This window comes from Pristiophorus japonicus, chromosome 9 (assembly GCF_044704955.1).
Source record: "Pristiophorus japonicus isolate sPriJap1 chromosome 9, sPriJap1.hap1, whole genome shotgun sequence".
Taxonomy (NCBI): domain Eukaryota; kingdom Metazoa; phylum Chordata; class Chondrichthyes; family Pristiophoridae; genus Pristiophorus; species Pristiophorus japonicus.
The window spans coordinates 43,290,079-43,434,257 of NC_091985.1; the positions used below are offsets into that span (position 1 = coordinate 43,290,079).

The 144,179-nt window shown below is 45.4% G+C and overlaps 2 protein-coding genes and 1 non-coding gene across 3 annotated transcripts; 2 read left to right on the top strand and 1 right to left on the bottom strand.

Annotated features, from left to right (window-relative positions):
- The first annotated feature begins 33,939 nt into the window (after positions 1–33,939).
- LOC139273881 (NLR family CARD domain-containing protein 4-like) lies at positions 33,940–82,460 on the top strand. Its single transcript, XM_070890957.1, is given in 16 exon segments — positions 33,940–34,055; positions 34,997–35,127; positions 41,842–41,952; positions 47,893–47,967; positions 61,622–61,703; positions 64,129–64,388; positions 68,801–68,967; positions 68,969–70,814; positions 71,377–71,475; positions 74,724–74,777; positions 74,780–74,884; positions 75,898–75,981; positions 76,424–76,533; positions 76,536–76,593; positions 82,118–82,207; positions 82,210–82,460. Coding segments are annotated over 16 exon segments (3,639 nt in total).
- A 16,961-nt stretch (positions 82,461–99,421) lies between these two features.
- On the top strand, positions 99,422–100,628 carry LOC139273883 (ankyrin repeat domain-containing protein 9). The gene has a single exon (XM_070890958.1). The coding sequence runs from the start codon at positions 99,750–99,752 to the stop codon at positions 100,626–100,628; it is 879 nt and encodes a 292-aa protein (XP_070747059.1). The 5' UTR covers positions 99,422–99,749.
- Positions 100,629–125,722: 25,094 nt separating this feature from the next.
- On the bottom strand, positions 125,723–125,795 carry trnaf-gaa (transfer RNA phenylalanine (anticodon GAA)). The gene has a single exon. It is a non-coding gene; the product is annotated as a tRNA-Phe (tRNA).
- Between the last annotated feature and the right edge of the window lie 18,384 nt (positions 125,796–144,179).

Sequence of the window (144,179 nt, forward strand, 5' to 3'; positions counted from 1 at the left end):
CACCAGCCACCACACAGGCTTGACAGAGCTAGGCCTTTATCCAGTGGCAAGGGTTAACCAGGACAACTGGAGACCTGCTCTGCTGCACGGACCCAGCATGCACACATATCGCAGTGTGGGCAGGTCCGTGCTGTCCCTGGGGCCTGGGCTCTGCTGTGCTCCGTACCCTCACCTGTCGCACCTCCGCCGTGATCTCTCACCGCTCCTCCGCCATAAACATTCACCGCATCTCGCCACAAGCACTCGCCGCTCATCCGCCCCGGCCTTCCCACTCCTCTGTACCTGGGCCCTGCCGATGTTCCTGCCCACGCTCCAAAACAGCGACCAGGGTTTTGATGATGTCACCCAGTTGCCCTTCTCAAAATCGTCGCACACTTGGAGCAGCTCGAGCTGGAGGTTGAAGCGGTATGACGCTCCAGCTCTTTTATAGCCCGACCTGCGGACCTCATTTTGGATACCTCATTATAGAAAGGTTATTAAAGCTATAGGGGGCGGACTTGAGAACACCAAGTATGTACTACCATTTGCTTTTACCTTGTGATGAAACCCTTCAAGGGCCTTTGAATCCTGAGTTAGATATGCATGGTATGCAGGATCCACCGAGATGATAGCAAGGACACAAAATTATAGTTACGGTGGAAGACTTGAGGTACTGGCACCATCTCCACTGGAACACAAAAGACTAGGAGCAGATTTAACAAGGATTTTGAAAAAATGATAATAGAAACATAGAAACATAGAAAATAGGTGTGGGAGTAGGCCATTCGGCCCTTCTAGCCTGCACCGCCATTCAATGAGTTCATGGCTGAACATGCAACTTCAGTACCCCATTCCTGCTTTCTCACCATACCCCTTGATCCCCCTAGTAGTAAGGACTTCATCTAACTCCTTTTTGAATATATTTAGTGAATTGGCCTCAACAACTTTCTGTGGTAGAGAATTCCACAGGTTCACCACTCTCTGGGTGAAGAAATTCCTCCTCATCTCGGTCCTAAATGGCTTATCCCTTATCCTTAGACTGTGTCCCCTGGTTATTGGCTTTTAATCGAGCAAATAGGGAAAGACCAGGCATCATCAATTTAAAATTGTCACTGTAAGAGTAAGGAGAGAGGATAGGATACATTTCTTTACTCCAGTCTTTTTGGAGCACAGAATTCTTTTGCCACAGGGAGTAGTTGAGGCAGAGACTGCTTTATCTTTTAAAGGGAAAATTTGATACATTTTTGAAGCAGCAAAAGATACAGGGCTACTGGAAGAGCACGAGCAATGGGATTTGTTTTTGATTTCTCTAGCAAAGACATAATAAGAGGAGTGGTAGCAACTCCAAATTTTTTGGACTTCAAATCTCAAACTGTTAATTTGCTTAAAAAGGCATACGGAATACTTTCCTTTATTAGCCGAGGCATAGAATACAAGAGCAGGAAAGTTATGCTAGAACTGTATACAACATTAGTTAGGCTACAGCTTGAGTACTGTGTACAGTTCTGGTCACCACATTACAGGAAGGATGTGATTGCACTAGACAGGATACAGAGGAGATTTACAAGGATGTTTCCAGGACTGGAAAACTATAGCTATGAGGAAAGTTTGGATAGACTGGGATTGTTTTCCATGGAACAGAGGAGGCTGAGGGGAGATTTAACTGGGGTGTATAAAACTATGAGGGGCCTAGATAAAGTGGATAGGAAGGACCTATTTCCCTTAGCAGAGGTGTCAATAACCAGGGGGCATAGATTTAAAGTAGTTGGTAGAAGGATTAGAGGGGAGGGAGGAAACATTTCTTCCCCCAGAGGGTGGTGGGGGTCTGGAACTCACTGCTTGAAAGGGTGGGAGAGGCAGAAACCCTCATCACAATTAAAAAGTACTTGGATGTGCAGTTAAAGAGCCATAATCTACAGGGCTACGGACCTAGTGCTGGAAGGGGGATTAGCCTAGGTAACTCTTTTTTGACCAGCATGGACACGATGGGCCGAATGGCCTCCTTCTGTGTCGTAATTTTTCTATGATTTCTGTGATTTGTATGATAATGGGCTGAATGGGCTCCTGCTGTGCTGTAATCTATGTTTATATAGTTCTGTGCAACTACAAGCCCATCATTTGATGCTGTGGAGGCCTCCTTGCTTTCCAGTTCTGCACAGGCTATTTGAGTTGAGCGGCTGGGTGGCATGGACGATACGTTGCCCAAACATAGCCAGTAACGTAAAAGGAGGTGTGGCAACTCCAAATTTTGTAGACTTCAAATCTCAAACTATTAATTTTGTTTTAAGAGGATTGATAATGAATATAATGCAGACGCCACCTTTCATGGTATAAACTGACATAGGCTGTGGAGGCCCCATCAGATTCCATGGCTCGGTATTCAGCAGGGTGAAAAGAAAGAAAGACCTACATTTATATAGTGCCTTTCACGACCACTGGATGTCTCAAAGCGCTTTATAGAGAATGAAGTACTTTTGGAGTGTAGTCACTGTTGTAATGAGGAAGGTCGACTAGGCAGTGGCCGTCTTAAACTTTTAGTTTGCAATTGAATAAAATAGTTAGAAACATTTAAACATTGAGTTCACCTGAGTCGTCTGCTCTTGGACTGCACTCTTCTCACTATCTATGCAGTTGATTTGTTTTCGAGAGAGAGAGAGACCGAATTTCATATTCCACATGAAGAACTCTGTCTCATCATATATACTTTCCTTCGTCGAGAAGTAGCCTGAACAAACGAACTAAATGTAAATGATGGAATAAAGTGTTTGGGCTGGATTTTCAGCTTTGATTATTTCGGGGTGGTAATGGGGGGGGTGCGGGGGGGTGGGTAAAGTTTGCACCCGGGAACAGTTTGCGCATCAGTCAGCAAAATTGGGCAGCTGAGCCCTAAGTCTAGGGCGTCACCATGGGAAAATCCCGAGCTAAAGAGCCTGGACGGGAGTGCTCCGAGACACACCTGGAGACGAAAACAAAACCTATAAAAACCCCTACAAAAACATTCCCAATACATAGCGTATGCCACCACAACATAAATCGCAAAAAAAATTAAAAGAAAAACCACTTGTGCTTACCTTAGGACGGCATTACTTACCTCTCTGAAGTCGGTATAGTTTGGGACCGCCCGTTTTCCCAGGCGTTCACTGCGGGGCGTACGGGTCGGGCGGGAGTCAAAAAGCGCACCGGTTTCACAACCAGGTGCATTGCACACCGTCGCAGCTCTTCCGGGCCGTGCTGCTCCGTGCCGCCGTAAAACCATCCCCGAAAACCCCCGCGGGGCGCTGGAGGCTGACCGCCCGCCCAGGAGACCTCACCGCCGCCAGTGCCATGGCTCCGGCGCAAAAAACACAGCACAAAGGACTGAAAATCCACCCTTTTGCCTTTTGGAAATGTACAAAAACAACCAAAAGTGAATAATTTTCAGGGGCAATTTATTGTTCTTGGGTGATTAGTTTCCTGATATCATGGAGAAATGAAGTAAGTACAATCACAGAGTAGATGGAGGGATTCAAAAGCTGACGGCTGCAATTCAGTCTCCAGGATTGGGGGTTGGGAAGAAAGTATTCTTTATTTTATTTATTCAATGTACCATCTCCTCCACAGATTGATCCTTTATTCCGCATAAACCCATTTGAGGGCATTTCGATTACACCTGGAGGAGGTACTCGTGATTCCCTCCATGACTTTTTTGCAGGAGAAAGGAAAAGCATCATTTCAAACGTTAAAAAAGTAAGTAATTCTGAGTAATCAGCAACAATGAAGTTGACGTTACTCTAAAAAGATAAGTTGATTTCTCAATGCTTATCTTTACAAATGCTTATGCATATTATTAAAATACCACACCTAATTGTACACTTTAAACCAGTCATCACTCCAAACCAGTTGAGTCTGCTTGTTATTTTTATGTGGATTGTGATTGTCTGTGCTTTAAAATGAAAAAGGATGTATTATAACAGCCAGTTTCAGAGCGACACTGGACATTCCCCTGCCTTGCTGACTATGATGTATGAGAAATCCCCAACAAAAGGAGACTCAGAAAAAGTAAAATGTTTAAAAACAAACACATTTAATGTTGATGCAAAGCTGTTTAGACTTCATTCCAATTCAAAATGTACAGTATAATTTGTGTGCAAAGTTGCCTAAATTGAATTTAGCCAAGCAAGATGAAACTGCCTCTACAAAGAAAAAAGTGAGTTGCATTTATATAGCGCTTTCATGACCTCAGGATGTCCTGAAGCTCTTTCCAGCCATTGACGTACTTTTGAAGTGTGGTCACTGTTGTAATGCACAGCAAGCTCCCACAGACAGCAATGAGATTATGACCAGATAATCTGTGGTATTGATGTTGATTGAGGGATAAATATTGGCGAGGACACTGGGAAGAACTCCCCTGCTCTTCTTTGAATAGTACCAGGGGATCTTTTACATGAAACTTGAGAGGGCGGTCAGGGCCTGGGTTTAACGTCACAACCAAAAGACCCCAGATAGATCAACATTCCCTCAGAACTGCACTGGAGTCCCTGCCTGGATTTTATGCACAAGTCTCTGAAGTGTCGCTTGAATTCACAATCTTCTGACTAAGATGCGAGAGTGCTACCACTGAGCCATTGCTGACACTTGAGGAAGTAGTCTCAGTACACATCTGTTACAGTATAATCTAACAATTGCAAAAATGGACTGCAGCGGTTCAAGAAGATGTCTCATCATCTTCTCGAGGGCAATTAGGGTTGGGCAATAACTGCCAGCCTTGCCAGCGATGCCCACATCCAATGAATTAAGAAAAATCCTCTCCATCACAATGACCACCCAATTTCACCTCTAACATTATCAGATTTAAGTTAGTAATATCACTTGTACAGGCATAAGAAACTTGTGAGTTATGGAATGTAATATTGATTCAGTAGATGACTCCATTTTGTGTTTTGGAGCAGAATAGTTCCTTTATCACACATCTGGATATATTAAAGCTAGTTTCAAAGTGCTTGACTACAACTGGATGGCAGCTGTGGGAAAAAATGTTCCAGCAGCAGACATTCCTCATCCTGATGAGCATGCACAAAGGATACAAAACAACATGTTTTGAAATGTTTCTTAAAAATGCACTAAGGGAGTGATTTCAAGGCTTCAATCTAAACTCAGATTTTTGCATTACAGGATTCTAAGGGTGCTACTCTCAACGCTATTAAAACTTGCCGTACTTTCAATGCTAGTCCTACCCCACCTGCTTACGTTATGCTTTGAAAATAGAAGTTGCTGAAGGCACTCTTCGTTCATGACAAGTGGCTCTTGGAGGTTTTAAGAGACCAAAGTGAAAATGTTCTATGTAGGATAAAAGGACAACATAGTTAAATTAGTTGGAAACTTTTGGCTCAATTGAAGTAAAATAACTGCGTAACGCATTGTTCCTGTTATGTCTGCTGTTTAAAAACACACTTTCTTAGGGTGGATCTGAGATATAATTCTGGTAAGGAAAAGAGGTGATAATTCAGCAGGTAGTCATATTAATGCCTGCCTACTGCTTCATGTTCATATCAGCTTCATGCAATTAGAGGATAATAGCACTGGTTCATCTTTAAAGGTAGAGCCTTAACAAGGCCAACAGGAATAAAATCAATTCTTGCAGGACTAATCCAATTAATTTTAGCCAGCAGAATTTGTTGAATTATAACACCATAATTACTGGAATCTTTTAGTCACATTCAGACCTAGCTTTAACAGCAGACAGTCCAATGAAAAGTATTTTTATTATCATGCACATTATCATATTGAAAGCAAGTGACTATTATACTGGTGCATGAGAAGGGTATCAGATGTCAATGCAGAATGGTGGCAAGCAGACTTTTGAAAACTGTCGTGTTACAAATCTAATGTGTATTATCCTAAATGCACACTCACTGACCAGATAAATATAGATCATTTACATGGAAAATACAGTCGCACCTTTACAACTGGCTCCAGGAATGATACCCTCACAAGAATATTGTAACATGATCTGGACTGTCCAAGAGAAAAAGACACCAAATTGGACTCAACATTTTAGAAGAAGTCACATTTCCACCTAGGATGGTGAGCAGCCTCCGTGCTGAATGGTTCACTTATGAACTTAATTTGAAAGACTGACTTAGAGAAGAAAAAGAAGCAACTGAGAAGAATAAACAGTTTTTTTTTATTGTGACAACTCAACAGCATTACCATGCTGGGATTACCATTGAATAGAAACTTAACTGGATCAGCTACATGAATACAGTGGCAACAAGAGTGGGTCAGAGGCTGGGTATTCTGCGGCGAGTGTCTCACCTCCTGACTCCCCAAAGCCTTTCCACTATCTACAAGGCACAAGTCAGGAGTGTGATCGAATACTCTCCACTTGCCTGGATGAGAGCAGCTCCAACAACACTCAAGAAGCTCAACACCATCCAGGACAAATCAGCCTGCTTGATTGGCAGCCCATCCACCACCTTAAACATTCACTCTCTCCACCATCGGCGCACCGTGGCTGCAGTGTGTATCATCTACAAGATGCACTGCAGCAACTCGCCACGGCTTCTTTGACGGCACTGCCCAAACCTGCGACCTCTACCACCTAGAAGGACAGGGCAGCAGGCGCATGGGAACACCATCACCTGCAAGGTCCCCTCCAAGTTATACACCATCCTGACTTGGAAATATATCGCGTTCTTTCAAAATCCTGGAACTCCTTCCCTAACAGCGCTGACGGAGTACCTTCACCACACGGACTGCAATGAGTCAAGAAGGTGGCTCACCACCACCTTCTCAAGGGCAATTAGGGATGGGCAATAAATGCTGGCCTTGCCAGCGACGCTCACACCCCGGAACAAATATTGAATAAAACAGGTAAATAAATAAATAAAAGCCATGGTTTTCCAACACAAATGTTATGACCTACATTGAGTTCCCATCGGACTCATTCTGCTCTAGGCTAGGCTTATTCCCAGAATGCTGTCTAAAAAGGAAAGACTACCACAAGGACATAAGAACATAAGAATTAGGTGCTGGAGTAGGCTATATAGCCCCTTGAACATGCTTCGTCATTCAATGAGATCATGGATGATCTTCGACCTCAACTCCACTTTCTTGCCTGATCCCCATATCCCTTGATGCCCCTAGAGTCCAAAAATCTATCGCAATCGATTCTCAGTATTAACAGAAAGACAATACATTATCTTATGATGATGAAAACATACACTCTCACCATAAATGTGGATTAAGCAACTGTGGAACATAGCCCAATTGGAACGCGTAGTCTCCATCTAAAGCTGGGAAAGTACTAAGCATTCCTTTCCTGGAGGACCAAGAAAGTCCTGATTAACTTCATGACATTCCCCAAGTAAAGGGGCAATATGAGGCAAGACAAAATTGGGAGTACGCCGCCCCTTTTCCCAGAGTCACAACAGCCCCCAGAAAAAGGGTACCTTTATGTGACCATCGATCCCGTGGTAATCTGTAGTGTTCAAATATACACACACAACAAGCCCAAAATTGCGGTCGGAGGCTTCCTGCTGGCGGATGCCTCCAACCGAAAGTATTTTTACGAAAGTACCTGGTGGTCCCGGAGGAACAAACACTTGCGCTCCGAGGCCTAGATACGCAGCCCAGCACAGAGGCCCATGCAACCCAGGAGTGTATGCGCATTCTGGGATCACGTGGGCCTGGACCACCAATCACAATGTCGTATTCTCATTCATAGTAATGGGAGCTTGTATCAATGAGAATACCCCTATCAATGAGACTACCCTCTAATAAACACAAACATAAATTTTAAAAACACTTCTCTGTTTTTAAATTAATAGAAATTGCATTCAATTAAATGTTTTAGAGAAAAATGTTTTTTTTTTTATTAATTTTTTTTTCAATAGTGTTAAAATTAAACTTACCTTCATAGGTTAGGTTTTAGTAAAAAAATAAGTAATAACATTTATTTTTTTCTATATATTAAAACTCTTATGCTGGTAAAAGCAGGCTTTCACTAGGCATAAGAGTTTGAAGGACATTCGCAATCTCCGCCCGCAACGGGCCTTCTCCCGGGGATGCATGCGATCTGTCAAAAGACATTTTGACGGGTTCAGGTGCATGCTCTTCGCGTGCCTAAACCCGGAACTTTAGAGGCCTTTTGGACGCGTGTGCACATCGTACGCACCCAGAGAGGCCGCGATATCGGGGCCAATATGTGACAACGATAGTAATATGTCAGTAGTGTATCATTTTATTATTTTTTTTAAAGGTCAGAGAAGGTTTTAATCTTAACTGCTACTTGTTAAATGTTTAACTGTTTTCCTATTTAGATTGTTTACTTGTAAAGATTTGCTACTGCTCATTTAAATTGCTTATAAATAATGTTTTTTTAAATTCTGTGAAATAGATGCCGTTACTTTGTATTTCACTGTAGATAAATGACGTCATTATCATCATCATAGGCAATTCCTCGGAATCGAGGAAGACTTGCTTCCACTCCTGAAGTGAATTCTTTGGTGGCTGAACAGTCCAATACGAGAGCCACAGACTCTGTCACAGGCGGGACAGATAGTCGTTGAGGGAAGGGGTGGGTGGGACTGGTTTGCCGCATGCTCTTTCCGCTGCCTGCGCTTGATTTCTGCATGCTCTCGATGTTGAGATGTAAATGACATGTAAGTGTTAACTGAAATGTAATATCCAATGTATTTTTGAAGAAAAACCATGTTCAGAAAGACAAGCAAGCAGAGAATAAGGAGGACCTGAACGGATGCCCCAAAGGCTGGTATGCTGAGGGAATCATTTCAACTAAAGATTGAACACATTTTAAGGAGATATTTTATAACTCACTACGAAAATATATCCCAATGAGAAGGAAAGACTGTACGAGAAGGGATAACCATCCGTGGCTATCTAAGGAAATAAGGGATGGTATCAAATGTGCATAGAATGTGGCCAAGACTAGTGGGAGGCCAGAGGATTGGGAAACTTGTAAAAGCCAGCAAAGACTAAAAAAATCATAGCGAGGGAAGATAGATTATGAAAGTAAACTAACACAAAATATAAAAACAGATAGTAAGAGTTTCTACGAGTACATAAAAAGGAAAAGAGTGGCTAAAGTAAATGTTGGTCCCCTGGAGGATGAGACTGGGGATCTAATAATGGGGAATAGGGAAATGGCAGAGACGTTGAACAAATATTTTGTATCGGTCTTCACGGTTGAAGACACTAAAAACATCCCAATAGTGGATAATCAAAGGGGCTGTAGGGAGGGAGGAACTTAATAGTATCACTATCACTAATGAAGCAGTACTTGGTAAAATAATGGGACTAAAGGCGAACAAGTCCCCTGGATCTGATGGCTTGCATCTCGGGTCTTAAAAGAACTGGCTGCAGAAATAGTGGATGCATTGGTTGTAATCTACCAAAATTCCCTGGATTCTGGGGCGGTCCCAAATTTTTCCTAAATTGCTTACCATTTACCCTTAGACTGTGACCCCTGGTTCTGGACTTCCCCAACATCGGGAACATGTTGGGGAAGTCCAACTTATACTCATTGGAATTTAGAAGAATGAGAGGGGATCTCATAGAAACACACAAATTTATGACAGGACTGGACAGGTTAAATGCAGGAAGAATGTTCTCAATGTTGGGGAAGTCCAGAACCAGGGGTCACAGTCTAAGGATAAGATGTAAGCCATATAGGACTGAGATGAGGAGAAACTTTTTCACCCAGAGAGTGGTGAACCTGTGGAATTCTCTACCACAGAAAGTTGTTGAGTCCAGTTCGTTGGATATATTCAAGAGGGAGTTAGATGTGGCCCTTACGGCTAAAGGGATCAGTAGGTATGGAGATAAGGCGGAAGTGGGGTACTGAAGTTGCATGATCAGCCATGATCATATTGAATGGTGGTGCATGCTCGAACGGCCAAATGGCCTGCCCCTGCACCTATTTTCTATGTTTCTATGTTTCTATGTTTCTATTCTTCTCAATTCCTGTGAATATAAGCCTAGTCGATCCAGTCTTTCTTCATATGTTAGTCCTGCCATACCGGGAATCAGTCTGATGAACCTTCGTTGCACTCCCTCAATAGCAGGAATGTCCTTCCTCAGATTAGGAGACCAAAACTGCACACAATATTCAAGGTGTGGCCTCACCAAGGCCCTGTACACCTGCAGTAAGACCTCCCTGCTCCTATACTCAAATCCTCTCGCTATGAAGGCCAACATGCCATTTGCCTTCTTCACCGCCTGCTGTACCTGCATGCCAACTTTCAATGACTGATTTACCATGACACCCAGGTCTCGTTGCACCTCCTAATCTGTCACCATTCAGATAATATTCTGCCTTGCTGTTTTTGCCACCAAAGTGGATAACCTCACATTTATCTAGATTATACTGCATCTGCCAAGTATTTGCTCACTCACCTAACCTGTCCAAGTCACTCTGCAGCCTCTTAGCCTCCTCCTCACTGCTCATGTTGCCACCCAGCTTACATTTCTTCTCTCAGAGGGTTGTAAATCTATGGAATTCTCTGCCCCAGAGAGCTGTGGAGGGTGGGTCATTGAATATATTTAAGGCGGAGATTGACACATTTTTGAGCGATAAGGGAGTAGGGTTATGGGGAGTGGGCAGGGAAGTGGATCCGAGTCCATGATCAATTCAGCCATACCTTATTGAATGGCGGAGCAGGCTCGAGGGGCCAAATGGCCTGCTTCTATTTCTTGTGTTCTTATGCTATTTCCAACTTCCTCCCATTCCATCCACCATAAAAAGACAGAAGCACCTCTGTGGAGGCAAAAGGGGACAATAAGCCATTCACTGAATAAACTTGCTGACCAAACAATGGGAACCTTTTATTACCTGGCTAACTATCAATTTCCATACATCCTTCAGCTATCAATAGTGAATTGCTTAATTCAAAGGAAGCATTTTGATGTTAAAAAAAATTGATCAAAGAGAATAAATAATAAAGACTGGGAAAGAACATGACTGCCTTCATTTCCACCTTTACTGCCATCTGCACATATCACTTATATTTGTATTCATTATTCTTTGCTATACATTTTTTACATGTAACAATAATAATTGGAGTGCAGATTTGAGTAACCTAGGCGGCAAGTGATGCCATTTGAGGTGATGTTTAACTGGCCAAGATAAAAATGAGCAGTTCATAACAGAAAAGGTGTAGTTGCTAATATCTTAAATCTGAAACTTGACTGAAATAAAGCTGTGAGAATCTCCAATTTGTTTCAGTCTTTTGGAAAAAGCAATGGAAACTTACAAATTCTCACAGGGTAAGACTCACACCCTTCTACTTGAACTACCAACCCTACAGATACATGCTCGGAAATTCTGCAAGCCTCTCAGACTGTATCAATGTACTTGGTAACTCCCCTTAACTGTTGTCAGGAAAAAAATACAAAGCTGAAGGCTTGGCTTTATAGAGACAAGCTGAGGCCTTAAAATAAAAACATAAACATAGGATTAAAAGACAATTCAATCAGTAAATGTAATCACGCTGTTGTGTAATCTATATTTTTTGATGTTTTTAGTTTATTTAAAACATTTATTTGGCATTAAAGGCTCAATTTTAACTTGACTGTCCAGCGGGATCAGAGTGGTTAAAATGGCACTGATTTTGGTGTTGAGAAAGGTGCCCACCACAGGCAGATGGGGGAGCTTCATTAATCTGTAAAAGTCTGGGTCCTATGCCTCAATTAGCATGCAAAAACAATTTTAACCTCGGATTCCGTAAGTCAGGCTCAGTGCCGGATCCACCAGTGCCACCTGGTGGCAATGAGTAAAATGGCCTGACGAGATCCAGGTAAAGTTGAAATTTTAACCATTTTTTCGTTTTCTCTGGGCTCCACATAGAAACCTTTGGTCTTCCCGACCCCGGCTTCTCTTCCGCTCCCTCTCCACCCCCCCCCCCCCCTCAGCGAACATTTCCCCTGTCCACTTACCTTTGTGTCGGAGACTAGTCTGTAGGTCCACGGCGCCAGACGCCTCCTGCCAGTAAGCTCGCTCTCCTCAACCTTCTGTGGTTGTGGGTGGAGGAGGGGGTGAATTTGGCCTCGGGTAGGGGTGGGAGGGGAAGAGATAGATCGGGCCTCGGCCTGGGAGGGTCAATTATTGGCAGGATGCGAGGAGGGGCCTGTGTTCTTTTAATTTAGGGTCAGGAGGGGCACGCTTGCTCCTCCTGGCTCCACATTCAAATAATTATGGGCCTTCTTGCTGGTTAGTGCCATGCTGTGACGTGTGAGTTCAGCACGTGGCGAGTAAAGTTCTAGGGCGTTCAAAGAGCAGGAACGAGTTCTACAAGTCACACAAGACCCTAATTTAAATAAATTATTCTTGTGAATGTTCGCTGATGATTGCACAGTGTTCAGTTCCATTTGCAACTCCCCAAATAATGGAGCAGTCTATGCCTGCATGCAGCAAGACCTGATAAGTGGCAAGTAACATTCACGTCACACAAGTGCCAGGCAATAACCATCTCCAACAAGTGAGAGTCTAACCACTGCCCCTTGACATTCAATGGCATACCATCACCAAATCCCTCACCATCAACATCCTGGGGGTCACCATTGACCAGAAACTTAACTGGACCAGCCACATAAATACTGTGGCAACAAGACAGGCCAGAGGCTGGGTATTCTGTGGCGAGTGTCTCACCTCCTGATTCTCCAAAGACTTTCCACCATCTACAAGGCACAAGTCAGGAGTGTAATTTAATACTCTCCACTACCTGAATGAGTGCAGCTCCAACAATACTCAAAAAGCTTGACACCATCTAGGACAAAGCAGCCCGCTTGATTGGTACTCCATCCACCGCCTTAAACATTCATTCCCTCCACCACTGGCGCACCGTGGCTGCAGTGTATACTATCTATAAGATGCACTGCAGCAACTCACCAAGGCTTCTTCGACAGCACCTCCCAAACCCACGACCTCTACCACCTAGAAGGACAAGGGCAGCAGGTGCATGGGAACGCCACCCCTCCACGTTCCCCTTCAAGTCACACACCAGCACTAGAGGGTTTGATACAGGTAATCATGGTCCTTGCCAGGAGCAGATCCTGAATCTAACTGTTATGTATGTAACTATGTAATACTTGCCACCAGAGGACACGACTGTTGGAGTCCTAATGGTCACCTGCACACATGTGCAGGTCCAGTATAAAAGATTGGCTGCCATGTTGTTTAGGCACTCTGGAGTTGTAATAAAGAAGACTAAGGTCACATTAAGTTTAGCTCACAGTACTCAGCTTCGTGGAGTTCTTCTATACACAATTGGCGACGAGTAACAGAATACAAACCTTCACGCAACCATGGCTGCCGTTGGAATATTAGAGAGATTCATCGAGGGTGATGATTGGGAAGCCTTCGTCGAGCGTCTTGACCAGTACTTCGTGGCCAATGAGTTGGAAGGAGATACTAACGCGGCCAAGTACAGGGCGGTTCTCCTCACCGTCTGTGGGCCTAAAATATACGGCCTCATCAAGAATCTGCTCGCACTGACAAAACCAACGGAGAAGGAATTTATAGAGTTGTGCACGCTGGTTCGGGACCACCTCAAGCCGAAGGAGAGTGTCCTCATAACCAGATATCAATTTTACACGCACCATCGCTCTGGGGGCCAGGACATGGCAGATTTTGTCGCCGACATGAGACTCCTTGCGGGACCTTGCGGTTTTGGAGCTGCTTTGGGGGAAATGCTGTGGGACTTTTTCGTGTTGGGCATCAGCCACGAGGTCATTCTTCGAAAGCTGCTGGCTGCCGAAACCCTAGACCTGAGCAGGGCCATCGCGATCGCCCAGGCATGCATGGCCACGGACGGTAACACCAAACAGATATCTTCTCAACATCGAAGCTCACCGGCAAGTACTGTGCAGAAAATAACATCACTAGCAGACCGAACTGCATATGGCAGGGCCTATACATCTGGTTGCAAGACCTGTGATGACTCAGAGTCCGCCTTGGGGGGTGAATGTGAATCCATTAGCACCGTGTTGGCGCTGCGGGGGTAATCATCGGGCCCATCAATGTCGATTCAAGCACTATGTGTACAAAGGCTGCGCAACGATGGGGCACCTCCAGCAAATGTGCAAACGTGCTGCGACACACCACGTGGCAGAGGATGATCGATCCGGCACAGATCACGCAGCACAGGTAACTCAACCCGAGGAAGAAGTGTATGGGGTACATATCTTTACAACCAAGAGCCCTCCCATAATGCTGAAAATCAAATTAAATGGAGTTCCAATATCCATGGAGTTGGACACGGGTGCGAGTCAGTCAATAATGAGACAGAAGGCTTTCGAGAAACTGTGGGGCAATAAAGCACAAAGGCCCAAACTGAGCCCGATTAATGCAAAGCTGCCTACCTATACCAAAGAGCTCATACCAGTCATTGGAAGTGCGGCAGTGAAGGTATCGTATGATGGAGCCGTGCATGACCTATCATTGTGGATTGTTCCAGGCAATGGCCCAACGCTGTTCAGCAGAAGCTGGCTAGAAAAGATTAGATGGAATTGGAACGACATCAAAGCACTATCTTCAGTGGATGACGCCTCGTGTGCTCAAGTGCTGAGCAAGTTTCCCTCGCTATTCGAACCAGGCATCGGCAACTTCACAGGCGCCAAGGTACAGATCCATCTAGGCTCCCGAAGCACGCCCCGTCCATCACAAGGCTCGGGCGCTTCTGCACATGATGAGGGAGAAAGTCGAGATCGAAGTGGACAGACTCCAACGCGAAGGAATCACAACACCAATCGAGTTCAACGAGTGGGCCAGTCCAATTGTTCCGGTGTTGAAAAGGGATGGCACGGTCAGAATCTGCGGAGACTACAAGGTAACGATTAACTGAGTCTCACTACAGGACCAGTACCCACTGCCCAAGGCGGATGACCTGTTCGCAACATTAGCGGGGGGAAGTCATTCACCAAGTTGGACCATGACACTGGAGCTGGCTGAATCTTCAAAAAGACTGACATGCATCAACACACACAAAGGGCTGTTTATATACCACAGGTGCCCTTTCAGGATTCGCTCGGCTGCAGCCATTTTCCAGAGAACCATGGAGAGTTTGCTGAAATCTGTTCCGCGCATCGTTGTGTTTCAAACGACATCCTGATCACTGGTTGTGACACCATCGAACATCTACACAACCTGGAAGAGGTTCTATGTCACCTAGACAGAGTGGGACTCAGGCTGAAATGCTCCAAGTGTGTTTTCCTGGCGCGAGAAGTCGAATTTTTGGGGAGAAAGATTGCAGCAGACGGCATCAGGCTCACGGAGATCATCAAGAATGCACACAGACCACAGAATGTGACGGAGCTGTATTCGTTTCTGGGATTCCTCAACTATTTTGATAACTTTCTACCTGGGTTGAGCACGTTCTTAGAGCCTTTGCACATGTTGCTATGTAAGGGTGACAACTGGGTTTGGGGAAAATCTCAAAACACAGCCTTTGAGAAGGCCTGGAACCTGCTATGTTCAAATAAGTTACTTGTACACTATGACCCATGTAAATCTTTAGTGCTAGCTTGTGACGCCTCATCGTATGGGGTCGGCTGTGTGTTACAGCAAGCCAATGTATCGGGCAACCTCCAACCGGTTGCATACGCATCCAGAAGATTTCTAACGCTGAGAGAGCCTATAGTATGGTCGAGAAAGAGGCGTTAGCATGTGTATATGGGGTTAAGAAAATGCACCAATACCTAGTTGGACTTCGGTTTGAGCTTGAAACTGACCACAAGCCGCTCATTTTTCTGTTTTCTGAGAGCAAAGGTATAAAGACCAATGTTTCATCCCGCATCCAAAGATGGGCACTAACATTATCCCCTTATGACTATGTTATCCGCCACACACCAGGAACTGAAAACTGTACCGATGCTCTCAGCTGGCTACCATTATCCACCACTGGGGTTGAAATGGCGCAGCCCGCAGACTTGCTACTGGTCATTGATGCTTTTGAGAGCGAGGGGTCACCCGTCACAGCTTGCCAGGATCCTGTGCTATCATTAGTAAAGAGTTGCGTGCTAAATGGGAACTGGTTGGCCTTCCCGGGGAAATGCAAGATGAGATTAAGCCATTTCGCCAACGCAAAGATGAAATGTCCATCCAGTCGGATTGTCTCTTATGGGGTAATCGCTTGGTTTTAAGAATTAGGAACATGAGTAAGCCATCGAGCCCCTCAAGCCTGCTCCGCCACTCAACAAGATCATGGCTGATCTGGCCGTGGACTCAGCTGCACTTACCCGCCCACTCCCCATAACCCTTAATTCCCTTATTGGTTAAAAATCTATCTATCTGTGATTTGAATACATTTAATGAGCTAGCCTCAACTGCTTACCTGGGCAGAGAATTCCACAAATTCATAACCCTCTGGGAGAAGAAATTCCTTCTCAACTCGGTTTTAAATTGGCTCCCCCGTATTTTGAGACTGTGCCTCCTAGTTCTAGTCTCCCCGACCAGTGGAAACAACCTCTCTGCCTCTATCTTGTCTATCCCTTTCATTATTTTAAATGTTTCTATAAGATCACCCCTCACCCTTCTGAACTCCAACAAGTAAAGACCCAGTCTACTCAATCTACCATATAAGGTAACCCCCTCATCTCCTGAATCAGCCTAGTGAATCGTCTGTGTACCCCCTCCAAAGCTAGTATATCCTTCCTTAAGTAAGGTGACCAAAACTGCACGCAGTACTCCAGGTGCGGCCTCACCAATACCCTGTACAGTTGCAGCAGGACCTCCCTGCTTTTGTACTCCATCCCTCTCGCAATGAAGGCCAACATTCCATTCGCCTTCCTGATTACCTGCTGCACCTGCAAACTAACTTTTTGGGATTCATGCACAAGGACCCCCAGGTCCCTCTGCATCGCAGCATGTTGTAATTTCTCCCCATTCAAATAATATTCCCTTTTACTGTTTTTTTTTCCAAGGTGGATGACCTCACATTTTCCGACATTGTATTCCATCTGCCAAACCTTAGCTCATTCGCTTAACCTATCTAAATCTCTTTGCAGCCTCTCTGTGTCCTCTACACAACCCGCTTTCCCACTAATCTTTGTGTCATCTGCAAATTTTGTTACACTACACTCTGTCCCCTCTTCCAGGTCATCTATGTATATTGTAAACAGTTGTGGTCCCAGCACCGATCCCTGTGGCACACCACTAACCACCGATTTCTAACCCGAAAAGGACCCATTTATCCCGACTCTCTGCTTTCTGTTAGCCAGCCAATTCTCGATCCATGCTAATACATTTCCTCTGACTCCACGTACCTTTATCTTCTGCAGTAACCTTTTGTGTGGCACCTTATCGAATGCCTTTTGGAAATCTAAATACACTACATTCATCGGTACACCTCTATCCACCATGCTCGTTTATATCCTCAAAGAATTCCAGTAAATTAGTTAAACATGATTTCCCCTTCATGAATCCATGTTGCGTCTGCTTGATTGCACTATTCCTATCTCGATGTCTCACTATTTCTTCCTTAATGATAGCGTCAAGCATTTTCCCCACTACAGATGTTAAACTAACCGGCCTATAGTTACCTGCCTTTTGCCTGCCCCCTTTTTAAAACAGAGGCATTACATTAGCTGCTTTCCAATCCGATGGTACCTCCCCAGAGTCCAGAGAAGTTTGGTAGATTATAACGAATGCATCTGCTATAACTTCCGCCATCTCTTTTAATACCTAGGGATGCATTTCATTAGGACCAGGGGACTTGTCTATCTTGAGATCCATTAGCCTGTCCAGCACTACCCCCCTAGTGATAATGATTGTCTCAAGGTCCTCCCTTCCCACATTCCCATGACCAGCAATTTTTGGCATGGTTTTTGTGTCTTCCACTGTGAAGACTGAAGCAAAATAATTGTTTAAGGTCTCAGCCATTTCCACATTTCCACATTAAATCCCCCTTCTCATCTTCTAAGGGACCAACATTTACTTGAGTCACTCTTTTCCATTTTATATATCGGTAAATGCCCAAAAAAGGCAGGGAAATGTTTATATGCGACCTTCACAGTACCCACCCAGGCATTGTCATGATGAAGGCAATTGCCAGGTCGCATGTTTGGTTGCCTGGCATCGACTCAAACTTGGAGTCATGCGTGCATCAGTGCAACACTTGCTCGCAACTGAGCAATGCACCAAGGGAGGCTTCACTGAGTCTGTGGTCATAGCCCTCCACACCATGGTCCAGGATCCACATAGATTTTGCCGGCCCCTTTCTCGGAAAGATGTTTTTAGTAGTAGTGGATGCTTACTCCAAATGGATTGAATGCGTAATCATATCATCCAGCATGTCCACAGCCACCAGTGAAAGCCTCCGGGCCATGTTCGCCACCCATGGCTTGCCCGACGTCCTTGTCAGCGACACTGGACCGTGTTTCACCAGCTCGGAATTCAATGAGTTTATGACCTGCAATGGCATCAAGCATGTCAGGTCTGCTCCGTTTCAGCCTGCGTCTAATGGTCAAGTGGAGCGGGCAGTCCAAACAATCAAGCAGAGCATGAAACGCGTGACGGACGACTCCCTGCAGACCCGCTTGTCTCGCATTCTGCTCATTTACCGGACGCGACCCCACTCCCTCACCGGGGTCCCCCCGGCAGAATTGTTAATGAAGAGAGCCCTCAAAACCAGGCTCTCCCTAGTCCATCCGGATCTTAATGATCACGTGGAAACCCAACGACACTGGCAGAACATGTACCATGATCACGCGGCTGTTTCACATGACATTGATGTTAATGACACTGTGTTTGTCCTGAATTACGGTCATGGTCCCAAGTGGGTTGCTGGCATTGTTTTGGCAAAGGAAGGGAATAGGGTGTTTATAATCAAACTGTTAAATGGCCAAGCATGCAGTAAGCATTTAGATCAGACCAGATTGCAATTTACTGATAACCAGGAACGACTTGAAGAGGACATCACCATCGACGATCCACCAACACACGCCCAACCAGCAATTGACCTCACTGTCAATCATGTGGATGAACCCACCGTTCCTGACAGTCCGGTCAGACCAGCCGTAGTGCAGTGCAGCAATGGTCTGGCCAACTCACACACGACAGGGTTTGAACTTAGACGATTAACCAGGGAGCGAAAGGCTCTGGATCTCATCAACTTGTAAATAATTTGTACCAAAGATGCGTGATGTTATGTATGTTACTATGTAATACTTGCCACTAGAAGGCGCGACTGTTGGAGTCCTAATGGTCACCTGCACACATATGCAGGGCCAGTATAAAAGGTTGGCAAACATGTTGTTTAGGCACTCTGGAGTTGTAATAAAGAAGCCTAAGGTCACACTAAGTTTATCTCACAGTACTCAGCCTCTTGGAGTTCTTCTATACACAATGCTAACCGATGCTCTATCTAAGGCCAAAGGGATGGTCTGCTTGGTACTCTGGGAATGGCCTGGGTAGATGAGGGAGAGCAGGGGAAAGATAAGGAGGACTGTGAGGCAGAGGAGGACGCTTGACTACCGCCCGAAGTGCTGGGACCAGGACCCATGTGCCCTGTCCAACAGCGGAAATACGGTGCGCCCGTAGGCGGTCAAGAGCAAGGACCACTGCAGAGTGACTTCGTGGTCCCGTATACCACCTCCCAGCTGCAGGCAATGGTCTCTAATCTGACCAAACTGATCAGCAAAGGCAACCCATCTGTCCATTTTATGGATGTGGAGCAGGTGGGGCGGCGGGGGGCAGGGGGGATCAATGATTGTAACAAAGCCGAGGCAGCCAAATTACTTTTGTTTTCCCTGGATAGTAGGTTGTACCAGTCACTCTCAGCGGGTAGCAAGAGGGGGCAGGGTACGTTAGAGGGGATAAAGGATGACATCCTAGAGTCTATGGCCCTCAATGATGGAAGTCCCTTCTCCCGAGTGGAAAGGACACTGCAGTTAGCTGGGGAGGCACCGCAGGTTTTCGCGGACAGGCTTTGGCCCGTCCACCGGAGTGCCTGCGCGGGGGTGCCTGACTGGGAGCAGCTGCAGGGGGAGCCTCGGGCTCACTGGCTGAGGACCCTGGTGGTGAACAGCCTGCCCAGGATCAAGGCCAAAGCAGAGGGGTGGTTCGATTCCAGGGATCCCCAGACCACAGAAGAAGGGGTGATCCGGCAGTTAACTCTCTCTTTTAAGAATGGTAGGGGTGAGGATGACAAACCAAAGGGCAGAGTGCACGAGTTAAAGCCTAGTGCAGACAACGGAGAAAAGAGTGGCACCAGGAAGGGGGTAGCTCAGAGAAGAAGCAGGGTTGTTATGAGTGCGGGAGTAAAGGGCACTGGAGGAAAGACTGCCCAGTCCCTGACAAAGGGAGCGGGAAAGGGGATTCTCCAGCACCAGCCGCAGCTGCGGTGAGAAGCAGCACTGATCCATTCATGGTATTAGTGGCTGCTCTCCGCGCAGCCTTTCTGGCAGGGCAGGGTAAGGTGGACGTGGCAACAGGCAGCGTACTCCCATCCGCCCCGAACAATCCCGACCCATGACTTGGGGCTTCTCAGCCCGTTTACCTGTGCCCACTAAGTTATGATGCTTGGAAAAGACCGTGCGTGAAGATGGGGGTGGAGAAGGTGCAAGGGACCTACCTGCTGGACACTGGAGCTTCAAGAACTATTGTCTATGTGGATAACCCAGCCACATCACCTCTATCGAACGGGGTCCCATATAACTTAGTAGGGTTCACCGGGAACGAACGAACGGAGTCATTCTCCATCCCGCTAGCCATCGATCTGGGGACACTCCATACGGAGTGGAAATGTGTCCTGATGCGGTGGGACCGGGAGGGAATAGGCATTTTGGGGGCAGACTTCATACTGGCCCACAAGATACTGGTGGATTTCCGGAATCACTGTCTATGGAGGCAGTATGCACGGAAAAGGAGGAGGTGGTAGTTATACCAGGGAAGCAAGGCAAGGGAACCGCGTGTACAATGAAGCCCAAGGGTAATTATGACCTTGAACTTTTGGTCACTTCTACCCCGGCGAAGTACAGAGCGGATGTGCAAGCCAACCTCGCGGCATTTGCTACACACAAGCACGACTGCGGGAGGGTAGCAGGGGTGGAGGTCAGAGTAGAAGGAGACCCCATGGCCCGACCACAGAAACAGTACAACTTCCCCAGAGAGGCAGAGGCGGATTTAGAGATGGCATTGGTATCACTGGTTGAGCAGGGTGTGTTGAGACCCATAGCGATCCATGTGAACTCTCCAATTTGGCCAGTTAGGAAACCGGACAATTCGTGGAGCGCCACTGTGGACTATTGGGTTCTTAACAAGAACCTCCCAGCCTGTGCACCCACCATCGCAGCCGTAGCCGACCTGATCGGGAGTATCCCAGCATCCGCAAAAACATTCACAGTGCTGGACATTTCAAACTGATTCTGGTCTATCCCTCTCAAAAGGGATAGATCAGATATAAGTTCATATTCACTTTCAAGGGTCAGCAGTACACATGAACCTGCCTTCCCCAAGGGTTTCATAACAGTCCTATTTTCCACCAATGTTTGGCCAACTTTTTAAAAGGGTTCAGCAGACCGCAGCAGCTTGTGCATTACGTGGACGACCTGCTTTTGTTCTCCGACAAGGAGGAGGAGCATGGCCCACTGCTGCTGAGTCTGTTTAAGGAAGCTGGGTTCAAGGTTAATCCCAGGAAAGCACAGATCGGCCAGCAGGAAGTAAAATTCCTCGGGCTGACCGTGCGTGCTGGGGAGAGGGCCATCGATGAGGCGAGGAGGAAGGCGGTACAGGAGCTACCTGCTCCCGACCATGGTAATGGGGGTAAGATCCTTCCTGGGACTCTCAGGGTACTGCAGGGATTTCATAGAGGACTATGCCGCTACGGCAGTCCCTCTACTCCAGCTCCTCCACAAGGGAGTAGGCTGGGAGTGGGATGAGGACTGCAGGGCAGCTTTTAGTCATTTGAAGGAAGATCTGCAGACTGCACCAGCTTTAGGAGCAATTGATGGGAGAGTGGAGTTCCTTTTGGAGGTAGCTGCCACAGGGGACAGTGTAAGCGCAGTGCTGCTCCAGGAGTGGCATGGCAAGCTGAGGCCTGTGGTATACTCATCAAGAATCCTCACAGATGTGGAGAGGGGTTACTCCAATTGTGAGAGGCACCTGCTTGCCACACATTGGGCCGTGACGAGATCACAAATCTTCACGGGGGTGTCCCCGATAACTCTCCCAACCCATCATACGCCCACTCCAATGCTTCCTGATGGGAGGATAAAGGACGGCATGGTGAGCAGTGCTCGCATTGCTCACTGGACTTTATTGCTCTCGCAGATGAATTTGAGCATGAAAGGCCTCTGTGACCCAAGCTCGCCGCAAATTTGATCTATCCAGGGTGGCTCACAAATGTTCTGTTGAAGTATGGGACGTAGACATAGGGGTTCGGGCTGGGATCCATCCCACGGGCTGCGAGATCTATGTAGATGGGTCCAGTTCAGTGGTGGCAGGGGAGCGACTCACTGGATGCTGGATTTTCGACCCAAAGGCAGACATTGCCAAGGCCATTAAACTCCCGAGCACCTTGAGCGCGCAGCACGCTGAACTATCGGCGGTGGTGTATGTGCTTACCCACCCCGAAGAGTTCCCTACACCCTACACAATTTGCTCGGACAGCATGTTCACTTGCAATTCATGTACAGAATATTTAGCCATTTGGTCTCGTCGTGGGTTCACATCTGCAGACGGGAAACCCCTAACAACCAAGCCATTGTTGTGACAGATCATAACATCGATAGGAACCTAGGTGGATTTATATATCTATAAAGTCAAGGCCCATTCTAAGACAGAACCCCATGCGGAGGACTATCAGCAGGCTGACGCAATGGCCAAGGAAGGTGCTCGAATGGGCACGTTTTGGGATCCATATGGGTCGAGTCCAGTAGTAGCAATCAGAAACAGAGGCGGGACACAAGGGAGTGCAGGGGTAGCATTGGTCCCGGACCTAAAGATGGTCCAGACACAGGATCCTGTCCTAAAGACTGTTCTGGAGACGCTGGCTAAGGGAGATAAGGTAGAGGTTCCATACGGAGTGGCAGGTATTACAGTAAAGGGAGGGATGGTTTTCAGAGGGGAACAGTGGGTAGTCCCGCAGCAGCACCGGAGAGAATTCCTTCAGTTGACTCACGAGGGTCCAGGAGCGGGGCACCCCAGGCCGGAGACCACCTGGCAATGGGTGGAACAGGCAGGGTGATGGCCGCAACTGAGGGAGGACGTCCGCGACTTCTGCACGGATTGCTTGGTGTATGCTGCAAACAACCCTGACCCCCAGAAAAGGAAGGTATCCATGGGACGCACTAGGAGAGTGGAGGGACCATGGCAGTCCATACAGGTTGAATATATTGGGCCATTGCCCACCGCGCAGGGGGTACAAGTACTGCCTGGTCCAGGTAGATGTGTTCTCTAAATGGGTAGAGAACAGCCACAGCTTTGGGGACCGCAAGGATTCTATTGAGAGAAGTGTTCTCTAGGTGGGGGCTACCACAGTATGTGGAGTTCGATCAGGGGAGTCACTTCACAGGGGCAGTCATGCAGGCAACTCCGAAGATGCTCGGTGTAGAGGGTAAATGGCACGTCGCCCACAACCCGCAGTCATCAGGGATTGTGGAGCATCAGGGAATAGGACCATCAAGGAAAGGTTATGAAAGGAAACGGGAGACTCACCTAGAAAATGGGTGGAGGTCTTGCCGTTAGTTCTGATGGGGGTCCGAGCCAGCCCATCTAGAAGCACAGGGTATTCCCCGCATGAGCTCGTGACTGGCAGGATCATGAGAACGCCCAGCCATGTACTGGCACTGGTTCTCACGGAAGGTCAGTTGAGAGAGGTGAACTGGGAAAGGTTTGTTAAGAATCTGTTTGAGCATCTCAAACAAATCCATTGGCAGGTTGCCAGTAACATGGGGAAGCAACATCGTAGAAATCGTTTATTGCTTGAGCCTCAGAGGCACCACGAGTGGAAGGTCGGAGATCAAATAATGGTCAGAAACTTCACCAGGGTAGGGACTTCTGAACTGCTTTACATGGGACCGTACAGTATCGTGAATAAGGCAAGTCCGATGGTATATGCGGTCAAAATGCCCCAACGCACTAAGTGGTTCCATATCAATCAGTGCAAGCTTTTCAACCCTGGGGAAAGAGCTGACAAGAGGAGGAAACAGCAGGGAGTGGTGAGCTGCATTACAGGTATGGGTCTCCAGCCCATAATCTGGGACTGTGAGGAGCCCAGAGAGGGACCAGCCGTTCCGCCTGTGGGGGCAGGAGTGAGGAGGAGTGCCAGGATCCCACGGCCAAGGGCGCCGTGGACGCCTCCTTACACACCGGTGAATGAAGGAAGCCGGAGTCATAAGAGGCCCAGGGTCGAGGAGACCTAGTGTGGCCACCCGGAGACGGGTGGCGCTGTACATAACTTCTTTCTCTCCTATCTGTTGCCTTAGCTTGTCTGTATATTCCGGTTACCAAAGGTAATCGTGTGTAGCTGCGTCTAGAAAGATGAGGCATCACCCCAAGGACAAAGTTGTCTTCTATGTGTTTTCAGGGAATGCCTAAGAACAAGATGAAGTCAGCCATAATAGTCCTAATGGTCATGATTGAAGCCAGCACGATTCGCAGGGGCGACACCTAGGAATCGGTTATCTTCGGCTGCACCGACGGAGACCGACCGACCGTGACCACTGCAGGTGGTTCGAAGGATGGGGCATGCGTCTATCTCCACAAGGGAAGATGGCCTGGATGGCTGGGGTCAAATTCCACCCAGTATTCCAGCCATGACAAATTCACCTATGGTGAATCATCCATCCCATGTCCGAGAATAGGGGTCACCATCTCCCAGGTTAGGATAACGGAGGGTAAACAGGTATGCCTTAACTGAAGGGGACACATTCCACTGGGAAGGTGGTGGTGGCTCAGGAAACTGAGTGTGGATACAGGGGACCGGACAGCTGGCTGGGAAAGACTAAGTAACGACACGTACCGGACGATCACGGGTTCTCAGGGAGGAGTGAATGTGTGTTGGCATAAGTGGTGGGATTCCGAGGAAGGGATTTATGTGTGTATGTGGGGATCGGAAAAGATCTGCCCAATTGGTGTGCCGATCGCGTTTAGCAGACGGTGGCAGGATGCCGGGGGTGGGATTGGTTGGGATCCTGTGCGGACTCCCGTGTGATCCCCAAATCGCCCGAACACCATCAACGCCACAGAGCTCATCTCATACACCAGGAAGCCCCCACCCAGAATCTCAATGGTACAGACGGCTGTCCCACCACCACCAGGGGTCCAGGGAATGGGTTGGTGTTAATCCCCACTGACAAAGTTTTGTTTCAGAACGTGCACTACTCCATGGCATCTGTGATCCTGAACCTGACTGAAGTCCATCTGCCTGTGTGGTGCCTGAAAAAGACGGAGAAGCTTTAGGAAGCTCTGTTAAAAGTGATGTTTCAGGAATTTTATGAACTGGACTATGGAAATATAGATAAAGAACAGCTTTATGATCTAAATATTGGGAATAGTGTGGGGTCCGGGAGGCAGAGAAGAGGGACCTGGAATGATGTAGCCACGGTGTTGAGTACAGGAACGGGTATTGTACAACTCCAGATGCAGATCACTGGGTTAAAGAACCAACTGCGTAAGATTCTAGGGGAAGAGAATACAGTGGTGGGTTCAGAGCTTCATGGGACTCCCAGGCAATGACCGTTCATTTAAAGGAGGCCATTGCGGAGCTGGAGAGGCATGCTAAAACTGTTAATGATTTGATACAGGAGGACAGGAACGCCTCGGAGCAGGCTGCACGGAATGAGGTGTGTGTGTTGTGTGGAGCATGGTTGCTGGGTGAGAGCCGCAGCAACCCGGAGGACCTGAGGCAAGGTCGCGTCCCTTCATGGATAAGCAACAAGCATCTCGCTGCGCTGCACCTGTATAGCAATTCGCTCAGCCCGTGCCAGCTTCATTTAGCCTCTGAAGCCTACCCTGTAGATTGCGGGCGGTCTAATCATACAGTGATGGGAATTGTAGTAAGGATGCCGGTAATGGGCGGGTCATCTTGGCCAGCACCGGTATACAGGGTTGAGAATATCAGGGTCATTCGTGGAGTAGTGCATGTTCGTTTTAAAGCGGTCCTGCCGTATGTCATAAAGTGGGAGCATGCTATGACAGGCACTGACCTCTCTGGATGCCAGAGCCGGGGTGCACATGTAATACTGTGTCCCCAGCACTTGACTGCTTTTGCCCTATCAGAATGTGGGTTTGCTTTTGCAGGCACGGAACCTATCAATTGCACCATGGAAGTGATGGCACCAGATCACGTACCCCCACAGGTAGCATATGTGGGGAGTGGGACATACTGTGTCACCACAAGTGCGCTCCACTACCTGTACAGCCAGGACATGTGGTGTCCGGTGAGTGACAGCAGTTTTTGTTTCAAACCCAAGGCTGAGGTTCAAGTGGCACAAGAATGAATTACTCCCATCCCCGAACCCTCGACCATTCACCTCACCGTGAACAACACCTTCACGCATCTCCAGGACTGTGTGGAACATTTCGGGTACCCCATTCCTTTTCTGTCGGAACACCTCACTGAGTTAATAAAGGCCGTTGGGCTCTCCCAGAAACATTTTTACACTTTAAAGCAAAAGACAGTAGAAGTGGGGGAGGAGATCAAGGGGATTGTCTCGCCACGATGGTGGGACATCGGTCTGAGTGTCGAGATTCCCCCCTGGATCCGTGTCTGTTCCCATGCATTAGTTATCATACAATTGTTGCTTGTAAGCTACATGTTTTACACCAGCTGCAGGCGACAGAGCCAGATGCTCCAAACGCAGTGGCAAGGGATGTTAGATTGACCCGAAGAGGTGTAATTGTTGATGATGGTTTCTTCCTGCTAAAACTTGTAAAGTACCAAAGTTCTGTAAGCAAGTGTATTATATTCTGGTTATAGTTTCAAACTCTGTATTGCGTGATGTGCGCTGTTGTGATTTTTGTAATGTGTTGCCAGCTGTCAATGCTGTACTGTGTGATGTGTGCGGTGATTATTTTTTTTTGATAACATCTCGTGGATCTTATGTGTGAAGAAGCCGTTTTCTTATGTTTTGACTCTGCAGAAGGGAACTGTGACACGCAGTAAGAGGTATAGTTCTGGGGTTTGAAAACGTAAAATCAGTGGAATATCTTCACTTGTGGGAGACTTTGGCCTTTGCTCTCTCATCGAGTGATGTCGGGGGACTGAAGAGATTGCAAAGTCTCTGTTTAAAGAATGCACTCAGTCGAGAATATTTTGTGGACTTTATGGGTTTTTTTCTCTGAGGGTACTTTCCCTGTGATGAAGTCACTCTGTGCAGATATGTGGAAAGGCTGGTTTGTTAAAACTTCAGAGACTGCATGACAGTTGGCTGTGACAAAGAACTTCAGTCATCCAGAATGTACGGGTTTGTCCTAGCAAAAGGAAAGGGGCTCAAATATCTGAGGCATGCATAAACTATTGGAAAACCACTCTAATATGCAAAGGCACTTCTCACCTCTGGTAAGACCAAGAGGGGCCAGTTCTTCCCTACTCAAAAGCCGAGAAATATCCAAGACCCAGGGCCATCAGTCCAATACACATGGCTGTGATGGCCTATCACCAACTAAGCATCAGAGTACTTAGAAGCAAAAGGATTTCAAAGATTGGCGGGAGAGATAAGGGCAGCAGGACTCCTTTAAAGATAGACTCTTTTCCACCATTCTCTAGCGTTCTGGAGCGTTCTCCAGCGTTCGAGCATTCCCCCTCTCTCTCTCGCTCCACCAAGACCGGCGTGACAAGAAGAAGGACCAGCTAAGCGATCGAGACCAACTGATGAGCATGGTCGCGAGTGTCCCAAGACGGTAACCAGAACGCCAGGTAAGCTGTGTGGGGTGTAAAGGGCTCAGAGTTTTCTTGGAAGTGAAGCTTTTTCAGGCTATTCTGGGGAGGGAGCTTCATGCGACGGGGTAATTCGCTGGTGGGGGGGAATTAGACTCTACCATAGCAACAAGGAAATTACTGCAAGTCACCAGTCCTCAGTGTTGTACTGTATGTTGTTTTAACCTGGATCTTATTCTCATAGAGACAGTGATTTCATTTAGTAGTGCATGTTTTAGCCAGTGTATGTTAGACCAAATAAATAAGTGTGATTTTTCACCGAAGCATTCCTGTCCGTGGCTTATTCCATTTACACTCTGAATAATAATCCCCGGGTATAGAATTCTTGTAAGGCGGCGGCCAACTCGAACCGTCCATCTAGCCATTGGGCTAGGATCAAAACCGCTTACACCCTCATCTCTGTAAACAACTTAGTGAACTTTCTCTGAACAGCCTCCAATGCATGTATATCCTTCCTTAAATACGGAGACCAAACCTTCACGCAGTACTCTAGGTGTGGCTTCACCAATGCCCTGTATAGTTGTAGCAGGACTTCTCTGCTTTTATACTCTATCCCCCTTGCAATAAAGGCCAACATTCCATTTGCCTTCCTGATTACTTGCTGTACCTGCATACTCAGTTTTTGTGTTTCATACACAAGGACCCCCCAGGTCCGTCTGCAATGCAGCACTTGGCAATTTTTCTCCATTTAAATTATAATTTGCTTTTCTATTTTTTCTGCCAAAGCGGTAACCTCATATTTTCCCACATTATTCTTCATCTGCCAATTTTTTGCCCATTAACTTAGCCTGCCTATATCTCTTTGCAGATTTTTTGTGTCATCCTCACAATTTGCTTTCCCACCCATCAAAGATGGGTGGGAGAGCAAATTGTGAGGATGACACAAAAACTCAGCAAACTTGTCAACATTACGCTCGGTCCCTTCATCCAAGTCATTAATATAGATTATAAATAGTTGAGGACCCAGCATCGATCCCTGCGGCACCCATTAGTCACTGTTTGCCAACTGGAAAATGACCCATTTATCCCAACTCTCTGTTTTCTGTTAGTTAGCCAATCCTCTATCCATGCTAATATACTACCCCAAACCCCGTGAACTTTTATCTTGTGCAGTAACCTTTTATGTGGCACCTTAGCAAATGCCTTCTGGAAATGCAAATACACCACATCCACTGGGTCCCCTTTATCCACCCTGCTCGTTAAATCCTCAAAGAACTCCAGAAAATTTCCTTTTCATAAAACCATGCTGACTCTGCTTAATTGAATTATGCTTTTCCAAATGTCCCGCTACTGCTTCCTTAATAATGAACTCCAGCATTTTCCTAACAACAGATGTTATGCTAACTGGTCTATAGTTTCCTGTTTTTTGTCTGTCTCCTTTTTTAAATAGGAGCGTTACATTTGCAGTTTTCCAATCCGCTGGGACCTCCCCAGCATCCAGGGAATTTTGGTAGATTACAACCAATACATCCACTATCTCTGCAGCCACGTCTTTTAAGACCCTAGGATGTAAGTCATCAGGTCCAGGGGACTTGTCCGCCTTTTGTCCCATTATTTTACCGAGTACTACTTCTTTAGTGATAGTGATTGTATTAAGTTCCTCCCTCCCTATAGCCCCTTTGATTATCCACTATTGGGATGTTTCTAGTGTCTTCAACCGTACAGACCGATACAAAATATTTGTTCAACGTTTCTGCCATTTCCCTGTTCTCCATTATTAATTCCCCAGTCTCATCCACCATGAGGACCAACATTTGCTTTAGCCACTCTTTTCCTTTTTATGTACCTGTAGAAACTCTTACTATCTGTTTTTATATTTCGTGCTAGTTTACTTTCATAATCTGTCTTCCCTCTCTTTCTCATTTTTTTAGTTGTTCTTTGCTGGCTTTTAAAAGTTTCCCAAACCTCTGGCCACATTGTATGCCCTTGTTTTCAATTTGATACAGTCCCTTATTTCCTTAGTTAGTGTTTTATACAGTTCAAGCGTAACCTCCCTACTCTTGTGTTCTATGCCTCAGCTAATAAAGGCAAGTATTCTGTACACCATCTTAACCACCTTATCTACTTGGTCTGCTACCTTCAGGGATCTGTAGACGTGCACTCCAAGGTCCCTTTGTTCATCCACACTTCTCAGTGTCCTACCATTTAATGTATATTCCCTTGCCTTGTTAGCCCTCCCCAAATGCATTACCTCACACTTCTCTGGATTAAATTGTCACTGTTCTGCCCACCTGACCAGTTCATTGATCTCTTCATGCAATCTACTGTTTTCTTCTTCATTATCAACCACACAGCCAATGTTTGTATCATCTGCAAACTTCTTAATCATACCCCCTACATTCATCCAAATCATTGATATATACCAGAAAAGCAAGGGACTCAGTACCGAGCTCTGCAGAACCCCACTAGAAACAGCCTTCCAGTCACAAAAACACCTATCAACCATTACCCGTTGCTTCCTGCCTCTGAGCCAATTTTGGATCCAACTTGCCATTTTGCCCTGGATCGCATGGGTTTTTATTTTCATGACCAGTCTGCTACGTGGGACTTTATCAAAAGCCTTTCTAAAATCCATATACACTACATCAAACACACTACCCTCATTGACCCTCCTTGTTACCTCCTCAAAAAATGCAATTAAATAGTCAGACATTAACTTCCCTTAATAAATCCATGCTGACTGTCCTTGATAAATCTGTGTCTTACTAAATGAAAATTTATCCTGTCGCTCAGGATTTTTTCCAATAATTTTCCCACCACTAAGGTTAGGCTGACTGGCCTGTAATTACTCGGTCTATCCCTTTCTCTCTTTTTAAACAAAGGTACAACTTTAGCAGTTCTCCAATCCTCCGGCACCACACCTGTAGCCAGAGAGGATTGAAAAATGATGGTTAGAGCCGCTGCTATTTCCTCTTTTGCTTCTCTTATCAGCCTGAGTTACAATTCATCCAGGACTGGGGATTTATCCACTTTCAAAGCTGCTAAGCCCCTTAATACTTCCTTTCTTAGTATGTTTATTTAATCTAATATTTCATACCTCCTCCCTGATAGCAGTATCTACATCACCCCTCTCGTTTGTGAAAACAGACACAGAGGATTCATTTAGAACCATACCCACATCTTCTGCCTCCACACACACATTACCTTTATGGTCTCTAATCGGCCCTACTCTTTCTTTAGTTATCGTCCTGCTCTTAATGTATTTATAAAATATATTTGGGTTTTCCTTGATTCTACTTGCCAACATTTTTTCATGCTCTCTCTTTGCTTTCCGATTTTCTTTTTAATTGCACTCCTGGACTTTCTATACTTCTCCGGAGATTCTGCAGTATTTAGCCCTCGGTATCTGTCATATACCTCCCTTTTTTTCTTTATCCTAACTGTAATGAATGTACATAAGGTCTGCCCACCACCAGGGGGCGTTACAGTCGGAGGTCCTAGGATAATTGGTACACTCGTGCTGGGCCCGGTATATAACCTGACCTTCACCTTTGTATCTTCACTTCTAGAAGCCATTAAAGACTGACCACATTACACCAAGTCACTGGCTCATATTACGGAGTTCATTGTATCATTTCATACACGCAAAAGTATGGTGAGCACAGCATGATGGAGTACTGTTGGAATTTTCGAAAGATTCAATGAGGGAAAGGATTGGGGAGATTTCACGGATCATCTTGACGCCAGTACTTCGTGGCAAATGACATAAACAAAGACGAGGATGCAGAGAAGCGCAGGCCAGTTCTTCTCACCATCTGTGGCCCTACGATCTATGCACTCATCAAGAATCTGCTCTCACCCACTCTTCCTACACAAAAGGATTACAAAGAACTGTGTGCTCTAGTTCGGGAACACCTTAAACCCACGGAAGGAATCCTCATATCCAGATATCGCTTCTATACGCATGTTCATCCAGAAGGCCAGAACATAGCGGCATTTGTTGCTGACCTGAGACGTCTTGCAGGGCCTTGCAAATTTGAGCCTGCTTTGGAAGACACGCTGCGTGACTTTTTCGTGGTCAGGGTCAACCACGAGACGATTTTAAGTAAGCTCCTGGCTGCGGAGACGCCGGACCTCAGCAAGGTCGTCACCATCGCCCAGGCTTGCATATCCACGCAGAAAAGCATGAAGCAGGTATCGTGACAAAACAGGAACTCCACGGTAAGTACTGTGTACAAAATTGTATCACCAGCCGGCAGAGCTGCACCTGGCAGGACCTATTCAACTGCGTCTGCAAGACCGGGAGCCACTCAAAGTTCGCCATCGAGGGCCTACTTGACTGCATATGCGAGAACGGGAGCCGCTCAAAGCCCGCCATCGGGCACAAATTTGAGCTCAACATGTTGGCGTTGCGGAGGCAATCACCGACCCCATCAGTGCCGTTTTAGGCAGTATGTATGCAGAGGGTGTGCGAAGACAGGGCATCTTCAGCGGACGAGTCCGCAGCAGAGCAAGCAAGCTGCAACACACCGTGTGGATGATGATCAATCCAGCGTGGATCTGGCGATGCAGCCCAAGACATTTGAGAGCTCTGAGGATGAAGTGTATAGCGTACGTGCGTTCCTAACAAAGAGCCAACCGATAATGCTGGAGGTAAAATTAAACGGCGTGCCGGTATTGATGGAATTAGACACGGGTGCGAGTCAATCGATAATGAGCCAGAGGACTTTCGAAAAGCTGTGAGATACCAAGGCAGAGAGACCCGAGCTAAGTCCGATAAATGCAAAGTTGCGTACCAACACCAAAGAGCTCATACCAGTGATCTCTAGTGCAGCAGTAAGTGTCGTACGAGGGAGTGGTTCATGATCTACCATTATGGATTATCCCAGGCAATGGCCCATCGTTATTTGGCAGGAGTTGGCTCAAGAAAATAAAATGGAAATAGTACGATATCAAAGCTTTATCATCAGCGGATGATGGTTTGTGTGCTCAAGTGCTGAGCAAATTTCCCTCACCCTTTGAACCGGGAATTGGCAGCTTCAAGGGAGCCAAGGTGCAGATTCACCTAGGCCCAGACGCAAGGCCCATCCATCACAAAGCCAGGGTGGTCCCGCACATGATGAGAGAAAAGGTCGCGCTCGAATTGGACAGGCTACAACGCGAGGGGGTCATCTCACTGGTCGAATTTAATGAATGGGCCAGCCCCATTGTTCCGGTGTTAAAGAACGACGGCACCGTCGGGATTTGTGGAGACTACAAGGTCATGATCAACCGAGTTTCGAAACAAGATCAGTACCCACTACCGAAAGCTGATGACCTGTTTGCAACGCTAGCCGGGGGAAAATCGTTCACCAAATTGGATCTAACATCGGCCTATATGACACAGGAACTGGTTGAATCATCAAAGAAACTTACGTGCATCAACACGTACAAAGGGCTGTTTATTTACAACAGGTGCCCTTTTGGCATTCGTTCGGCAGCAGCCATATTTCAGAGAAACATGGAGAGCCTATTGAAATCCATCCCCAGGACCGTGGTATTTCAAGATAACATCCTAGTCACAGGTTGTGACACTACCGAGCACCAGCACAATCTGGAAGAGATTCTGTGTCATCTGGACAAAGTGGGACTCAGGCTGAAATGTTCGAAGTGCGTTTTCATGGCACCAGAGGTCGAATTCCTTGGACGAAAGAGTGCTGCAGACAGAATTAAGCCTACAGACGCGAAAACAGAGGCCATCAAAAATGCGCCCAGGCCCCAGAATGTGACGGAGCTGCATTCGTTCCTGGGTCTTCTCAACTATTTCGGTAACTTCTTATCCAAACTGAGCACAGTATTAGAGCCTTTGCTTAAGCTGCTCAGAAAAGGAGACGACTGGGAGTGGGGTGAACTTCAAGACAGAGCCTTTGAGAAGGCTAGAAATCTGTTGTGTTCCCACAAGCTACTGATACTGTATGACCCATGCAAGTGTTTAGTTTTGACCTGTGATGCGTCGTTCTATGGGGTCGTCTGCGTACTCCAGCAAGCCAATGAGTCAGGCAAACTACAACCAGTTGCATACGCATCTTGAAACCTGTCCAAGGCGGAAAGAGCCTACGGTATGGTAGAGAAAGAGGCTTTAGCATGTGTTTATGGGGTAAAAAAAATGCACCAGTACCTGTTTGGGTTTCGCTTCGAGCTGGAAACCGAACACAAGCCGCTTATATCGCTGTTCTCGGAACACAAAGGTATCACTACCAACATGTCGTTCCGCATCCAGAGGTGAGCGCTCACATTATCTGCCTATGATTATGTCATTCACCATAGACCAGGCACCGACAACTGCGCTGATGCATTGAACCGGTTACCGTTGCCCACACCGGAGGTGGAAACGCCAATGCCAGCATGGTCATGGATGCCTTTGAGAGTGAAGGGTCGCCTGTCACTGCTCAACAAGTTAAGACCTGGACCAGTCAGGATCCGACCCTATCAGTTGTAAAACATTCTGTTCTTAACGGGGACTGGTCGACCATCCCCAAGGAAATGGGTGATGAAAACAAACCATGCAGCCATCGCAAAGATGGGCTGTCCATCCAGTCTGACTGTTTACTGTGAGGTAATCGTGTTGTAATGCCCAAGAAAGGTAGGGTGAGATTTGTACAGGAATTACATAGTACGCATCCGGTATTGTCATGATGAAGACCATTGCCACGTCCCATGTTTGGTGGCCTGGCATTGACTTGGACTTCGAGTCATATGTGCATCAGTGCAGCACTTGCATACAGTTAAGCAATGCCCCAAAGGAAGCTCCGCTCAGTCTGTGGTCATGGCCATCCAAACTGTGGCCTAGAATCCACATCGACTTTGCGGACCCCTTCCTCAGTAAAAATGTTTTTTGTGGTGGTGAATGCATACTCCAAATAGATAGAATGTGTGATCATGTCATCCAGCACTTCCACTGCCACCATTGAGAACCTGAGAGCCATGTATGCCACACATGGTCTGCCAGACATCGTTGTCAGCGACAATGGACCGTGTTTCATGGGCCTGGAGTTTCAAGAGTTCATGAAACGCAACGGCATAAAACACATGAGGTCAGCCCTGTTCAAACCCGTGTCCAATGGTCAAGCGGAACGGGCAGTTCAAACCATCAAGCAGAGCCTGAAACGCGTAACTCACGGTTCCTTGCAGACACGCCTGTCACGCACACTGTTCATTTACAGGACAAGGCCACACACGTTCACTGGGGTCCCGTCTGCGGAACTATTGATGAAGAGAGTCCTCAAAGCCAGGCTCTCTCTAGTCCACCTGACCCAAACGATCATGTTGAAACCCTACGTCAACGCCAGCAGTGGTATCGTGACCGCGCCGTAGTGTCACGCGATATATCTATAAATGACCCAGTGTATGTACTTAACCATGGTCAAGGGCCCAAGTGGCTCCCGGGCAATGTTATGGATAAGGAGGGTAACTGGGTGTATATGGTTAAGCTCAAGAATGGGCAGATGTGCAGGAAACACATTGATCAAATCAAGCTAGGACACACTGACAAACCGGAACAGTTAGAAGAAGACACCGCGAGCTTAGACGACCAGTCATTAGAAGAACCCACTGTGGTCAACGCACAGCCCCAAGTCGTGAGAGACTCAGAAAGCACTGGGATTGTACTGAGACGGTCAACCAGGGAGCGAAGGGCTCCGGACCGTCTTAACTTGTAATATGGACTTGTGTCAAGAACTGGGGGGGGGGGGAATGATGTAATGTATGTACATAAAGTCTGCCCACCAACAGGGGGCACTACCGTCGGTGGTCCTTGGGTCACAGGTACACTCGTGCTGGGCCCGGTATATAACCTGAACTTTACCTTTGTATCTTCACTTCTGGAAGCCATTAAAGACTGGCCAGGTGTAACCTGGTCACTGGCTCACAGTACGGAGTTCATTGCATCATTTCAGACACTACACTAACCTGTATGTCCCTTGACATCCAGGGGGCTCTAGATTTGTTGGTCCCACCCTGTTTCTTGCTCTGCTCATACCTGCTCTAAACCCTCAGGATCTCCTCCTTGAAAGCCTCCCACTGCTCTGACACTGATTTACCTTCAAGTAGTTTTTTCCAGTCCACATTGGCTAAATCGTATCACAGCTCAGCAAAATTGGCTTTTCCTCAATTGAGAACTTTTACTCCTGATTTATTTTTGTCCTTTTCCATAACTACCCTAATCTAACTGTATTATGATCACTGGCACCAAAATGCTCCCCCACTGATAACCCTTCCACCTGCCCAGCTCCATTCCTTAAAACTAAGTCCAGAACCGCCATCTCCCTTGTTGGGCTTGTTGCATACCGACTAAAAAAGTTCTCCTGAATGCCTTTTAGGAATTCCGCACCCTCTGTATCTTTCACACTAATTTTATCCCAGTTAATATTCGGATAGTTTTCTACTTATGTCTCCCTCACCAACTCCTCCTTCCCTTTTCTGTCGACCCATCACTTATGTTTCTCTTTATCATCTTCACTTCCTTTTCCTTCACTTCTTTTCTCCCTTTTCACATTTATTTTTTCTCTTGCTCTTTTCTTATTCTTTTGTTTTTACATTTCTCTTCTATTCGTCTTTACGTTGTCCTTTTCTTTGATTTCTTGCAGAATTTGCAATAATATTAGGAAAAAGAGGGTAGTCAGGAGTAATGTTGGCCGCTTAAAAACTGAAAGCGGTAATAAGAACATAACATAAGAAATAGGAGCAGGAGTAGGCCATTCGGCCCCTCGAGCCAGCTCCGCTATTCAATAAGATCATGGCTGATCTGATCATGGACTCAGCTCCACTTCCCTGCCCGCTCCCCATAACCCTTTACTCCCTTATCACTCAAAACTCTGTCTATCTCCGCCTTAAATATATTCAATGACTCAGCCTCCACAGCTCTCTGGGGTAGAGAATTCTACAGATTTACAACCCTTTGAGAGAAGAAATTCCTCCTCATCTCAGTTTTAAATAAAATTAATGTAAGTAAAGTAACAGTAATGAAGAAAATAATGGCAGTAAAGAGTGACAAATCCCCGGAACCTGATGGTTTTCATCCCAGGGTTTAAAGGAAGTGGGTGAGAACATTGCAGATGCCCTAACTATAATCTTCCAAAGTTCTCTCGATTCAGGATTCAATTCTTTAGATTGGAACATTGCGCATGTCACTCCGCTATTTAAGAATGGCGAGACAGGGAAACCAGGGAATTATAGACCAGTTAGCCTAACATCTGTTGTCGGGAAATTACTAGAGTCTATAATTAAGGATAGGATGACTGAACATTTTCAGTTGATCAGAGAGAGCCAGCATGGATTTGTGAAAGGCAGGTCATGTCTCACAAACCTGATTGAATTGTTTGAGGAGGTGACTAAAGTAATGGATAGAGGACTGTCTATGGATTTTGGGGGTGAAATTCAGGCCCTCCAGAAAGCTGGTGCACCTACCTTTTTTTTGAAGTTTTTACCGCGGGTGCGATGAGGCGGGCTTCCAATCGATTTTCTCCACTTTGAAGGTTTTTTCGGATTGGATCGGAAGCCGACCAGAATGGGGGCGGAAGTGCGGTGGTAAGTGCTGGTGAGGGGCGGAAGTGGGGACGGGACTGAGTCTATGCTGCTGTCACTCAGCGGCGGAGCGGTGGTGACGTCACTGTGCGTCACTACGCTCTCTCCCCTCATTTAAAGGGGAGAGAAGCAACCAATTTGTAGGTTTGGCCACTGGGCCACCAGGGAGGGTTTTGGCAGGGCCAGTGGCCTGGCATCCAAAAGGGGGTGCTAGGCTGCCTGTTGGCGGCCTGACCGAACCCGGGCCAATAATTGTCCGGCCGATCGGGAAGTTGGCCAGCCAAAAAAACATGGCAGTTGCGGCAATGCGCCCTCCCCTTGAACGGCCACTGCGCTGCCATGGCTCACACACACAAAACAAGGTGCCCCAACAGAAAAAGCTGTCGGAAACACCGCGCAGCGGATCGTTAATTTTTGGAGGTAAATTTCGGGCGGATTGCGATGTAGGTGCGGGAGATCGACGGTGCACGCTCACTTAGGGCGATCGGCAGCAGCGGGTTGGAAATGGGGACAGGCCGATAAATCCCCGAGATGAATTTGGGTCGGGCAGCCAATGGATTGCAACGCGGCGACCATTCAATTTCGCCGTATGGCCGCCGCAAACCAGTGGTAATGGGCCTTAACCGGACCCTGAATTTCGGCCCCGTTATTTATATGGACTTCCAGAAGGCGTTTGATAAAGTCTCACATAAGAGACTGCTAACTAAGATAGAAGGCAAAGGAATTGATGGTAACTTATTGATCTGGTTAGGAAATTGACGAGCGGCAGGAGATAGGCAGGAGGAACTCAAATAGGCAGGATGTGACTAGTGGTGTCCCACAGGCCTCAACTATTAACAGTATTTATTAATGACTTAGATGATGGCATAGAAAGTCATATATCCAAATTTGCCAGCACGCAGGTACAGCAGGCGGTAGAGAAGGCAAATGGTATGTTGGCCTTCATAGCTAGGGAATTTGAATATGGAAGCAGGGAGGTCTTACTGCAGTTGTACAGGGCCTTAGTGAGGCCTCACCTGGAATATTGTGTTCAGTTTTTGTCTCCTAGTCTGAGGAAGGATGTTCTTGCTATTGAGGGAGTGCAGCGAAGGTTCACCAGACTGATTCCAGGGATGGCTGGGCTGTCACAAGAGGAGAGACTGGATCAACTGGGCCTTTATTCACTGGAGTTTAGAAGGATGAGAGGGGATCTCATAGAAACATATAAGATTCTGACGGGACTGGACAGCTTAGATGCAGGAAGAATGTTCCCGATGATGAGGAAGTCCAGAACCAGGGGACATAGTCTTAGGATAAGTATCGGCCATTTAGGACTGAGATGAGGAGAAACTTCTTCACTCAGAGAGTTGTTAACCTGTGGAATTCCCTGCCGCAGAGAGTTGTTGATGCCAGTTCACTGGATATATTCAAGAGGGAGTTAGATATGGCCCTTATGGCTAAAGGGATCAAGGGGTATGGAAAGAAAGCAGGATAGGGGTACTGAGGTGATTGACCAGCCATGATCTTATTGAATGATGGTGCAGGCTCGAAGGGCCGAATGGCCTACTCCTGCACCTATTTTTCTATGTTTCTATTTTCTTCTTCTATGCTGATGACACAAATTTAGGCGGCATTGCAGGCGGTGTAGATGAAAGTATAAAATTACAATTACAATCGACAGATTAAGTGAATGCGCAAAATGGATTACAATGTAGGCAAATGTGAAGTCATCTTGAAAGGAGAGAACAGGGCATTTTCTAAATGGTGAAAACCTAAAAACAGTGGAGGTCCAAAGAGACTTGGGGGTCCAGGCACATAGATCATGAAAATGTCATGAACAGGTAACAAAAATAATCCAAAAGGTTAATGGAATGCTGGCCTTTATGTCTAGAGCACTAGAATACAAGGTGGTAGAAGTTATCCTCCAGCTATACAAAGCCCTGGTTAGACCACACCTGGAGTACTGTCAGCAGTTTATGAAGGATTTAGGGGCCTTGGAGGGAGTGCAGTGTAGGTTTACCAGAATGACACCCAGACTTCAAGGGTTAAGTTACGAGGAGAGGTACATACATTAGGGTTGTATTCCTGGAATTTAGAAGGTTAAGGGGTGATTTGATTGAAGTTTTCAAGATATTAAGGGGAACAGATAGGGTCGATAGAGACACACTACTTCTGTTGGTTGGGTGTCTAGGACTAGGGAGCATAGTCTAAAAATTAGAACCAGATCTTTCAGGAGCACAAACAGCAATGATCCTAGACCAATTGCTAATTTTAAATCGGAGATTGCTAGATTTTTGTGAACTAAAGGTATTAAGGGATATGGGCCGAAGCCGGGTACATGGAGTTAGGTCGCAGGTCAGCTATGATCTAATTGATTGGCGGAACAGGCTCGAGGGGCTCAGTGGCCTACTCCTGTCCTATATTCTTATGATCCTGATACACCCCAACACTGATCCTGATATATCCCAACACTGATCCTGATATATCCCAACACTGATCCTAATACACTCCAGCACTGATCCTGATATAGCCCAAGACTGATCCTGATATATCCCAACCCTGATCATAATATATTCCAACATTGATCCTGATATAGAAACATAGAAACATAGAAAATAGGTGCAGGAGTAGGCCATTCGGCCCTTCGGGCCTGCACCACCATTCAATAAGATCATGGCTGATCATTCCCTCAGTACCCCTTTCCTGCTTTCTCTCCATACCCCTTGATCCCTTTTGCCATATCTAACTCCCTCTTGAATATATCCAATGAACTGGCATCAACAACTCTCTGCGGCAGGGAATCCCACAGGTTCACAACTCTCTGAGTGAAGAAGTTTCTCCTCATCTCAGGCTTAAATTGCCTACCCCTTATCCTAAGACTATGTCCCCTGGTTCTGGACTTCCCCAACATCGGGAACAATCTACCTGCATCTAACCTGTCCCGTCCCGTCAGAATCTTGTACGTTTCTATGAGATCCCCTCTCATCCTTCCAAATTCCAATGTATAAAGGCCCAGTTGATCCAGTCTCTCCTCATATGTCAGTCCCACCATCCCAGAAATCAGTCTGGTGAATCTTCGCTGCACTCCCTCAATAGCAAGAACGTCCTTCCTCAGATTTGGAGACCAAAATTGAACACAATATTCTAGATAAGGCCTCACTAAGGCCCTGTACAACTGCAGTAAGACCTCCCTGCTCCTATACTCAAATCCCCTAGCTATGAAGGTCAACATACCATTTGCCTTCTTTACCGCCTGCTGTACCTGTATGCCAACTTTCAATGACTGATGAACCATGACACCCAGGTCTCGTTGCACTTCCCCTTTTCCTAATCTGCCACCATTCAGATAATATTCTGTCTTCGCGTTTTTGCCCCCAAAGTGGATAACCTCACATTTATCCACATTATACTGCATCTGCCATGTATTTGCCCACTCACCTAACCTGTCTAAGTCATCCTGCAGCCTCTTAGCGTCCTCCTCACAGCTCACACCACCACCCAGCTTAGTGTCATCTGCAAACTTGGAGATATTACACTCAATTCCTTCATCTAAATCATTAATGTATATTGTAAAGAGCTGGGGTCCCAGCACTGAGCCCTGCGGCACCCCACTAGTCACTGCCTGCCATTCTGAAAAGAACCCGTTTATCCCGACTCTCTGCTTCCTGTCTGCCAACTAGTTCTCTATCCACATCAGTATATTACCCCCAATACCATGTGCTTTGATTTTGCACACCAATCTCTTGTGTGGGACCTTGTCAAAAGCCTTTTGAAAGTCCAAATACACCACATCCATTGGTCCACTCTATTAGTTACATCCTCAAAAAATTCCAGAAGATTTGTCAAGCATGATATCAACTTCATAAATCCATGCTGACTTGGACCGATCCTGTCACTGCTTTCCAAATGCGCTGCTATTTCATCCTTAATAATTGATTCCAACATTTTCCCCATCACTGATGTCAGGCTAACCGGTTTATAATTACCCATTTTCTCTCTAACACTGATCCTGATAAACTCCAACACTGATCCTGATACAATGCAACACAGATCCTGATATATCCCAAAACTGATCCTGATACACTCCAACATTGATCCTGGTACAGCCCATTACGGGATACTTTTGAGAAGCACTGGCGCAATCCGGGAATCTCTGAGGATTGCAGTTTGCAGACTTTCCTGTTTGACGGTATTTTTATTACCTCAACACTGCTTGTGGTCACGTGATTTCAGAGTAAAGTTGCGTCTTTCCGATGTGATTGCAGTGCCGCCGGACATAGCGGGGCGAAGGTTGGAGAAAGTCCGGTGTGGTACAGTGCGGTACCAGCGCCAGGGACCACCGCCCCGCTGAAACAGCGCTGACAGCAGATCAGGTAAGAGCAGCGTTTGATCCACTTCCTAACTCCCCCTGGCCCCAGGGCCCCGGCAATTGCTGGAGAGCGTATTGTGCCTTTGTTGGGTCTGAAACTGATCAACAAGTCTGAGCAAAACTCCTTGTGACTGACAGCCCGGTACAGCCGGCACTCGGTATCCGGGGGCCGCTTCATGTTCAATTCACAGCAAGGAACAAACAGAGGCACCGGCATCGGCCTGACAGAAGGAACAGTAGTCACACTATGTAGGTAAAGGGGCTTTAAGGCAGTTTCTCAACTGGTGCGGAGCTTGGGCGCTTGCTGAGCCTGAGAAAGGGCAGAAAGTGGCTCGGTTCTCGGACAGTCCCTGCGGATTGGAAAGTAGCAAATGCAGCAAACCACTCAAGGCAGGAGGGAGAGAGAAAACAGGGAACTACAGATCAGTTAGCCTGACATCAGCAGCCAGGAAAATGCTGCAATGTATTATTAAGGACATGGAGACAGGAAAATCACAATGGCGCAGATTTTGTTGCGAGGGGTGAGGGACCAATATTCACCTCGGGTATAGTTGCCCACAGAGTTACAGCGAACCTCTCAGCAGGGACCTCCAGTCATCTGGCATCTGTTTGCCTGCGGCGCCCTCTCCAGGGGCTCGGGGGCGTCTCTGAGCTTCTACATCATTGTACAGGAACAACAGCTTGTTTTTGTATAGCGCCTTTAACGTAGTAACATTTCCCAAGGTGCTTCACAGAAATATTATAAGACAACATCTGGCGTTGGTGAGGCCTATAAATGCTCAGCGGCAGCGAGAGGCGGCGGTAGTCCGAGAGGCGGGAGTTCCTGGCGTTGGTGAGGCCTATAAAGGCTCAGCGGCAGCGAGAGGCGGCGGCAGTCCGAGAGGCGGGAGTTCCTGGCGTTGGTGAGTCTATAAAGGCTCAGCGGCAGTCCGAGAGGCGGGAGTTCCTGGCGTTGGTGAGGCCTATAAATGCTCAGCGGTAGCGAGAGGCGGGAGTTCCTGGCGTTGGTGAGGCCTATAAAGGCTCAGCGGCAGCGAGAGGCGGGAGTTCCTGGCGTTGGTGAGGCCTATAAAGGCTCAGCGGCAGCGAGAGGCGTACCGGTGCAGCTGCAGCGGGGAGAGAAGGCAAAAAAGAAGCAGAAAGAAATCAAAAGGTGACGTCACAGCCAAGAGGGTAGGTGATTGGTGAGTAGTTTTTCTTTTTTCTCTTCTATAACAGTGAGTAAACTTTAACATTGTTGTTGCCAATTTAAGTGTATCTAAGGGTTAAGTCATGGCAGGAGAGCTCGGTCGGGTGTTATGCTCCTCCTGTACCATGTGGGAACTCAGGGACGACTCCAGTGTCCCTGACGACTGCGTGTGCGGGAAGTGTATCCTCCTCCAGCTCCTGACGGACCACGTTGCGGAGTTGGAGCTGAGGGTGGATTCACTCTGGAGCATCCACGATGCTGAGATTGATGTGAGTAGCACGTGTAGCGAGTTGGTCGTACCGCAGGGAAAGGGTCCACAGCCAGATAGGGAATGGAAGACCAACAGGAAGAGCAGTGCAAGGAAGGTAGTGCAGGGGTCCCCTGCGGTCATCCCCTGCAAAACAGATACACTGCTTTGGGTACTGTTGAGGGGGATGACTCATCAGGGGAGGGCAGCAGCAGCCAAGTTCATGGCACCGTGGCTGGCTCTGTCGCACAGGAGGGCAGGAAAAAGAGTGGGAGAGCAATAGTGATAGGGGATTCAATTGTAAGGGGAATAGATAGGCGTTTCTGCGGCCGCAACCGAGACTCCAGGATGGAATGTTGCCTCCCTGGTGCAAGGATCAAGGATGTCTCGGAGCGGGTGCAGGACATTCTAAAAAGGGAGGGAGATCAGCCAGTTGTCGTGGTGCACATTGGTACCAACGACATAGGTAAAAAAAGGGATGAGGTCCTACGAAACGAATTTAAGGAGCTAGGAGCTAAATTGAAAAGTAGGACCTCAAAAGTAGTAATCTCGGGATTGCTACCAGTGCCACATGCTAGTCAGAGTAGGAATCGCAGGATAGCGCAGATGAATAAGTGGCTTGAGCAGTGGTGCAGCAGGGAGGGATTCAAATTCCTGAGGCATTGGAACCGGTTCTGGGGAGGTGGGACCAGTACAAACCGGACGGTCTGCACCTGGGCAGGACCGGAACCAATGTCCTAGGGGGAGTGTTTGCTAGTGCTATTGGGGAGGAGTTAAACTAATATGGCAGGGGGATGGGAACCAATGCAGGGAGACAGAGGGAAACAAAAAGGAGGCAAAAGCAAAAGACAGAAAGGAGATAAGGAAAAGTGGAGGGCAGAGAAACCCAAGGCAAAGAACAAAAAGGGCCATTGTACAGCAAAATTCTAAAAGGACAAAGGGTGTTAAAAAAGCAAGCCTGAAAGCTTTGTGTCTTAATGCAAGGAGTATCCGCAATAAGGTGGATGAATTAACTGTGCAAATAGATTTTAACAAATATGATGTGATTGGGATTACGGAGACATGGCTCCAGGATGATCAGGGCTGGGAACTCAACATCTAGGGGTATTCAACATTCAGGAAAGATAGAATAAAAGGAAAAGGAGATGGGGTAGCATTGCTGGTTAAGGAGGAGATTAAGGCAATAGTTAGGAAGGACATTAGCTTGGATGATGTGGAATCTATATGGGTCGAGCTGCAGAACATCAAAGGGCAAAAAACGTTAGTGGGAGTTGTGTACAGACCTCCAAACAGTAGTAGTGATGTTGAGGAGGGCATCAAACAGGAAATTAGGGGTGCATGCAATAAAGGTGCAGCAGTTATAATGGGTGACGGGTTAACCAAACTGGAAGCAATACGGTGGAGGAATATTTCCTGGAGTGCATAAGGGATGGTTTTTTAGACCAATATGTCGAGGAACCAATTCGGGGGGAGGCCATCTTAGACTGGGTGTTGTGTAATGAGAGAGGATTAATTAGCAATCTCGTTGTGCGAGGCCCCTTGGGGAAGAGTGACCATAATATGGTGGAATTCTGCATTAGGATGGAGAATGAAACAGTTAATTCAGAGACCATGGTCCAGAACTTAAAGAAGGGTAACTTTGAACGTATGAGGCGTGAATTGGCTAGGATAGATTGGCGAATGATACTTAAGGGGTTAACTGTGGATGGGCAATGGCAGACATTTCGAGACCACATCGATGAACTACAACAATTGTACATTTCTGTCTGGCGTAAAAATAAAAAAGGGAAGGTGGCTCAACCGTGGCTATCAAGGGAAATCAGGGATGGTATTAAAGCCAAGGAAGTGGCATACAAATTGGCCAGAAATAGCAGTGAACCCGGGGACTGGGAGAAATTTAGAACTCAGCAGAGGAGGACAAAGGGTTTGATTAGGGCAGGGAAAATGGAGTACGAGAAGAAGCTTGCAGGGAACATTAAGACGGATTGCAAAAGTTTCTATAGGTATGTAAAGAGAAAAAGGTTAGTAAAGACAAACGTAGGTCCCCTGCAGTCAGAATCAGGGGAAGTCATAACGGGGAACAAAGAAATGGCAGACCAATTGAACAAGTACTTTGGTTCGGTATTCACTAAGGAGGATACAAACAACCTTCCGGATATAAAAGGGGTCGGAGGGTCTAGTAAGGAAGAGGAACTGAGGGAAATCCTTATTAGTCGGGAATTGTGTTGGGGAAATTGATGGAATTGAAGGCCGATAAATCCCCAGGGCCTGATAGACTGCATCCCAGAGTACTTAAGGAGGTGGCCTTGGAAATAGTGGATGCATTGACAGTCATTTTCCAACATTCCATTGACTCTGGATCAGTTCCTATCGAGTGGAGGGTAGCCAATGTAACCCCACTTTTTAAAAAAGGAGGGAGAGAGAAGACGGAATTATAGACCGGTCAGCCTGACATCGGTAGTGGGTAAAATGATGGAATCAATTATTAAGGATGTCATAGCAGTGCATTTGGAAAGAGGTGACATGATAGGTCCAAGTCAGCATGGATTTGTGAAAGGGAAATCATGCTTGACAAATCTTCTGGAATTTTTTGAGGATGTTTCCAGTAGAGTGGATAAGGGAGAACCAGTTGATGTGGTATATTTGGACTTTCAGAAGGTGTTCGACAAGGTCCCACACAAGAGATTGATGTGCAAAGTTAGAGCACATGGGATTGGGGGTAGTGTACTGACATGGATTGAGAACTGGTTGTCAGACAGGAAGCAAAGAGTAGGAGTAAATGGGTACTTTTCAGAATGGCAGGCAGTGACTAGTGGGGTACCGTAAGGTTCTGTGCTGGGGCCCCAGCTGTTTACACTGTACATTAATGATTTGGACGAGGGGATTAAATGTAGTATCTCCAAATTTGCGGATGACACTAAGTTGGGTGGCAGTGTGAGCTGTGAGGAGGATGCTATGAGGCTGCAGAGCGACTTGGATAGGTTAGGTGAGTGGGCAAATGCATGGCAGATGAAGTATAGTGTGGATAAATGTGAGGTTATCCACTTTGGTGGTAAAAACAGAGAGACAGACTATTATCTGAATGGTGACAGATTAGGAAAAGGGGAGGTGCAAAGAGACCTGGGTGTCATGGTACATCAGTCATTGAAGGTTGGCATGCAGGTACAGCAGGCGGTTAAGAAAGCAAATGGCATGTTGGCCTTCATAGCGAGGGGATTTGAGTACAGGGGCAGGGAGGTGTTGCTACAGTTGTACAGGGCCTTGGTGAGGCCACACCTGGAGTATTGTGTACAGTTTTGGTCTCCTAACCTGAGGAAGGACATTCTTGCTATTGAGGGAGTGCAGCGAAGGTTCACCAGACTGATTCCCGGGATGGCGGGACTGACCTATCAAGAAAGACTGGATCAACTGGGCTTGTATTCACTGGAGTTCAGAAGAATGAGAGGGGACCTCATAGAAACGTTTAAAATTCTGACGGGGTTAGACAGGTTAGATGCAGGAAGAATGTTCCCAATGTTGGGGAAGTCCAGAACCAGGGGTCACAGTCTAAGGATAAGGAGCAAGCCATTTAGGACCGAGATGAGGAGGAACTTCTTCACCCAGAGAGTGGTGAACCTGTGGAATTCTCTACCACAGAAAGTTGTTGAGGCCAATTCACTAAATATATTCAAAAAGGAGTTAGATGAAGTCCTTACTTCTAGGGGGATCAAGGGGTATGGCGAGAAAGCAGGAATGGGGTACTGAAGTTGCATGTTCAGCCATGAACTCATTGAATGGCGGTGCAGGCTAGAAGGGCCGAATTGCCTACTCCAGCACCTATTTTCTATGTTTCTATGTTTCTACAACATGTTTTTGACACCGAGCCACATGAGGAGAAATTAGGGCAGGTGATCAAAAGCTTGGTCAAAGAGGTAGGTTTTAAGGAGCGTCTTAAAGGTGGCGAGAGACGTAGAGAGACGCAGAGGTTTGGGGAGGGAATTCTAGACCTTAGGGCCTAGGCAACAGAAGGCACGGCCACCAATGGTTGAGCGATTATAATCAGGAATGCTCAAGAGGGCATCTCGGGGGTGGGGTGGGGGAGTGGCAGTTGTGGGGCTGGAGTGGATTTCAGAAATAGGGAGCGGCGAGGCCATGGAGGGATTTGAAAACAAGGATATGAATTTTGAAATTTGAGGTGTTGCTTAAACGAGAGCCAGTGTAGATCAGTGAGCACAGGGGTGATGGGTGAACAGGACTTGGTGTGAGTTAGGACACGGGCAGCAGAGTTTTGGATCATCTCGAATTTACGTAGGATAGATTGTGGAAGGCTAGCCAGGAGTGCATTGGAATAGTCAAGTCTCAAGGTAACAAAGGCATGGATGAGGGTTTCAGCAATGGATGAACTAAGGCAGGGGCAGGGCGATGTTATGGAGCTGGAACTGGGCGGTCTTAGTTATAATACGGATATATGGTCGGTAGCTCATTTTAGGATCAAATGTGATGCCAATGTTGCGTACGATGTCATTCAGCCTTAGACAGATGCTAGAGAGAGGGATGGAGTTGGTGGCTAAGGAATGGAGTTTGTGGGGGGGACCGAAAACAATGGCTTCAGTCACCCCACTATTTAATTGGGGAATATTTCTGCTCATCCAGAATTGGATGTCGGACAAGCAGTCTGACAATTTAGAGACCGTGTAGGGGTCGAGAGAAGTGGTGGTGTTGGTAGAGCTGTGTGTTGTCGACCTACATGTGGAAATCAATGCTGTGTTTTCAGATGATGTCACCAAGGGGCAACACATAGCTGAGAAATTGGAGGAAATCAAAGATAGATCCTTGGGAGACACCAGAGGTAACGATGCGGGAGCAGGAAGAGAAGCTGTTGCAGGTGATTCTCTGGCTACGATTAGATAGATAAGAATGGAACCAGGCGAGTGCAGTCCCACCCAACTGGACGATGATGGAGCGGCGTTGGAGGAGGATGGAGTGGTCAACAGTGTCAAAGGCTGCAGATAAGTTAAGGACAAGGAAGGATACTGTACCTTCATCGCAGTCAAATGGGATGTCACAAGTGAACAAACATTCTGGAGTGAGATGCGGAGAGGGTCACTGATGGCTGACCCACTGCCAGCGTTCACAGGGTCAGCACTAAGAGGGGTGAGTTGGAGGGGGAAGAGATTGGCACAAATTGCCCCCAGTTGGATGGGAAGATCGATGAGAGAGTAGGATGGGACAGTTGGGGTTGCTGCTCGTAAGGAGGCAGCGACGAGTGCCTCGATGGGCCCTGCGTAGAATGCCAAGAGAGGCTCAGAGGGAAGCTGTGCGTTTATCTAACAGGGAGTCAAGCCTGGGACGGCAGCAGGAGAGTAGGAAGGTCAAAGAGTAATGAAGGATTGGGGTAGGGATTTGTGGGGGAAGAGTATCCAAGAAAGGAGAGATGAAAGGAGACATGATGACAGGAGAGAGCAGTCAGGGAGCGATAAAGTGGAAAGGAAAAAGTGGAAATAGAAGTGAACGGCTCGGGTCCAGAGCGGCAGCCAAAATGCGGACGCGACTGGATACAAGGAAAAGCTCAGGTTACATAGGCCTGGTTATGTAGTAATTAATGGGATACACATTTCCTGGTAGTAGCAGGGAACAGGTTGGAGACAATAGTACAAAGACTAGAGTTAAAGTCAGGGGTCCCAAGGAGGCGCAAAGCCGACATAGGCCGCATGGAGCCAGCACGGAGCATCAACCAAACGCTGTCCAAATTCAGAGACAGGTGTAGCAGGGGACTGATGTCCAGAAGCGATTTGAAGGGTAGAGAGTTTGGGAGTGGAGGTTGTTGATGTAGGAAGAGAATCGGTAGAAAGATGATGGTGAAATTCACGCAAGTTGGAGGTCACCCTAGACCAAAAGCGGAGAAGAATGTGTAAAAGCACTAGCCAGCGACCAACGAAGCTGAAAATCTAGAAGAACGAATCAACGGATAGCAATGAAACAATTGCTGCTAGCCAGCAACCAACAGACACAGCTTAAAAGTTATTAAAAACATCTTTTAGCAGCAGAATTAGAGACACAGCAGGTAAATCTTATAGTGTAATCCAGTGCAGTCCAGTGCAGAAGCATGGTGGAGTAATCCAGTGTAGTTCAAAGCAGAAACATAAGGTCTGAATTTGCAGCCGGAGGCTTCCCGTTGGGTGGATGTCTCCGAATCGCAATAAATCTACGCACATACTTGATGGTCCTGGATCCATGGAGACTCGCACTGCTGGGCCTCTACACATAGGCCTGCATTGAGGCCCACATATCCCAGCATTTGGCCCAACCAATCAGAAAGGGAGATTCCCATTATGCTTTTGGCAATTCCATTTATGTACGGAATCCTCATTAGCATAATAGGAATCACCCAAAAAACACGTACACAACCTTGAAATAAAAAAATAATTGCATGTTTAAAGTTAATTAAAATGCAATTTCATTAATCATTTACAACAATTTAATTTTTTGAAAAATATATGTAGACATTTTTTAAGGGGTCAAAAATAACAGACTTATTTTACAGGTTTTTCAATGTTAAAATTATTTTTAAAAGGGCACTTTAATATTTATTTTCACCCTTATGCTGCAAAAGCTGGCTTTACACCTGCATTTACCATGCATAGCGAGGGGATTTGAGTACAGGGGCAGAGAGATGTTACTAGTTCACTAAATATATTCAAAAAGGAGCTAGATATAGTCCTTACTACTAGGGGGATCGAGGGGTATGGCGAGAAAGCAGGAATGGGGTACTGAAGTTGCATGTTCAGCCATGAACTCATTGAAGGGCCGAATGGCCTACTCCTGCACCTATTTTCTATGTTTCTATGTTTCTATAAGTTTTATTGACCATTCGCTGGGCAAGATTTGGGCAAATACCCCAAATCTGCACCAGCGAATGTCCACATCTCAGGGATGTGGAGGATCTGTCAAGAAGATTCTTGACATATCACAAGTTCCAGGTTTTCGTGCATGCGCAACCCATGAACCTGAGTAAACCCAGAACTTGCGAGGCTCCACGTACCATGTACACGGTCATAGGCCATGGAAAATCCAGGCCAGGAGATCGGAAACCAATTTGGAAGCAAAATAAAGATTGGGACATACAGATGGGATTAAAGGAAAGGCATAAAAGAGCAAAACAGAAAAACTATTGCAAAAAAAATATTTTTTTAAATTTGCAACATTAATTTTTTTCTGAGGGAATGAGACTCCACACTTGTAAAATTAACTTTTCAGGGCCAGGGAGGTTGTTCAGCAATAATGATCATTTATTGTACTATTAAAATCTCAGTTAGCCCTGACTTTTTTAGCAGCTTTTAAAGCGAGAATAGTGGGGAATTAGCCTAAGTTCACGCCATGGCAGTAGTTTCTGTGCAAATTCCACCGTTGAAGATTGTAACAGTGCAGCCTGTGGAGGAGCAGGGTACTACTGACGGCAACTTCCGGATTTCCGTATTCAACTGCACATGTATGGACAATAAAAGTTTCTGTCAGTTTGACCTTGTAATAATGGTGAGTGCTGACAGCCTCGCTGTTATCTGTAGAGCAAAATACGGGCCATTATGATTGGGCAAACTCAACATGGTTTTATGAAAGGGAAATCGTGTTTGACAAATCTTTGAGTTTTTGGGGGGTGTAACTAGCATGATCGATAAGAACCAGTAGATATAATATATTTGGATTTTCAGACAGCATTTAATAAGGTGCCACACAAAAAGTTGTTACACAAGATTAGGGCTCATGGTATTGGAGTAAAATATTAGCATGGATTGCGGTTTGGTCAATGGACAAAACACAGAGTAAACATAGAAACAGAAACATAGAAAGTAGGCCATTCGGCCATTCGAGCCTGCACCACCATTCAATATGATCATGGCTGATCATGCAATTTCAGTACCCCATTCCTGCTTTCTCTCCATACCCCTTGATCACTTTAGCCGTAAGGGCCACATCTAACCCCCTTTTGAATATATCTAACGAACTGGCCTCAACAACTTTCTGTGGTAGACAATTCCACAGGTTCACAACTCTTTGAGTGAAGAAGTTTCTCCTCATCGCGGTCCTAAATGGCTTACCCCTTATCCTTACACTGTGACCCCTGGTTCTGGACTTCCCCAACATCGGGAACATTCTTCCTGCATCTAACCTGACCAATCCTGTCAGAATTTTATATGTTTCTATGAGGTCCCCTCTCATTCTTCTAACTTCCAGTGAATATAAGCCAAGTCGATCCAATCTTTCTTCATATGTCAGTCCTGCCATCCCAGGAATCAGTCTGGTGAACCTTCGCTGCACTCCCTCAATAGCAAGAATATTCTTCCTTAGATTAGGAGACCAAAACTGCACACAATATTCAAGGTGTGGCCTCACCAAAGCCCTGTACAATTGCAGTAAGACCTCTCTGCTCCTATATTCAAATCCTCTCGCTATGAAGGCCAACATGCCATTTGCCTTCTTCACCGCCTGCTGTACCTGCATGCCAACTTTCAATGACTGATGTACCATGACACCGAGGTCTCATTGCACCTCCCTTTTTCCTAATCTGTCACTATTCAGATAATATTCTGCCTTCCTGTTTTTACCACCAAAGTGGATAACCTCACATTTATCCACATTATACTGCATCTGCCATACTCACCTAACCTGTCCAAGTCACCCTGCAGCCTCTTAGCATCCTCCTCACAGCTTACCCTGTCACCCAACTTAATGTCATCTGCAAACTTGGAGATATTACATTCAATTCCTTCGTCCAAATCATTAATGTATATTGTAAATAGCTGGGGTCCCAGCACTGAACCTTGCGGTACCCCACTAGTCACTGCCTGCCAATCTGAAAAGGACCCGTTTACTCCTACTCTTTGCTTCCTGTCTGCCAACCAGTTCTCTATCCATGTCAATACATTACCCCCAATACCATGTGCTTTAATTTTACACACTAATATCTTGTGTGGGACGTTGTCAAAAGCCTTTTGAAAGTCCAAATACACCACATCCACTGGTTCTCTCTTATCCACTCTGCTAGTTACATCCTCAAAAAATTCTAGAATATTTGTCAAGCATGATTTTCCTTTCATAATCCATGCTGACTTGGACCGTTCCTGTCACTGCTTTCCAAATGCGCTGCAATTACATCTTTAATAATTGATTCCAACATTTTCCCCACTACCGATGTCAGGCTAACTAGTCTATCTTTCCCTGTTTTCTCTCCTTTTTAAAAAAGTGTGGTTACATTAGCTACCCTCCAATCCATAGGAACTGATCCAGAGTCTATAGAATGTTGGAAAATGACCACCAATGCATCCACTATTTCTAGGACCACTTCCTTAAGTACTCTGGAATGCAGACTATCCGGCCGTGGGGCTTTATCGGCCTTCAATCCCATCAATTTCCCTAACACAATTTCCTGACTAATAAGGATTTCCTTCAGTTCCTCCTTCTCACTTGAGTAGAAATAAATGGGTCATTTTTGGGATGGGAGAGTGTAACCAGTGGGGTGCTGCAAGGATCAATACTTGGGCCTCAGCTATTTACAATCTATATCAATGACTCGGATGAGGGGACTGAGTGTGATATATCCAAGTTTGCTGATGATAGAGAGCTAGGTGGGAAATTAAGCTGTGAGGCGGACACAAAGAGGCTGCAAAGGGATATAGACTGGTTAAGTGATTGGTTAACAAGGTGACAGATGGAGTATAATGTGGGGATATGTTAAATTATCTGCTTTGGTTGGAAGAATGGAAAAGCAAAACATTTTTAAAAAGCGAGAGGGATTTTGGTGTGCTCGTACATGGCTCACAGAAAGTTAAAGTGCAGGTACAGCAAGCAATTAGGAAGGCAAATGGTATGTTAGCCTTCATTGCAATGGGGTTACTACAATGATATCGGGCTTTGATAAGACCGCACCTGGAGTACTGTGTACAGTCCCTTACCTAGAGGGACCTACCTATCTAAGGGTTAAGTCATGGCAGGAGAGCTCGGTCACGTGATATGCTCCTCCTGTACCACGTGGGAACTCAGGGACACTTCCGGTGTCCCTGACGACTACGTGTGCGGGAAGTGTGTCCGCCCCCAGTTCCTGACGGTGCACGTTGCAGAATTGGAGCTGAGGGTGGATTCACTCTGGAGCATCCACGATGCAGAGAATGATGTGAGTAGCACGTGTAGTGAACTGGTCTTACCACAGGTGAAGGGTCCACAGCCAGCAAGGGAATGGAAGACCAGCAGGAAGAGCAGTGCAAGGAAGGTAGTGCAGGGGTCCCCTGCGGTCATCCCCCTGCAAAACAGATACACCATCTTGAGTACTGTTGAGGGGGATGACTCATCAGGGGGGAGCAGCAGCAGCCAAGTTCATGGCACCATGGCTGTCTCTGCTGCACAGGAGGGCAGGAAAAAGAGTGGGAGAGTGATAGTGATAAGGGATTCGATTGTAAGGTGAATAGATAGGCGTTTCTGCGGCCGCAACCGAGACTCCAGGGTGGCATGTTGCCTCCCTGGTGCAAGGGTCAAGGATATCTCGGAGCGGGTGCAGGACATTCTAAAAAGGGAGGGAGAACAGCCAGTTGTCGTGGTGCACATTGGTACCAACGACATAGGTAAAAAAAGGGATGAGGTCCTACGAGACGAATTTAAGGAGCTAGGAGCTAAATTAAAAAGTAGGACCTCAAAAGTAGTAATCTCGGGATTGCTACCAGTGCCATGTGCTAGTCAGAGTAGGAATCGCAGGATAGCGCAGATGAATACGTGGCTTGAGCAGTGGTGCAGCAGGGAGGGATTCAAATTCCTGGGGCATTGGAACCGGTTCTGGGGGAGGTGGGACCAGTACAAACTGGATGGTCTGCACCTGGGCAGAACCAGAACCAATGTCCGAGGGGGAGTGTTTGCTAGTGCTGTTGGGGAGGAGTTAAACTAATATGGCAGGGGGATGGGAACCAATGCAGGGAGACAGAGGGAAACAAAAAGGAGACAAAAGCAAAAGACAGAAAGGAAATGAGTAAAAGTGGAGGGCAGAGAAACCCAAGGCAAAAAACAAAAAGGGCCACTGAATATAAAGGGGCTGCAGGAGGGGTCAAAACTAAAGATCATGGTTTAAAAACTAGGATTAAAACACTCTACCTAAACGCACGCAGCATTCGAGATAAAGTAAATGAGTTGACGGCACAAATCATTACAAATGGGTATGATTTGGTGGCCATTACAGAAACATGGTTGCAGGGTGGCCACGACTGGGAATTAAACATACAGGGGTATCTGACAATTCGGAAAGATAGACAAGAAGGGAAAGGAGGTGAGGTAGCTCTGTTAATAAAGGATGATATCAGGGCAGTTGTGAGAGACGATAGTGGCTCTAATGAACAAAATGTTGAATCATTGTGGGTGGTGATTAGAGATAGTAAGGGGAAAAAGTCACTGGTGGGCGTAGTTTATAGGCCCCCAAATAATAACTTCATGGTGGGGCGGACAATTATCAAGGGAATAATGGAGGCATGTGAAAAAGGAACGGCAGTAATCATGGGGGATTTTAACCTACATATCGATTGGTCAACTCAAATCGCACGGGGTAGCCTGGAGGAGGAATTCATAGAATGCATACGGGATTGTTTCTTAGAACAGTATGTTACAGAACCTACAAGGGAGCAAGCTATCTTGGATCTGGTCCTGTGTAATGAGACAGGAAAAATAAACGATCTCCTAGTAAAAGATCCTCTCGGAATGAGTGATCACAGTATGGTTTAATTTGTAATACAGATTGAGAGTGAGGAAGTTGTGTCAGAAACGAGCGTACTATGCTTGAATAAAGGGGACTACAGTGGGATGAGGGCAGAGTTGGCTAAAGTAGACTGGAAACACAGACTAAACGGTGGCACAATTGAGGAACAGTGGAGGATTTTTAAGGAGCTCTTTCATAGTGCGCAACAAAAATATATTCCAGTGAAAAAGAAGGGTGGTAAGAGAAGGGATAACCAGCCGTGGATAACCAAGGAAATAAAGGAGAGTATCAAATCAAAGACCAATGCGTATAAGGTGGCCAAGGTTAGTGGGGAAACGAGAAGATTGGGAAAATTTTAAACAACAGCAAAGAATGACTAAAAAAGCAATAAAAAAAAGGAAAGATAGATTACGAAGGTAAACTTGCGTAAAACATAAAAACAGATAGTAAAAGCTTTTACCGATTATATAAAATGGAAAAGAGTGACTCAAGTAAATGTTGGTCCCTTAGAAGATGAGAAGGGGGATTTAATAATAGGAAATGTGGAAATAGCTGAGACTTTAAACAATTATTTTGCTTCAGTCTTCACAGTGGAAGACACAAAAACCATGCCAAAAATTGCTGGTCACAGGAATGTGGGAAGGGAGGACCTTGAGACAATCACTATCACTAGAGTGGTAGTGCTGGACAGGCTAATGGGACTCGAGGTAGTCAAGTCCCCGGTCCTAATGAAATGCATCCCAGGGTATTAAAAGAGATGGCGGAAGTTATAGCAGATGCATTCTTTATAATCTACCAAAATTCTCTGGACTCTGGGGAGGTACCAGCGGATTGGAAAGCAGCTAATGTAACGCCTCTGTTTAAAAAAGGGGGCAGACAAAAGGCAGGTAACTATAGGCCAGTTAGTTTAACATCTGTAGTGGGGAAAATGCTTGAAGCTATCATTAAGGAAGAAATAACGGGACATCTAGATAGGAATAGTGCAATCAAGCAGACGCAGCATGGATTCATGAAGGGGAAATCATGTTTAATTAATTTACTGGAATTCTTTGAGGATATAACGAGCATGGGGGATAGAGGTGTACCGATGGATGTGGTGTATTTAGATTTCCAAAAGGCATTCGATAAGGTGCCACACAAAAGGTTACTGCAGAAGATAGAGGTACGCGGAGTCAGAGGAAATGTATTAGCATGGATCGAGAATTGACTAGCGAACAGAAAGCAGAGAGTCGGGATAAATGGGTCCTTTTCGGGTTGGAAATCGGTGGTCAGTGGTGTGCCACAGGGATCGGTGCTGGGACCACAACTGTTTACAATATACATATATGACCTGGAAGAGGGGACAAAGTGTAGTGTAACAATATTTGCAGATGACACTAAGATTAGTGGGAAAGCGGGTTGTGTAGAGGACACAGAGAGGCTGCAAAGAGATTTAGATAGGTTAAGCGAATGAGCGAAGGTTTGGCAGATGGAATACAATGTCGGAAAGTGTGAGGTCATCCACTTTGGGGAAAAAAAAACAGTAAAAGGGAATATTATTTGAATGGTGAGAAATTACAACATGCTGAGGTGCAGAGGGACCTGGGGGTCCTTGTGCATGAATCCCAAAAAGTTAGTTTGCAGGTGCAGCAGGTAATCAGGAAGGCGAATGGAATGTTGGCCTTCATTGCGAGAGGGATGGAGTACAAAAGCAGGGAGGTCGTGCTGCAACTGTATAGGGTATTGGTAAGGCCGCACCTGGAGTACTGCGTGCAGTTTTGGTCACCTTACTTAAGGAAGGATATACTGGCTTAGGAGGGGGTACAGAGATGATTCACTAGGCTGATTCTGGAGATGAGGGGGTTACCTTATGATGATAGATTGAGTAGACTGGGTCTTTACTCGTTGGAGTTCAGAAGGATGAGGGGTGATCTTATAGAAACGTTTAAAATAATGAAAGGGATAGACAAGATAGAGGCAGAGAGGTTGTTTCCACTAGTCGGGGAGACTAGAACTAGGGGGCACAGCCTCAAAATACGGGGGAGCCAATTTAAAACTGAGTTGAGAAGGAATTTCTTCTCCCAGAGGGTTGTGAATCTGTGAAATTCTCTGCCCTCGGAATCAGTTGAGGCTAGCTCATTGAATGTATTCAAGTCACAGATAGATAGATTTTTAACCAATAAGGGAATTAAGGGTTACGGGGAGCGGGCGGGTAAGTGGAGCTGAGTCCACAGCCAGATCAGCCATGATCTTATTGAATGGCGGAGCAGGCTCGAGGGGCTAGATGGCCTACTCCTGTTCCTAATTCTTATGTTCTTATGTCGAGAAGGATATACTTGCCTTCGAAGGGGTGCAATCAATGTTCACCTGATTGATTCCTGGGATGAGAGGGTTGCTTTATAAGGAAAGATTGTGGAGAATGGTCTTATATTCTCTGGAGTTTCGAAGAATGAGAGGTGATCTCATTGAAATGTATGGAATTCTTAGAGGGCTTACAGGGTAGATGCAGGGAAACTATTTCCCCTGGCTGGAGAATCTCGAACCTCAGGTCATTTAGGACTAAGATGAGGAGAAATTTATTCATTCAGAGGATTGTGAATATTTGGAATTCTCAATCGCAGAGAGCTGTGGATACTCGGTTGATGAGTATATTAAAAACAGAGATCTATAGATTTTTGGGCACTAAGGGAGTCAAGGAATATGGAGATAGAGTGGGAAAGTGGAGTTGATGTAGAAGTTCAGCCATATTCTTATTGGCCTACTCTGCTTATGTTCTTAAATCAGGACAAATCAGCACCCCAGAATACACAACTGAGGTTTCTTGTCTCCGCTCAGTAATTGAGTCTTTGCATCCTTATAACAGCATTTGGGGCAACTTCCACCCACTCCCCTTCTCCCCTTCCCTGCTATTTTAGGTGCCATAAAACAGGTAGAATTTTGAGGAAAGTTACTTTCAAACTGTGCAATAATGAGGACGTCACAGTGATCTTGAGTGTAAATGGTCGAGAAAATTTGGGCATGAACATTCCTCTCCAAAATGCCACAATTTCCTGCTGCATCCACGAACCATTCACTGGCACTAACCGCCATTCATAACATAGCTCCACCTCCCATTTTAAAGAACAGTTCGCCCAAATTTCCTGAACTTCGTGCTTGCTGACCTACATTGACTCCGGATTAATCAACACTTCAATTTAGAATTCTCATCCTTGTTTTCAAATCCCTCCATGGCCTCACCCCTCCCTATCTCTGTAACCCACAACCCCCCCCCCCCCCCCAGATCTCTGCGCTCCTCCAATTCTGGCCTCTTAAGCAGCCCTGATTATAATCGCTCCACCACTGGCAGCCATGACTTCTGCTGCCTCAGCCCTAAGCTCTGGATTTCCCTCCCTAAACCTCCCTGCCTCTCGACCTTTCTTTGTCCTTTAAGATGCTCCTTAAAACCTTCCTCTTTGACCAAGCTTCAGCTCATCTGTTCATCTATCCCCTTATGTGGCTCGGCGTCAAATTGTGTTTGATAATGGACCTGGGAAGCGCCTTGGGACATTTTACTATGGTAAAGGTGCTATATAAATGCAGGTTGTTGTTGTTTCCCAGCAGCTGTGCAGTTGTGAAATCCAGGCACAGCAGGACCTATGGTCAGCTGACAGGATGGTAATTCAATTCTCTCTGCAGTCGAAGATGTCTCCAGACTTTGCAGCTGCACATGTGGAATTGTTTTCCGATTTTCCAGGTCTCTTTTTTTTTTGGGGGGGGGGGCGGGGGCGAGGGGGTAGTGGGCATTTTCTCCTTCTAGGATCTTCAGTGTGCCGCAGAAGAGTCCAGATTTTTGGACCAACATCTGCAGAAGGACAGAGAAGCTGGAGAATGGTATTTCCCATGGGCACCCCCATAAGGGAGAAGGAGAGGCAGGAGGCAGAGTGAGTCAGGCACCATGGAAGGGGACTGCGCCGAGCTAGGTCGTAACCCTCCCCGAGACTGTGTAGGGGTTGAAAGGTTATACGAGGGCCTCTCGAAGGAGCAGTGTGTGTGCAGGCTGCGCTTCATGAAGGAAGCAGTCGGGCACCTCTGCAGGAAACCTTGAAGCTGTGGTCCACTTCACGCAGATAAAGGTCACCACGGCCCTCAATGAGGAAAGGTTGAGGAGGTAGGACCTCTACTCATTGGACTTCAGAAGAATGAGAGGTGATCTTATCGAAACGTATAAGATTATGAGGGGGCTTGGCAAGGTGGATGCAGAGAGGATGTTTCCACTGATGGGGTAGACGAGAACTAGAAGGCATAATCTTAGAATAAGGGGCCGCCCATTTAAAACCGAGACGAGGAGGAATTTCTTCTCTGAGGATTGTAAATCTATGGAATTTGCTGCCTCAGAGAGCTGTGGAAGCTGGGACATTGAATACATTTAAGACAGAAATAGACAGTTTCTTGAGCGATAAGGGGTTATGGGGAGCAGGCAGGGAAGTGGAGTTGAGTCCATGATCCGATCAGCCATGATCTTATTGAAGGGTGGAGCAGGCTCGAGGGGCTGTATGGCCTACTCCTGTTCCTATTTCTTATGTTCTTATGTTCAATGTCTATGGATGGGCACCGTTCCAAGCATTGACCGGCGATCTCTACTGTGTGAGTCAGGGAGCTGTCAGGGCCTGCCTTTGACAGGTCACAGATGATCTATACCGAAGGGCATCTGACTTTATTCAATATGGGATGTCACCTGCAGAGCCATCAAATTGTATGCACTTCCTGGAGTGTAGGGGGTCCGTTGACCTCACGCATGTGGCGCTCAAGGCACCGATGTGCATTGCCGTTTCTTTCACAAAGTCTTTCACTCTTTGAATGCCCATATCATCAGCGATCTCTCTCTTTGGACTCTCCATGTTGATGTTGAGCACCCAGGAAGCTGCCACGATGCCTTCATTCTCCAGTTTTCGACCCTCACCAACTCCGGCATAAACTGCGTCAGCGATATTGACAAGCAGGCGTTTTATCGACGTAAAATATCAATTCTGCTAATCCAGGAAATTCTACCCCAGGAGGACTGCAAGAGCTTACAAAAACAGGCAGCCGCAAATAATGAAGGAATTTAAACATAAGGATGAGAATTTTAAATTAGAGGCATTAGGGCCAACGTAGGTCAGCGAGGACAGGAGTGGGGGGTGAGCAGCACTGCATGCGGGATACGGTACGGGCAGTAGATTTGGGTTGAGCTGAAGTTTACAGAACATGGAGGGTGGCAGACCAGCCAACAGAGCATTGGGCTTGTTACCATCAATGAACGGATCTGCTGCACAAAGATACGTGTGGATTGTGGCAAATACATTCTTCAAAAGTGTATCATGGACTTGCATTCACAAGGTGAGATGGCTGTTGGCTTTTTACTGATTGGCTGACTTTCCCATCCCAGGGTATCATTGATGGAGCCCACAAAGGGCCCTTTAATTGATGCAGCACCATATATTAATACGTTAATAGCGAGAAGTGTAGAGGAACAGAGGGACCTTGGAGTGCATGTTCCCCAGATCCCTGAAGGTAGCTGAACAGGCAGATAAGGTGGTTGAGATGGCATATGGGATGCTATCCTTTATTAGCCAAGGCATAGAATTTAAGAGCAGGGAGGTTAAGCTTAAACTGTGTAAGACACTAGTTAGGACACAGCTAGAGTACTGCATGCTGTTCTGGTCACCACATTACAGGAAAGATGTGATTGCACTAGAGAGGGTAAGAGGAGATTTATGAGGATGTTGCCTGGACTGGAGAATTTTAGTGATAAGAAAAGCTGGGGTTGCTTTCTTTGGAATAGAGGAGGCTGAGGGGAGAACTAATTGAGGTGTATAAAATTATGAGGGGCCTGGATAGAGTTGATAGGATGGACCTATTTCTATGAGCAGAGATGTCAATAACCAGGGGGCATAGATTTAAAGTAATTGGTAGAAGGATTAGGGGGAAGTTGAGGAGAAATATTTTCACCCAGAGGGTGGTGGGGGTCTGGAACTTACTGCCTGAAAGCGTAGTAGAGGCAGAAATCCTCACCACATTTAAAAGATACTTGGATGTGCTCTTGAAGTGCCGTAACCTATAGGGCTATGGACCGAGAGCTGGAAAGTGGGATTAGGCTGGATAGCTCTTTGTTGGCCGACGCGGCCACAATGGGCCGACTGGCCTCCTTCTGTGTTGTAAAGTTCTATGATTCTATGATATAAATGCATGTTGTTGTTCTTGTTGGTCTTTATTGCTCAGCAGTGCACTCACCAACTGAGCAATCCAGGGAGCCTAGTGAAGCTTGTTATTGAGAATTCAACAATGAAACTGATGATCATGTGCACCTGATGGTTAGTTTATAACAAGTTACATTGTGCTGCTTATAAATATATTTATTGTCTTATATTTCAGATCTTATCTTCTATCATGGCTTCTTCAAATCATCAGTAGTTGTTCAGTGACTATGTGACACCAGTAAGTATCTATAAGCAGGATTGTTGGTATGATATGAGCTCTTAGCTGGTGGGAAGCTCATGTTTTTAACCTTCCTCATTCCCTCTATATGTTCATTGTATTTTATGTTCAGGGTGATCTTCTCAAAGGGTCTCAGGATTAGCAGATGAGTTTTTTGGTGTTGCCTCCTGTTAATGACGCACTGTGACCTGAAAGCAGAAACAGTGCTTCTGAGGAAGCATAAAACAATCCGGTTTGTCAGGCATTCACGTATCTTAGTAGAGCCACAGGAAAACATTCTTTAAAAATAGGAGCTCTGCCTACAATAACCATTCATTGTTATTTGTTCATTCTCGGGATGTAGGCAGTGCTGACAATTTATTGCCCATCTCTAGTTGCCCAGAGAAGGTGGTGGTGGGCCTTCTTGAATCGCGGCAGTCCGTGTGGTAAAGTTGCTCCTGTTGTCATCCCATCATCATAGGCAGTCCCTCGAAATTGAGGAAGACTTGCTTCCACTCTTAAAATGAGTCCTTAGATAGCTGAACAGTCCAGTACGAGAACCACAGTCCCTGTCACAGGTGGGATAGATCGTCGTTGAGGGAAGGGGTGGGTGGGACAGATTTGCCGCACGCTCTTTCCGCTGCCTGCGCTTGATTTCTGCATGCTCTCGGCGATGAGACTCGAAGTGCTCAGCGCCCTCCCAGATGCACTTGCTCCACTTAGGGCGGTCTTTGGCCAGGGACTCCTAGGGATGTTGCACTTTTTCAGGGAGGCTTTGAGGGTGTCCCTGTAATGTTTCCTTTGCCCACCTTTGGCTCGTTTGCCGTGAAGGAGTTCCGAGTAGAACGCTTGCTTTTGGAGTCTCGTGTCTGGCATGCAGCATCTGGACAACATTGTCCATTTCCCATACCTTGGAAGCCTCTTATCAACAAGAGCAGACATTGACGACAAGATTCAACACTGCCTCCAGTGCGTCAGTGCAGCCTTCGGCCGCCTGAGGAAAAGAGTGTTTGAAGATCAAGCCCTCAAAACTGCCACCAAGCTCATGGTCTACAGGGCTGTAGTAATATCCGCCCTCCTGTGTGGCTCAGAGACATGGACCATGTACAGTAGGCACCTCAAGTCGCTGGAGAAATACCACCAACGATGCCTACAAATCCCCTGGGAGGACAGACGCACCAACATTAGCGTCCTCAACCAAGCCAACATCCCCAGCATTGAAGCATTGACCACACTTGATCAGCTCCGCTGGGCAGGCCACATCGTTCGCATGGCAGACACGAGACTCCCAAAGCAAGCGCTCTACTGCCTTTGTAGCACGTTGCTAATGTGGTGTTACTCTATGTAGCGATTGATGCAACTGAGAGTCTTGCTAGGCCACCTCAGAGGGCCGGTAAAAGTCAGCCTTGTTGGTGTGGGACTGAAGTCACATATAGGCCAGACCAGGAAAGAATGGCAGGATATCTACCCCAGAGGAAATTTTGTGAACCAGTTGGGTTTTAACGACAATCCAACAGCTTCATGGTCACTTTTGCTGATACTAGTTTTTTTTATTTCCAGGTTCTTTAAACTGAATTCAAAATTCTCAAACTGCAGTGTTGGGATTTGAACTAGCGTTCTCTGGATAATTAGTCCAGGGACATAGATTACTTGTTCAGTTACATAACCACTATGCTACTCTGAGGACATTTCTAGCCTATGTCCTTTCCCAGACCTTCCATACATTTTCCACAGGCTAGAAACTCTGGATCCCCATTTAACATCTTGCATACCATGACATGGCTGCCCCAAATTAGTATTTAAATGGGGTCGGTAACCTTACTACCCCGTTAGCCCCGGAGATATGGCCGGCACCATTTTGAAAAGGGCCTAACGCTGGCCACCAAAAGCACCTGCCTTCTTCAGGTAGTACGCCCCATTAATATGTTAATGGGGGTCGTAGGAACCTAATTGCCGTTTTGGACATAGAGCGCCTCCTATGCAGCCTACCTGCCTGGAATCCCTTCATTGGGCCTCCTCCCCTCCAGGGGGAGGATTCTGATGGGGCATTTCAACAACATTTAAAGGCTTTTCATAAATTGCTATTAGACTGTTGGGTAGCAACTTTATATGTAACACATTTATGTTGTCGATAACAGTGTTGTCATAGACTTATATATAGTGGTCAGTACTCGATAGTGATACACAACAGAAAAAAAACACACTTAATTCTGTGCACGTTTTGTGCAATACTCAATTCATCATCTCAAATTGTCCCACCACCAGCAACAGATCTGTAACCACCTGCATGTCACCCTAGTATCATACAGCTAACACTGCGCTTAACACACACAACCCAAGTTTGGAAGGACAACAGAACTGAAATTCTGCAGGCATTTCACCAGTCTCCTGCCATGACTCCCACGCAGTTTTGCCGGTACTTTGAAGGTTCCATTGGAGTAATAGCGGGAGACTGGTGGAGCCGCCGCAGTACTTCAGCCCTGTTGTATTTCAGCCCCAACATCTTCCTTCAAGAGAACATGGTTCTAAACTTTTTACACACTCTCCACTATGCAAGCGGGCTTTCGGCCCACCATGCCTTTGCCGGCTCTTTGAAAGAGCTATCTACTAAGACCCCCTTATGCTTTACTGAAATGCTGGCGACAGCAATGGATGCATGTCTATAGTAAATGTTCACACTGAACGAGAGATTCAGCCTGACAAAAGTAGTTATTAGCAATTTCTATAAGATCATGCTGAATATATCAAACGTCTTTTGACTGTAATAGCTATTGTCACAAATGATACCACCCACCACCGATAAATAACCCAACCGTCCATTTATCTGGATCCTCTCAAACCTCATGCTTATCCTTGTCAATCATTTTTCAGTGGATTTCATTCGAGAAATCATTCTGAACTAGTCCAACAAATGGGAGGACAGATAATCAACCAGGTGGTTGATGAACTTTACAGGAAAGGAGTTCTGAACATCGAAGAGAAAGATCTGATTCTGGGGACAGTGCTGTCTCAGGAGAAAGCCAGGTTGATTCTTGGGTATATCGAGAACAAGGGGACAGCTGCATGCAACCTCTTTTTGGACCACCTCAAGTGCTATGACCAATATCTCTTTGAGGACCTGAAATGGACAAGTGAGTGAGAGCAGCTTCAACACGTAAAAATGAGCAGTAATTTTTCCCAAATTTCAGCTCTAATATTTTTATAACTATTAGTATTTTAGGTTCCTACCAGTTATTTTTTCTGTTTATCTATTTTACTTCTTTTCTAGCCCCAGTATTTTGGACTTTAATTTACTTAACTGGTTTGATTTTCCTTCCAGCGGCTGATTCCCATACTGACAACAGCCGTTCCCTCTCCCACTCCTGTCACTTCAACTCCAAAGAGAGTTCTGTGGCCTCTGTCTTTCCCATTCCTATAAACATCTCTGCTCAGCAGAAAGCTTTATCTTATAATCACAAAAGTTATCATAAAAATCCTCTTCAAACAATCTACTGGGTTTTTAATTTGGCTTGCTGCTCGTTCTAATTCCCACCATGAGGCAGCATGAGTGTTGCCAGAGGTCAAAGGTCATTATGGGGACAAAGGTGGCTGGTCACTGCTATAATGAATGCTGCGCTTGCCTGTACATTTGATTATTACTGGAGGGCTCAATGTGGAGCATCTTGACCAATGGTATCGATCTCCTGTAATTTTCGCTCGCTGACCATTCATTTCCATTTGCCGATATCATATCTACCTTTCGAACATAATCCCATCAGCCAGCCTCAGAGTACTTTTCCAATTTAGACTTTTCTGATGTCTTCGGTCTTCAACCCCATTGGCATTTTCCTGGATTACCACTCCATTGTTATCCTCTGGGTTGCCACATAAGAACGCAAGAAATAGGAGCAGGGGTAGACCATTTGGCCCCTCGAGCCTGCTCCGCCGTTCAATAAGATCGTGGCTGATCTGATGTTGGCCTCAACTCCACTTCCCTGCCTGCTCCCCATAATCCTTGACTCCCTTATCATTCAAAAGACTGCCTATCTCCAACTTAAATATATTCAATGACTCAGCTTCCACAGCTCTTTGGGGTAGAGCATTCCAAAGATTCACGACCCTCTGAGAGAAGAAATACCTCCTCATTTCTGTTTTAAATGGGCGACCCCTTATTCTGAAACTATGCCCCTAGTTCTAGATTCCCCCATGAGGGGAAACATCCTCTCTGCATCTTTCTTGTCGAGCCCCCTCAGAATCTTAGACGTTTCAATAAGATCACCTCTCATTCTTCTAAACTCCGAGTATAGGCCCAACCTTTCATCATAAGACAACCCCTTAAGAACATAAGAAATAGGAACAGGAGTAGGCCATATGGCCCCTCGAGCCTGCTCCGCCATTCAATAAGATCATATCTGATCATGGACTCAGCTCCACTTCCCTGCCCGCTCCCCATAACCTCTTATTCTCTTATCGTTTAAGAAACTGTTTATTTCTGTCTTAAATTTATTTAATGTCCCAGTTTCCACAGCACTCTGAGGCAGCGAATTCCACCGATTTACAACCCTCTGAGAGAAGAAATTTCTCCTCATCTCTGTTTTAAATGGGTGGCCCCTTATTCTAAGATCATGCCCTCTAGTTCTAGTCTCCTCCATCAGTGGAAACATCCTCTCTGCATCCACCTTGCCAAACCCCCTCATAATCTTATACGTTTCAATAAGATCACCTCTCATTCTTCTGAATTCCAATGAGTAGAGGCCCAACCTACTCAACCTTTCCTCATAAGTCAACCTCCTCATCTCCAGAATCAACATAATGAACCTTCTCTGAATTATCTCCAAAGCAAGTATATCCTTTCGTAAATATGGAAACTAAAACTGCATGAAGTATTCCAGATGTGGCCTCACCAATACCCTGTATAGCTGTAGCAAGACTTCCCTGCTTTTATACTCCATTTCCTTTGCAATAAAGGCCAAGATTCCATTGGCCTTCCTGATCATTTGCTGTACCTGCATACTATCCTTTTGTGTTTCATGCACAAGTATCCCCAGGTCCCACTGTACTGCAGCACTTTTGCAATCTTTCTCCATTTAAATAATAACTTGCTCTTTGATTTTTTTCTGCCAAAGTGCATGACCTCACACTTTCCAAGATTATACTCCATCTGCCAACTTTTGCCCACTCACTCAGGCTGTCTATCCTTTTGCAGATTTTTTGTGTCCTCCTCACACATTGCTTTTCCTCCCATCTTTGTATCATCAACAAACTTGGCTACATTACACTCAGTCCCTTCTTCCAAGTCGTTAATATAGATTGTAAATAGTTGGGGTCCCAGCACTGATCCCTGCGGCACCCCACTAGTTACTGGTCACCAACCAGAGAATGAACCATTTATCCCGACTCTCTGTTTTCTGTTAGTTAGCCAATCCTCTATCCATGCTAATATATTACCCCCAACCCCATGAACTTTTATCTTATGCAGTAACCTTTTATGTGGCACCTTGTCAAATGCCTTCTGGAAGTCCAAATACACCATATCCACTGGTTCTCCTTTATCCACCCTGTTCTTAACATCCTCAAAGAATTCCAGCAACTTTGTCAAACATGACTTCCCCTTCAGCTCAGGAATCAACCTCTTGTCACCTGACAGAATACCCTCGAGACTCTGATCATCTAAATTCAAGTTCTTCGCCTGTCCCAATAGACTCTATTTCTTCTTACTTCAAGGTGAAAATAGGTGAAAATAAGTTCCCAAGAAATTTTTATTTCCACTTATCCACCACATCTCCAACATCCTGTTATATTTAGTTTTCTTCACTGTTGATATTGTTTCTGCTCTGTTATTTTCTGTTGTGTTTCAATGTAACTTATTTGCTCTGGTTTCACCCACATGTACAAACTGGCTGTTGCCCCATGCCTACAGTCTCCCACCTCTGTACTTTGCTCCCCCTGTCTCGCTGTAATCCTCTCCTCTTCAACCTCTGTTGTTTTTTCACCTCCCTTAACCCCAAGCCTTATTTTCTATCTCATCCTCTCTGTTACCTCAGATACACCACCACCTGTTTCCTTTCAAAATTTCTGCTTCCTAGTTTATGAGTCCCCTATCCACAACCTCACTGTGGAGGAGTGTGTCAACACCTTAGGCCTTGCATATCGATGGAAATTCCTCACCCTCATATACCCCACCACCCCCCTTGCCCCCAACTCCCGTTTTCTCATTTTGCCATATTCGTCACCCAAATCGTCATGACAGTGGCATGGCTATCATCTTAAAATCCCAGTTTGGCCTAATCCCTTATTCTTCCCCACCTCTTAATCCACATTTGAGCATATCATTCTTTACAGTCCTGCCTACCTCTACTTTAAAATTCTCCTCATCTATCATTTGCCTAAGCCCTGTTATTTTTCTGACTGAATTATCCTCTCTCATGTCCTCGCTCAGTCTCTGCAGTGAGCAACTTCTTATTTCGGTGATGTTAACCTTCATTATAATTCCCCTTCCTCTACCTTTGGTGAATTTTTTGTCCTCTTCACTCCGCACAATCTCATTATCACACAGGACCTCGAGATCTCGGAGATCTCAGATCACCCTCTTTCTATACATCCAGAAAGACCAAATTTATTTTTCTCCTCTTATGGTAGAAACTACTCCCTTACTCCTCCATGCTCTCAAATTCCAATCTTTCCTTTCTTTGACCTTGTCCATACTGCCTGGCCTCAGCTTTTAATGCCTTCAACCTCACTAAATTTCAGATCATCTCTCATCCCCATTATTCCCCCAGTACAACAACTGGCTACGTTATATCCAGTGCATTTGCCATACTCTTCGCAATCTCTGTGTCCTATTTGACTCTGAGCTGAGTTTCTGATTCCACATCCTCTCCATCATAAAAACTACTTACCTCCACCTCCGTAACAAATCCACGCCCATCTTCCCCGCAACTCCAATCAGGTTTCTGTCCTTTCCACATCACTGAAATGGCCCTAATCAAAGTCATAAATGACATCCATGGTGCATTATCCATCATCCTTCTTGACATGTCTGCAGCCTTTGACATGGTTGACCACACCATCCTCTGACAATGCCTCTCCTCCATTGTCCAGATGGCTGGGACTGGCCTTACCTGGTTCCACTTCGACCTATCCAGTAGTCTCCAGACAATCTCCTGCAATGGGTTATCTTCCTGCCCCTACACCATTTCAGGCATGTGATCCTCCCTGCCTAATCTTCCCTTATATGGAAAATCTGCACCTCCAAATTCAAGCTATTTCCTTATCATCTGTAATACTAACATCCATCTGACGATTTAGGAAGAAGAATTGGTATGTGTACTGATATTATAAATGCATTCATGCAAATTTGCTTGGACAGTGTTTCTAGTGAAACCGGATATACATTCGTTTTTACTTTGCCACAACTATTGACAGGAAGCAATCTTCATGAATGTATGTACAGTGTCATACATATAGAAACCGAGTAATTGTTCCCTTATTGTGGTATAATGTGCTCCAACTACCTGCACAGTAAGTCAAACTTTCATTCATCTTTTCTATTTTGTCTACGAAGGTAAAATAACTAAAATCAAAAAAAGCGCAGAAAAGGACATTGAAATGATTGCAGAAGATTTAAGGAACCTTTATCTATCTTCAGCTTTTCAAAAGTTTCATCCCCTTGGTGAGGAAATAGACATCATTTTCGATTTAGAAACCACATTCTCTGAAGCTATGTTTTGGGAAAAAAAACACAAACAACTGCACGATAGGCCAACTAATGTTCCAGGACCTTCTGGGTGACCTGAAGAACCTCACAGTGATCGAAGGCGAAGCTGGCAAAGGCAAAACAACTCTTCTGAAGAGAATTGCATCTCTCTGGGCTTCTGGGAAACACCCTGCACTCAATCGTTTTCAATTGGTTTTCTTTGTTAGCCTCAGGAGTATGCAGAAGGAACTGTATGAAAGCATCTGTGAACAGTTGCTTCGAGAACCATACAGCCGTGATAGTTTGACGTTCATGAAAACCATAGAGAGCCTGGAACGAAATGTGCTCTTCTGCTTGGATGGTTTTGATGAGTTTAGGCCCCAGGACCACCCTGAGACTGCCAGGCTGTTCACAAAGAATGGCCAGTACAAGCACATGGTGGTTTTAACAACACGGACCGAATCCCTGAGCCAGGTTCGAAGCTACGCCGATCTCTTAGTGAAAGTAGGAGACCTGAGTTACAGCAGTGCTCAAATGCTGATTGAAAATGTACTGGAGGAATCCTTGGCCAAAAGTTTGTTGACCCAACTTGAGCAATCGAGCATTATGAAGGAAATGATGAAGACTCCACTCTTTGTGGTGATCGCCTGTGCCATTCGAATGGGAGACGATGACTTCATTCCAAAGACACAAACAGCGCTATTCCATACCTTGCACAGGCTAATGATCGATGAAAATCACTACAAAACCAGAAACTTGCCAGAAGAACATATTATTGAGAGCATAAAGCATTGCGGAGACTTAGCTTTGGATGGAATCTTTAAGTCCAAGTTTGATTTTAATATTGAAGACTTGTCGTCTCAGAAGGAGGAAAGGCTGCTGTTGGCTGCAGGCCTTCTGAATAAGTATGCTGCCCAAAGACTTAAGCCAATTTACAGATTCTTCCACAAATCGTTTCAGGAGTACATAGCAGCCAGGCGATTACATGAACTGATGACATCTAGCTCAATGACCGAGGTTTCCAAAGGGCAAGTATACTTACAGAGAGTAAATACTATCTCAGACATTACCTTCAAATACCAGAATCTACTTCTATACACATGTGGATCATCCATAGATGCAGCGGCTGAAGTAATCAAGCATATTGCAGGTGTTAAGGACCACGGCACACATTTGCAGTTTCTAGTTGAGAACCAGGAGAGCGTGAATATAGAGACACAGCTGCAAAGTTCAGAGGAAGTGGAGCAGCTTAAACTCATAAACATGAAGACTCTGGTTGAATGTGGCCTTAACTTTGTCTATGAAAGTCGTTCTGAGTATGTCCTAGCTACGGAGCTCGAGGCCTTTCTTCAGGGGAAAACACTCCACATCAATTCCCATTATATACCAGATTACCTCTTCTACTTCTTTGAACATTTGCCAACCTGTTTAAGAGCTTTGGATCTCATTCAGCTTCAGTTTTCTGGAAACGCTTCTTCTTCAAATGGAAAGGAAATGAAGAAACCCGAGACTGAAAATCAGACGCAGCCTGTAACCCAGGCCCTAATACCTGAGCCTGCCATCAAACTCTTCTATGAAACACCCTGGAATCAGACCTTTAACACCTTGCAAGTCACCTTGAGAGATTTTCCAGATTTGAAGCCAAAGGAGATAAAGTGCATGGGGAAAATCTGCTGCTCTGCTTTGTCTCTAATACTATATATAAGCAAGAGTGCAGGAGTCACAGAAAAACTCCACAAAATTCTGAATACTTGTGCATGCAATGTTCAGGATCTGGTCATTGAATCCACACCATTAACCGAGGAAGATGAGCAGCAGATAGTGAAGATGTCCAAGTTAAAGACGTTGCACTTGAATGATCTCCAAACAGAACAGATGGACGGTAAGCCAGCACGCAGATTATTGTTGCTCCAATTTTCTCCCTTCCTCTCCCGAAGATGCTGACACATGCCTGGGTGTAGTTCCATGAGTGCTGGCAATGCTCTGGTTCCTTCCCAAGTGGCCATTCTTCATGCGTGAACTTAGACGGCAATTGTCAGTAGGCCATGCAACTATGGGGCATCCTTCCCTATCCCAGTATCCACTTATGAGCCCTTTCCAGCAGGATTCAGATAGTAATCAGCAACGGAAACTCTGGGTGATTTTATCCCCTTGATAACTGAGTGATGCAAAACATTTAGACGCATCTATTATGCAAGTTGTTTTCTAGATATCAGACAATACAAGTATCATTGTAAAACAACTGGCTGAAAAGTGTAGCAGTAATTGATTGAACATTTATAACTTTGATGTTACTCCATGATTTTTGATATTAATTGCTAATTGGTGCATTTTAGATGTGATTTGAGCATAATAAAGGCATCAGATATGAAGCAGCACTAGAGCACGTTTCCCCACCATTGGAAATATTTCTGAACTCTCACTCTTCCCACTTTCTCTTTCAGGAGGATTTATTGATGGGATGCATTGCTTGAAGAACATTGAAAAGCTGGTACTAGAAAATGTGAAAATGAATGACACAGATGTTAAAAAAAATAGGTATTGCCACACCTGCTTAATCAGAAATAGTTCCCAGTGCTAATCAAAGTGAAAGGGAATGGAACATCTTTTAACTTCTTGAACCCAGCAGGAGCCATCAAAACTCACAGGCTAAGTACAGTGGAGCCAGCTCCAGAGCAGTGCTGCCTTTACTCTTACCTCAGGCTCAGTCCCAGCTTCTGCGGTGCGTGCCTTAATGCAAAAGCATTTCCTCATCAGCCTTCCATATCTGCACTACTTCTGAATACTTGGATTTTCTTACTGAATTTCCATCCATACTGATGTAAATTTACTGAGAAACTCTCAGAATATAGCTGTCAACTCATATTGCAGTTCAACAGCTTTGCCTCCACTGAGACCTGTGTTAGGTTAGCTAGGCCATAATAAAAACAAACCAAGCACTAGGGTTTATTTCTAGAGGGATAGTATTGAAAAGTAGTGAGGTTCAGCTAAACTTGTATCAAACCTTGGTTAGACCACACTTGGAGTACTGTGTACAATTGTGGTCACCATATTAGAAAAAGGATATAGAGGTACTGGAGAGGTTGCAAAAAACGATTTACAAGGATGGTACCAATAAAGGATGTACAGGTTGGGTCTCCTCTTGAAAAATTAAGTAAATGAGGAAAACGTTGTAAAATGGATTTCAGTGTAGGCAAAAGTGAGTTCATCCACTTTGCACCTAAAAAGGACAGAACAGTAGACTGCTTTCTTGCTCTTTTTCGTTAGGTTGCTTTAAACGTCAGATTACACACACACTCAGTTGTAGTAATGGCAAGATCAGGTCTTTATTTAAACTTCATGCTACACAAAAACCAGTGTGAAAGTTACTGAGACATACACTCCAATTCCAGTGTATGCTCCCTGCTATTGTGACACACACGTTCCGTTTTCAGTGTATGCTGCAAAAACACTCACATCTCTTGTACAAAATCAGGTCTTTCAACCCTACATTGCATGCATACTATCAATAAATCATGGTACATCAAAAGTGCAAACAAATAATAACGTAATGACAATGTAAACTAAACAACCAGCCACTCAACTTCCTGAAATTGGTTTATTGCCGCAATCGATTCTTGCCAGGCATTTTATTATTACAACACACCTGACCAAATTGAGACATCGATTATGGCTGCATGACTCACAGCTTCGAGCATCTTCATTCCTGTGGAGACAGCACCTGCTTTGATCTCGTGCCCCATTTACAATCCATGCTCATCAGAAAGCTGCTTGAACTTTTAATCCAACATGTGTTATCTCACAGACTACGCAGAGAGTGGGTTAATACGTTCTTTCGATCACACACAGGGTACTTTCTAAATGGTGAAAAGCTAAAAATAGTGGCGGTCCAAGGTCACTCGGGGGTCCCCGTACATAGATCATTAAAGTGTCATGAACAGGTACAGAAAATAATCAAAAAGCCTAATGGAATGCTGGCCATTATATGCAGAGAACTCGAATACAAGGTGGTAGAAGTTATCCGACAGCTATTCAAAGCCCTGGGTAGACCACACTTGGAGTACTGTGAGCAGTTCAGGGCACCACACCTTATGAAGGATTTAGGGGCCTTGGAGGGAGTGCAGTGTAGGTTTACCAGAATGATACCCAGACTTCAATGGTTAAGTGACAAGGAGAGATTACACACATTAGGGCTGTATTCCCTGAGATTTAGAAGGTTATGGTGATATTAAGGGGAACAGATAGGGTAGATAGAGAAACACTACTGCCGTTGGTTGGGAATCTAGGACTAGGGGGCATAGACCAAAAATCGGAGCCAGACCTTTCAGGAGTGAAATTGAGAAACACTTCTACACCCAAACGACATTGTTAATTTTAAATCAGAGATTGATAGATTTTTGTTAACCAAAGGTATTAAGGGATATGGGGCAAAGGTGGGTACATAAAGTTAGGTCGCAGATTAGCCATGATCTCATTGAAAGGCTGAACAGACTCGAGAGACTAAATGACGTACTCCTGTTCTATGCTCCTATAAAAGATAAGGCTGAGGGGTGACCTAATCGAGGTCTTTAAAATTATGAAAGGTTTTGATAGAGTAGACACAGAGAGAGTGTTTCCACTTGTGGGGAAGAGAAAAACTAGAGGCCATCAATATAAGACAGTCATCAAAATATCAAATGGGGAATTCAGAAGAAACATCTTTACCCAGAGAGTGATGATAATGTGGAACTTGCTACTTCAGGGAGTGGTTGAAGCGAATATTATAGACAAACATATTAGAGAGAAGGGAATAGAGGATTACGCTGATAGAGTTAGATGAGAAAAGACGGGAGGAAGCCGGCATGGACTGGTTGGACCGAATGGCCTGTTTCTATGCTTTATATCCTATGGGCCCAAATTTGGTGAACTTACCGCAGGCTGCTGCCGACTCGGCAGTCTTGCTGTTTTCTCGGCGCTCTCCCCTCTGAGCGAGTTTGGTGAAGTCCTCACGCCGGCGGGGAGAGACCGCTGGCGAGCGCACGCTGACTTGCGCCAGCATGCAATGCCCACAAAAGTCCTCCCGCCCGCTCACTCCCGAGATTGGTCCGGGCGGTCCTCTGCTCCAGCAGCAGAAGAGACCGCCGTGTGGAGGCAGGTCTTACCTGAACGGTAGGTATGATGACCTGCAAGAAAAAGTTAGTGCATTTTTCTTTATTTCTTTTGCAGGGATTTAGGTGGATGGGGTCCTCTGAAGGAGTTCTGGTAGTTTTTTTAAATTGTTTTGAAAATGTTTTATTTTTCCCGTTCCCCCCCACTCCCTGGGCCCAACTCTATCCTCGATGTTTCTTTGTTGAGAATCCCATTTGCCGCCCAGAATGGGACCTACTGCCCACTGCTGCCCAGAATCGATGGGCAGGGCCCATTTTTTCCACCAGGTGGTTTTTCCCACATTTTTTCACGAAACTTCCACCCAAAGTACTGTCAGGATCTTAGCAGTCCTTTCGACGGTATTTGGGCGGAACTTGGGCCTCATCAAACTCAGGCCCTATGTAATCCTATCTTAACCTGCTCTTCCGTCTTGGCCCTCACCTGCACTACTCCCATCCTATGTTAAAATAGGAGCTTATAGGTTATACGGAGGCATTGAAGGTGCCTTATTCTCAGTCGTCCTTGAAGAATAACACCAGAATGAGTAAATTTGAAAAATTAGAGTCAGTGCAGAATTACAGACAGTTCTTATGGTGGTCTTATGTCTGTTGGAAGTAAAAGGTTGATCCTTATTTCCCATTTTCTTTTCTTTTTTTAAAATAAGCTGAAAGCCTGAAGAACTTCAGCAGTCTCTCAGTGTTCCATCTAGCCCAGCTGACAGTGCAATTGAGCAACTTGTCGAGGAATTAAGTGGTGGCATCTGCAGCCTCGAAGAAATTAAACTGGCCAGCTGTTGCCTGACAGGAAGAGCCGTCACAATACTTGGTATATAATCCCAGTTCAGAAGAATGAGAGGGGACCTCATAGAAACATATAAAATTCTGACGGGGTTAGACAGGTTAGATGCAGGAAGAATGTTCCCAATGTTGGGGAAGTCCAGAACCAGGGGTCACAGTCTAAGGATAAGGGGTAAGCCATTTAGGACCGAGATGCGGAGGAACTTCTTCACCCAGAGAGTGGTGAACCTGTGGAATTCTCTACCACAGAAAGTTGTTGAGGCCAATTCACTAAATATATTCAAAAAGGAGTTAGATGAGGTCCTTACTGCTAGGGGGATCAAGGGGTATGGCGAGAAAGCAGGAATGGGGTACTGAAGTTGAATGTTCAGCCATGAACTCATTGAATGGCGGTGCAGGCTAGAAGGGCCGAATGGCCTACTCCTGCACCTATTTTCTATGTTTCTATGTTTCTATGTTTCTATCCCCTTTATTTATTGTGTTTATTATCCTATTTCTGTTCATATTTGAATATCCACATTCAAGCAATACGTCCAAATGACTTATTCCAGGAAGACTGGCTTGGAGGAGATGCTGTGGCTTTCACTCCAATTTTGTCCTTTCATGCCTTCCTCCTTTCCTTAACTTGGCAAATTTCTATGATTCTATAAAGTGCTGTAACCAACAGGGCTACGGACCAAGAGCTGGAAAGTGGGATTAGGCTGGATAGCTCTTGGTCGGCCGGCGTGGACATGATGGGCCGAATTGGCCTCCTTCCGTGCTGTAAATTTTTAGGATTCTTCAATGATTCTAACTCTGGTTGGGCAGCAGCAGCAGCATTCTCACTGCCGGGTCCACGATCGTACTTCACGTGTTAACTTGGGTAGTGAAGGACAAACTTTCCTCTGGAATTACGTTTGCTCCCTGGCATAATTCCAGTAAGCAGTGTAGTAAAATTGGGCAGGGAACCATTTAGCCACCTCCCTGCAATATAAATAGTTCCCCTTTTGAATAAGATATCCCGCCTGTCTCAATTATTGCATTGTTTCTTTTAATTTACAGCTCAAAATCTCCACAATTTACAAAACTTGAAAGTACTTGATTTAACAGGAAATAACCTAGCACAGGAAGCATGCAATGCAGTCAGTGAACTAGATAAGCAAGACAATGAATTCATCACCTTTCTAATGAGATGGCTGATCTCCTGTGGCATTGCTCACAGGTAGTCTGTGATTGGAGCATGGATACTAAATTCAGATGGAGCTATGTTTAATGTGACCCGTTTCTTTAAAGCCTTTGCTCAGATACCTCATGTGGGAAAGTGGTTAAAATAGATTTATCCTGAGCTCAATTGGGGAGAAATTTCTGTAGATTGGCAGCTGCTTGTAAGTCTCTTGGCTCCTGTCCTTGTCAGGAAAGCAAGCAGGAAATCATTGCCTTTCTTGCTTTCTTTCTCTCCTTTGTTATACTTTTGAGATTCCGTAGTTTAATGGTTTGAAGTGTGGCATCTGAAATATGGTGGACGCATGCACAGCTTTTATAGATAGGATATTTGCAACACAATCAAACTATTTTTTTCTTCCTGCAGTTGACCAGCTAACAGTTATCTCAAGTTTAAAGGTACTGCTGTTGCCTTTTGGGCACAGTGTCAACAGTTGCCTTGGAAAACTGGTAATCCAGCTGAAAAGCTTAACAAATGCTTAACAAAACTAGGACTGCAGAAATGGAGTCTGACTGACCTAGACCTTGACTTACTGGGTAAGTTAAATACGCAGGACACAAACTCCCATGACCAACTTTCGTGATCTAAAGTGCTGTGCATCGGAATCGGAATCAAAAGATAACCTTCAAGGGGAAACGAAATAACAGTTATTGTTAACTGAAAAAAGTGCAACGAAGTTCATTAACACACATGTCAAAATTTACTCCAATTCACCAATAATTGGAACATGTTTTGAAGTTGATGGATTTAATATTTTAGAAGTTTTTAATTTACATCCGTTAACATTGTGAGATTCCTCACGAACGCCCCTATTTAAAAAAGGAGGCAGACCGAAAGCAGGAAACTATAGTCCAGTTAGCCTAACATCTATCATTGGGAAAATGCTGGAGTCCATTATTAAGGAAGCAGTAGCAGGACATTTGGAAAACCAAAATTCAATCAAGCAGAGTCAGCATGGTTTTATGAAAGGGAAATCATGTTTGACAAATTTGCTGGAGTTCTTTGAAGATGTAACGAGCAGGGTGGATAAGGGGGAACCAGTGGATGTGGTGTATTTGGATTTCCAGAAGGCATTCGATAAGGTGCCACATAAAAGTTACTGCACAAGATAAAAGTTCACGGGGTTGGGGGCAATATATTAGCATGGATAGAGGATTGGCTAACTAACAGAAAACAGAGAGTCTGGAAAAATGGGTAATTTTCCAGTTGGCAAACAGTAACTAGTGGGGTGCCACAGTGATTGGTACTGGGGCCTCAACTATTTACAATCTACATTAATGACTTGGATGAAGGGACCGAGTGTAATGTAGTCAAGTTTGCTGATGATACAAAAATGGGTGGGAAAGCAAATTGTGAGGATGACACAAAAAATCTGCAAAAGCATATAGACAGGCTAAGTGAGTGGGCAAAAATTTGGCAGATGAAGTATAATGTGGGAAAATGTGAGGTTATCCACTTTGGTAGAAAAAATAAAAAAGCAAATTATAATTTAAATGGAGAATAATTGTAAAGTGCTGCAGTACAGAGAGACCTGGGGGCCCTTGTGCATGAAACACAAAGTGAGTATGCAGGTACAGCAAGTAACCAGGAAGGCAAATGGAATGTTGGTCTTTATTGCAAGGGGGATAGAGTATAAAAGCAGAGAAGTCCTACTACAACTGTACAGGGTATTGGTGAGGCCAAACCTAGAGTACCGTGTACAGTTTTGGTCTCTGTATTTAAGGAAGGATATATTTGCATTGGAGGGAAATAAAATGGGGGCTGAAGCAAAAGATAGAAAGGAGAATAGTAAAAGTGAGGGCAGAGAAACCCAAGGCAAAAATCAAAAAGGGCCACATTACAGCAAAATTCTAAAGGGACAAAGAGTGTTAAAAAGACAAGCCTGAAGGCTCTGTGCCTCAATGTGAGGAGTATTCATAATAAGGTGGATGAATTAACTGTGCAGGCAGCTATTAATGATTATGATATAATTGGGATTACGGAGACATGGCTCCAAGGTGACCAAGGCTGGGAACTCACCATCCAGGGTTATTCAACATTCAGGAAGGATAGACAGAAAGGAAAAGGAGGTGGGGTAGCATTGCTGGTTAAAGAGGAAATTAACGCAATAGTAAGAAATGACATTAGCTTGGCTGATGTGGAATCTGTATGGGTAGAGCTGCGGAATACCAAAGGGCAGAAAACGCTAGTGGGAGTTGTGTACAGACCACCAAACAGTAGTAGTGAGGTTGGAGATGGCATCAAACAAAAAATTAGGGATGCATGCAATAAAGGTACAGCAGTTATCATGGGCGACTTTAATCTACATATAGATTGGGCTAACCAAGCTGGTAGCAATACGGTGGAGGAGGATTTCCTGGAGTGAATTAGGGATGGCTTTCGAGACCAATATGTCGAGGAACCAACTAGAGGGCTGGCCATCCTAGACTGGGCGTTATTTAATGAGAGAGGAATAATTAGCAATCTTGTTGTGCGAGGCCCTCTGGGGGAGAGTGACCATAATATGGTAGAATTCTTTATTAAGATGAAGAGTGACAGTGTTAATTCAGAGACTAGGGTCTTGAACTTAAGGAAAGGTAACTTCGATGATATGAGACGTGAATTGGCTAGGATAGACTGGCAAATGATACTTAAAGGGTTGACAGTGGATGGGCAATGGCAGACATTTATAGATCACATGGATGAACTTCAATAATTGTACATCCCTGTCTGGAGTAAAAATAAAACGGGGAAGATAGCTCAGCCGTGGCTAACAAGGGAAATTAGGGATAGTGTTAAATTCAAGGAAGAGGCATATAAATTGGCCAGAAAAAGCAGCAAACCTGAGGACTGGGAGAAATTTAGAATTCAGCAGAGGAGGACAAAGGGTCTAATTGGCGGGGGGGGCGGGGGGGAATAGAGTATGAGAGGAAGCTTGCAGGGAACATAAAAACTGACTGCAAAAGCTTCTATAGATATGTGAAGATTAGTGAAGACCAACGTAGGTCCTTTGCAGTCAGAATCAGGTGAATTTATAATAAAGAATTGGCAGACCAATTGAACAAATACTTTGGATCTGTCTTCACTAAGGAAGACACAAATAACCTTCCGGAAATACTAGGGGTTCGAGGGTCTAGCGAAAAGGAGGAACTAAAGGAAATCCTTATTAGTCAGGAAATTGTGTTAGGGAAATTGATGGGATTGAAGGCCGATAAATCCCCAGGGCCTGACAGGCTGCATCCCAGAGTACTTAAGGAAGTGGCCCTAGAAATAGTGGATGCATTGGTCATCATTTTCCAACATTCTATTGACTCTGGATCAGTTCCTATGGACTGGAGGGTAGCTGATGTAACCCCACTTTTTAAAAAAGGAGGGAGAGAGAAAACAGGGAATTATAGACAAGTTAGCCTGACATCGGTGGTGGGGAAAATGTTGGAATCAATTATTAAAGATGAAATAGCAGCGCATTTGGAAAGCAGTGGCAGGATCAGTCCAAGTCAGCATGGATTTATGAAAGGGAAATCATGCTTGACAAATCTTCTGGAATTTTTTGAGGATGTAACTGGTAGAGTGGACAAGGGAGAACCAGTGGATGTGGTGTATTTGGACTTTCAAAAGGCTTTTGACAAGGTCCCACACAAGAGATTGGTGTGCAAAATTAAAGCACATGGTATTGGGGGTAATGTATTGACGTGGATAGAAAATTGGTTGGCAGACAGAAAGCAGAGAGTCGGAATAAATGGGTCCTTTTTAGAATGGCAGGCAGTGACCAGTGGGGTGCTACAGGGTTCAGTGATGGGACCCTAGCTATTTACAATATATATCAATGATTTAGATGAAGGAATTGAATGTAATATCTCCAAGTTTGCAGATGACACTAAGCTGGGTGGCAGTGTGAGCTGTGAGGAGGATGCTAAGAGTGACTTGGACAGGTTAGGTGAATGGGCAAATGCATGGCAGATGCAGTATAATGTGGATAAATGTGAAGTTAGTCACTTTGGTGGCAAAAACAGGAAGACAGAATATTATCTGAATGGTGACAGATTAGGAAAAGTGGAGGTGCAATGAGACCTGGGTGTCATGGTACATCAGTCATTGAAGGTTGGCATGCAGGTACCCCAGGCGGTGAAGAAGGCAAATGGCATGTAGGCCTTCAGAGCTAGAGGATTTGAGTATAGGAGCAGAGAGGTCTTACTGCAGTTGTACAGAGCCTTGATGAGGCCACACCTAGAATATTGTGTTCAGTTTTGGTCTCCTAATCAGAGGAAGGACGTTCTTGCTATTGAGGGAGTGCAGCGAATGTTCACCAGACTGATTCCCGGGATGGCAGGACTGACATATGAGGAGAGACTGGATCAACTGGGCTTGTATCCACTGGAGTTTAGAAGAATGAGAGGGGATCTCATAGAAACATATAAAATTCTGATAGGATTGGACAGGTTAGAGGCAGGTAGAATGTTCCCATTGCTGGGGAGTTCCAGAACCAGGGGTCACAGTCTAAGAATAAGGGGTAAGCCATTTAGGACCAAGATGAGGAGAAACTTCTTCACTCCGAGAGTGGTTAACCTGTGGAATTCTCTACCGCCGAAGGTTGTTGAGGCCAGTTCGTTAGATATATTCAAAAGGGAGTTAGATATGGCCCTTACGGCCAAAGGGATCAAGGGGTATGGAGAGAAAGCAGGAAAGGGGTACTGAGGTTGCATGATCAGCCATGATCTTATTGAATGGCGGTGCAGGCTCGAAGGGCCGAATGGCCTGCTCCTGCACCTAATTTCTATGTTTCTATGTTTTTATGAAGCTGTTCAGAGAAGGTGCACTAGGTTGATACCGGAGATGAGGGGGTTGACTTATAAAGATAGGTTGAGCAGGTTGGACCTATACTCATTGGAGTTCAGAAGAATGAGAGGTGTTCTTATCAAAAGATATAAGATAATGAGGGGGCTCGACAAGGTGGATGCAGAGAGGATATTTCCACTCATAGGGGAAACTAAAACTAGGGGGCATAGTCTTAGAATAAGTGGCTGCCCATTTAAAACTGTGACGAGGAATTTCTTCTCTCCGAGGGTTATAAATCTGTGTAATTCTCTGTCCCAGAGAGCTGTGGAGCCTGGGTTATTGAATATATTTAAGGCGGAGACAGACAGAGGTTTGATCGATAGGGGAATAAAGGGTTATGGGGAGCGGGCAGGCAAGTGGAGCTGAATCCATGATCGGATCAGCCATGGTCTTATGGAATGGCGGAGCAAACTTGAGGTGCCAAATGGCCTACTCCTGCTCCTATTTCCTATGAACAAGATGACAAATTGTATGATGGTAGGAAGCAATGGATGCTTGTTGAAGGAGTTATATTGAGTTGGAGCAATTGATGAGTGGGATTCCCCAGGATCAATGCTGGATAGTTTACGGTTTCTGAGTTACATTAACAATTTGGATTCTGAAGCAATTGGGTAATTTAGTTAAAGTTTCAGATAATACCAAGCAAGGGGAAGCAGCTGAACTTGAAGAGACAGATGGGAAACTTCAAAATGAGTCAATTTTTGACTGATTACGCTGATGTGAAGCACCTTGGGACGATTTCCTACAATAACAACAACTTGTACTTATATAGCGCCTTTAATGTAGTGAAACATCCCAAGGCGCTTCACAGGAGTGTTATCATTAAAAATTTTACACCGAGCCAGATAATGAGATATTAGGACAGCTGACCAAAAGCTTGGTCAAAGAGGTAGGTTTTAAGGAGGAGGGAGGTTTTGGGATGGAATTCCAGAGCTTAGGGCCTAGGCAGCTGACCTAGGCTAGGACTTGGGTACGGCCGCTAATAGTGGAGCGAATAAAAATGGAATGCTCAAGAGGGCAGAATTAGAGTAGCGAAAGAGATCTCGAAGGCTTGTGGGGCATTAGGAGGCTACAGAGATAGGGAGGAGCAACGCCTTGGAGGGATTTGAAAACAAGAATGAGAATTTTAAAATTGAGGCGTTGCTGAACTGGGAACCAATGCAGGTCAGCATTTCCTATTTTTGATTTCAGATTCCTAGCAGACTTTTCATTTTACCGACCACATGTTGAATTTCTTTTCCTTAGCCTCCCTGGTAATCAGCGGCCATCTGGATAGCCTTCAGTATTTGGACCTGGCAGAGAATTCTGTGACCACCAAAGGCTAGATAGCATTTTTGGGACCCTGAAGTCCAGCAAAACAGGCGGGCTTTTCAAGTTGATATCTTTAGATTTTAGCAGCCAGATGGAATTATATCCCGAAGCACTCGTGGTGAAAGAGTTTGTTCAGTGGATAGTAAAGCTCCATTTCATCCAGGAAGTCGTACTAATGAAATGGATGTTTGACGAACATGACATGAATATGATTAAGAATGCAAAAACAACCCGAAAAAGAGAATTTCAGTTAAGGCTTACAGAAACGGGCAAGTGACAGAACAACCCATGATCAGGAAGTGGATTTGAAGCACCTGGCAATTTTATTATGTTTTAAAAGTATTTATTTGAAACTACAATTTTTTCACTGATTATAATGTTTGTTCTATTATACTTTAAATAAATTATAGGTTCTTAATGGGCCTTCGGAATTTAGGAAGGAACATAAGAGTCGACTATTCAGCCCCTCGAGCCTGTTCTGACATTCAGTTAGATCTTTGCTGATCTGGATTTAACTCCATCTACCCGCTTTGGTGCCATAACCCATAATGCTTATGCCTGACAAAAATCTATCAATCTCACTTTTGTAACTTTCAATTGACCCCCAGCCTCAACAGCATTTTGGGGTGAGAGTTCCCGATTTCCACTATCTTTTGTGTGAAGAAGAGCTGCCTGACATCACCCCTGCGCAGCCTAGCTCTAATTTTAAGGTTGTTCTGGGCTCCCCCACCAGAGAAAATAGTTTATCTCGATCTACCCTATCAAATCTTTTAACCATCTTAAACACCTCGATTAGATCACCACTTAATCTTCTAAACTCAAGGGGAATACAAACCAAGTTTATGCAACCTGTCCTCATAATTTAACTCTGTGCCTTACAGACAGGCTGTGAATGCTAGCAGTGTTTCAGTCCCACATTGGTTACATGATGGGCCTCAGGTGGCTAAGGCCTGCTGTATATCAATCAGTACATTGGATACTCGCCTATACAATATCAACCCCATTTTAATTCGAGGAAATCCTCCCATTTAGACAGAGCTCCAAATGGCAATGGAAAACTTGAAACCCATTCTTGTAGAGATCCTGTTCCCTACCATAAGGAATTTTCCAAAAAACTTTTAGTGTCGAAATAAGAAATTGTTATGTATTTTTTTTTGACAAATCAGATCTACAGCCCTCTGTGCTGGAGCCAATGGAAACTAGGGATTGATTGTAGGAAAAGAGATGGCACCAATTGTAGAAGAATGGGCATAACTGCATGAATAAGCACATAGGCGAGAAGAATCTCCTCTGTTCTTGAGCCATCCGCGCAGGTTGTGGTTCCTCACTGCCAGGTAAAAAATATGATGAAATGTGAAATGGAGAGCCACCATCAATGTAGGACTATAGTGCAACATCCCCACCGGCACCTGAGAGTCCCTGGCCAAAGACTACCCAAAGTGGAGGAAGAGCATCCAGAAGGGCGCTGAGCACCTCGAGTATCGTCGCCGAGAGCATGCAGAAAACAAGCGCAGGCAGCGGAAGGTGCGTGCGGCAAACCAGACTCCCCACCCACCCCTTCCTTCAATGACTGTCTGTCCCACCTGTGACAGAGACTGTAATTCCCACATTGGATTGTACAGTCACCTGAGAACTCACTTTTAGAGTGGAAGCAAGTCTTCCTCGATTTCGAGGGACTGCCTATGATGATGATGATGAGGACTGTGGATAACTGAGGGCCAGTGGCTGCGCTCAAGGCAGGGGGTCTCACTGATCAGGGATGTGCAATTGTAAGTCGACCCTCCGGGGCAAATGTGCAAGAGAGTGCAGGGAGGTACAGTAGAATTGGGAGAGTGCAGGGAAAGTTGTGACCAGCAATAGAAGAGCCGGGAGGGGGCACTCTTGAGACAATCCCTGCAGATAAAACTGTACACCATGCCTTACATATTGTGGGGTGGAGTTTCTGCTTTAGGCGCAATCGGCAATCTGGCCGCAAATTGCACTGGTTTTCCGAAGTGAAGATATGGTTCACGTTTCTGCCCATACTCATTTGCATAATCACAAACTAAATCTTCCATGAACCAGCGCAATCAGGCAGAGTAAAAGAATGTACTTGTTTTTATCCCTTGCGTTAAATAATATTCCGTGATATATTTAAGAGTGATAACTTGGTGCAGTTTTATCAATACAGCTGAAAATGGGTTTATCACAAAAAATAAGTATTTTTAATAAATGTCCAGTCCACCACCTGGGAGTAACCTGAACGTAAAAATTAGGTGCAGGAGTAGGTCATTCGGCCCCTCGAGCCTGCTCCTCCATTCAATGAGATCATGGTTAATCTCCTACCTCAACTCCACTTTCCTGCACTATCCCCATATTCCTTGATTCCCTTAATATCCAAAAATTTATCGCTCTCTGTTTTGAATATTCTCAAAGACTGAGCCTCCACAGCCTTCTGGGGTAGAAAATTCCAAAGATTCACCACCCTCTGAGTGAAGAAGTTTCTCCTCATCTCATTGCTAAATGGCTGACCCCTTATTCTGAGACTGGGACCCCTGGTTCTAGACTCCTCAGGCAGAGGAAACAAAATCCCTTCATCAACCCTGTCAAGCCCTGTAAGAATTGTGTATGTTTCATTGAGATCACCTCTTATTCTTCTAAACTCTAGAGAATAATAAGAACATAAGAAATAGGAACAGGAGTAGGCCATACGGCCCCTCGAGCCTGCTCCGCCATTCAATAAGGTCATGGCTGATCTGACCATGCACTCTGCTCCAATTCCTTGCCCGCTCCCCATAACCTCTTATCCCCTTATTGTTTAAGAAACTGTCTATTTCTGTCTTCAATTTATTCAATGTCCCAGCTTCCACAGCTCTCCGAGGCAGCGAATTCCACAGATTTACAACCCTCTGTGAAGAAATTTCTCATCTCAGTTTTAAATGGGCGGCCCCTTATTCTAAGATCATGCCCTCTAGTTCTAGTCTCCCCCTTCAGTGGGAACATCCTCTCTGCATCCACCTTGTCAAGCCCCTCATAATCTTATACGTTTTGATAAGATCACCTCTCATTCTTCTGAATTCCAATGAGTAGAGGCCCAACCTACTCAACCTTTCCTCATAAGTCGACCCCCTCATCCCTGGAATCAACCGAGTGAATCTTCTCTGAACTACTGTAAGATTTCTAAATCTCTGGCATTAAATTGACAGTGAGATTGATTCTTTTTAAAACAATTTGGAATAATTTATTAAACACACACACATGCACATCTATCAGCAGTCGTCAGCTATCCTATGGATCGACAGTTACAACAGATGCAATGTTACAATAATTGTTTATCAAAAGGTATACATCACTTTCCTCTGGCTGGCTGGCTGAGCACAAGGCCTGCTGTTTTGGACGGTTTGCTGTGTGCTCAGGAGAGAAGAGAGAGAGCAATTTTTAGCTTGAATTTTTATACCTCTCAAAGCCATTGTTTCTCAGGAAGCCTCAGGATTGGATCTTGGTTCCAGGGCCGTTCCTGATTGGCTTTTCCTCATACATGTGTCTGTATGGAGGGCCGGCGCCACTCCTTGACTAGGATAATGGCTTTCCAATTAACACCTTTGTTCCTTTAAGCTCTGTCCAGCCAGAAGACAATATACAAACGGGACATGCTGGAAGTCTGTGAGCTTCCATTTTGTTTCAACACTGCAGCCTTTCCATTTAATCTACACTTTTAACATTTATACATACACAGAATCAATTTTATCATTAATAAACACTTTTATTCTTACACTGCCTCCAAAGCAAGTATATCCTTTCGTAAATATGGAAACCAAAACTGCACCACTATTCCAGGTGTGGTCTCACCAATACCTTATATAGCTGTAGCCGAGTCTACTCTATCTCTCCTCATAGGACAATCCCCCCATCCCAGGAATCAGTCTGGTGAACCTTCAATGCACTCCCTCAATGGCAAGTATATCCCTCCTTAGGTACGGGGACCAAAACTGTACACAATACTCCAGGTGTGGTCACACCAGGACCCTATATAATTGCAGTGAGATGTATTTACTCAAACTCTATTCCTCTTGTAACAAAGGCAACATACCATTTGCTTTCTTAATTGCTTGCTGTACCTACATGTTAACTTTCAGTAATTCGTGTACAAGGACACCCAGATCCCTCTGAACACCAACATTTCCCAATCTCTCATCATTTAAAAAATACTCTGCTTTTCTATTTTTCCTACCAAAGTGGATAACTTCACATTTCTCCACATTATATTCCATTTGCCATGTTCTTGCCCACTCACTTAGCCTGTCTATATCCCCTTGAAGTCTCTTTGCATCCTCCTCACAACTTACATTTCCACCTAGCTTTGTATCATCAGCAAACTTGGATATATTACATTTGGTCCCTTCATCCAAATCATTGATATAGATTGTGAATAGCTGGGGCCCAAGCACCGATCCTTGTGGCACCCCACTAGTTACAGCTGCCAACCTGAAAATGACCTGTTTATTGCTACTCTCTGTTTTCTGTCTGATAACCAATCCTCAATCCATGCTAATATATTACCCCCAATCCCATGAGCCATAACTTTTGTTCAATAAACTCTTGTGTGGCACCTTATCAAATGCCTTCTGAAAATCCTACCCACATCCACTGGTTCTCCTTTATCTATTCTGTTAGTTACAACCTCAAAAAACTCTTAACAGATTTGTCAAACACGATTTCCCTTTCATGAATCCATGTTGACTCTGCCCAATCCTATTATTATTTTCTAAGTGCCCTGTTACCACATCCTTAATAATAGATTCTAGCATTTTCCCTACTCCTGAGGTCAGGCTAACTGCTCTGTAGTTCCCCGTTTTCTCTCTCCCTCCTTTCTTAAATAGCAGGGTTACATTTGCTACCTTCCAATCTGCAGGAACCGTTCTAGAATCTATGGAATTTTGGAAGATGACAACCAATGCATTCACTATCTCTATAGATACTTCTTCCAAAACCCTAGGATGTAGGCCATCAGGTCCAGGGGATTTATCAACTTTCAGTCCCATTAATTTCTCCAGTACTCTTTGTTTACTAATACAAATTTCTTTCAGTTCCTCATTCTCGCTAGACCCTTGGTACTCCACTATTTCTGGGCGATTTTTTGAGCTGGATTTTAGAGGGGTTTGCGACCGGTTTAGTGCCAGGGTGAAGCACAAAAATGACTTTTGGTGCTAAACGAGGCACGCAACATTTTGCGCCCGGGTGGAACTTATGCCGGTGGTTTTGCGGCAGTGCGAAAACTTAGCGTCCGCCCGATGTTTTCACCATTTGGATGACATCAATCATCATGCTATGCTGCGCTAGCGCCCTGGGCGGAACTTTCAAGCGTATCACCCAATTTAGCATCCACCCGGGAACCTGCCAGCAAAAAGCAGGCGGACCCAGGGCACACCAGCTGCTAACAACGTCTTCTTGAAAATGGAGCAGAAGTTCAGTGCATAAAAGGATTGGGAGAAAAAGGCTGTGTTTTCATAGTGAAGTTTTATGTGAATTTATAGTTCATTTTAAAGGAGATTTAAGGACATTTTAAAAGATGGGGGCTATACTATGTCAGCCATTATTCCTGGCTGCTATATTTATAAGGCATCAAGCTGCAAGAAGGATTATTGATGATCATTTTGAATGTAATTGAAGAGGTTGCAGACATATGGGGAGGAGGCCTCACTCCCCATAAGTTTACAGGGAACAACGCACATACCTGCAGCTCTCTGAGGCACAGTGCATTAGAAGGCTGCGCTTCCGAAAAGAAGTGCTCTCAGAGATATGCCAGCTCATACAGACAGACCTACAGCCTACTAGCGGCAACAGGACAGCACTGCCTGTCGAGGTGAAGGTGACTGCGGCACTCGCCTTCTATGCCTCCGGCTCCTTTCAGGCATCAGCAGGGAACATATGCTCCATCTCGCAGTACGCTGCATATTGCAGCATTCTCCAGGTGACTACTGCACTGTACACATGCAGGATGGACTTCATAAACTTCCCAATGACCAAGGAGACGCAGAATGAGAGGGCTGTAGGTTTTAGATGATTTGCTGGCTTCCCCAAGGTTCAGGGTACCATTGATTGTATGCACATCGCCCTGCGAGCACCTTTAGACAATCCAGAGGTTTACCAAAACCGAAAGGGATTCCACTCCATGAACGTACAGATCGTCTGCAACCATACTCAGCGCATCATGGCAGTCAATGCCCCATATCCAGGAAGCATCCATGGTGTTTTCACCTTGCGTGAGAGCACTGTCCCAGGCCTGTTCCAGCGTCAACCACAAGGCCAGAGCTGGATGCTGGGGGAGAAAGATTACGGCCTCGCCACCTGGCTCATGACCCTCCTCCGGAACCCTCAGACAGAAGCCGAGCATCGCTACAACAACAGCCATATAGCCACACGCAACATCGTCGATCAGACAATTGGAGTGCTCAAGCAGCGCTTCCGATGCCTGCAATACTCCCCTCAGCAGGTCTCTGCATTCATTGTGGTGTGCTGCATGTTACACAACTTAGCCATCATGAGGAGACAGGATTTGCCAATGGGGGTTGCAGGAGAACTTCAGGAGAGTGAAGGTCGGGGAGGAGGAGGAAGATGAGGAAGAGGAGCCTGGCGAGGAACCCATACCACCACAACTACAAGGTAGGCCTCTTGGAGATTTCATGCTGTAAAAGCCTTATGTCGGCAGCTCATAATTCAATGCTTTGCTTGAAGAGTGAATGGCATTTTTTATCGTTGCCTGGCCACTGTATCCCACCATGTTGACTATTCCCACGCTTATTCTGCAAATGAGACACTACACAGGAATGGTTAAGGTGAACACAAGAATTTGTTAAATATTGTAAACTTCTTAAATGTAATTTTGAAACTTAAATAAAATTTATTAAACATTCTGAACTTGAACAGGATTGGGAAACTTTGAAAACATTCATAAAATAACAAAACAACCCTGCCCCAACTGTCTTTTACCTACGCCCCCCTGCCACTCACCCTCACCCCCATCCCTCGCGTTATGACCCTACCCAAGGTAGTACTACGAATTTGTGCAGCAAGGCGGCCAGAGTCCTGCTGTATTGGGAGGGAGAGATAATGGAGACGCCATGTGTGGATTCCCTGGAGAAGCTCGGGGTATGGAAGGTCCGGCTTCTGAGTGGCAAGCCTCTTGCTCGGCCTCGCCATTCACAGGTGATGTGGGTCTAGGTGTGACACTGGGGACTGCAGTGTCACAGATGGAGGCCATCGATTGCACGTGGGCATTGACAGCCTCGCAGGTTTCGCGGCTCACATGGACAATCTGCAACCCGACCTCCGTGATAGTCGCAGTGTGTCACGAAGCTTGGGAATCCTACCCAACACCTCTAGGAGCTGTCGGTTGAGCTGAATGCTCTCCCTGGACAGTCCCACCATGTCCAGTTGTGCGTCTGCCTATCTGTCAGCAGACCGGCTTTGCCGACTTGCCCTCCGGAGAGATGGTATATGGGATTCAACCTCAAAACTGCGTTGCTGCACACCACTCGTCCCAGGAGTCTCAGAGATCTCAAAGGCCAGGAATGTTTCATCCTTGGATGAGGTGTTAATCGGTGGCAAAAGAGGTGTCGAATGCATCGTCCCCGAGCCCCCGCCCCCACCCGAAGTAGGCTGCTCCGTCTGCTCCTCTTCCTCAAATTCGTCCTCCTCCACATGACGGCCTGAGGTGGAGGTTTGCATTCAAACATGGAAACATAGAAAATAGGTGCAGGAGTAGGCCATTCGGTCCTTCGAGCCTGCACCACAGTTCAGTATGATCATGGCTGATCATGCACTTCAGTACGCCATTCCTGCTTTCTCTCCATACCCCTTGATCCCTTTAGCCGTAAGGGCCATATCTAACTCCCTTTTGAATATATCTTACGAACTGGCCTCAACAACTTTCCATGATAGAGAATTCCACATGCTCACAACTCTCTGAGTGAAGAAGTTTCTCCTCATCTCGGTTCTAAATGGCTTATCCCTTATCCTTAGACTGTGACCCCTGGTTCTGGACTTCCCCAACATCGGGAACATTCTTCCTGCATCTAACCTGTCCAATTCCGTCAGAATTTTATATGTTTCTATGAGATCCCCTCTCATTCTTCTAAATTCCATTGAATATAAGCCTAGTCGATCAAGTCTTTCTTAATATGTCAGTCCTGCCATCCCGGGAATCAGTCTGGTGAACCTTCGCTGCACTCCCTCAATAGCAAGAATGTCCTTCCTCAGATTAGGAGACCAAAACTGTACACAATATTCAAGGTGTGGCCTCACCAAGGCCCTGTACAACTGTTGTAAGACCTCCCTGTTCCTATACTCAAATCCTCTCGCTATGAAGGCCAACATGCCATTTGCCGCCTTCACCGTTTGTTGTACCTGTATGCCAACCTTCAATGACTGATGTACCATGACACCCAGGTCTCGTTGCACCTCCCCATTTCCTAATCTGTCACCATTCAGATATTATTCTGCCTTCCTGTTTTTACCACCAAAGTGGATAACCTCACATTTGTCTACATTATACCGCATCTGCCATGTATTTGCCCACGCACCTAACCTGCCCAAGTCACCTTGCAGCCTCTTAGCATCCTCCTCACAGTTCACACTGCCACCCAGCTTAGTGTCATCTGCAAACTTAGAGATATTACATTCAATTCCTTCATCTAAATCATTAATGTATATTGTAAATAGCTGGGGTCCCAGCACTGAACCTTGCCAGACCCCACTAGTCACTGCCTGCCATTCTGAAAAGGACCCGTTTATGCCTACGCTTTGCTTCCTGTCTGCCAACCAGTTCTCTATCCACGTCAATACATTACCCCCAATACCATGTGCTTTAATTTTGCACACTAATCTCTTGTATAGGACCTTGTCAAAAGCCTTTTGAAAGTCTAAATACACCACACCCACTGGCTTCCCATTGTCTACTCTACTAGGTACATCCTCAAAATATTCTAGAAGATTTGTCACGTATGATTTCCCTTTCATAAATCCATGCTGACTTGGACCGATCCTGTCACTGCTTTTCAAATGCGCTGCTATTATATCTTTAATAATTGATTCCAGCACTTTTCCCATCACCGATGTCAGGCTGACCAGTCCATAATTCCCTGTTTTCTCTCTCCCTTTTTTAAAAAGTGGGGTTACATTAGCTACCCTCCAGTCCATAGGAACTGATCCAGAGTCTATTGAATGTTGGAAAATGACCACCAATGCATCCACTATTTCCAGGGCCACTTCCTTAAGTACTGTGGGATGCAGACTGTCAGGTCCTGGGGATTTATCGGCCTTCAATCCCATCAATTTTCCTAACACAATTTGCTGACTAATTAGGATTTCCTTTAGTTCCTCCTTCTCGCTAGACCCTCGGTCCCCTAGTATTTGTGTCTTCCTTAGTGAAGACAGAACCAAAGTATTTGTTCAATTGGTCTTCCATTTCTTTGCTCCCCATTATAAATTCACTGATTCCGACTGTAAGGGACCTACATTTGTCTTCGCTAATCTTTTTCTCTTCACATATCTGTAGAAGCTTTTGCAGTCAGTTTTTATGTTCCCTGCAAGCTTACTCTCATATTCTATTTTCCCTTTCCTAATTAAACTCCTTGTCCTCCTCTGCTGAATTCTAAATTTCTCCCAGTCCTCAGGTTTGCTGCTTTTTTTTCGGCCAATTTATATGCCTCTTCCTTGGATTTAACACTATCCCTAATTTCCCTTGTTAGCTAGCCATGGTTGAGCCACCTTCCCCTTTTTATTTTTACGTCAGACAGGGATGTACAATTGTTGAAGTTCATCCATGTGATCTTTAAATGTCTGCCATTGCCTATCCATTGTCAACCCTTTAAGTATAATTCGTCAGTCTATCCGAGCCAAATCACGTCTCATACCGTCGAAGTTACCTTTCTTTAAGTTCAGGACTCTAGTCTCTGAATTAACTGTGTCACTTTCCATCTTAATGAAGAATTCTACCATATTATGGTCACTCTTTCCCAAGGGGCCTCGCACAACAAGATTGCTAATTATTCCGCTCTCATTACACAACATCCAGTCTAGGATGGCCAGCTCTCTAGTTGGTTCCTCGGCATAGTTGTCTAGAAACCATCCCTTATACACTCCAGGAAATCCTCCTCCACCGTATTGCTACCAGTTTGTTTAGCCCAATCTATATGTAGAGTAAAGTCACCCATGGTGACAGCTGTACCTTTATTGCATGCACCCCTAATTTCCTATTTGATGCCATCCCCAAACTCACTATGACTGTTTGATTGTCTGTACACAACTCCCACTAGCGTTTTCTGCCCTTTGGTGTTCTGCAGCTCTACCCATACAGATTCCACCTCATCTACGCTAATATCCTTCCTTACTATTGCGTTAATCTCCTCTTTAACCAGCAATGCTACGTTACCTCCTTTTCCTTTCAGTCTATCTCTCCTGAATATTGAATACCCTTGGTTGTTGAGTTCCCAGCCTTTGGTCACCCTGGAGTCATGTCTCCGTAATCCCAATTACATCATATCTGTTAACAGCTATCTGCGCAGTTAATTCATCCACCTTATTACGAATGCACCTCGCATTGAGACACAGAGGCTTCAGGCTTGTTTTTTTAACACTCTTTGTCCTTTTTGAATTATGTTGTTATATATGTAAACTTGTATTTACTCTACAGCCACCAGAAAGCTCAGCCCCTGAAGTCCCAAGGGATCCCATAATTTAAGGAGGCCTCACTGGTTGGAGAGGCACTCTGGAGACCTGCAATAAAAGACTACGGTCACACTTTGCTTTGAGCTCACAGTGTTCAGTCTGACTCTTTCTCCATACATAATAACTGGCGACAAGATACAGATAGCGAACCCAAAGATGCAGAGAACAGTGGACATCCTGGAGAAATTCTCGGAGGGGGATGATTGGGAAACTTTTGTGGAGCGACTCGACCAATACTTCGTGGCTAACGAGCTAGATGGGGAAGAGAACGCTGCCAAATGAAGGGCGATCCTCCTCACCATCTGTGGGGCACCAACGTATGGCCTCATGAAGAATCGGCTCACTCCAGCGAAACCCATGGAGAAATCGTACGACGATTTGTGCACACTGGTCTGAGAGCATTTGAACCCGAAGGAAAGCGTTCTGATGGCAAGGTACCGGTTCTACACCTATAAAAGGTCTGAAGGCCAGGAAGTGGCGAGTTATGTTGCTGAACTAAGACGCCCCTTACAGGACATTGCGAATTTGAAGGACATTTGGAGCACATGCTCAGAGACTTTTTTGTACTTGACATTGGCCACGAAATCATACTTTGCAAACTTTTGATTGTAGAGACCCCAACCTTGAGTAAGGCCATAGTGATAGCCCAGGCGTTCATTGCCACCAGTGACAATATGAAGTAAATCTCTCAGCACACAAGTGCTGCTACAAGTACTGTGAAGAAAGTGATGTTGTTTTTGAATCGTAATGTACAGGGCAGGTCAGACATACCTGCAGCTGTACATCCGCAGATGTCTCAGAGTCCACCATCAAGAGTGATGAATGCAAGGCCATTAACACCTTGTTGGCACTGCGGGGGTGATCATCGTTTCCATTCATGCCGATTCAAAGGGTATGTTTGCAAGGGCTGTGGAACAATGGGACGCCTCCAATGAGTGTGCAGGCGAGCTGCAAAACCTGTTAAACCTGCAAAGCACCATGTTGCAGAGGAGGACAGATCCACGGAGGATCACGATGAACCAGAGCCTCAGGTCGAGGAGGCAGAGGTACATGGGGTGCACACATTCACCACGAATTGTCCCCCGATAATGCTGAATGTTGAACTCCCGGTGTCAATGGAACTGGACATGGGCGCGAGCCAGTCCATCATGGGCAAAAAAACTTTCGAAAGATTGTGGTGCAACAAGACCTCAAGGCCAGTCTTAACTCCAGTTCGCACGAAACTAAGAACTTACACAAAAGAACCGGCAGTGCTAACGCAAAGGTCTCCTACGATGGAGCGGTGCACAAGCTACCACTGTGGGTGGTACTGGGCGATGGTCCCACACTGCTCGGCAGGAGCTGGCTGGGAAAGATATGCTAGAACTGGGACGACATCCGAGCGCTATCGCCCACTGATGACACTTCGTGTGCCCAGGTCTTAAACAAAGTTCCTTCGCTGTTCGAACCAGGCATCGGGAAATTCCAAGTAGCAAAGGTGCCGATCCACCTAATTCCGGGGGCGTAACCCGTCCATCAGAAGGCGAGAGCAGTACCGTACATGATGAGAGAAAGGGTAGAGATCGAGTTAGACTGGCTGCAAAGAGAGGGCATCATTTCCCCGATCGAGTTCAATGAGTGGGCCGGTCCTATCGTCCCAGTCCTCAAGGGCGACGGCAGCGTCAGAATCTGTGGCGATTACAAAGTAACTATCAATCGTTTCTCCCTGCAGGACCAATACCTACTACCAAAGGCCGATGACCTCTTTGCAACGCTGGTGGGAGGAAAAACGTTCACAAAGCTGGATCTGACTTCAGCCTACATGAGGCAGGAACTGAAGGAATCATCGAAGGCCCTCACCTGCATCAATACGCACAAAGGTCTTTTTGTTTATAACAGATGCCGGTTTAGAATCCGATCAGCGGCAGCGATATTCCGGAGAAACATGGTAAGTTTACTGAAGTCGGTTCCAAACACTGTGGTCTTCCAGGACAACATCTTGGTCACAGGTCAGATCACAGTCGAGCAGCTGCAGAACCTGGAGGAGATTCTTAGTCGACTCAACCACGTGGGGCTCAGGTTAAAACGCTTGAAGTGCATTTTCCTGGTGCCTGAAATGGAGTTCTTGGGAAGGAGGATTGCGGCGGACGGCATCCGGCCCACCAATGTGAAGACGGAGGCAATCGAGAACGCACCGAGGCCACAGAACGTGACGGAGCTGCGGTCGTTTCTGGGACTCCTGAACTACTTTGGTAACTTCTTACCGGGTAATAGCACAGTGTTAGAACCATTGCATGTCTTACTACGAAAAGGGGATGAATGGGTTTGGGGCAAAAGCCAAGAAAATGTCTTTGTAAAAGCGAGAAAATTGTTATGCTCAAATAAATTGCTTGTGTTGTATGATCCATGTAAGCGTTTGGTACTAGCATGTGATGCGTCATCATATGGCGTCGGGTGTGTATTGCAATAACCTAATGATTTCGAGAAACTGCAACCGGTTGCTGATGCATCCAGGAGTCTGTCTAAGGCTGAGAGAGCCTACAGCATGATTGAGAAAGAAGCGTTAGCGTGTGTCTGTGGGGTAAAGAAAATGCATCAATATCTATTTGGGCTAAAATTTGAATTGGAAACTGACCATAAGCCACTTTTATCCCTGTTTTCCGAGAGTAAAGGGTTAAATACCAATGCATCGGCCCGCATCCAGAGATGGGCGCTCACGTTGTCCGCATACAATTACGCCATCTGCCACAGGCCAGGCACAGAAAACTGCGCCGATGCTCTCAGTAGGCTGCCATTGCCAACCACGGGGGTGGAAATGGCGCAGCCTGCAGATTTAGCCATGGTTATGGAAGCATTTGAGAGTGAGCAATCACCCGTTACTGCCTGGCAGATCAAAACCTGGACAAGCCTGCACCCCTTATTATCTCTAGTCAAAAGCTGTGAGCTTCACAGGAGTGGTCCAATTGTGTCCCAGTTAAAATGCAGGAAGAGATAAAGCCGTTCCAGCGGCACAAAGATGAAATGTCTATACAAGCAGATTGCCTTCTGTGGGGCAATCGAGTAGTGGTGCCCAAGAAGGGCAGAGACATCTTCATCAATGACCTCCACAGTATCCACCCAGGCATCATAATGTTGATAGCCAGATCCCACGTGTGGTGGCCCAGTATCGATGTGGACTTAGAGTCCTGCATTCACAGATGTAATACATGCTCGCATTTAAGCAATGTACCCAGGGAGGCGCTGCTAAGTTTATGGTCTTGGCCCTCTAAACCGTAGTCTAGGGTACACATCGACTATGCAGGCCCATTCTTGGGTAAAATGTTCCTTGTGGTTGTAGACGCGTATTCCAAGTGGATTGAATGTGAGATAATGTCGGCTAGCACGTCCGCTGCCATTACTGAAAGCCTGCGGGCCCTGTTTGCCACTTACGGCTTATCCGATGTCCTGGTGAGCGACAACGGGCCATGTTTTACCAGTGCTGAGTTCAAAGAATTCATGACCCGTAACGGGATCAAACATGTCACATCTGCCCCGTTTAAACCAGCGTCCAATGGTCAGGCAGAGCGAGCAATGCAAACCATTAAGCAGGGCTTGAAGAGGGTAACTGAAGGCTTACTGCAGACTCGCCTATCCCAAGTCCTGCTTAGCTACCACACGAGACCCCACTCGCTCACTGGGATCCCACCTGCTGAACTGCTCATGAAAAGAGCACTTAAGACAAGGCTCTCATTAGTTCACCCTGATCTACATGAACAGGTAGAGAGCAGGCGGCTTCAACAAAGTGCATACCATGATAGCGCAAATGTGTCACGCGAGATTGAAATCAATGATCCTGTATTTGTATTAAATTATGGACAAGGTCCCACATGGCTTCCTGGCACTGTCGTGGCCAAAGAGGGGAGCAGGGTGTTTCGGGTCAAACTTTCAAATGGGCTCATTCACCGGAAACACTTGGATCAAATCAAACTCAGATTCACGGACTATCCTGAGCAACCCACCTTGGACCCTACCTTTTTTGATCCACCAACGTACACACCAGTGGCAACCAGCACCACAGTTGACCATGAAGCAGAACCCATCATTCACAGCAGCCCAGCAGGGCCCAACACACCAGGCAGCCCAGCAAGACCAGCTGCACGACAGCCCAGCGAGGGCCCAACAAATGATTCAACATTACCAGCTTTCACACCGAGATGATCAACCAGGACAAGAAGGGCCCCAGATCGACCCACATTGTAAATAGTTACACTATTGACTTGGGGGGGGGGAAGTGTTGTTATATATGTATACTTGTATTTACTCTGTACAGCCACTCATAATCCCTTGGGAGCATGGGTAATTAAGGAGGCCTCACAGGTTGGAGAGGCACTCTGGAGACCTCCAATAAAAGACTACGGTCACACTTTATTTTGAGCTCACAGTGTTCAGTCTGACTCTTTCTCCATACATAACAGTTGTAATTTGACCCTTTTTGATTTTTTGCCTTTGATTTTTCTGCCCTTCACTTTTACTTTTCTCCTTTATACCTTTTACTTCTGATCCCATTTTACTTCCCTCTGTCTCCCTGCATAGGTTCCCATCCCCCTGCTCTATTAGTTTAAATTCTCCCCAACTGCACTCGCAAACACTCCCCCTATGACATCGGTTCCAGTCCTGCACAGGTGCAGACCGTCCGGTTTGTACTGGTCCCACCTCCCCCAGAACCGGTTCCAATGTCCCAGGAATTTGAATCCCTCCCTCTTCCACCATTCCTCAAGCCATGTATTCATCTTAACTACCCTGCTATTTCTACTCTGACTAGCATGTGACACTGGTAGCAATCCTGAGATTATTACCTTTGAGGTCCTACTTTTTAATTTAACTCCTAACTCCCTAAATTTAGCTTGTAGGACCTCATCCCACTTTTTACCTATATTGTTGGTACCTATATGCACCACGACAACTGGCTGTTCACCCTCCCCCTCCAGAATGCCCTGCAGCCGCTCCGAGACATCCTTGACCCTTGCACAAGGGAGACAACATATCATCCTGGAGTCTTGCTTGCAGCCGCAGAAACGCCTATCTATTCCCCTTACAATAGAATCCCCTACCACTATAGCTCTCCCACTCTTTTTCATGCCTTCCTGCGCAGCAGAGCCACCCATGGTGCCATGAACTTGGCTGCTGCTGCCTTCCCCTGATTGGCCATCTCCCCCAACAGTACCCAAGATGGTATATCTGTTTTGGAGGGGAGATGGCCGCAGGGGACCCCTGCATTACCTTCCTTCCATTGCTCTTCCTGATGGTCACCCATTCCCTATCTGCCTGTGTAATCTTTATCTGTGGTGTGACCAACTCACTAAATGTGCTATTCACGACATCCTCAGCATCTCGGATGCTCCAGAGTGGATCTATGCGCAGCTCCAGTGCCGAAATGCGGTCTGTCAGTGACGGATTTGGTGCATGCGACTCCTCTTCTGGAAGTAGAAAGCAACAGACGAGTGGTTAGCAGCAGGGGAGGGGGCAGGGTGACATGAGGAAGGTCAGATAGCACAGGCTCATTTGAAGAATCACTACTACTCCATTATATGTAATTGAAAGACACTGCATGATGTTGCCCCAACCCAGCCCAGGGAGTGTGCAGGACTTACCGTCAGTATCCAAGAGAGGGTCAGCACCCCCACGGGCAGATTCCCCTCCCTGAGGCACCTATCAGGCCGGCCTCACGCTGCTCCAGGTTGGTTCATGGCAGGGTCTGGGGCAGACCGCTGCCTGTCTGCCGCTGTCCTGTTTACACTCATCCTAGCCACCACTTACTGATGTGCCTCATTTTCTTTCCGACCTTGTTGGGGTCCTCTGTCCTTGACGCTTCACACAAGTTTCTGTTAAGATAAATACAGATAACGTCACAGGGAGAACTGGGACATATTCTACTTTTAATTCTTGCACTGAGCGTCCAACAGTAATAATGAGTTTGTCCTTTTCATAAATGATTGTTATTGTGAAAATCGCGGTGAAGCACAAGTGACGTGAGTGGTCCATTGTGATATGTGAGGAGGATTGTCAGTGGTGTGTGTCTCTCGGCACCCAGCGCTACAAACAGCACTGGTCAAACAGCAGCTCACCAGTTACCTGAAACTGGCACCTGGCCAGTGGTGTCATATCCTTTTGTTGCGTCATTTTGTCCATGTTTAATTTCACCGACCATTTCCCTCATAATTTTTCGCCCTGCTGTGCTGTTTTTGTTGCTGTTGTGGTTCCTCACTGCTCCCCCCCCTTTTTTTGTTCCAGTTTCAGTTTTCTGCATTATGCTGTCTCATTCTGTGCTGGCTATACGGTGCCACTTTCGCCTCCCGCTGACCTTTCCTTTCTCCCTGCCCGGCCGTGCCTGTGTGAGCCCAGCTGCTGTCTGCACTCACGCCCTCGCCACCCCGGGCTGTCCCGGTGAAAGTGACAGATCGCCAAGGCGGAAGTGGGACCGGCGGCGGCAGCACAGCGGCTGATCTGGGCCAGTGCTGAGAAGCGCAGTGAGTGTGTGAGTGTGTGTGTCCAGCAGCATCACCACCAGCACCCCCTCCCCTGGCCAGGCTCGGGGGGTGCCTACCACCATCGTCACTTCCAATGCGTCTCTCTGAAGCCGCGCTCAACATAGCAGGTGGGCTGTGCTTGCTTGGCGTTTCCCGATTGAAGGAAGGAAAGCGAGGTCGTGCCAATGAGAAAAGGAAGGGAAGCCTGATCCGGGGGAGTCTGTTGCTTGCGCTTTACAAATACTGCAGTAAAAATGCATGGGACCGGTTTGACCTTCGGGTGCGTGTAAGGTTTGAATTAAAGGGAGGAAAGGAAGCCGATCTGGAATTCCCTTGGTGTACACAACTTTAGCTGGTCTTTATTCCCCCTCTGCATGATGTGCAGCAACTCACCTTCCAGCCAGAATGACCAAAGACAATGTAAATTTCTCTCATACATGTTCTACCAGGCAGTGAGAGACCGCAAGCCCGTGTGGATGCTAGAGGACATGAGGTCTATGGAATCATTTTACTGGGAAGAGAACACCAGCCTGCGCACTTACTCTCCCTCAGAAGCCCTGTTGTACGCAGTGGTGCACAATCACCTGGGCTATGCCCAGTACTTGTTGTCTCATTACCCGGGAGAGGCGCTGGAAGTACCCGGAGATCGCTTCTGCTGCTGCCCATCTTCTGCCCCTCACCTGGCCATGGCAGTCAGGTACGACCGCAAGGACATCCTGGAGCTGATCCTGAAGATTGCCAATCAGCTCCCGGGCTTCAAGTGCTACATTAACAGGAAGGGCTGCTTCCACATCGAAGATGGGAAGACGCCTTTGCATTTAGCATGCGAGCTGCTGCGAGCAGAGACTGTCCTCACCTTGCTGGGCAGCGGGGCTTCGCCCAGGATCGCGGACAGCAAAGGGTTAACTCCCCTGGATGTCATCTTGGAGCAGCTGCGGGTGTCGAAGGTCAACGTGGAGTCCAAAAAGCTATGCATCGACCACCTGCTGCTCTTCATGTCAAATCTCCAGTTTAAGATGAAAAGCGCGTTAGCGGACAGCCCGGCCGAATGGAATGGGCTTTTAGGAGAAGAGAAATACAACTATCTCTGTGGGAAAACACCCGCCACTTTATTCCTCATATCTATGCAAGGCATTTTGAAATGCCTCCCGCCATCGAGATTTCCAGCGAGCATCAAAGAATTGCCCATACCACAGTCCTTAAAGCCCTTGCCTTTGCAAGAATCGACATTGCGGTCCGTGGATGTTCCGTAGCATTTCTGAAGACTCTTCTAATTTCCCCCAAAAGGGATTGAACGTGAATGAATTGTGGCTACACAAGCATGTTGTTGCATCAAATACAAAATAGTCCTCTAACGATAATGCATGACGTGTAATACTTTTTGATACCTCCATTACATGTGTTAAAGTGCCGGCGGTGAAACAGATGAAAAGCATTACAAAGCTCGAGAACAGATTAGCACATTAAACATGAGTTTTTTTAATATGGTGTGCAGAGAATGCAGAACAAGATTGCAGGCATTGCTATATTCGGCTACTTAAATGATACATTGTCAAGAATTTAGTCCGAGAAGACAATTGCAATTCAATTCTAACTAACTGCATGCATAACATAAAATGCAAGCTGTACATGTCTGCCGACATAGCAATTGGATTCTGGTTCTAGATACCGCATTCTATTTTTGCAAGAACATAGGCGAATGAACAACATATGTAAGGATTAATTTTCGGCGGAGCATAGAAAAGTATTAACAAAAGGGGGAAAGAAAGACATTGACGGACAACTATCTCAGTATGATTTTAAAGTTTCATTGTTGGATATGTCGATCTCACCTCCAGTTCCCGAACATTATCCAGCTGTGTAACACAGCATGTGTGTGTATGTGTGTGAGAAGTATGGGGTCGAGCCAGAGAGTAGCTTCTGCATAGCAAAAAATCCTAAAGAGGGACCCGTGGGTCAATAAACAAAGTACAGCAGAGAAACATTAGTAAAATATGAGGACAATCATTTTTTTTAGCTGAGTAAATAATGTAAAATTAATAAACTTGCATGTTTAATATATATTAAATACATTATATTAAAATTATTGAGCTTTATATCCTATATATATATATTGAAGGTATAATTGGTGCCAAAGTTTACCTATTTCTATGTCAATAAACGTTTCACAAATGTATAGTATCCATTATCCAGGATCTTAATACTTCTTACAACATGGTGCATTTAACATATATTTTTATTTTATAAAACTTTTAATCATGTATATTTGTTTATTAACTGTAAAATAAGTGTGTTTAAATATTTATTGCAACAGTACAGCAGTGTTGTCCAATACATTAGTCACGAGCCAAACATGGCTGATTGTGAATCCAGATGTTACTAATTTCGAATCCAGATGTGGATAATTGTGAATCCAGATGTGGATAATTGCATTTTCGATTAGTAAATATACAATGAGTATTAGGCACCGTCATTAGGCATGTGATCTTAATACTTATTCGTATGACGTATGCATACGCACTTTAACTTTTCTGTGTGTTTGTTAAGATGGTACAATGAAAAGCAGCGTGTGTGAATGTTTATTGATCCGTGTGACTGCTTTACTCCCTTGGTTACTGAAAGGTGGTATATGTTTGTGAAGTAAATATACACATGCAAAGTATATTTATCTGTATTGTGTGAATATATGTACTAAAATTAGTCGATGTGTCTAAAATGGTAGCCACATCTGTGCCTAGTCAGTGATTTCTATTGGACAACACTGCAGTAAAGCATTTATAGATGAATTAGAAGTGCATGTGTAAGTATGTTTAAGTAGGATTGGCCAATTTTGTATTACTAATATGCATGAGTGTGGACTGGGTTTATTTTTAAAAAGTAATAAATATTACAAAATCCTGATAAATGTCTGGGTTGGTAATTTAACGTTCAAGCAGAAACAGGAAACTCATTCAGCAATGTGCCGTTTTGTATATTTGTGTGTTTGGGATGGGGTTGCTGCTGCACCCATCACTGGAACTATTTTGCGTAACTGTTGATTATTATATTAAATGTCAATTCTGCTGGTCCAGGCATTTTCTTAAAGTCCAGATCCTGCACAGTGTAACACTGAAACAAAGCAAGGAAGCAACTTAGAAAAGTACAGGACCAAAATAGACAATAACTGGGATAGTTCCAAAATCTAAAACCCTCCTAGAGCCTACTTCATCCAATATCTATCCAATTCTTCTTTAAAGTTACACATTGTCTGCTTCTATTTCCTTCCTGGGTAGTAAAATCCATGTATGCCCACACCCTCTGCGTAAAATAGTTAAACCTGAAATATCTGCACACCTCTGCTAACCTTGAACCCATGTCCACTTGTTCTAAAGTTTGTGGCAATCTTCAAAGTTCGCTTTATCCATTCCCTTAAAAATCTTGAATATTTGAATAATATATCGCCTGAGCCTTTTCTCTCTCTCAATTCCAGGCTCTTAGCCCTCTCCTCATATCTAAGATGCCTTAAGCTGTTAGTTTCTGTACTGCTTCCAGTGTCTGGATATCCCTGCAGTGGTACAGTGACTAGAATTGTACATAATACTTTGTGTGTGGTCGTACCAATTGTGAATTTGTGTTGGGGAAATTGATGGGATTGAAGGCCGATAAAGCCCCAGGGCCTGATGGACTGCATCCCAGCATACTTAAGGAGGTGGCCTTGGAAATAGCGGATGCATTGACAGTCATTTTCCAACATTCCATAGACTCTGGATCAGTTCCTATCGAGTGGAGGGTAGCCAATGTAACCCCACTTTTTAAAAAAGGAGGGAGAGAGAAAACAGGGAATTATAGACCGGTCAGCCTGAAATCAGTAGTGGGTAAAATGATGGAATCAATTATTAAGGATGTTACAGCAGCGCATTTGGAAAGAGGTGACATGATAGGTTCAAGTCAGCATGGATTTGTGAAAGGGAAATCATGCTTGACAAATCTTCTGGAATTTTTTGAGGATGTTTCCAGTAGAGTGGACAAGGGAGAACCAGTTGATGTGGTATATTTGGACTTTCAGAAGGCTTTTGAAAAGGTCCCACACAAGAGATTAATGTGCAAAGTTAAAGCACATGGGATTGGGGGTAGTGTGCTGACATGGATTGAGAACTGGTTGTCAGACAGGAAGCAAAGAGTAGGAGTAAATGGGTACTTTTCAGAATGGCAGGCAGTGACTAGTGGGGTACCGCAAGGTTCTGTGCTGGGGCCCCAGCTGTTTACATTGTACATTAATGATTTGGACGAGGGGATTAAATGTAGTATCTCCAAATTTGCGGATGACACTAAGTTAGGTGGCAGTGTGAGCTGCGAGGAGGATGCTATGAGGCTGCAGAGTGACTTGGATAGGTTAGGTGAGTGGGCAAATGCATGGCAGATGAAGTATAATGTGGATAAATGTGAGGTTATCCACTTTGGTGGTAAAAACAGAGAGACAGACTATTATCTGAATGGTGACAGATTAGGAAAAGGGGAGGTGCAACGAGACCTGGGTGTCATGGTACATCAGTCATTGAAGGTTGGCATGCAGGTACAGCAGGCGGTTAAGAAAGCAAATGGCATGTTGGCCTTCATAGCGAGGGGATTTGAGTACAGGGGCAGGGAGGTGTTGCTACAGTTGTACAGGGCCTTGGTGAGGCCACACCTGGAGTATTGTGTACAGTTTTGGTCTCCTAACTTGAGGAAGGACATTCTTGCTATTGAGGGAGTGCAGCGAAGGTTCACCAGACTGATTCCCAGGATGGCGGGACTGACATATCAAGAAAGACTGGATCAACTGGGCTTGTATTCACTGGAGTTCAGAAGAATGAGAGGGGATCTCATAGAAACATTTAAAATTCTGACGGGTTTAGACAGGTTAGATGCAGGAAGAATGTTCCCAATGTTGGGGAAGTCCAGAACCAGGGGTCACAGTCTAAGGATAAGGGGTAAGCCATTTAGGACCGAGATGAGGAGAAACTTCTTCACCCAGAGAGTGGTGAATCTGTGGAATTCTTTACCACAGAAAGTTGTTGAGGCCAATTCACTAAATATATTCAAAAAGGAGTTAGATGTAGTCCTTACTACTAGGGGGATCAAGGGGTATGGCGAGAAAGCAGGAATGGGGTACTGAAGTTGCATGTTCAGCCATGAACTCATTGAATGGCGGTGCAGGCTCGAAGGGCCGAATGGCCTACTCCTGCACCTATTTTCTATGTTTCTATGTTTCTAAACATCACTTCCTGGAATTTGTTCTCTGTTCTCCTGGCTATACAGCCAAAGGCCCAGTTAGCATTCTTTTTGCTGTCGCACACCATGTTGTTGATTTCACTGAGCTATCTACCAATACCCAGTGATCTCTCCCCTTCGATGTCAGGAGTAGCTTTGGTACTGTAACATTAACGCTACAGATTTAAAACACAATTTTGAACAAATATTTGAGTAATTTGGGCCCTGAAATCTCATGGGGATTCTACCAGATCTCATGTCATAAATCTGCCAGGAGACCAGGAGAACCCATGGAATTTTCACAGTCTTTGTTTCTAGTTACTCTCCCTTATTCCCCTTTTCTCCCATTTGTTTCTCTTTATTCTCTCCTACTGTTATTTTAACCTAATTTACATTTTCTGTCTGGTCTAACCTTGACTGATTTCAAATCCTTTTTTCTCGAAGGAGCCGACAGCCCTTACTCGAATGTTTTTTTTCTTCTTTACGTCTCATGCTTTGGAGGTGGGAGAACTTTCAAGATCATGGGATTTACGTGACTGAAAATGATGCAGAAGCATTTTTATCACCCAATTAAAAACCCAAAGAGAGAAGTTTGACTTGGTCTTATATATAACCGGGCCAAACTCTGCTGGATGAATAAACTCATTGGCAGTTCTCAGACCTTGATGGCTCCAGTTAAATAATCTCATCCAACTTCAAACCTTGCTTCGATCTGCCATAGAAATGACTATCGGCTGAATTGCGGGACAAGCACTTAATGCATCCATACGGCATTTCTTTGTCCGCTATTTCAACAGAGGCATTCATTTTGTTACAATAAATGGGTTAAAGCGTGCAATAAAATATTAGGTTCAGGAATGTTAAGCATTCGATCACGAGTATTACCAGCAGTAACTTCTAAGCTTAAATAACCGGTTTATTGGCCAATTTGTTTCACACATAGGATTTCTGATGTTAGAAACCTGATAAAAATGATCATTTGAAAAGCCTGACAGAATATACAACTGGGTATCCTAACTGGCACAAATTAATAAATAATGCAACTAGCATTAGGTATCTTCAATCTACAGAATAAATTTGATTGCAAACATTGTCTTGTGTTTGTGTTGCCTCTTCCAATAGATATGGATTAGGGCCACAATTGAGACCCACCCACAAAATCATCAGTGGGACAGTGCACTCAGAGTAGGAAGCTAACGGTACATTCTCCAACAAGCTCAGAGTATATCGAAAGAACAATGCACTGTGTCACAAGGAGGGATAGGACACAATGCCATGTCATAATGAGATCCTGATCCCAGATTCACATTGGGGGAGTTATTTCCTCACAGAGAGTAATGTAAAATCATAAAACCAACTCTCCAGGAAGATTTTATTAATGGAGATCTGGGGGACATGTCTCCGGCCCATCTTCTCGGCAGTGTTCTCAGGTCACAATAAGATTTTTCTGATTTTTTTTCCTCTTGTATTTCCTTGGTAACATTAGTGTATTTTTTCCTGTTTCCTCAAGATTATGAAAAGAAAGGCACAAAGCAATGAAGCTATTGTAACTTGCAGTGTCAGCTGTGGCTCAGTAGATGGTGCTCTTACAGAAGAACATAAGAACATAAGAATTAGGAACAGGAGTAGGCCATCTAGCCCCTCGAGCCGGCTCCGTCATTCAATAAGATCATGGCTGATCTGGCCGTGGACTCAGCTCCACTTACCCGCCCGCTCCCCGTAACCCTTAATTCCCTTATTGGTTAAAAATCTATCTATCTGTGACTTGAATACATTCAATGAGCTAGCCTCAACTGCTTCCTTGGGCAGAGAATTCCACAGATTCACAACCCTCTGGGAGAAGAAATTCCTTCTCAACTCGGTTTTAAATTGACTCCCCTGTATTTTGAGGGTGTGCCCCCTAGTTCTAGTCTCCCCGACCAGTGGAAACAACCTCTCTGCCTCTATCTTGTCTATTCCTTTCATTATTTTAAATGTTTCTATAAGATCACCCCTCATCCTTCTGAACTCCAATGAGTAAAGACCCAGTCTACTCAATCTATCATCATAAGGTAACCCTCTCATCTCCAGAATCAGCCTAGTAAATCGTCTCTGTACCCCCTCCAAAGCTAGTATATCCTTCCTTAACTAAGGTGACCAAAACTTCAGGCAGCACTCCAGGTGCGGCCTCACCAATACCCTATACAGTTGCAGCAGGACCTCCCTGCTTTTGTACTCCATCCCTCTCGCAATGAAGGCCAACATTTCATTCGACTTCCTGATTACCTGCTGCACCTGCAAACTAACTTTTTGGGATTCATGCACAAGGACGAGAGGTGGGCACCGGAGGGACTGGAGTGCATCATCACGCCCGGCAACCAAATTTTAATTTGATTTTACGTTTTAAAGTTTAATTTGTTTTAATTGCCGGTATTTTTAGTGTCCCCTTCCCTTTTATAGGGGGCACCGGAAAAAATTGTGATTTAGTGAAAGAAAGAAGAAGAAGAAAAAAGAAAAAAAAAAAAGGAAAAAAGGGCCTTGTAAATGTCTGGTGTGTCACCCAGGTCGGGTGGCACAGTTTAATGTTTATGTTTTGCAGGTAGACTCTAAAAGAGTTTCATGCACAAGGACCCCCAGGTCCCTCTGCACCTCAGCATGTTGTAATTTCTCCCCATTCAAATAATATTCCCTTTTACTGTTTTTTTTTCCCAAGGTGGATGACCTCACACTTTCCGACATTGTATTCCATCTGCCAAACCTTAGCCCATTCACTTAACCTATCCAAATCTCTTTGCAGCCTCTCTGTGTCCTCTACACAACGCGCTTTCCCACTAATCTTTGTGTCATCTGCAAATTTTGTTACACTACACTCTGTCCCCTCTTCCAGGTCATCTATGTATATTGTAAACAGTTGTGGTCCCAGCACCGATCCCTGTGGCACACCACTAACCACCGATTTCCACCCCGAAAAGGACCCATTTATCCCGACTCTCTGCTTTCTGTTCACCAGCCAATTCTCTATCCATGCTAATACATTTCCTCTGACTCCGCGTACCTCTATCTTCTGCAGTAACCTTTTGTGTGGCACCTTATCGATTGCCTTTTGGAAATCTAAATACACCACATCCATCGGTACACCTCTATCCACCATGCTCGTTATATCCTCAAAGAATTCCAGTAAATTAGTTAAACATGATTTCCCCTTCATGAATCCATGCTGCGTCTGCTTGATTGCACTATTCCTATCTAGATGTCCCGCTATTTCTTCCTTAATGATGGTTTCAAGCATTTTCCCCACTACAGATGTTAAACTAACCGGCCTATAGTTACCTGCCTTTTGTCTGCCCCCTTTTTTAAACAGAGGCGTTACATTAGCTGCTTTCCAATCCGCTGGTACCTCCCCAGAGTCCAGAGATTATAACGAATGCATCCGCTATAACTTCCGCCATCTCTTTTAATACCCTGGGATGCATTTCATCAGGACCAGGGGACTTGTCTACCTTGAGTCCCATTAGCCTGTCCAGCACTACCTCCCTAGTGATAGTGGTTGTCTCAAGGTCCTCCCTTCCCACATTCCTGTGACCAGCAATTTTTGGCATGGTTTTTGTGTCTTCCACTGTGAAGACGGAAGCAAAATAATTGTTTAAGGTCTCAGCCATTTCCATATTTCCCATTATTAAATCCCCTTTCTCATCTTCTAAGGGACCAACATTTACTTTAGTCACTCTTTTCCGTTTTATATATCTGTAAACGCTTTTACTATCTGTTTTTATGTTTTGCGCAAGCTTACCTTCGTAATCTATCTTTCCTTTCTTTATTGCTTTTTTAGTCATTCTTTGCTGTTGTTTAAAATTTCCCCAATCTTCTAGTTTCCCACTAACCTTGGCCACCTTATACGCATAGGTCTTTGATTTGATACTCTCCTTTATTTCCTTGGTTATCCACGGCTGGTTATCCCTTCTCTTACCACCCTTTTTCACTGGAATATATTTTTGTTGCGCACTATGAAAGAGCTCCTTAAAAGTCCTCCACTGTTCCTCAATTGTGCCACCGTTTAGTCTGCTACCCAGCTTAGTGTCATCTGCAAACTTGGAGATATTACACGCAATTCCCTCATTCAAATCATTTATGTATATTGTAAATAGCTGGGGTTCCAGCACTGAGCCCTGCGGCACCCCACTAGTCACTGCCTGCCATTCTGAAAAGGACCCTTTTATCCCGACTCTCTGCTTTCTGTCTGCCAACCAGTTCTCTATCCATGTCAATACATTACCCCCAATACCATGTGGTTTAATTTTGCACACCAATCTCTTGTGTGGGACCTTGTCAAAAGCCTTTTGAAAGTCCAAATACACCACATCCACTGGTACTCCCTTGTCCACTCTGCTAGTTACATCCTCAAAAAATTCCAGAAGATTCGTCAAGCATGATTTCCCTTTCATAAATCCATGCTGACTTGATCCTATCCAGTCACTGCTTTCCAAATGTGCTGCTATTTCATCTTTAATAATTGATTCCAACATTTTCCCCACTACTGATGTCAGGCTAACCTGTTTATAATTATCTGTTTTCTCTCACCCTCCTTTCTTAAAAAGTGGTGTTACATTAGCTACCTTCCAGTACATAGGAACCGATCCAGAATTGATAGACTGTTGGAATCTGATCACCAATGCATCCACTATTTCCAGGGCTACTTCCTTAAGTACTCTGGGATGCAGACTATCAGGTCCCGGGGATTTATCAGCCTTCAATCCCAACAATTCCCCTAACAGAATTTCCCACCAAATAAGGATTTCCTTCAGTTCCTCCTTCTCACTAGACCCTCGGTCCCCTAGTATTTCCACAAGGTTATTTGTGTCTTCCTTCGTTAAGATAGAACCAAAGTATTTGTTTAACTGGTCCGCCATTTCTTTGTTTCCCATTATAAATTCATCTGATTCTGACTGCAAGGGACCTACATTTGTCTTCACTAATCTCTTTCTCTTCACATATCTTTAGAAGCTTTTGCAATTAATTTTTATGTTCCAAGCAAGCTTCCTCTCATACTCTATTTTCCCCTCCTAATTAAACCCTTTCTCCTCCTCTGCTGTATTACAAAATTCTCCCAGTCCTCAGGTTTGCTGCTTTTTCTGGCCAATTTATGTGCCTCTTCCTTGAATTTAACATTATCCTTAATTTCCCTTGTTAGCCACGGTTGAGCCACCTTCCCCGTTTTATTTTTACTCCAGACAGGGATGTACAATTGTTGAAGTTCAACCATGTGATCTTTAAATGTTTGCCATTGCCTATCCACCGTCAACTCTTTAAGTTTCACTTGCCAGTCTATTCTAGCCAATTCACGTCTCATACCATCGAAGTTACCTTGCCTTAAGTTCAGGACCCTGGTCTCTGAATTAACTGTGTCACTCTCCAGCTTAATAAAGATTTCTACCATATTATGGTCACTCTTCCGCAAGAAGTCTCACACAATGTTAGCATGAATGTACCCTCCAAAAATCACTCGTCACGCAGGGTCGGTCCATACATTAAAACGGTTTATTACGCCGGCGGGGGGATGAAGCAACTGGTGGGTCCAGGTACCTCTCTCCGCCGAACAAAGGGTTTCATGGATTTTTATATGTTTTACAACAATTTACTACAGTTACATCAGCCCATTTCGGTCGGACACTATCCAATCATATTGATTATAGATTACATATTGATTCAAATAGACCAATAGAAGTAGTCTCTAACCATTATGTGACTGCGTGGTTGTCTCATGTGTTACTAAGGGTTATTCATGGTCTTGTGACATGGTCCAGGCCCCCCTTACCTTACTGTCCTTGTGTGCTGTCTTTGGGTAGTCTCCTTATCTTAGTCCTGTTACAGAGTCGCATTGTTCTATCATCGACCAGGACGTCTCGTCTGGGGGACATCTGCAGAGCTGCAGTGTGTTTCTGTGTGAGAACACAGCCGTTATCAGTAACTAAGAATGCAGTCTCTTTCCTGCTGGCCGACATCCCTTGGGGCTTTGCTAAACCACGAGCAGCTATCTTTATACATTTTACACACATTTAATACTACAATTTTTATATGTTCTAACATCTATGCTACAGGTGCCGTTGCCCTCGGGGAAAATCTTTCTCTATCACACACAACAAGATTGTTAATTAGTTCTTTCTCATTACACATCACCCAGTCTAGGATGGCCAGCCCTCTAGTTGGTTCATCGACATATTGGTCTAGAAAACCATCCCTGATACACTCCAGGAAATCCTCCTCCACCGCATTGCTACCAATCAATATGTAGATTAAAGTCGCCCATGATAACTGCTGTACCTTTAATGCACGCATCCCTAATTTCTTGTTTGATGCTGTCCCCAACCTCACTACTACTGTTTGATGGTCTGTACACAACTCCCACTAGCGTTTTCTGCCCTTTGGTATTTCGTAGCTCCACCCATACAGATTCCACATCATCCAAGCTAATGTCCTTCCTTACTATAACATTAATTCCCTCTTTAACCAGCAACGCCACCTCATTTTCCTTTCTGTCTATCCTTCCTAAATGTTGAATACCCCTGGATGTTGAGTTCCCAGCCTTGGTCACCCTGGAGTCATGTCTCCGTGATGCCAATTACATCATATCCGTTAACTGCTATCTGCGCAGTTAATTCGTCCACCTTATTCCGAATAGTCCTCGCATTGAGGCACAGAGCCTTCAGGCTTTTCTTTTTAACACCCTTTGCCCCTTTAGAATTTTGCTGTAATGTGGCCTTGCTTTTTGCGTTGGGTTTCTCTGCCCTTCACTTTTACTTTTCTTCTTTCTATCTTTTGCTTCTGCCCCCATTCTACTTCCCTCTGTCTCCCTGCATAGGTTCCCATCCCCCTGCCATATTAGTTTAACCCCTCCCCAACAGCACTAGCAAACACTCCCCCAGGACATTGGTTCGGGTCCTGGCCAGATGCAGATCATCCGGTTTGTACTGGTCCCACCTCCCCCAGAACCGGTTGCAATGTCCCAGCAATTTTAATCCTTCCCTTCTGCACCACTCCTCAAGACATGTATTCATCTGAGCTATCCTGTGATTCCTACTCTGACTAGCACGTGGCACTGGTAGCAATCCTGAGATTACTACTTTTGAGGTCCTACTTTTTAATTTAGCTCCTAGCTCCCTAAATTTGTCTTGTAGGACCTCATCCCATTTTTTACCTATATCGTTGGTACCTATATGCACCTTGACAACTGGCTGTTCACGCTCCCTCTTCAAAATGTCTTGCACCTGCTCCGAGAGATCCTTGACCCTTGCACCAGGGAGGCAACATACGATCCTGGAGTCTCGGTTGTGGCCGCAGAAACATCTATCTATTCCCCTTACAATGGAATCCCCTATCACTATAGCTCTCCCACTCTTTTTCCTGCCCTCCCACAGTGCCATGAACTTGGCTGCTGCTGCTCTCCCCTGATGAGTCATCCCCCTCAACAGCACCCAAAGCTGTGTATCTGTTTTGCAGAGGGATTGACCGCAGGGGACCCCTGCACTACCTTCCTTCCACTGCACTTCCTGTTGGTCACCCATCCCCTATCTGGCTGTGTACCCTTTACCTGCGGTGTGACCAACTCACTAAACGTGCTATTCATGACATCCTCAGCATCGCGGATGCTCCAGAGTAAATCCACCCACAAGAATGAGAGGGGATCTCATAGAAACATATAAAATTCTGACGGGATTGGACAGGTTAGATGCAGCAAGAATGTTCCCGATGTTGGGGAAGTCCAGAACCAGGGGCCACAGTCTAAGGATAAGGGGTAAGCCATTTCGGACCGAGATGAGGAGAAACCTCTTCACCCAGAGGGTGGTGAACCTGTGGAATTCTCTACCACAGAAAGTTGTTGAGGCCAATTCGTTAGATATATTCAAAAGGGAGTTAGATATGACCATTACATCTAAAGGGATCAAGGGGTATGGAGAGAAAGCCGGAATGAAGTTGCATGATCAGCCATGATCATATTGAATGGTGGTGCAGGCTCAAAGAGCTGAATGGCCTACTGCTGCACCTATTTTCTATGTTTCTATGTACATAAATGCAAGTCTTTCTTAAATATCTTACTAAACAATAAATAATTATATTGGTTATATGTGGTTGAGACAGCTGTACATCATCATCATCATTATAAGCAGTCCCTCGGGGTCGAGGATGACTTGCTTCCACACTAAAAATTAGTTCTCACATGACTGATTTCAAATGGTGGAAGTTGCGTGTGCTTGAATTCTTGAATTCTTGATAGCCAGACAGTTATACACCAACTTGCTAATTGGGTGACACTTTAACATGTCCACATACAGGGTGCACATATCCATTTTGGTCTGTGCACTCTGTAATATTCCAACTTTAAATTAATCAACCTGTTAATATGTTATGAAAGAAGCATTAGAACACTAGTTCTTTGTCTTCTCTTTATTATCAATTTTTGCTGTTGCTTGTTTTCCCATATCGACAAATGAGAAAAAATCATTTAAAAAAACAACTTCCTACCAATTTCTTCCATGATTCCTATTCTCTTGAATGTAGTACGGTGGAACAGTACCACAAGCATTGACACTTTCCAAACCGTTATCTCCACTCCTTTCCTGAAGGTGTTAGCATATGCTGGGTTATGATTCCATGAGTGCTAGCAATCATTCGGTGCATCATTGAAGTGGCCTATCTTTATGTGGGAACCTTAACAATGGGCCAAAAAGCCCTTTCGGTGCTGCATCATTTTATGATTCTCGGAGAAAATGTAGAAGCATGTTAAAACATTATGCAGAATGGCTAAGTATGACCTGCAAAAAGCATAGCATCAGTGGCCAAGCATGATCATAAAAAATTATTTCAGTACCACAACACAGAGAGGAGATGCTGGGGCCGAAATTGCCCCTTTGCGCAGGGCCAGTTAGCATTGCTGGCCGGCGCTAACCGAGCGCTAATGAGAGCGCGGCGGTCACATCGACCCGCACGGAATTGCACTCGGGGCTCCGTCGGTGATAAATAGTTTGCACCGTGACCTGCAATTAGCGCACCGGTGCGGTGCACACATGACGATGACATCATCGCCGTGCGCGTAGACCCCTTATCGCTCTGCGCAACCCCTTTGTACCCCTCGAAGGAAATTACCCCACAGGAAGTGAGGTTGGCGAGGGGCGATGCCACCGACAGCTTCCTGGTAAAACTATGGTGGCTGTGGCACCCTGGCCATCCTTAAAGGGGAGGTGGTAGTGCGGTGGCCACCATCTTTTTTCTGTCAGCCAACTTTTTAGTCGGTCCGACAATGACAGGCCAGGCTAAAAAGTGCCCGTTCTGTGCATGCCTAACACAGCATACAATTGAGGCTCTAAAGTTAAATGCAGGCAGGGAGATTACTCTGACCGAAAAATTCCTTATTCTCTGCTTTGATGCTGGTGAATGGATATTTGTTCTGTAAAATAAACATGGCCTGACCATATAGAGTTTTGAATTCAATATCTTTCTCTGTCTTGTTTCATTCCCTCTCTGTCTCATTTTATTCCCTCTCTGTCTCTTTCCATTCTCTCTCTGTCTCGTTTCATTCTCTCTCCTCTGTCTCTCGCAACCAAAGCCCCTAAACCACTTCAACAAGTATGCCTCGGTTGAAAATGAAACTGAGATGTCCATGTAGTTTCATGTCCTTGAGCTGCTGCTCTTTATATCCCCGCTGCTGGTGGTGGTGTTGCCTCCCAGGTCTGGTTACGGCCAGTGTGCCTGCTTTGAGGAGGAGGGCAGGGAAATTGCTGCAGTGCAGTGTGGCTGACTGTGCAGGCTGAAGAATAAAACAAAATTACCAAAACGTTTACATTTTTGAAATTGCTGCTTCGTCGTCAAAGTAGTCCTTTTAACTTTTAAAACCTCAAATGTTCAACGCATTTTTAAGTAGTTTTTATATAAAATATAGGTTTTGTTCCCTCCCAAAGCTTTAACTTTTAGCTCCATTTCCCAAGATGGCCCCGTTATCACCGATTTCCATCCGACTCCACCAGGTAAGGCAAGCTTTTTAAAAACAGTATTTAGCACTGTCCTTAAAAATATCCTTATTGGGGAAACTTGCAAAAAATTGCATTATTGTTGGATTTGACCCTGAGTGACGTCACAAAAACAGTTCTCAAAAAAATCGCCTCTATTTGTTAAGGACGGCATTACATCACTGGCGAAACTAGCAAAATGGCCCTAAATTTATTTAGCTCCAAAAAAAAACTTTTAGCTCCAAAAGAATGGAGCTAAATAGATCCTTACAGAGGCGAATTTCGAGCCCTTGATGTCATATTTAACGCTGATATGAGCTTTCGACCACATATCCGCAACATAACTGATACCGTCTATTTCCACCTCCGTAATATCACTTGTCTCTGCCCTTGCCTCAGCTCATCTGCTGCTGAAACCCTCATCCATGCCTTTGTTGCCTCTAGACTTGACTATTCCAACGCAATCCTGGCTGGCCTCCCACTTTCTTCCCTACATAAACTTTAGGTGATCCAAAGCTCGGCTGCCCGTGTCCTCACCCGCACCGAGTTCCTCTCACCCATCACCCCCTGTGCTCGCTGACCTACATTGGCTCCTGGTTAAGCAACACCTTGATTTCAAAATTCTCATCCTTGTTTTCAAATCCCTCCATAGCCTCGCTCCTCCCTATCTCTGTAACCTCCTCCAGCCCCACAACCTTCGAGATGTCTGCTTTCCTTTAATTCTGCCCTCTTGAGCTTCCTGATTATAATTGCTCAACCATCGGTGGCCGTGCCTCCTGTTGCCTAGGCCCTAAGCTCTGGAATTCCCTGCCTAAACCTCTCTGCCTCTCTACCTCTCTTTCCTCCTTTAAGATAATCCTTAAAACCTACCTCTTTGACCAAGCTTTTGGTCACCAGCCCTAATTTCTCCTTATGTGGCTCGGTATCAAATTTTGTGTCTCATAATACTCCTGTGAAGCATTTTGGGACATTTTCCTATGTTAAAGGTGCTATATAAATACAAGTTGTTGTTGTTGTTGAATAGTCAGGACAAAGCTGAAAGAGACCTGCGAGTTTTAGTAGACTTGACGTTAAACATGTCGAATCAATGCAGAGCCGCAATCAATGAAACCAATAGGATGTTGAACTACACTGCCAACACAAATCAATGTAAGACAGCGGAAGTAATGATCAAACTTTATAGTGCTCTGGCTAGACCACACCTTGAATACTGGGTTGAGTCCTAGTTAATCAAGAAACGAAAGACATTCAAGTGCTGGAAGCAGTGCACAGAAGAACCATGTGGCTACTCCCCAGTGTCAGGGGAAAGACTGGAGAGACTTGGGTTTTTCAGTCGGGAAAGAAGGTGTCAGGAATATAAAGGAATATAAAATTGTTCACGGTATACAAAAATATATCTCTTTACTAGATTACTTTAAATAAACTGTGGTAGTAGAATTAGGGGACACAGGTGCAAATTAGTAAAAGGTAATTTTAGGATTGATATCAGGAAATTTTTCTTCACACTTAGGCTGGAATTTTCCAGGGGGTCAGTGGGCGGGTTTGGTGGCGGGTCAGGTGGGAAATTTGATATTTTTGACAGTGAGTCGGGAACCTGCTGTCAACTCACTCCCAGGTGCCTTTCCTGATGCCAGGTCTGCCAGCGCTGAGCAAACCTGACAGGCAGCGGTGGGCGACCCAATTCAGGTCATTAGTGGCTTGTTTAGAGCCACTTAAGAATCATTTTCAGCTTATCTTTTGAATTTGACTGCTCGCCCTCGTTGGTCGTGGACCATGTTTGTCAAGCTGAGGTGGGAGTTCAGTGGCCATGGATTCAGCTGTTGAGTTGACAGCTTCAAAAGTAAAGGAAAACCTCCCACCTTACAGAGATATCATCTCTCAGCCACAATCTGTTCCTCATTGCATTTCCGCAACAGATTCAGAATTCTGCAAGTCTTTACACAAGTCTCCATTAGGTCTGATCTCATTACCTCTCTCACCATTGACACATCACTTCTGTCATCTCTACATCACCTGCCATCTATTCCATCAGCATGGGTGCCCTTTACACTCTCATCTTGGTCCTCAGCATCCCACCACGATCAGCCCCAACACCAGCAGCACTAGGCACACCAGCAGCACCAACAACAACATCAACCTTCTCCGCAATCACAGGACACTGGGCATCAGCACCTGACCACATTGCTGCCTAGGAGGCCAGAGATGGCCTCACCATGGCCAGATTTACTTTTCTTGATGCTGTGCACCCCGGCTGCCACATAATGTGCCATGTTGGCACCACCCCACACGCACACCATAAAGCATCCCTACAACACAAAGGCCATTCTTTTCACATTCATCACTATTGTGGGGGGGGAAGGGGGCGGGGGTGGCGGGGGTACCGTTATGTCTCACCATTCACTACAACTCACTAAGTCACTTCCAAAGGTGCACACAAGTCTGTCCAAAAACACAAAGTTTTGAAAATAAAGGTTTAAAATGTTTGACATCACATTTACAGAAATTTTACATGAACATTGCCTAAAACATCCAAGTGGCTACCTTGTGTGTTGTTTGTTGGTATGATTGCACTAGGATGAGGATGAGTGTGAGGGGTGGTTAGTGAGGTCAGGAAGTGATAATGTAGATAGAGAGAGAAGGATAGGTGGAGGTGCAAGGTAAGTCGGTGTGAGTAAGAATGTGCAGGAGTAGCGTAGAGAAGGCAGAGTGATGGGGATGGGATGAGTGGCACAGCAGGATGAGGTTGAGTGTAGCTTTGCAGTAACATTTCAAGATCTATTGAGATCATTGAATTGTTTGCAGCACTGCAGCCAGGTCCTCCTGATCACATCCCTGTTGGTGCTCTCCTTTGCAATGTGAAACCAGGCTGTGTTGATCTCCTGAGAAAATCTCTTCCGCCCATGGGAAGAGAAGAGGACCTCCCTCCGTGCTGTGGCTCCCTCCATAAGCATATGGAGGGAGTCACGGGAGAGCCTGGGTGCAGCCATGCACCTTTGTACAGTGCTTGTCAGTATTTGCAGCACCTCAATGCTGTAGAACACCGACAGCACAACTATCAAAGTAAATTTGGACATGGTCCCTTTCTTTCTTTTAAGGAAATCGGTTGATGACGTGTTATCAAATGATGTCACCAGACCAACTTCCTTTAATTGGCCGGGAAATGCACTGGGCTTAACAAACCCAATCTTGAATCATTCATTTTCCGGAGCAGGCTGGAGCCAGCAGCAGGTTCAGGACCCACCACTGATGTCGCCTGCCGTGGACCCGCTGAGGTCAGCAAAATCACGGCCAAAGAGTGAGAATGTGTGGAATTGATTTCCACATGGAGTAGTGGAGGCAATAACCTTGGAATAATTTAAGAAACAATTAGCTGCTACAGTGGCAGGGCATTTAGATGGTAGAATTGAAATGGGCCAAATGGCTTACCTCATCCGTAAATATCATGTGATTTTGCGAATGAAAAGAACAGTATTTGTCTATATGAAAAATACACTGTCTGCCCATCTTTCCCCTTGATAACTCTATAAGGTGTGCTTCTCTTACAACATGATGTCAGGTTGTGTCTACGTGCTCCCCGAGTGTGAGGGGCAACTGTGGTGACAGGCTGCTGCTGGTTTAAGTTGTTTGCAGGATTTGGGTAGCTGAAGCAAAGCCGTATTTATTGGCCATCACTAGTTGCCCTGAGAAGGTGCTGGTGTGATTTCTTCTCTTCGTCTTCTTTGCCGTAACAAACACATCCTCTGTGGTAATCGTGCTCCTATGATGGTGATAGGTGGAGAATTACAGGATTTTGACTCAGAGATGTTGAAGAAATGACAATAGATGCCCAAGTCAAGAATGTGTGTTACTAGGTGGAGGACTAGGAAGTGTCGGCTTCCCTCCCACCTCTCTTGATCTCAGACTACTCGCAAGTAAGCGACACTCAGCTCTGAATGTAATGGGCTAGTGTAGCCACAATTTAGCCTTGAACCTCTGACACTCTGTCCTTAAAGGTACCTTAAAGTGGTAAGGCTACCTCTCACACCTGCGAGGTAAAAGTTCTTACAGAAGAAAAATAGAAGAAATAAAAGTCTTCTGATTATGACTAAGAATGACTGATACTTTTACCAAAGACAAAGAAAAATTCTGCTTGTGATGGCGGTAGGGGGGATTCTCCAGCTGTTATACAGCTTCACTTTATGTGGGGGGAAATGTAATGACGGTAGGTGAGTGAATGGCAGAAAAGAAACATGTCGGCCAAAGGGATGACGTAACTCTGAAAGCTCAGCAGGATTTAATGGTACAAGACACAAAAACATTCCAGAAATAATGGGGAACCAAGGGTCTAGAGAGAATGAGGAACTGAGAGAATTCTGTATAAGTAAAGACATAGTACTGGAGAATACTGGAGAAATGAATGGGACTAAGTGGTCTCAAATCCCCTGGACCTGATGACCTGCCTTCTTCTAACAGAGGTGGCTGCAGAGATAGTGGATGCACTGGTATTAATCTTCCAGAATTCCCCAAGATTCAAGAACAGTCCCCAAGGATTGGAAGGTAGCAAACATAACCCTACTATTTAAGAAAGGAGGAAGAGCAAAAACGGGAAACTATAGGCCAGTTAGCCTGACATCAGTAGTACAACAACAACAATCACAACAACAACAACAACAACTTGTATTTATATAGTGCCTTTAACGTGATGAAACCTCCCAGGGCACTTCACAGGAGTATTATGAGATAAAAAAAATTGACACTGAACCACGTAAGGAGAAATTAGGGCACATGTCCAAAAGCTTGGTCAAGGAGGCAGGTTTTAAGGATCATCTTGAAGGAGGAAAGAGAGGTGGAGAGGCGGAGAGGTTTAGGCAAGAAATTCCAGAGCTTAGGGCCCAGGCAACAGAAGGCTCGCATCACTGGTTTAGAGATTATAATTAGGGATGCTCAAAAGGGCAGAATTAAAGGAGCACAGACATCTCAGGGGGTTTTGGGGCTGGAGGAGATTACAGAGCTAGGGAGGGACGAGGCCATGGAGGGATTTGAAAATAATGATGAGAATTTTGAAATCGAGCGTTGCTTAAACGGAAGTCAATGTAGGTCAGGGAGCACAGGGGTGATGGGTGAGCGGGATTGGTGCGAGTTAGGACATGGGCAGCCGAGTTTTGGATCATCTGTAGTTTACGTAGGGTAGAATGTGGGAGGCTAGCCAGGAGTGCATTGGAATAGTCAAGTCTAGAGGTAACAAGGGCATGGATGAGGGTTTCAGCAGCGGATGAGCTGAGGCAAGGGCGGAGATGGGCGATGTTATGGAGATGAAAATAGGCAGTCTTAGTTATGCTGCGGATATGTGGTCGAAAGCTCATTTCACGGTCAGATATGACACCAAAGTTGTAAACAGTCTGGTTCAGCCTTAGACAGTGGCTGGGGAGAGGGATGGAGTCAGTGGCTAGGGAACGGAGTTTGTGGCGGGGACTGAAATGCCACAATCTATTATTAGGGATGTGGTAACAGGGCACTTAGAAAATCGTAATATGATTAGGCAGAGTAAACATGGTTTTATGAATGGGAAATCGTGTTTGACAAATCTGTTAGAGTTTTTTAAAGGTGTAACTAGTAGGATGGAAAAGGGGGAACCAGTGGATGTGGTGTATTTAGATTTTCAAAAAGCATTCACTAAGGTGCTACACAAGAGGTTATTACACAAAATTAGGCCTCATGGGATTGGGGGTAATATATTAGCATGGATTGAGGATTGATTAATGGACAGAAAACAGAAAGTAGGAATAAACAAAACTTATTAAGGTTGGCAGGCTGTAACTAGCAGGGTACCGCAAGGATCAGTGCTTGGGCCTCAGCGATTTACAATCTATATTAATGACTTAGATGAAGGGGCTGAGTCTAACGTGTTCAAGTTTACTGATGATACAAAGTTAGTTGGGAAAGTAAGCTGTGAGGAGGACGCTAAGAGGTTGCAGAGAGATATAGACAGGTTGACTGAGTGGGCAATAACATGGCAAATGGAATACAATGTGGGGAAGTGTGAAGTTATTCAGTTTGGTAGGAAAAACAAAAATGCAGAATATTTTTGAATGGTGAGAGACTGGGAAATGTTTGCATTCAGAGGGACCTGGGTGTCCTTGTACATGAATCACAGGAAGTCAACATGCGGGTACGGCAAGCAATTTGGAAAGCAAATGGTATGTTAGCTTTTGTCACAAAGGGATTAGAGTATAAAAGTAAAGAAGTCTGCCTACAATTATACAAGGCATTGGTGAGGCCACACCTGGAGTACTGTGCACAGTTCTGATCTCCTTACCTAAGGAAAGACGTACTTGTCTTAGAGAGAGTGCAACAAAGGTTCACTAGACTGGTTCCTGGGATGAGGGGATTGCCCTATGAGGAGAGAGTGAGTAGACTAGGCCTATATTCCCTAGAGTTTAGAAGAATGAGAGGTGATCTAATTAAAACATATAAAATTCTTAAGTGGCTTGACAGGATTTATGCTGAGAAAATGTTTCCCCTGACTGGGGAATCTAGAACACAGTCTCAGAATAAGGGGTCAGCCATTTAGGACTGAGATGAGGAAAAATTTCTTGACTCAAAGGGTAGCAAATCTTAAAATTCTCTAACCCAGTGAGCTGTGGATGCTCAGTTGTTGAGTATATTCAAGACAGAGACCGATAATTTTTTGGGATCCAAGGGAATTAAGTGATATAGGGACAGTGCGAGAAGGTGGAGTTGAGATCGAAAATCAGCCAGGATCTTGTTGAATGGCGGAGCAGACTCAAAGGGCCGAATAGCCTACTCCAGTCCTTATTTCTTGGGTTCTTATATGATATAATATAATGTGCCAAAAATTCCGGCCTCGCAAAAGCCGGTTTTCGGAGCGTGATGTGCATACGCCAAAAATCAGCTTTTCTGATCTGTCAAGATTTCTCCGTACAGATCCTCTGCATCCCCGGGAGAAGGACATCCGTGCAGGAGAGATTGGGCTATTTGCCCAACTCATGCCCAGCAAATGTCCTTCAAACGTTTACGCCTGATAAAAGCAGGTGCATAGCTTACTTTTGCCAGCATAAGAGTTTTAAAACATATAAAAATTAAATTTAATCATTCATTTTTATGTTTAAAAACCCTGTCTGTTAAGGTAAGTTTATTTTGAACTTTATTAAAACACATAAAAAAAAAATCAAAAAGATATATTTTTTTTCTAAAACATTTAATTACATTTAATTTAAATGAATGTTAAATATGTGAGGTGTTTTTTTTTATTTATTATACTGTGTTTCTTGTTTTCGGAAGGTTTTCTCATTGATAGTAATGGGATCTAGCACAAACGGAGATCCTATTATTATCAATGAGAATACTACCTTGTGATTGGTGGTCCAGGTCCACGTGACTCCAGCATTTCCCTTCGTACAGGGAAGTCCTTTCCCCGCATGCTGCGCATCGAATGAAGGTTCCGACTGGAATCAAAGGAGCCTCTGGGACCACCAGGTATTTTCGTAAAAAAAGTTTGGGTCGAGGCGTTATTCCAAAGGAAGCCTCTGACCGCAATTTTCCCCCCAATGTCTTATGTCAATGTCTGAATAGATTTTATCCAAATAAAGCAGATGAGGATAGGTGTGCGACCTGCCACATTAGCTGCATCATTTGTTCCGGGCTGTGGGCATCGCTAGCATTTATTGCCCATCCCTAATTGCACTTGAGAAGGTGGTGGTGAGCCGCCTTCTTGAACCGCTGCAGTCCGTGTGATGAAGGTACTCCCACAATGCTGTTAGGGGCGGAGTTCCAGGATTTTGACCCAGTGACGATGAAGGAATGGTGATATATTTCCAAGTCCGGATGGTGTGTGACTTGGAGGGGAACGTGGAGGTGGTGGTGTTCCCATGCGCCTGCTGCCCTTGTCCTTCTAGGTGGTCGAGCTCGTGGGTTTGGGAGGTGCTGCTGAAGAAGCAGTTGCTGCAGTGCATCTTCTGGATGGTACACACTGTAGCCACGGTGCGCCGATGATGGAGGAAGTGAATGTTTAAGCTGGTGGATGGGGTGCCAATCAAGTAGGCTGCTTTGTCCTGGATGGTGTCGAGCTTCTTGAGTGTTGTTGGAGCTGCATTCACCCAGGCAAATGGAAAGTATTCCATCACACTCCTGACTTGTGCCTTGTAGATGGTGGAAAGGCTTTGGGAAGTCAGGAGGTGAGACACTCGCCGCAGAATACCCAGCCTCTGACCTGCTCTTGTTGCCACAGTATTTATGTGGCTGGTCCAGTTAAGTTTCTGATCAATGGTGATCCCCAGGATGTTGATGGTGGAGGATTTGGCGATGGTAATGCCGTTGAATAGCAAGGGGTGGTGGTTAGACTGTCGCTTATTGGAGATAGTCATTGCTTGGCACTAGTGTGGTGCGAATGTTACTTGTCACTTATCAGCCCAAGCCTGAATGTCGTCCAGGTCTTGCTGCATGCGGGCATGGACTGCTCCATTATCTGAGGAGCTGCAAGTGGAACTGAACACTGAGCGAACATCCCCACTTCTGACCTTCTGATGGAGGGAAGGTCATTGATGAAGCATCTGAAGATGTTTGGGCCTAGAACACTGCCCTGAGGAACTCCTGCAGCGATGTCCTGGGGCTGTAATGATTGACCTCCAACCACCACAACCATCTTCCTTTGTGCTAGGTATGACTCCAGCCAGTGGAGAGTTTTCCCCCTGATTCATATTGACTTCAGTTTTACTCGGGCTCCTTGATGCCACACTCGGTCAAATGCTGCCTTGATGTCAAGAACAGTCACTCTCACCTCACCTCTGGAATTCAGCTCCTTTGTCCATGTTTGGACCAAGGCTGTAATGAGGTCTGGAGCCGAGTGGTCTTAATGGAACCCAAACTGAGCATTGGTGAGCAGGTTATTGGTGAGTAAGTGTCGCCGTCCATCACTTTGATGATGATTGAGAGTAGGCTGATGGAGCCGTAATTGGCCTGATTGGATTTGTACAAACAGCAGAAGGAGCGTACGACAAATCAACCACCCCACCCACCCATCGCTCCAACCACCATCTGCCCCACCTGTGACAGAGACTGCAGATCTCACATTGGTCTCATCAGCCATCTTAGAACTCATTTTAGTGTGGAAGCAAGTTATCCTCAACTCCGGGGGACTGCCGAAGGAGAAGAAGCCAGAAAGAGCTAACCACCCAAGAGGTTAGATCACAGTTGGCACAAGAGGAATTGGAAGTTTTACACCTAGAAACTTCCTTGCAAACAAAGAATAGTCGAGCAACGAGCTGAGTTGGTTGATTGATTGAATGGGCCTATTAGTCTGTTTACGTGTTGTAGCATCTGTGTATAAAACTTGACATTATGTAAGATGCAATTTCAGTGAAAATCACTAGAGGGCACCATTGCCCTTTTAAAAATCTGTTTACAGTCTGGTTTGAAACTGCAAGAAAGATTAGTCTGCAGCCTTTGTGGTCAGCAGTCATTTTGCACTATATTCCAAATCATTTAGGGATAAAAATGTCCCCGTCTGTCATGTAAATACAGCTATGTTTCATAGAAACAGTGCACCATCTTCACTTCCTTCATTATCGCTCCTCTCCTCAAGAAACCCAGCCTTGATGTCTTCGTTCTCTCCCACTATTGCCCTATTGCCAACCTTTCCTTTCTTTCCATAGTTATAGGACATGTTGTTGTCACCTCTCTTATCATTCCTTATTCAAGATCATCCAACTGGATTTTCCAGCCCATCTACAGCACTGGTCAAGGTCACAATCAACACCTTGTGCAACTAACCGTGACTGTCTGCCTCTCCTCACATTCCTCGAGCTCTCTGTTACTTTCAACAAGATTGACCACTCCAATTTCCTCCAGTCTCTCTCTTCTGTATTCCATCTGTATCGCCTGGTTCTGGAAATACTTGTTGCAACATAGGCAGTGCATAGCCTCCAAACGTTTCTTCTCTTAATATAAGAGCATAAGAAATAGGAGCAGGAGTAGGCCATACGGCCCCTCGAGCCTGCTTCGCCATTTAATACGATTATGGCCCACAAAGCACCCCAACCATCCATCTTTGGTCCTCTTCTTTTCACCATTTATCTTTTCTCTCGGCAACATCAGCTAGAAAATGAAATGGAGCTCCAGCTCTACCTTTCTGCCTCCTCCATTGCTGCAAACACTGTTGCTAAACTCTACTTGCCTATCGAACAATGAGACCTGAATATAATTAGGACTATTAATTCGGATGGAGGGCAACTGCCGACATTGAATGATTGGGCTCACTGGCCTGTTTCTGTGTTATAACTTCTATGTATAAACCTTCACACTATATAATATGCAACATCAGTGAGCAGCACTAGAGGGACTAGAATGAGACACAGACTGATGGGACTTTGTCAGAAAACCTGCCAGTTATGTCACACATGTCACCTGGAGGGAGGTTGCAGTGGCACTTAATTTCAACTCTCTCACCTCCAAATGCCACAAGACCTTCAATGACCTCACTAGGCCATGCAAGGTAGCACACTTTCCTTTTTCTATTTTGGCCAACCTGGGCACCAGCACACTGTGCACCCTCTAAAAAGAACACTTGTTCAGATAATCCTTCACAAAGTACTTTGGTTAACGGGGATTCTAACCTGGGATCTTGCAGTGCGGTATCTCCACTAACAGCAATTACTTACAAACACAACCCTAAATACATAAGTCTTTAACAGGCTGTTACCCCAACATCTCTGAATCCAGCTCTTGGCACACACTCCTCAACTGCTAACTTGCCCCTCATTTACCCAATCTTCTTGCAGCATAAATTGGCGCACAATGCCCACAAGAGGCAGGCCACCTTAAATTACTCAAATCCTATGAGAAGAAGGCATGGAGCTCACAGAGGGGCACTTTGCTCTTGCTGTGGGATATTGTGGAGTCAGTGTCATATTGCCGGTGCCAGGTGAGTGACTCAACACCTGTACTGATATCCTGTTGCCCCTGTGAAGCACAGCGCGGCTATAAGCTTCCACCGCCTTAGAAACATAGAAACATAGAAAATAGGTGCAGGAGTAGGCCATTCGGCCCTTCGAGCCTGCACCGCCATTCAACAAGTTCATGGCTGAACATACAACTTCAGTACCCCATTCCTGCTTTCTCATCATACCCCTAAAATCATCAGACATTGCCTAAACCCGGGATTGAACCAGGGACCTTTAGATCTTCAGTCTAACGCTCTCCCAACTGAGCTATTTCGGTCCGACTGTCTCCTTCTCAGTCTCCTTGATCCCAAGGGCGGGGGTTATACACGCCCATTCTTAGATTCCACCCTCCATTCCTGCAGATCTAGCAATGCAACAACAGGGCGGGGCAGAATGAAGATAATGAAGATGAGGAATAACAGAGACACAACTTGACACTCCATGTCAAATCTGATAATTAGAAAGAAGACAAGGAAGATGATGAAGAAAAGGGAAATGAAGGAGATAAAGGAGGTGGAACCAGTACAAACCGACGGTCTGCACCTGGGCAGGACCAGAACCAATCTCCCAGGGGGAGTGTTTGCTAGTGCTGTTGGGGAGGAGTTAAACTAATGTGGCAGTGGGATGGGAACCTATGCAGGGAGGCAGAGGGAAACAAGAGGGAGACAGAGGCAAAAGATAGAAAGTAGAATAGTAAAAGTGGAGGGCAGAGAATCCCAAGGCAAAAAACAAAAAGGGCCACATTACAGAAAAATTCTAAAGGGGCAAGTTGTGTTACAAAGACAAGCCTGAAGGCTCTGTGTCTCAATGCGAGGAGTATTCGGAATAAGGTGGATGAATTAACTGCGCAGATAGCAGTTAATGGGTATGATGTAATTGGCATCACAGAGACATGGCTCCAGGGTGACCAAGGCTGGGAACTCAACATCCAGGGATATTCAACATTTAGGAAGGATAGACAGAGAGGAAAAGGAGGTGGGGTGGCGTTGCTAGTTAAAGAGGAAATTAATGCAATAGTAAGGAAAGACATTAGCTTAGATGATGTGGAATCGGTATGGGTGGAGTTACAGAATACCAAAGGGCAGAAAACACTGGTGGGAGTTGTGTACAGGCCACCAAACAGTAGGAGTGAGGTTGGAGACAGCATCAAACAAGAAATAAGGGATGTGTGCAATAAAGGTACAGCAGTTATCATGGGTGACTTTAATTTACATATAGATTGGGCTAACCAAACTGGTAGCAATGCGGTGGAGGAGGATTTCCTGGAGTGTATTAGGGATAGTTTTCTTGACCAATGTGTTGAGGAACCAACTAGAGAGCTGGCCATCCTAGACTGGGTGATGTGTAATGAGAAGGGACTAATTAGCAATCTAGTTGAGTGAGGCCCCTTGGGGAAGAGTGACCATAATATGGTAGAATTCTTTATTAAGATGGAGAGTGCCACAGTTAATTCGGAAACTAAGGTCCTAAACTTAAGGAAAGCTAACTTCGATGGCATGAGGCGCGAATTGGCTAGAATAGACTGGCAAATGATACTTAAAGGGTTGATGGTGGATAGGCAATGGCAAACATTTATAGATCACATGGATGAACTTCAACAGTTGTACATCCCTGTCTGGAGCAAAAATAAAACAGGGAAGATGGCTCAACCGTGGCTAACAAGGGAAATTAAGGATAGTGTTAGATCCAAGGAAGAGACATATAAATTGGCCAGAAAAAACAGCAAACCTGAGGACTGGGAGAATTCAGCAGAGGTGGACAAAGGGTTTAGTTAGGATGGGGAAAATGGAGTACGAGAGGAAGCTTGCCGGGAACATAAAAACTGACTGCAAAAGCTTCTCTCAATATGTGAAGAGAAAAAGATCAGTGAAGACAAACGTAGGTCCCTTGCAGTCAGACTCAGATGAATTAATAATGGGGAACAAACAAATGGCAGACCAATTGAACAAATACTTTGGTTCCGTCTTCACGAAGGAAGACACAAATGACCTTCCGGATGTACTAGGGGACCGAGGGTCCAGTGAGAAGAAGGAACTGAAGGATATCCGTATTAGGCAGGAAATTGTGTTGGGGAAATTGATGGGATTGAAGGCTGATAAATCCCCGGGGCCTGATTGTCTGCATCCCAGTGTACTTAAGGAGGTGGCCCTAAAAATAGTGGATGCATTGGTGATCATTTTCCAACAGTCTATCGACTCTGGATCAGTTCCTATGGACTGGAGGGTAGAAATGTAACACCACTTTTTAAAAAAGGAGGGAGAGAGAAAACGGGTAATTATAGACCGGTTAGTCTGACATCAGGAGTGGGGAAAATGTTGGAATCAATTATTAAGAATGAAATAGCAGCGCATTTGGAAAGCAGTGACAGGATCGGTCCAAGTCAGCATGGATTTATGAAAGGGAAATCATGCTTGACAAATCTTCTGGAATTTTTTGATGTAACTAATAGAGTGGACAAGGGAGAACCAGTGGATGTAGTGTATTTGGACTTTCAAAAGGCCTTTGACAAGGTCCCACATAAGAGATTGGTGTGCAAAATCAAAGCACATGATATTGGGGGTAATGTACTGGCGTGGATAGAGAATTGGTTGGCAGACAGGAAGCAGAGAGTCGGGATAAACGGGTCCTTTTCGGAATGGGCGGCAGTGACTAGTGGAGTGCCGCAGGGCTCAGTGCTGGGACCCCAGCTCTTTACATTATCCATTAATGATTGGATGAAGGAATTGAGTGTAATATCTCCAAATTTGCAGACAACACTAAACTGGGTGGCAGTTTGAGATGTGAGAAGGATGCTAAGAGGCTGCAGGGTGACTTGGACAGGTTAGGTGAGTGGACAAATGCATGGCAGATGCAGTATAATGTGGATAAATGTGAGGTTATCCACTTTGGTGGTAAAAACACGAAGGCAGAATATTATCTGAATGGCGGCAGATTAGGAAAAGGGAAGGTGCAACGAGACCTGGGTGTCATGGTTCATCGGTCATTGAATGTTGGCATGCAGGTACAGCAGGCGATAAAGAAGGCAAATGGCATGTTGGCCTTCATAGCTAGGGGAGTTGAGTTTTGGAGCAGGGAGGTCTTACTGCAATTGTACAGGGCCTTAGTGAGGCCTCACCTGGAATATTGTGTTCAGTTTTGGTCTCCTAATCTGAGGAAGGACGCTCTTGCTATTGAGGGAGTGCAGCGAAAGTTCACCAGACTGATTCCCGTGATGGCTGGGCTGACATATGAGGGGAGACTGGATCAACTGGGCCTTTGTACACTGGAGTTTAGAAGGATGAGAGGGGATCTCATAGAAACGTATAAAATTCTGACAGGACTGGACAGGTTAGATGCAGGAAGAATGCTCCCGATGTTGGGGAAGTCCAGACCCAGGGGACATAGTCTTAGGATAAGGGGTAGGCCATTTAGGACTGAGATGAGGAGGAACTTCTTCACGCAGAGAGTTGTTAACCTGTGGAATTCCCTGCCGCAGAGAGTCGTTGATGCCAGTTCATTGGATATATTCAAGAGGGAGTTAGATATGGCCCTTACGGCTAAAGGGATCAAGGAGTATGGTGGGAAAGCAGGAAAGGGGTACTGAAGTGAATGATCAGCCATGATCTTATTGAATGGTGGTGCAGGCTCGAAGGGCCGAATGGCCTACTTCTGCACCTACTTTCTATGTTTCTATGTTTCTATTTGCACTCAAGGCCATTCATTATTTACTTAAGAGATCTCCTGCCCATCCATTCCAACTCACCTCCACATGACCTTTTTTCACTCCCATGCACCAGCTCAGATGCTTTCACCACAGGGGGAAACTACACAGTACTAGTGAGGCTATGGTACTGGGAGATTCATAGAGCATAAGGGGGTTGGAGAAGTGGGTGAGGATGCTGAAGAGAAGCCTATCTATGGCTTCAGAGTTGTGGGACATCCGAATTTATGGATATTCACCTGAAAAGTAGGATGTTTGACAAACATCACAGCTATTTGGTGATCCTGCAGCAATGAGTTTCCAATCTACACCCATCCCTGTCGCAGGCCATATCACAGCGCAAAGATGAAATGAGAGACACCACAAAAGAATCCAAACCGAATTAATACATTTATCAATAATCAGTGAACACATATTTACAACAAAAGTATTAACTATTCACCCTTGTGCAATCCCTTAGTGACTCTTGTTACTGTGCCTTTGCCTACTCTAGTGCTCCTACGAAGTGTTGCCCAGTGGTTGCAGCATGGCCTCTCGGGGGCACTAACGGGAGGCGCAAACAACCTGAATTTCTAGGCCATGGTACCTTCATCTAAGTCATTAATATAGATTGTAAATGTCTGAGGCCCAAGCAGTGATCCTTGCGGCCCACCACTCGGAACAGCCTGCCAACCTGAAAATAACCCTTTTATTTCTACTCTCTGTTTTCTGTCCTTCAACCAATCCTCTATCCATGCTGATCCATTACCTCCCACCCCATGAACAATAATTTGTATTTATGTAGTGCCATTTACTTAGTAAAACCATCCCATGGCATTTCACAGGAACATTATAAAACAAATTCTGACATTTAGACACATAAGGAGATATAAGGGCACATGACCAAAAGCTTGGTCAAAGAGGTAGGTTTTATGGAGTGTCTTAAAGGACGAAAGAGATGTGGAGAGGCGGAGAGGCTTAGGGAGATAATTCAAGAGTTTAGGGCCTTGGCAACTGAAGACATGGCCACCAATGCTGATGCGATTACAACTGGGGATGCTCAAGAAGCCAGAATTAAAGAAGCACAGATATCTCGGATGATTGTGGGGTTGGAGGAGATTACAGAGATAGGGAGGGGCGAGGCCATGAAGGGATTTGAAAACAAGGATGAGAATTTTAAAATTGAGGCATTGCTTAACTGGGAGCCATTATAGGTTTGCAAGCAGAGGAGTGATGGGTGAGAGGGACTTGGTGCGAGTTAGGACACCAACAGCAGAGTTTTGGATGACCTCAAATTTACACAGGGTAGATCATTGGAGGCCGGCCAGGAGTGCATTGGAATAGTCAAGTCGAGAGGTATGGATGAGAGTTACAGCAGCAGATGAGCTGAGGCAGAGGTGGAGTTGGATGATGTTCCGGAGGTGGAAACAGGCCATCTTAATGATGGTGTGGGTGGTCAGAAGCTCATTTTGGGGTAAAATATGACACCAGGTTGTGACAGTTTGGTTCATAGAAACATAGAAAATAGGTGCAGGAGTAGGCCATTTGGCCTTTCGAGCCTGCACCGCCATTCAATAAGATCATGGCTGATCATTCCCTCAGTACCCCTTTCCTGCTTTCTCTCCATACCCCTTGATCCCTTTAGCCATAAGGGCTATATCTAACTCCCTCTTGAATATATCCAATGAACTGGCATCAACAACTCTCTGCGGCAGGGAATTCCATGGGTTAACAACTCTCTGAGTGAAGAAGTTTCTCCTCATCTCAGTCCTAAATGGCCTACCCCTTATCCTAAGACTATGTCCCCTGGTTCTGGACTTCCCCAACATCGGGAACATTCTTCCTGCATCTAACCTGTCCAGTCCCGTCAGAATCTTATATATTTCTATAAGATCCCCTCTCATCCTTCTAAACTCCAGTAAATAAAGGTCCAGTTGATCCAGTCTCTCCTCATATGACAGTCCAGCCATCCCTGGAATCAGTCTGGTGATCTTTCGCTCCACTCCCTCAATAGCAAGAAGGTCCTTCCTCAGATTAGGAGACCAAAACTGAACACAATATTCCAGGTGAGGCCTCACTAAGGCCCTGTACAACTGCAGTAAGATCTCCCTGCTCCTATACTCAAATCCCCTAGCTATGAAGGCCAACATACCATTTGCCTTCTTCACCGCTTGCTGTACCTGCATGCCCATTTTCAGTGACTGATGAACCATGATACCCAGGTCTCGTTGCACCTCCCCTTTTCCTAATCTGCCACCATTCAGATAATATTCTGCCTTCGTGTTTTTGCCCCCAAAATGGATAACCTCACATTTATCCACATTATACTGCATCTGCCATGCATTTGTCCACTCACGTAACCTGTCCAAGTCACCCTGCAGCCTCTTAGCATCCTCCTCATAGCTCACACTGCCACCCAGCTTAGTGTTATCCACAAACTTGGAGATATTACACTTAATTCCTTCATCTAAATCATTAATGTATATTGTAAAGAGCTGGGGTCCCAGCACTGAGCTCTGCGGCATCCCACTAGTCACTGCCTGCCATTCTGAAAAGGACCCATTTATCCCGACTCTCTGCTTCCTGTCTGCCAACCAGTTCTCTATCCACATCAGTATATTACCCCCAATACCATGCGCTTTGATTTTGTACACTTGTGCGGGACCTTGTCAAAAGCCTTTTGAAAGTCCAAATACACCACATCCACTGGTTCTCCCTTGTCCACTTTGCTAGTTACATCCTCAAAAAATTGCAGAAGATTTGTCAAGTCTGATTTCCCTTTCATAAATCCATACTGACTTAGTCCAATCCTGTCACTGCCTTCCAAATGTGCTGCTATTTCATCCTTAATGATTGATTGCAACATTTTCCCCACTACTGATGTCAGGCTAACTGGTCTATAATTACCCGTTTTCTCTCTCCCTCCTTTTTTAAAAAGTGGTGTTACATTAGCTACCCTCCAGTCCATAGGAACTGATCCAGAGTCCATGGAATATTGGAAAATGATCACCAATGCATCCAGTATTTCTAGGGCCACTTCCTTAAGTACTCTGGGATGTAGACTATCAGGCCCCGGGGATTTATTGGCCTTCAATTCCATCAATTTCCCGAACACAATTTCCCGCCTAATAAGGATATCCTTCAGTTCCTCCTTCTCACTAGACCCACTGTCCCCTAGTACATTCAGAAGGAGATCGAGCAGCGTCGGTGAGGCAGCGTGGGAAGGCCTATAAAAAGGCCCAGCTTTGGTGAGTCGGCGAGAGGCAGCGGGAGTTCGTGAATCGACGAGAGGCAGCATGGGGAGGCCTATAAAAAGGCCCAGCGTTGGTGAGTCAGCGAGAGGCGTGCTTGTGCAGCTACAGCAGGGAGAGAAGGCAAAAAAGTAGAAAGAAATCGAAAGGTGACATCACAGCCAAGGGGGTAAGTGATTGGCTGGTGATCGGTAAGTAGCTTTTCTTTTTTCTTTTCTCTATCAATAAGTAACATTTAGCACTGTTGTTGCCAAATTAAGTTTATCTAAGGGTTAAGTCATGGCAGGACAGCTCGGACACATGTTATGCTCCTCCTGTACTGTGTGGGAAGTCAGGGACGCTTCCGGTGTCCCTGACGACTACATGTGCGGGAAGTGTATCCGCCTCCAGCTCCTGACGGACCGCATTGCGGCACTGAAGCTGAGGGTGGATTCACTCTGGAGCATCCACGATGCTGAGAATGATGTGAATAGCACATTTAGCGAGTTGGTCTTACCGCAGGTAAAGGGTCCACAGCCAGATAGTAAATGGGTGACCAACAGGAAGAGCAGTGCAAGGAAGGTAGTGCAGGGGTCCCCTGCGGTCATCTCCCTTCAAAACAGATACACCGCTTTGGGTACTGTTGAGGGGGATGACTCATCAGGGGAGAGCAGCAGCAGCCAGGTTCATGGCACCATGGCGGGCTCTGCTGCACAGGAGGGCAGGAAAAAGAGTGGGAGAGCGATAGTGATAGGGGATTCGATTGTAAGGGGAATAGATAGGCATTTCTGCGGCTGCAACCGAGACTCCAGGATGGTATGTTGCCACCCTGGTACAAGGGCCAAGGATATCTCGGAGCGGGTGCAAGACATTCTGAAAAGGGAGGGTGAACAGCTAGTTGTCGTGGTGCATATAGGTCCCAACGATATAGGTAAAAAACAGGGTGAGGTCCTACGAGACGTATTTAGGGAGCTGGGAGCTAAATTAAAAAGTAAGACCTCAAAGGTAGTAATCATAGGATTGCTACCAGTGCCACGTGCTAGTCAGAATAGGAATCGCAGGACAGCTCAGATGAATACGTGGCTTGAGGAGTGGTGCAAGAGGGAGGGATTCAAATTCCTGGGACATTGGAACCGGTTCTGGGGAAGGTGGGAACAGTACAAACTGGATAGTCTGCACCTGGGCAGGACCGGAACCAATGTCCTGAGGGGAAGTGTTTGCTTGTGCTGTTGGGGAGGAGTTAAACTAACATGGCAGGGGGATGGGAACCTATGCAGGGAGACAGAGGGAAATAAAATGGAGGCAGAAGCAAAAGATAGAAAGGAGAATAGTAAAAGTGGAGGACAGAGAAACCCAAGGCAAAAAACAAAAAAGACCACATTACAGAAAAATTCTAAAGCGGCAAAGTGTATTAAAAAGACAAGCCTGGAGGCTCTGTGCCTTCAATGCGAGGAGTATTCGGAATAAGGTGGCCGAATTAACTGTGCAGACAGCAGTTAACGAATATGATGTAATTGGCCTCAGGGTGACCAAGGCTGGGAACTCAACATCCAGGGGTAGTCAACATTTAGGAAGGATAGGCAGAGAGGAAAAGGAGGCGGGCGGCGTTGCTGGTTAAAGAGGAAATCAATGCAATAATAAGGAGGGACATTAGCCTGGATGATGTGGAATCAGTATGGGTGGAGCTGTGGAATTCCAAAGGGCAGGAAACATAGTGTACAGACCACCAAACAGAAGTAGTGAGGTTGGGGACAGCATCAAACAATAAATAAGGGATGTGTGCAATAAAGGTACAGCAGTTATCATGGGCGACTTTAATCGACATATTGATTGGGCTAACCAAACTGGTAGCAATGCGGTGGAGGAGGATTTCTTGGAGTGTATCAGGGATGGTTTTCTGGAGCAATATGTCGAGGAACCAACGAGAGAGTTGGCCATCCGAGATTAGGTGATGTGTAATGAGAAGGGACTAATTAGCAATCTAATTGTGTGAGGCCCCTTGGGGAAGAGTGACCATAATATGATAGAATTCTTTAATAAGATGGAGAGTGACACAGTTAATTCAGAAACTAGGGTCCTGAACTTAAAGAAAGGTAACTTCGATGGTATGAGGCGTGAATTGGCGAGAATAGACTGGCAAAGGATACTTAAAGGGTTGACGGTGGATAAGCAATGGCAAACATTTAAAGATCACATGGATGAACTTCAGCAATTGTACATCCCTGTCTGGAGTAAAAATAAAATGGGGAAGGTGGCTCAACCATGGCTAACAAGGGAAATTAAGGATAGTATTAAAGGCAGGGAAGAGACATATAAATTGGCGAGAAAAAGCAACAAACCTGAGGACTGGGAGAAATTTAGAATTCAACAGAGGAGGACTAAGGGTTTAATTAAGAGGGGGGAAATAGAGTACCAGAGGAAGCTTGCAGGGAACATAAAAACTGACTGCAAAAGCTTCTGTAAATATGTGAAGAGAAAAAGATTAGTGAAGACAAACGTAGGTCCCTTGCATCAGATTCAGGTGAATTTATAATGGGGAACAAAGAAATGGCAGACCAATTGAACAAATACTTCGGTTCTGTCTTCACGAAGGAAACATAGAAACATAGAAAATAGGTACAGGAGTAGGCCGTTTGGCCCTTCGAGCCTGCACCGTCATTCAATGAGTTCATGGCTGAACATGCAACTTCAGTACCCCATTCCTGCTTTCTCGGCATACCCCTTGATCCCCCTAGTAGTAAGGACTACATCTAACTCCTTTTTGAATATATTTAGTGAATTGGCCTCAACAACTTTCTGTGGTAGAAATTCCACAGGTTCACCACTCTCTGGGTGAAGAAGTTTCTCCTCATTCCTGTCCTAAATGGCTTACCCCTTATCCTTAGACTGTGACCCCTGGTTCTGGACTTCCTCAACATTGGGAACAATGTTCCTGCATCTAACCTGTCTAAACCCGTCAGAATTTTAAACGTTTCTATGAGATCCCCTCTCATTCTTCTGAACTCCAATGAATACAAGCGCAGTTGATCCAGTCTTTCTTGATATGTCAGTCCCGCCATCCCGGGAATCAGTCTGGTGAACCTTCGCTGCACTCCCTCAATAGCAAGAATGTCCTCCCTCAAGTTAGGAGACCAAAACTGTACACAATACTTCAGGTGTGGCCTCACCAAGGACCTGTACAACTGTGGTAATACCTCCTTGCCCCTGTACTCAAATCCCCTCGCTATGAAGGCCAACATGCCATTTGCCTTCTTAACCGCCAGCTGTATCTGCATGCCAACCTTCAATGACTGATGTACCATGACACCCAGGTCTCGTTGCACCTCCCCTTTTCCTAATCTGTCACCATTCAGATAATAGTCTGTCTCTCTGTTTTTACAACCAAAGTGGACAACCTCACATTTATCCATATTATACTGCAGCCTCATAGCATCCTCCTCGCAGCTCACACTGCCACCCAACTTAGTGTCATCCGCAAATTTGGAGATACTACATTTAATCCCCTCATCTAAATCATTAATGTACAGTGTAAACAGCTGGGGCCCCAGCACAGAACCTTACGGTACCCCACTAGTCACTGCCTGCCATTCTGAAAAGTACCCATTTACTCCTGCTCTTTGCTTCCTGTCTGCCAACCAGTTCTCAATCCACGTCAGCACACTACCCCCAATCCCATGTGCTTTAACTTTGCACACCAATCTCTTGTGTGGGACCTTGTCGAAAGCCTTCTGAAAGTCCAAATATACCACATCAACTGGTTCTCCCTTGTCCACTCTATTGGAAACATCCTCAAAAAATTCCAGAAGATTTGTCAAGCATGATTTCCCTTTCACAAATCCATGCTGACTTGAACCTATCATGTCACCTCTTTCCAAATACGCTGCTATGACATCCTTAATAATTGATTCCATCATTTTACCCACTACCAATGTCAGGCTGACCGGTCTATTATTCCCTGTTTTCTCTCTCCCTCCTTTTTTAAAAGTGGGGTTACATTGGCTACCCTCCACTCGATAGGAACTGATCCAGAGTCTATGGAATGTTGGAAAATGACTGTCAATGCATCCACTATTTCCAAGGCCACCTCCTTAAGTACTCTGGGATGCAGACCATCAGGCCCTGGGGATTTATCGGCCTTCAATCCCATCAAATTCCCCAGCACAATTTCCCAACCAGTAAGGATTTCCCTCAGTTCCTCCTTCTTACTAGACCCTCTGACCCCTTTTCTATCCGGAAGGTTGTTTGTGTCCTCCTTAGTGAATACCGAATCAAAGTACTTGTTCAATTGGTCTGCCATTTCTTTGTTCCCAGTTATGACTTCCCCTGATTCTGACTGCAGGGAACCTATGTTTGTCTTTACTAACCTTTTTCTCTTTACATATCTATAGAAGCTTTTGCAGTCCATTTTAATGTTCCCTGCAAGCTTACTCTCGTACTCTATTTTCCCTGCCCTAATCAAACCCTTTGTCCTCCTCTGCTGAGTTCTAAATTTCTCCCAGTCCCCGGGTTTACTGCTATTTCTGGCCAGTTTGTATGCCACTTCCTTGGCTTTAATATTATCCCTGATTTCGCTTGATAGCCACGGTTGAGCCACTTTCCCTTTTTTATTTTTACGCCAGACAGGGATATGCAGCCTCAGACAGTTGCCAAGGAGAGGGATGGAGTCAGTGCCTAGGGAACGGAGTTTGTGGCGAGGACCGAAGACAGTGGCTTCAGTCTTCCCACTAATTTCTGCTCATCCAGCACTGAATGTCGGACAAGTAATCTGACAATTTAGAGACTGTGGTGGGGTCGAGAGAGGTAGTGTTGAGAAAGAGCCCTTATCTTGTGCAATCAGCTTTTATGTGGCACCTTATCGAATGTTTTTTTTTAAAATTCAAATATACTACATCCACTGGTTCCCCTTTATCCACCCTGTTAGTTACATCCTCAAAAAACGGTAATAGATTTGGCAAACACAATATCTTTTTCATAAAACCATGTTGTCTCTGCCTAATCATATTATGATTTTCTAAGTACCCTGTTATCCCTTCCTTAATAATCCATTCCAACATTTTCCAGACAACTGATGTCAGGCTAACTGGTCTGTAGTTCCCCGTTTTCTCTCTCCCTCCTTTCTTGAATCACGGGGTTACATTTGCTACCTTCCAATCCAGTGGGTCTGTTCCAGAATCTCGGGAATTTTGGAAGATCACCACCAATGCATCCAGTAACTCTGCAACTACCTCTTTCAAAACCCTGGGATGTAGACCGTCAGGTTCAGGGGATTTGTCGGCTTTTCGTCTCATTCTTTTCTCCAGTAATTTTTCCTACGTTCTGACAGGTTACAGATGATAAAACCTTCACAAAAATTGCAGGTAGCTTTAGAACATAAAATAAAGGCTGGTGTCAGGGAAATGAGTTAACATAGTTCATCTATGAATTAATGAATTGTGCCCTAGTGTGGGAGTTGAAATTGTGAAAATGGCTAATTTAAACTCCACTAAACTAAAGTGACAAGACAATTACTGCCAGCCGATCAGATTGGAAAAGGTACCAGAGCCGCTGCCTGTTCTGCATATTGAAATGTCCATCTCAGTGTCAGCTGTGGCTCAGTGCGTAGCACTCTCTCTCGGTGGGAGGGGCTAGGAGGGAGCAGGTGCTGCTGGGTGTTTCATTACTGCAGGGAATTGGAGTGAGTTTGTAAAGAGTTGGGGGAAGGGAGAATAAAAGGCCCAAAGATTTGGGTCGGGACCCCAGGAGGTTTGGAAAAGAAAACACGGTGGTGGTTCAGTGCAAGGATAAGGATATACGAGCTTGGGATATTATCCAGGTGGAACACGAGGACTGTGGTGAGGGAAGCTGCTTGGCCTGTCAATCAAAGCTGAACGTTGGATTCGAGGTGACGGTCAGTGGCCGAGAGGAAGTGGAAAGGCTTTTGCTGAGCTTGAAGGTTGGTCCTAAGTTCTTGGATGTATCTCTGCTGTATTCTGAAGAGCTGATGGTCTCATTCTTAAACCTGCCAGTTTATGTCCTGGATGATGTGCTAATAAAAAAGTTGGAGTCACAGGACATAAATAATCTGCTCAGTAATAAAGAGGAGATACTATCCTGGAACGCGGGTAGCTGATGGAACCCATAATGTAAAGGTGCCGTTCCCAGAGGGGGTGAAGTCATTACCCTACAGCATGAAATTCGAGACAACAGAAGGAGTGCAGTACCTCTGGCTACTGCATGATAACCAGATGAAGGTTTGCTATTATTGTCTTGGACACGATCGTCTTGTAAGAAGCTGTCCAGATCTGTACTGCTATAACTGTGGCGAGTCTGGGCACATTGCTCGGAGCAGCAGGGCAGAGAGCTGTGGAGTGTGTCACAAAGGCCCCACCTGCTGTGAGTACGAGGCAGAAGGATGCCCCTTGAATGACAAGGAGATGGGAGAAGGAGCAAGAGGTAAGTGGAGTGGCTGGAGGAGCAGAGCAAGCGGAGGACACAGCCGGCGAGCGGAATGAGAAAAGAGCACAAGAAGAGGCAGAAAATTGCAGAGCAGAGAACAGGATGGAGATGATGGAAAACCCACCAAGTATGGTAGAAAAGGACAAAGTCAGCGAAGGGCAGCATGGGTCAAGGACAGAGTCAAGCCATAATACGGCTCAGCTCTCCCTAAAGAATCGGGTGTCCGTGGGGGGAAGCGGAGGCAGGAGCGGGGTGCGGGGTAAGTGTAAGTACTCCAAAGAAAGACGGGGAGTCGGACATCTTTGGGAGCAGGAGGGGACAAGACCAGGAGAAGGTGCAAGATGCAGGAGATTTAAAGGGGTAGCAGGACAGGAGCGGGAAGACTCAAAGCCAAAACGGAGCAAGATAGGTGAAGGGGCACCATTGTCCCAGAGAGAGAAGAAACAGGGATCAAGGGTCAGCGGTGGAGGTGAGGCCAAAGGGAGTGGCACTGTTGGAGAAACCATGACAGCAGCAAGACTGTCTAAGGGACATTCTGTATCTGACGGGGAGCAGGGACGGGAGATTACAGAAGAGCACAAGTGTGAGGAGTCAGAGGGGAATGGAGACATGGAAGTGGGGGTGGGGTGGCATCATGTGGAAAGGAAAAGGTTAATGAGGGGCAGAAGGAGGGAGAAGAGGCAGCTCCTCGGCCTAAACCTAATGTAAGTAAGAGGCTGAAATGGCAGGGAAGGTTCAAACAGGAGGTGAAAAAGAGCCAGAGGCTGCAGGAGAAAGCAACAGCTGCCCAAAAAGGTTGGGAAGGAGCATAGAAGGGAAAAGTAGGAGATTAAATGATGGGGGAATTATCAGACACACTTCCTTTATTCGGAGCCATGATTACATTGGTCTCGATCAATATGAACGGACTGAGGTGGGAGAAGCAATTGCAATGTTTTAAAGGCACTGACCTGTTGTGTCTGCAAGAAAGCTTTTGGGATAAGGATATCCTGGAAAGAGTTTGGAAGGTTTGGTTATGATCAATTTTTAAAGGACAAAAGATTAATATATGTTACGGGAGACAAACCTTGAGGTTTTGATGTTAATATGTGTTGGAGGAATGGCTGTGCAGAGGGACGGAAAGGATTTGTGTGATACAATGGAATGATCATGATATTATAAATGTTTTTAACGTTGAATAAATTATATATATTTTTTTAAATGGATAGTGCACTCGCCTCTGAGTCAGCGCGAGTCCGGGGTCGGCGAGAGGCCTATAAAGGCCAGCGGGAGTCAGGCAGTTCGAGCAGTCAGTCGAGGAGGCGGGAGCTCGGAGCAGCGCGAGTCCGGGGTCGGCGAGAGGCGTACCGGTGCAGCTACAGGGAGAAGGCAAAGATACAAAGGTGACGTCACAGCCTAGGGGGTAAGTGATTGGCTGGTGATTGGTGAGTAGTTTTTCTTTTTCTTCTTATATTGGTCAGTAACTTTTAACATTGTTATTACCAGTTTAAGTGTATCTAAGGGTTAAGACATGGCAGGAGAGCTCGGTCGGGTGTTATGCTCCTCCTGTACCATGTGGGAACTCAGGGACACTTCCGGTGTCCCTGACGACTACGTGTGCGGGAAGTGTGTCCACCTCCGGCTCCTGACGGTCCGCGTTGCGGAATTGGAGCTGAGGGTGGATTTACTCTGGAGCATCCACGATGCTGAGAATGACGTGAGTAGCACGTGTAGTGAGTTGGTCTTACCGCAGGGAAAGGGTCCACAGCCAGATAGGGAATGGAAGACCAGCAGGAAGAGTAGTGCAAGGAAGGTAGTGCAGGGACCCCTGTGGTCATCCCCCTGCAAAACAGATACACCGCTTTGGGTACTGTTGAGGGGAATGACTCATCAGGGGAGGGCAGCAGCAGCCAAGTTCATGGCACCGTGGCTGGCTCTGCTGCACAGGAGGGCAAGAAAAAGAGTGGGAGAGCGATAGTGATAGGGGATTCAATTGTGAGGGCAATAAATAGGCGTTTCTGCGGCCGCAACCGAGACTCCAGGATGGTATGTTGCCTCCCTGGTGCAAGGGTCAAGGATGTCTCGGAGCGGGTGCAGGACATTCTGAAATGGGAGGGAGAACAGCCAGTTGTCGTGGTGCACATTGGTACCAACGACATAGGTAAAAAAAGGGATGAGGTCCTACGAAACGAATTTAAGGAGCTAGGAGCTAAATTAAAAAGTAGGACCTCAAAAGTAGTAATCTCGGGATTGCTACCAGTGCCACGTGATAGTCAGAGTAGGAATCGCAGGATAGCGCAGATGAATACGTGGCTTGAGCAGTGGTGCAGCAGGGAGGGATTCAAATTCCTGGGGCATTGGAACCGGTTCTGGGGGAGGTGGGACCAGTACAAACCGGACGGTCTGCACCTGGGCAGGACCGGAACCAATGTCCTAGGGGGAGTGTTTGCTAGTGCTGTTGGGGAGGATTTAAACTAATATGGCAGAGGGATGGGAACCAATGCAGGGAGACAGAGGGAAACAAAAAGGAGACAAAAGCAAAAGACAGAAAGGAGATGAGGAAAAGTGGAGGGCAGAGAAACCCAAGGCAAAGAACAAAAAGGGCCACTGTACAGCAAAATTCTAAAAGGACAAAGGGTGTTAATAAAACAAGCCTGAAGGCTTTGTGTCTTAATGCAAGGAGTATCCGCAATAAGGTGGATGAATTAATTGTGCAAATAGATGTTAACAAATATGATGTGATTGGGATTACGGAGACGTGGCTCCAGGATGATCAGGGCTGGGAACTCAACATTCAGGGGTATTCAACATTCAGGAAGGATAGAATAAAAGGAAAAGGAGGTGGGGTAGCATTGCTGGTTAAAGAGGAGATTAATGCAATAGTTAGGAAAGACATTAGCTTGGATGATGTGGAATCTATATGGGTAGAGCTGCAGAACACCAAAGGGCAAAAAACGTTAGTAGGAGTTGTGTACAGACCTCCAAACAGTAATAGGGATGTTGGGGAGGGCATCAAACAGGAAATTAGGGGTGCATGCAATAAAGGTGTAGCAGTTATAATGGGTGACTTTAATATGCACATAGATTGGGCTAGCCAAACTGGAAGCAATACGGTGGAGGAGGATTTCCTGGAGTGCATAAGGGATGGTTTTCTAGACCAATATGTTGAGGAACCAACTAGGGGGGAGGCCATCTTAGACTGGGTGTTGTGTAATGAGAGAGGATTAATTAGCAATCTCGTTGTGCGAGGCCCCTTGGGGAAGAGTGACCATAATATGGTGGAATTCTGCATTAGGATGGAGAATGAAACAGTAATTTCAGAGACCATGGTCCAGAACTTAAAGAAGGGTAACTTTGAAGGTATGAGGCGTGAATTGGCTAGGATAGATTGGCGAATGATACTTAGGGGGTTGACTGTGGATGGGCAATGGCAGACATTTAGAGACCGCATGGATGAATTACAACAATTGTACATTCCTGTCTGGCGTAAAAATAAAAAAGGGAAGGTGGCTCAACCGTGGCTATCTAGGGAAATCAGGGATAGTATTAAAGCCAAGGAAGTGGCATACAAATTGGCCAGAAATAGCAGCGAACCTGGGGACTGGGAGAAATTTAGAACTCAGCAGAGGAGGACAAAGGGTTTGATTAGGGCAGGGAAAATGGAGTACGAGAAGAAGCTTGCAGGGAACATTAAGGCGGATTGCAAAAGTTTCTATAGGTATGTAAAGAGAAAAAGGTTGGTGAAGACAAACGTAGGTCCCCTGCAGTCAGAATCAGGGGAAGTCATAACGGGGAACAAAGAAATGGCAGACCAATTGAACAAGTACTTTGGTTCGGTATTCACTAAGGAGGATACAAACAACCTTCCGGATATAAAAGGGGTCAGAGGGTCTAGTAAGGAGGGGGAACTGAGGGAAATCTTTATTAGTCGGGAAATTGTGTTGGGGAAATTGATGGGATTGAAGGCCGATAAATCCCCAGGGCCTGAGGGACTGCATCCTAGAGTACTTAAGGAGGTGGCCTTGGAAATAGCGGATGCATTGACAGTCATTTTCCAACATTCCATTGACTCTGGATCAGTTCCTATGGAGTGGAGGGTAGCCAATGTAACCCCACTTTTTAAAAAAGGAGGGAGAGAGAAAACAGGGAATTATAGACCGGTCAGCCTGACCTCAGTTGTGGGTAAAATGATGGAATCAATTATTAAGGATGTCATCGCAGTGCATCTGGAAAATGGTGACATGATAGGTCCAAGTCAGCATGGATTTGTGAAAGGGAAATCATGCTTGACAAATCTTCTGGAATTTTTTGAGGATGTTTCCAGTAAAGTGGACAAAGGAGAACCAGTTGATGTGGTATATTTGGACTTTCAGAAGGCTTTCGACAAGGTCCCACACAAGAGATTAATGTGCAAAGTTAAAGCACATGGGATTGGGGGTAGTGTGCTGACGTGGATTGAGAACTGGTTGTCAGACAGGAAGCAAAGAGTAGGAGTAAACGGGTACTTTTCAGAATGGCAGGCAGTGACTAGTGGAGTGCCGCAAGGTTCTGTGCTGGGGCCCCAGCTGTTTACATTGTACATTAATGATTTAGACGAGGGGATTAAATGCAGTATCTCCAAATTTGCGGATGATACTAAGTTGGGTGGCAGTGTGAGCTGCGAGGAGGATGCTATTAGGCTGCAGAGTGACTTGGATAGGTTAGGTGAGTGGGCAAATGCATGGCAGATGAAGTATAATGTGGATAAACGTGAGGTTATCCACTTTGGTGGTAAAAACAGAGAGACAGACTATTATCTGAATGGTGACAGATTAGGAAAAGGGAAGGTGCAACGAGACCTGGGTGTCATGGTACATCAGTCATTGAAGGTTAGCATGCAGGTACAGCAGGCGGTTAAGAAAGCAAATGGCATGTTGGCCTTCATAGCGAGGGGATTTGAATACAGGGGCAGGGAGGTGTTGCTACAGTTGTACAGGGCCTTGGTGAGGCCACACCTGGAGTATTGTGTACAGTTTTGGTCTCCTAACTTGAGGAAGGACATTCTTGCTATTGAGGGAGTGCAGCGAAGGTTCACCAGACTGATTCCCGGGATGGCGGGACTGACCTATCAAGAAAGATTGGATCAACTGGGCTTGTATTCACTGGAGTTCAGAAGAATGAGAGGGGACCTCATAGAAACGTTTAAAATTCTGACGGGTTTAGACAGGTTAGATGCAGAAAGAATGTTCCCAATGTTGGGGAAGTCCAGAACCAGGGGTCACAGTCTGAGGATAAGGGGTAAGCCATTTAGGACTGAGATGAGGAGAAACTTCTTCACCCAGAGAGTGGTGAACCTGTG

What these genes read in the sequence shown, in the direction of transcription:
- LOC139273883 (XM_070890958.1), top strand. Translation starts at nt 99,750, where the DNA reads ATGATGTGCAGCAACTCACCTTCCAGCCAGAATGACCAAAGACAATGT.